Raw genomic sequence first — 106,619 nt, forward strand, 5'->3', positions numbered from 1 at the left:
ACAATATTTATCGGGAGCCATCCGTATGTACGCCTTTTAATGCTCTAAGGTATACGCGATTGTATTAAAAATACTTTCTAGGCAATAAAAGTAATTGCTTCTAAATTCTAAAAACAGCACGCGCCCGTCGCTCTGGAAGCGCAAAACTAAACGACCACCTACCTCGATCACGCCTCTTTACACCCACATCTTAACTACTAATTTCGTCTCAGGTAACAGAAAACTGTCGTCAAATAGATAATAAACAGTCGTTATCGCTTCTTTCCTTGTTACCTGAAAAATTGCGGTGGAATAAGGGTGGGGCGGAGAGGCAAGGGGCGACGACGCGCGGCAGTCTCGCCCCGGCCGCGGCGCGTTAGTGTCGACGCAACAATACAATAGAACTATTTTACATTTTGAACCGTGTATCCCGCGCATTACAGCTACGGCCCGTATTGACAACGAATTTACACATAGATTAAAAATTATAAAAAAAAGTTATTTGACAGTTCTATTCGCGGCGAACACAATCAAGGACGGTGTAATTAGGAAATTTTGGATAAGTGCGTCTTTTGCGATAAGATAATTTTTATAGGAACGTCATATTTGTGGCGTGCTCGTGAGTGGTCGATCGCTTATTTTGAAGTGAATAAGTTTTATTTTAGTGCGACGTGTTGGTTTTGGATTTTGGTGGTGAAGGTAAGTGTTGAAAGCGCAAAAAATTATGAAAATATCGATTGTTGTTTCACTTTTTTTCGTGTTTTGGAATGGACAGGTTGTCAAACAGTTCATTGACCTTTATTTGACCATAGACACGATTATTTGTACATAAATAATATTACTAAACAATATCATCTGCCTATAAGTTTTTCTACATACCTACCCGCTTACGGCGTGACGTTGGCTAACCTAGGCCTATAAAGCCGCATGATTTATTACTTCATTAAACCACTATTAATGCATAACATTATAATTATTTAACTAGATATTAATTTAACGTTTGTTGGATACGAAATAACAAGTGGAATTTAGTAATAATACGATTATCTAGGTATTTAACACAAGTAGGTAGGTCTATTAGGTAGATTGAACTAGTTGTGTCTGGGACTAAAATACCTAACACATCTTTGTGTCCGAATGTATATTTTAAATGTCAAATTTACATCTCTATTAAAGCTGAGCTTTAAGGAAAACAATTTTAACGAAGAATATATACATGCCTATTTATTTATCTATTTGCATCCATTCTATAGGTATTTTATTATTTTCAAATTTTAATAGCAATATACTAACACCAACGTGCTTTTATTCAATTTCTTTACTTATCTTTAAACTTATGTAACTATAATTTTTTATAATAAACTGACCATAAAGAAATGAAAAAAAAGAAATGTTCTAGGATTCGATATTCAAATAGCCGACGCGCGCGTAATTTCCAAGATAGCCTACTGATTGGTTTCGATACCAAAAGTCATTTAGAAACACCTCGTAAACGCATACAATTTACGACTTAATAATATTCGTATAAATTACATTATGTTGCATATAATATTACAAATTATTATTTTACAGCAAGTGTGCATTTAATTTATCCACATAGGATTTAATACATATTGTGAACTTTTACTACCTACCTACCTACTGCGTGCGCTCTAGTCTGTGCAATGATTCGGTCCGGTAGGTACCTATTAGGTATATTTTATAATAATAATACAAATTAATCATATTAAATGTATAGGTAGGTAGGTACAGTAATTGATAATATATATACAAATCAGTAGGTTATTTTTAGATAAGTATTTGTAAGTAAGCTAGCTTTAAGTAGATACCGTACCTACCTACTACCTAGGTAGGTAGTTTATTCGCATAGGTACAATAGATGGTATGTACCTATCAGTTTAAAAAATACCTATAATCTGTATCAACATTGTATATTACCTATAGTACCTACTTATAGATATAAAGTTTAAAACCTAGGTATAGAAATATACTATCTAGGTACAGCTATATAAATTTTTAAGAGCTAAAAATAATACTGTCAATTTATGACCATGATTCGCAAATGTTCGCGAATAATTTCTTTTGATTCGATAGTAAATGATACAATATCCTATAGTTGAGTAGGTACCTACCTACTTTTACTATTGAAAATATGGACGGAAAATTCTGTTGTTGGGATTTGGGAATGTTAGTTAAGTGTTGAATAGAAAATATGGAAATAAAGAGTAAAATGGAAAAGGTAGTATCGACGGATTATCATCGTATGCTAGCTTTTGTGTTAAAATTTTAAACCTTTTCCAATAGACAATAATTTGACCTAGGTACATATAGAATACTAGCTTTCCAACCGCGGCATCGCCCGCGCAGTCAAAGAAAAACCCGCATAGTTCCCGTTCCCGTGGGATTTCCGGGATATCTATCATATATCCCGGGATAAAAAGTAGCCTATGTCCTTTCTCGGGTATCAAAATATCTCTATACCAAATTTCATGCAAATTGGTTCAGTAGTTAAGGCGTGATTGAGTAACAGACAGAGAGACAGAGTTAGGTACTTTCGCATCTACCTATACAATAAATCTGTAGAAGCACAGAGTAGAAGGGTCAATTCTGTACATTGAAAATATTGAAACAATAAATAGCAGAAGGGGTTACTGAATCGATACCAAACCCAAATACCTATGTGATTAAAAAAAATTTGTCTGTCTGTCTGTCTGTATGTGAAGGCATCACGTGAAAACTAACGGTTCGATTTCGATGAAACTTGGTGTAATTATACCTTATGATCCTGGGCATAAAATAGGATAGTTTTTATAAAAAAAAAAATCTTAATTTTTCCGCGCGGACGGTGTCGCGGGGCGGAAGCTAGTTTATAATATTAGTATGGATTGATAGCCATACTATGACAATAATTCATCACTGCATAGTATAAAACAAAGTACCTACCTACCTTCTACTACACCTATTATTAGATACAGGTAAAGAAAACTCGTTTTTCATCTTCATTAAATATGACAATATAATAAATTAATAGTTCAATATCTCACTTTTAATCTCAATTGTACAATAGCGAATGACCGACTGTGTTTATAAAATAAATAAAAACAACTATTTATATTATTTGAATCGCATCGTTTTTAGGATATCGGTAAACTTAGTACCTATTTAGATAATGACAATTGAGAAGCCAAGATTTTTAAAGACTTGTTTTTCTTGAGGTCGTTTTTCATGTGTTCTTTGATACTAAAAAAACTAAAAAAGATTAGTTTTTGTAGGCACTTGTTTTAATTTTAAACATTTGATAATAGATATGAATTTAACACGTTCTTTTAAAAAAAGAAGCATAAGTTTACTTCAAGTTTTCCATACGCATAGAAAATTCAATCGAATCTATTTTGTTTGTTTGAACACGGTAATCTCGGGAACTACTGGTCCGATTTTAAAAATTCTTTATGTTTTTGATAGCTCATTTATCGAGGAAGCACAATTCTACAAGCGTGATAGAACAAAGACAGATAAACATACAAACGTTGCTTTAAAAACTTACACGATTGAGCATGACTATCACAGATGACTATCTTGAAACAGTAGGTAGGTACCATTAAAGCGGCTCGACGGAACACAGTGGGGTTTTAGTCGGTAGGAATCCGACATAACCCACGGCTCCTTCCCCGGGGGCAGTGGGTATCTTTGGAAGATTTTGATGTAACGTGTTCATTACATAGTCTATTTTAAGATTTACTTTCAATTGTCTTGGAAATATCATGTGGTTTTTATTTATCTAGACAAATAGCAGAATTAGGCGTTTTACCCAGTTCGCGTCCAAAAATTCCAGTTTGCGTCCACCTGTGGACCAGTTCGCGTCCACCAGCTTAGAAAAGGAATTAAGAGTGTATTGGGTGATTTTTTATCAGATAAATGCAAATAAAAATTAGATTTTAATAAATTATTTATTTACGAATATAATTATTTAATAAAAACCGGTCAAATGTGAGTGGGACTCGCACACCGAGGGTTCCGTATTAATCTGTTTTTTTTTCATATGTTTTAACTGCAAATGATTATTTTTTCAATGTTTCCCTTATTTTTGCTATAAGACGTTTCTTCGTACCAAACTTCAAGTGTCTGTGTTCACGTAAAGTACCCTGTAGGTTTTGATTCCCTTGCGAATGTCGAAATTTGCGAAAATATGCAGCATAAACGGCTGTATCTTTTGATTACTTTGGCTTATAAGTTTGATTTTTTAACTGCTTCAAGGGACCGTAGACTTGAGTATTCAATATAAATTTCAGCTTTATACCTCCACGCGTTACTGAGAAAAAGGGTCTTGACAAAAAGACAGACCGGCAGACGGACATACAGACGGACGGATATCAAAGTGATCCTACAAGGATTCCGGTTTTTCCTTTTGAGGTTCGGAACCCTAAAATCAACATTCACTGTAAGGAAAGTGGAAAAACTTATTTATCTTCTCATTATTATTAGAACTAAAAAATTAACAAAAAACAAAGTTACGTTATGTAAATCAGTTCTATTAAGATTACCTACCTACCATATTTTTTATAGTTTCTACCCATTGACCACCGAGCGGCCCGATCGGGAATAGACACAATAGATTTTCTATTGTGTCTGTGATTCCGGGGGCTGAGGCATTAAATTTATTTTTTGTTTATTCTATTATTTTCTTTACCACAGATTTATTGACTCTCATTCTCAAAGATACTAGTCTCATTCTTAGAATACCCATTTTAAAATGAAAAAATAGCACAAAAATTTGCTAATTTGAATGAAAATTTAAATTATCAACTTGTAGTCTTAGTCAAAAATTTACAATGTATTTTAAATACATATTTTAACAAACAATTCATTGCTACGTAATGAAAAACAACGTGGACGCAATATGTTCTATTGTTATGCACTATAGGTATAGTTTGCGCCCACCGTGGACGCAAAATGGAAGTTCTACATATTCGGTGTAGTAATTCGCGTCCACCTTATATTAGCTATTAATTGTAAAAGATATAAGCTGATTTATAATCCATATTATTCCATGTTTTGTTAGCAAAGTAAAGAAACAGTTACATATTCAAAAATTCACATTTAACAATAAGATACTTACCGTCGAACGCGACGCTGCGCACTATTTTTTTCTCAAAATCCCGTGCGTTTTAGCTCTTTCGTTTAATAGCCAAAATTAAATATTTTTTTTAAATAGGATAGGCGGTGCGCAGGCTTTTTTTGAATATGTGTGCATGTCTTTTATACATTGAGGTATTATCGGAAATTTTTCTCAGTACAATTTTACTTAAAGTATACTTATTTTCGTGAATTTTCTAAAAGATATCCGCAAAATGGACGCGAATAGGCAGGTGGACGCGAACAGGCGCAATGACCCTATTTGAAGAAAAAATCTCGGCTATTAGTTAGGTAGGTAGGTACCTATCTATTGTACCTACCTACTAATAAAATATTAAATAATATAGGGAATGTAATTAAAGATTTTAGCTATCTACCTACTAACAGTTAATCTAGGTACCTATAGGTATATTAAAAAATAAAAATGAAACCCGTTTTGCGTTGTCACTACATCACGCGTGAACGCGTGGACCGATTTCGATAATTATTTTTTTATTATATTCCTTGAAGTACGAGGATGGTTCTTTAGTAGAGAAAACGTAAATATATGTACCACGGGCGAAGCCGGGCGGACCGCTAGTTAATAAAGGATAATTATTTACGGAATTCCTTACTTTCATGAATTACTAATTAGGTATGTGAATTAGGGCCGATTTTTCAATCCTTGGTTAAAATGTATCCGTCCAATAAAGTACAAGTTAGTAGTTACTTGTAAACTTTTAAATACGGGCAAGTAGAATAACATTTTTTCAGGTATCTAATATGACTTATCATTAACAAAGATTAATCAATCATAATCGACCACTTCCGTTTAAAAGTCTTATCATTTATAATTTAGATAATTTTCTTGAAATATCTTGCCCAATTTAAATCCATACTAATATTATAAATGCTAAAGTAACTCTGTCTGTCTGTCTGTTACTCAATCACGCCTAAACTACTAAACCAATTTGCATGAAATTTGGTATAGAGATATTTGATACCCGAGAAAGGACATAGGCTTTTACCCCCGGAAATAGAATAGGTTTTATCCCGGAAATCCCACGGGAACGGGAACTATGCGGGTTTTTCTTTGACTGCGCGGGCGAAGCTGCGGGTGGAAAGCTAGTTATATTATGCTAGTTATGTATAGGTACTTGCTGTCCCGGCAAGTACCTACCTATACATACGTCCCGGCAAACGTTGTTCTGCCTTACTCTTATCAATTACAAGCTGCACTCCGCGGTTTCACCCGCGTGGCTCCGCTCCTGTTGGTCTTAGCGTGATGATATAATATAGCCTATAGCCTTCCTCGATAAATGGGCTATCTAACACCGATAGAATGTTTCCAGTCGGACCAATACCTAGTTCTTGAGATTAGCGCGTTCAAACAAACAACAGCTTTATAATATTAGTATAGAAGTATAAATGGGTGCGCTAAATACCTAGATGTTGTCCGATTCTCAGACCTACCCGATGTGCTCACAAAATTTCATGAGAATCTGACCGATTCTGTCTGAGCTGTTTCGGAGAAATTTTACCATAAACACCGTGAAGAGACCGAGAATTTTATACACCTACCTATTAGATATTTGCAATCTTTTTCAACATAAAAAGAACCACAAGTATTATAGTATCTTGATAAAAATCTCAAATTCTCTGCAAGCATTTCATGTTTAAGTTAGGGGTAAGTTACCCCTAAGGGGCGTGGCCCCACCACGCCTACATCCCACCCCTTATAAATAACTAGGGTAGTTTCTGGCCACTTTATAAGCTAATATTTTATCTGTCTGTAATATATCAGGAATGGGTGTAACATTGTGTTGGTATAATTGCTGACTTGGAAGTTTCCTTGTCAATAATGTATTGTTATTGAAATTATATTTAGGGCTGATTTTTCAATCCTTGGATAAAACTTATTCGTCGAATAATGTATAAAACTACCATTTTAAAAACGTATTCTAAATGCCCGTCTTTGACAGTTTACTTGACATTTTAATATTATCGTGTAATACTTTATTGGACGGATAAGTTTTAACCAAGCATTGAAAAATCGGCCCTTAAAAATACAAAATATAGATTTACCGTACGTATAAAATTTTACAATAGGTACATAAGTATATCTACCTAAGTGTATACGCACGTACCTAGGTAGGTACACGTACGTTATCTAAGTGAGTAGGTACCTACCTATATCTAATCTAATATGGATGTATGGATGTTTGTTACTCTTTCACGTAAACTACTGAACCGATTACAATGAAATTTAGCACACATATAGAGGGTAACTTGGATTAACACATAGGATAGTTTTTATCCCGGAAATCCCACGGGAACGGGAACTATGCGGGTTTTCCTTTGCAAACGCGGGCGAAGCCGCGGGCGGAAATCTAGTCTAATAATAATATTATACCTATCTACTTGCATATGAGTAGGTTACTTTGGTTCGGTTAGGTCTTTCTTTTTCTTGTTACCTTTTATAGTTATAATGAAATTTCATCTAAAATCACTGTCTAATTTAATGAGGAAATTTGTGTTATCTAATATTCTAATATTATTATATTATAACACACTTCCTCGCGGCTCTCGTCAGGCACGTACGTCTTTTTAGTTGGTGCAAGCTATAACATAATTTATAATCTTAACTTCGTGATCAAAATATATCTGTGAATTGAAATAGTTATTGTGCTAAATATTATTAAATAATAAGAATAATTCAAATCGTAAGAACCAAGACAATAGTGTTAAAATAAGTGAACAAAAGTGAAATAAAGAAATCTGCAAGTCATTTCAACTGTCGCTAAGTCGTAAGTTCAATGACCTTGAAGTTAATCACATAATTAATAAGTGTAGATTACGGTCTTAAATTTCGCTAAAAATCGCAGCGAACGCTTGGCAGTGCATTGAACTATACTGACCGCCACATAACAACCTGAGTGTCTGAGGTTCAAATCCAACTGGTCACCTGACTATTTTTTTTTTATTTTTTTTTTTTATTTTTTTTTTGTTCTTTCCCGACCACAATTTAAGATGCAACGTACTCCACCGCAATATAATGCCTCTTGCCTCTCTGAAACAGAAGTTTTAAAGGCACAAGTCCCAGATAAAAGGAAGAACCTTACAAAGAGACAAAAGAGAAGAAGAGGATCACAAGAAGAAGACTCCTGTAAGGAAACTGATGTTCATTTTAGAGATGAGATACTCGCAAAGATTGAAACTTGGAAAGTAGACCAGGAAGCAATATTAAACAAATTAAGCGATGATATAAACGAAGTCAAATTACAAAATGCATCTATCCAAAAAGCAAATGCTGAAATGAAAAATTCTTATGGCGAAATAGAAAAATCACTAAATTTTATTTCCCAAAGATATGAAGAATTGAATAATGTTGTATCTGCTCTGCAAAAGGAAAAAAGAGAGACAATGGACTATGTTAGATCCCTAGAAGAACAAATTGAAGATTTGCACAAAAATCAACGCTCAACCATGTTGGAATTTCGTAACATACCCTCAAATCTAATTAAATCGCAATCAGACTGTATTGATATTGTTAATAAATCCTGCGACGCCATACAAGTACCTATAAAACCATCTGATATCAAAAATATAATACGAATTTCTGGAAAACTAAATAAAGATTCAAGTACCATTTTAGTAGACTTTCCATCAACCATTGTCAAGAACAAAATCCTAGAAAAATTGAAGAACTTTAACAAAAATAAAACTTCTCACAACAAATTTAATTCGAGTCATATTGGTCTGGCCTGTTCAACTACTCCCATTTATATAGCAGAAAGTCTAACACCAAAAACTAGGAAGCTTTTCTTTCTTACGCGAACTTTTGCAAATGAATATAACTATAAATATTGTTGGACATCCAACGGAAGAGTATTTCTAAGGAAAGAAGACAACGCTAAACAATCTCTTATTAAAAATGAGCATCAACTGCTTTCACTTAAAAATTCATTGTGACTAGATTTTAATTTTAGTTTTCGAATTAGTTTTACTAACCTCTACACATCAATTTATACACTTTTACCACTACATCTAAAAAATATAAACTACAGTACACGCACAGATCTTTCCACTGTTATTAATGAAAAATATATTCTAAAAATAAAACAATGTCGTTCTTGTCTACACCATAACGTATGGGTCATGTTTCTAAATGATTTGTTTTTCTCTAATATTATTAACATTCGATAAGCTCAACTCTAGTTTAATTGAAGATCTTGATTCTTCATGCGCTATAAGTTGTGAATCTTGCAATTTATTGGAATTTGTGAGTCATAAAAGAACACAAATAAGGGATAATCATTTCTTAATCCTCACTGTCAATATAAGAAGCGTACATAAAAACTTCGATTCGTTAGTAGTTTTTATCGAGAGCTTGGGAATTGATATAGATATAGTCATTCTCACAGAATGCTGGATTAACAAGGATAGCTTAATACCTCCCATAGACAATTACCGTTCAACTCATACACTTAATAGTTATAATCAAAATGATGGTGTTATTGCTTATATTAAAAAAAATATAGAATTTACAAGCGAAGAACCATTACTGGATGACGGCAACTGCCTTATCTTAAAAGTATCCGATAACACCTCAATTGTGTGCTCATATAGACCACCATCTTTTTCGAACCCTAGCAATTACACTAAGTCGGTTTGTAATCTTTTATCCTCAATTAAATCTGATAATGTTATATTCACTGGTGACATTAACATAGACATTTTACCATCGAACTTATCTAACCATGCATATGAATACCTGAACGTAATGTGTTATCAAGGATTCCGACAAGCTGTCGACAAACCCACTAGACTGCTTACATGTATTGACCATTTTATGGTCAAAACAAACAAATCTTGCCAAACGTATGTATTTGAAGCATTAACGGACCACTCCCCTATATTACTAGTATTAAACAAAAACCAGTTAAATAAACATAAACCAGACGCTTACAAAACAATATACAACAAACAAATTATATCAAATATTATCAGTGAAATAGATTGGCAACATTTTTATAAAATTACAGATCCGAATATTGCAGCTAATTATCTAACACTTACACTAAGTAGAGCTATCGAAAGAAGTCAATGTATAAAAAGAATACCCAATCGTAAACGCCCGTTGAAGCCATGGATTACACGAGGATTAATTAAAAGTATAAGAATAAGAAACAGACTACACGCTAAAACTAAAAAATCACCATGCGATGAAGAAATCTTAAAAAAATATAGAAATTACAGAAACCTATGTAACAAACTAATTAAGACAGCAAAGAATACCTATTATAAACACAAACTTGAACAGCAGACTGGTAATATGAAAGAAACTTGGAACATTATTAAAGAAGCATGCCATATTTCCAAAATTAACAACAATTGTACAAACTTACTAAGTATAAACCCTTGCCCTACAAAATCTCTTAATGATGTTAATCAATACTTTGTTTCAGTTGGATCAGCTCTAGCCAATGAAACTCTAAAGAAACTCAATCACTCAGAAGTCGAACTAGCTACCCTAGCTAGAGACAAGGATAGTCCAACTAATTCATTTGCCTTTACACCCACTGATAAATATGAGGTAAACACTATCATCACTGGTCTCAAAAATACCAATGCTTCGGGACATGACAATATTCCTACACCTATAATTCAGACCTTCAAAGATATTCTTTCAGAACCTATAGCCCACTTGTGTAATTTAAGCCTATCAAGCGGCAAATTTCCTAACGTATTCAAGAAAGCCATAGTTTGCCCAATATATAAAACCGGGGACAAAACTCTTCCTTCAAACTATAGACCAATATCATTGCTTTGTACCCTATCCATATGACTGTGTTATAACTTTTAATGTTTTTAACTATATTCTCAATTTATTCGAAATATAGGTTCCTAATGTAGAAGGTATGTTATTTATTTTAAATAACATCCAAAGTTATATCTACCAAAATATTATCTATTATTAACTTACTTTCCATACAATCAAAAATATTTGCCGTAAAGAAGCTATTCAGTGTGTCTTAGACTTAGATAATAATATTAAAAATAATCACACTTTCCAAGTGTTCAAGTGCGAACGTTATTGATAAAAGAATTTGTAAAAGGAATTAAAAGAGCATCGAAATGGAGTAATGATAATTAATCTATTAGATATCTAATAAGTAGGTATATATAATTAATAAACAACGCTTTTTGTAATCAATGTATTATCTTTTTATAACGCTTTTATTAACTTCACCTGTATATTTTGTATGTTACCGACTCTTAGACTCTATTTTGAACGATTTAATTCAAACTTTGTATACCTACTTATCAAGGATCAATAACAATATTTCTAAATAATTTTATAAATCAACATTGAATACAAATTCGATTTATTCGTAGCTACTAGCCATAGACTATCAAATAGACATCCGTATCCGTATCCGTAGACATTACCTACCTAAAGAAATAGTATAGGCCATAGACCATAGACCGTCTACGCGCTAAACCTTGCGCTAAACGAATAAAAAAAAAACAAAACTGTCAATCCAATGTTATAAGTGGCCAGTATTATAAACAACAAAATAGTTTGTATATCCAAGCATTAGGGTCTATATTCTCTATACATACGGCTACTAATGAGCCACGTGCGTCGAACTAATGAGGCCAGATAACGCCTATTAGAACAAATCGCGATGGCCAAGATCCCCCTGTGTTGTCTGTTTGATTCGTATAATCTGTGGCCTTTGATGTGCAATATTTGATCTGTGAAGTTACAAATTCGCGGTCAATTAAAAATTTAACTTTAATAATGTGCTCGATTAGTCAATTCGCAAATGAAATAAGGTAATTAAAATCGATAATAGATTGACTTGTAAAAAGTTCGGAGACTGAAAATTTAGAGGTGATTTAATCCTTGAAGAACAACATTTGATATCAAATATTAATATTGACAAATAAATATCTAAGTAGTGGTAAAAACTAAATACCTATGAGTGTCTACTAATTTAATCTATGTTACTATATTCTCATAATTACCTATGTGTGATTCGCCTGTCTTCAGGAAGGAAGGAAAATCATTAATTTAAACCAAAAATTATCATCGCTAACCAATCTAAATACCATAAAATACATTAATCGGGCAATATTGGAGACTTATGCGTGTTCAAAAATCCGTATATTTCGATAATTATGATAATAATTATTGATAAATATTGGCTAACTTGTGATAACAGTGAATAGATATGAAAGGTTGATAATTTATGATTAATTGCTATGTTTTCAATTAAAACGTCAATTGAGAATTTTTGGTTCTGCCAACATTTGATCGTGTGTGTGTTAAAAATATGTAAATGACCTGTGGTAATGACTAATGACGATTCAAAAGTGCTTGATCTGGAAGAAGTCTAATTGAATAAATAAATGTTTGAGTTTGTGAAGAATATTCCTACTAATTCGTAAATAACATTTATTTTAAAATATTTTATTTATCTAATAATGTATTTCTGAATGAAAACTTGCCGTCGCGTCATGATGACTGCGAATTTCTTAAATGGTTTAGAATTAATTTATTAAATGCTTTGTAACTAAGCAGCAATTTAAATAATTTTGTTAAATCTGGCAATTTTCTTTGGCGATAATGAATTTCAACAAATTAAAAATAAAGCTTTTGATATAAAAATAGTGTGACTAACAAATCTATACTAATATTATAAAGCTGAAGAGTTTGTTTGTTTGTTTGAACGAGCTCTCTACTGGTCCGATTTGAAAAATTCTTTCAGTGTAACAAATAATATTATAATAAATTATGTCGAATAAGCTGAATAAACTCGTGTATGTATACGCCATCGTAACAGTGATAATAAATTAGTGTGAACACAGGCTCCTGAAAAACAGTTTACAACTCAGTCCTGAAAATATTAGGAGCCTGGGTCATTAAATTTTTGTAACTCAAAATGGTGCAAATAAATGATTTATTTATTTATTTATTTATTTAGTGTTGGATAGCCGGTAGCCCATTTATCGAGGAAAGCTATAGGCTATAAATATCATCACGCTAAGATCAACACAAGCGGAACAACGCGGGTGAAACCACGGAACGCAGCTAGTTAAGAATAAAGTTTATGATATTTAAAAAGTGTGAGTTATAAAAAATACTAATTCGGATTTTATCTACAAACCTGCAGTTCATACAATATAATATTTGTTTAATACGCAAAGAAGCTATAAGTAGGTAAAATAACATAATTATATAGACTACATTTTATCCGTGTGTAGGTACATCACAAAGCCTGAGGCATAATTAAACAATTTGGTCTATTGTTTATCAATAGGTATGTGATATCTTACCATTCCTTTCCCTCCTACTCAGTAGTCGTAATCAAAAGCTGGCAACACATTTAGGTACTTTACCTTACTACAAATGTTACCTACAACGAAAAAGAAATAGAAAAACAACATTTCTACTTACATTGCTCCTGCGGTTTCGCTTGTGTTAAATTTATTATTTCATCCCTTTTAAAGGGATGTAGGTAAGTAGGTATTTTTTTCCCAAGGTCTAGTTTTCGGAACCAAATATCGCCAAAATCGAATCAGTGCTTTAGTCATGATGTTATAGATACCTAGGTATATTATCTTATTAAAACTTACCTTATGGAGACAACCATATGATTCATAATTTTCGACCAATTTAATCTAGAATCATACAAAAATCAACCTTCAGATCACAGATTAGGGTACAATATGCTTTATCGTTGTATATTGTCATAACAAACGTAAAGATAATATAAAATGAATTAGTTCCTTTTGCAATTAACTAATCAATTATCGGCACAGTTGTATGTTTATCGATTCATATCAGATACTAGCCGTGCTCCGCGGTTTCACTCACGGTGCTCCGCTCCTGTTGGTCTTAGCGAGATGATATTATATAGCCTAGTTATAGCCTTCCTCGATAAATGAGCTATCTAACACCGAAAGAATTTTTCAAATCGGACCAGTATTTCCTAAGATTAGCAAGTTCAAACAAACACACAAACTCTTCAGCTTTATACATAATATGTGTTAGTATACATATAGAAATAGAAGTTAATCTCTTTCGCCATATAAATATTATATTGATATTGATCCAACTAAGAATGGGAACGAACCAGCGCCATGTTGTGACGTCATAGATGTTAATTATAACGATTTAACTCAGTAAAACAACAGAAAATATCCCTAATGTAAAAATATGACGAATGTCATAGAGTACCTAAATAAGGCAAAATAAAATACTTAGATCATTACTGATACGGAAAATAGGATTTCAAAATACCTAAGTATCTGTTCTCGGTAGAAAGTAACATTATATTCATAAAAAGGTCTAAGTAGGTCTATTAACTACACATCTCAAACTTATTCATTCCTTCCTATTACAAATTTTAATCAACATATACGATATTTTTATTCATTCCTATTTCTACACATTTTGTTCATTCGAACCGCGGCCGCGGCCGCGGCGCGGGCGTGAAACATAAGTTATTTTTACTGTGGCCTTTATTCCTTTGGAACCTTGGGACTAATTGGATACAAACTATGAGTCAGCAGATCTTTTATGCTACTGTGTTACGCGTGTATACTGTATACGAACTTGAACATTTCTATAGCAGCATGTTTTAAATTTTAAAAATAAGGTTGTTAGTTTGATCATTGATGTTTTTGTGGTATATTTTAAAGGCTATGTTTGTTAAGATATTCTACCTATTTGAATTGGTCGATGAAATTTTCTTGATAGACTTGAGATTAATTTTTAAATTGTAAAGTAGATAACAATATTTTGTGCTGTTGACTGTTTCTTGGTATATAAGTTGGGCTCAACGTCTAGACTTGCTTAATGTAAATCTAGCCGAATCATATATATAACTATAATGTAAAACATTCATTAAAATAATCGATATCATTGGTTGAGATGAGAAATAAGACATTTGGTGATAATATAAATAAAGCATAGATCGATGTACATTTACGTTACATTTACGTACCTAGTAAATTAGGTATTAAATTATTTTTTAACAATCGTGAAAAAAATATTTATATATATCATCCCTATTGTTAAAAAACGCGCCATTATCTACGTTCCACAGAATAAAAAGCTCAAAAAGGGCCATAGACAATAAATTTTTTGTCAGGCAGATGTTCGGTTACATACATGGATAATAATAAATACTACGCCCATGCCCCCCGGTGTTTGTAACACCCCGTGACGCCCTTATAACCACCCGTTCTTTGGGATAATAACAGTAATTAGCTGTAGTGCTTCTCCTTTGCCAGCATTGGTGAAAAAAAAATATAGCTGTCACCGCATATCGGCGGGACGGACGTTCCAATTTCAAATCGGTTTTATTTTTAATTTAATTTCCAAGTGGCAAGCATTAGAGCTGTCAATTATGACAATTTATTGACATTGCCGCCAAAATTTAAAAGTTTTGTTGCTTATATGTTATGTTCTGCTTGTTGATTTAAATATGTAGATAAATTGTAACGATGTCATTTTGTAGCAACGTAGATGTTGTTTTGACTGACCTAGATAAATTACAATATGAATAGTAATTAACTAATTATCCAATAATTAAATTAACGTTGCTCACAAGCCTAGACTATTAATAGCTTCAATGTTGTCGAAGTTATGTCGTATTTTAATATAAAATAGATGAAGATTTCTTTGCCAATTGTCGGAACGGAATCGAATTTTTGTTCCATGTCTTTCTACACCTAGGTCCCTTGCATCTTCAAATATTTCAATACTAGCTGCTCCGCGCGGTTTCACCCCCGTGGCTCCACTCCTGTTGGTCGTAGCGTGATGTTATATAGCCTATAACCTTCCTCGATAAATGGGCTTATCTAACACCGAAAGAATTTTTCAAATCGGATCAGTAGTTCCCGAGATTAGCGCGTTCAAACAAACAAACTCTTCAGCTTTATAATATTAGTATAGATTTGAAGATGCAAGTTACAAACCACTTGCAGACATTTTTACTGGCAAATGACTGGCAATCCACATTGTTCTAAAAAGTCTTAGTAAAAAATAACTTTCTATTTCTGATTCATAATTCCTTACATTCCTAGACTTATAAAAAAACTACTTACCTGTAGGTGCTATGTTCCTCATGTGTTTTCATTCATGTTTTGCACAAAATAACCATTTTTAAAAACCTCTACGAAAGTTACCTTTTGAGACCACACGCATAAAATCAAACTTTTTGTTACTAACACGTACGTGGGTTGCAAATCTTAAAAATGTCTTTATTCAGTCACGTAATAGTTAGTACAATTAAAGAGTTACAATAGATTTTTGTGAATTTCTAACCAATAAAACTAGTGAAATGACGCGGTTTTTGTTGGAATAAAACTAGTGGAGTGACGCGGTATTTCCGGGCTCTGTAATAAGTATATTTTTCTATACAGGTACCTATTATAACAATTATTATAAACTAGCTGTGCCGTGCGATGTCCCCCGCGAACGAACCCGCCGGCAAAATCAAGTATTTCAAATTTCAATAGTTCATGTAGGTATTATTCTGATGTATCTATAACCTATAACTAGGTATTACTGTAAAGTTTCATTAAAATCCGTCGAGTAGTTTTTTCGTGAAAGAGTAACAAACATCCGTCCTTAGAAACATTCGTATTTACAATGTTTGTAGGAGGTATTATTTGTATTGCAATCACATTAAAATCTTGAAATTAAAATCTTTAAAATTAGAAATAACGATAAATTACTGAATTATTCAATTTATTTGCATTTATTATTTTTCATTTGATCTCAGCTTTCGGCACTGTCTCGCTGTGGCGATTTAATGAAACTGGCATCACTACCTACCTACATAGGTACTTAGTATAAAACAAAGTCGCTTTCTCTGTCCCTATGTATGCTTAAATATTTAAAACTACTACGCAACGGATTTTGATGCGGTTTTTTTTAATAGATAGAGTGATTCAAGAGGAATAGATTTTAGTATGTAATTTAGGTTTAAGTCTAAGCGGGCGAAGCCGCGGGCGGTAAGCTAGTATCTAAGCATCTAAGCTAGTATCCGAAATCCTAACTAGGTAATAACCTAGGTCCTAGATGATAACCAACACGCTTTTATTAGCTTCACCTGTATGTTTGTAATGTAACAGACTTTACACTCGATTTTGACCCACTTTAAACGTACAAATTGAATTCAAACTTTGTACACTTATCAAGGACTGGTGAATACAATAATTTCATGAATAATAAATAAATAAATAAATATTATAGGACATTATTACACAAATCGACCTAGTCCCACAGTAAGCTCAATTAAGGCTTGTGTTGTGGGTACTAGGCGACGATAAATATAATATTTAATAAATACATATATAGATAATAACACCCAGACCCAAGAACAAATAATTGAGTTCATCACACAAATATTTGCCCTGACCGGGGATCGAACCCGGGACCGTCGGCGTCGGCTCAGTAGGCAGTTACTTTACCACTGCGCCAACCGCGTCGTCAAATGAATTTAAGCGTGTTTTTTTAAACTAGTATTATTTCTCTTAATGTATAGTGAACTATTTAGGTCTTTGAGCGTAAAATAGTCACTGGCGCTACAACTGGCGCCAGCTAGTAAATTATGATAATAATGATTATTTGGATGACTAATACCTATAAAGAATTACTGCGTAAGATTCGCTTATTATTCATTTTAATATACCTACGTTTGATATTTTATTGTTACGTTGTTATCAGTGATAAGAGATAACAATGCTACATTTTATTATATTGTATGTTTTACTGTTTTCATTAATAAGTAATTATATTTTTATCTATCGACTTATCTACCTATAGATAGATGGTACGTTTTCATATGAATTTCAATATTTCGATTTGAAATTGATACAAAAATTACACGTATTTTGATACCTATAGTTACCTTCGTGTTGTGAATAGATAACTTATTTATCGTAATGAATATAACGTAGAATATAGGTACTAGCTTACCGCCCGCGGCTTCGCCCGCTTTGTCTAAAACCTAATAAATTATATACCTACTAAAACCTTACTAAAACCTTCCTCTTGAATCACTCTATCAATTAAAAAAAACCGCATCAAAATTCGTTGCGTAGTTTTAAAGATTTAAGCATACAAAGGGACATAGTGACATTATAGGGACAGAGAAAGCGACTATGTTTTATACTATGTTATATGTAGGTACCTACCTACCTAGTGAAGGAACAAAATAGAAAATATATAGTTTTTTCATACCTAGACTGGCATTGCATGTAGGTTAAATAATAAATTATATGTTAAGTCCTTATATGCTTGATAGAAATAACTATAGCATTGACTGTTCTTTTTATTGGCCTATAAATAGGTAGGTACTTAAGTAGGTATGTTTAAATATATATGTTTGCATACTTTAATAAAGAGTTAAACAAATCAACGCATAATTATAAAACTTCTCAAAGACATTTAACTTATATTTAGCAGTTAGCTGTACGAACTACGAACTTACTAAAGTATAACCCGACCATAATTTCGCAAACTATTCAAGTATTATTCGACCAAGTTATGAAGTTGTATGACTTGGGCGGGTTGGCCACGCCCATCTTCCGTCCCGCTCTGGTGCCTCTCGCTCTGATATTGATTTGTTTACTGTTTGCGCTTACTAGGGTTGTGAAATGCTACTGTATTTAATATTTTGAGCGTTTTTGTTGATATTGACTGGAAGAACCGTGAAATTAATGTCTAGATTTTTTGAAAGGAAAATATTAATTTATAGATACAAGGTGTGTAATAAATTGTTATTTTTACATTTCAATTATCGAATTTTAGATGGAAGTAGGTGAACAGCATCCTCAATGATATTTTTAATTTGTCTAGTGAGAATAGAACCCGAGATTTATCATCTCTTATTAAACTTTGACCGTTAAGTATTTCTATTTTCTATCAATACAACAAAACTTATTTTATACTAGCTTACTGCCGCGGGTTCGCCCGCTTTGTCTAAAACCTAATAAATTATTGTATACTAAAACCTTTCTCTTGAATAACTCAAACCGCATCAAAATCCGTTGCGCAGTTTTAAAGATTTAAGCATACAAAGGGACATAGGGACAGAGAAAGCGTCTTAGTTTTATACTATGCAGGTAGTGATAGGTAGGTCTGGGTATTTTAATTTCAAAGTTTGTGATATTTGCGACAACTTATGTAGGTACTTAGGTCATTGCACCTAGCTATCTTCTGTAGTTTATAAATTACATAGGGTAATTGCGCCTGTTCGCGTCCACTTAGTGCAGTTGGAAAGTTTGAAGGAGAAAATAAAAATATTCCAGAACAAATTTCAACACAAAATTTATGTAACGTGTTTATTACATAGTCTATTTTAAGATTTACTTTCAATTGTGTTGGAAATATCATGTGGTTTTTATTTATCTAGACAAATAGCAGAATTAGGCGTTTTACCCAGTTCGCGTCCAAAAATTCCAGTTTGCGTCCACCCGTGGACCAGTTCGCGTCCACCAGCTTAGAAAAGGAATTAAGAGTTTATTGGGTGATATTTTATCAGATAAATGCAAATAAAAATTAGATTTTAATAAATTATTTATTTACGTATATAGTTATTTAATAAAAACCGGCCAAATGCGAGTGGGACTCGCATACCGAGGGTTCCTTATTAACCTGTCTTTTTTCCTATGTTTTAACTGTAAATGATTATTTTTTCAATGTTTCCCTTATTTGTGCTATAAGACGTTGCTTTGTACCAAACTTGAAGTGTCTGTGTTCACCTAAAGTACCCTGTAGGTTTTGATTCCCTTGCGAATGTCGAAATTTGCGAAAATTTGCAGCATAAACGGCTGTATCTTTTGCTTGCTTTGGCTTATAAGTGTGATTTTTTCACTGCTTCAAGGGACCGTAGACTTGAGTATTCAAAATAAATTTCAGCTTTATACCTCTACGCGTTACTGAGAAATAGGGTCTTGACAGAAAGACAGACCGGCAGACGGACATACAGACGGACGGATATCAAAGTGATCCTACAAGGATTCCGGTTTTTCCTTTTGAGGTTCGGAACCCTAAAATCAACATTATTATTAATATAATTCACTGTGTGAGGCAACTGGAAAAACTTATTTATATTTATCTTCTCATCATTATTAGAACCAAAAATTAACAAAAAACAAAGTTACGTTATGTAATTATAAATAATAATCGATTACCTACCTACCCTATTTTATAGTTTCTAATGAATTAAATTTCTTTTTTGTTTATATTATTTTCTTAACCACAGACTTATTGACTGTCATTCTCAAAAATACTAGTCTCATTTTTAGAATACCCATTTTAAAATGAAAAAATAGCATAAAAATTTGCTAATTCGAATGAAAATTTAAATTATCAACTTGTGGTCTTAGTCAAAAATTTACAATCTATTCTAAATTACATATTTTAGCAAACAATTCATTGCTACGTAATGAAAAACAATGTGGACGCAATATGTTCTATTGTTATGCACTATAGGTATAGTTTGCGCCCACCGTGGACGCAAAATGGAAGTTGTACAAATTCGGTGTAGTAATTCGCGTCCACCTTATTTTAGCTATTAATTGTAAAAGAAATAAGCTGATTTATAATCCATACTATTCCACGTTTTGTTAGCAAAGCAAAGAAACAGTTATATATTCAAAAATTCACATTTAACAATAAGATACTTACCGTCAAACGCGACGCTGCGCACTATTTTTTTCTCAAAATTCAGCGCGTTTTAGCTTTCTCGTTTAATAGCCAAAATTAAATATTTTTTTTAAATAGGATAGGCGTTGCGCAGGCATATTTTGAATATGCATGTCTCATATACATTGAGGTATTATCGGAAATTTTTCTTATTACAATTTTACATAAAGTATACTTATTTTCGTGAATTTTCTAAAAGATATCCGCAAAATGGACGCGAATAGGCAGGTGGACGCGAACAGGCGCAATGACCCTACCTACCTACGTATCTACCAATTTGGCATCTATCTATACTAATATTATAAAGCTGAAGAGTTTGTTTGTTTGTTTGAACGCGCTAATCTCGGGAACTACTGGTACGATTTGAAAAATTATTTCGGAGATACTTACAAAGCATAGAGCTTTGTAAGTAACAAGGTAATATTTACAAATGGCAGTTTCCTTATAGTTTATTGTATCTATAACATAGAGTACTTATCTATACCTAGATAAGAGTTTCTGAATACAGTACAGATTATATACCTAAATTAATAGTTACAGTTATTTATCTATGCTTCTATAATAATCTATACTTTATAGTTTATACCTACTCTATATAGTCTATGTTCTACCTATAGTAAGGTGCTGATTGTACCAAACTATACTAGGTATGTACCTAATTATGATATGACAATCCGATATTATTGTAGTAAAATTAATATTTGAGAAATATATTTTTGAAAACTATACCTAGGTATATGAAATATAGTTTTCTTCATGTTTAGATAATCTAGGTATTATAAAGCTGAAGAGTTTGTTTGTTTGTTTGAACGCGCTAATCTCGGGAACTACTGGTCCGATTTGAAAAATTCTTTCGGCGTTAGATAGCTCATTTATCGAGGAAGGCTATACGCTATATATCATCACGTTACGGTTACGACCAACAGGAGTAGAGCCACGGGGGTGAAACCGCGCGGAGCAGCTAGTCCAAAGTTTGTATGGATGTTTGTTACTCTTTCACGTAAAAACTACTGAACCGATTACTATGAAATTTAGCACACATATAGAGGGTAACTTGAATTAACACATAGGATAGTTTTTATCCCGGAAATCCCACGGGAACGGGAACTATGCGGGTTTTCCTTTGCAAACGCGGGCGAAGCCGCGGGCGGAAATCTAGTTAATTATATTTGTAAGTAAAACACACCAAGAATGTATAATATTTATTTTATACATTCTTGGTGTGTTCAGAAATAATGCTCATTAATTTTGCAAATACCAAATTTATAATTTAGGTAATAGGATAAGTAGGTGCTGCTTCCGCATTTTTTTCCGTCATTCCACGCCATACCAAGTTTCATCAAAATGGATCTGCGATATCCGAATTTTTGATGAAAAAATAAACAAATAAAATCCATTCAGCATTTTTGCATGTCTACACACACACAATTCGGATATAACTTATCAAGTACCCACAGTCAAGCATAATCTTTAAATAGAAATTAATACATCTGATTACTTATCTAAGTAATTTGCCATTTCAATTTATTGTAACAATAGGCCACGTGCCGAAGAAAATGAGGGTAGATTTGAAAGGATATTATATGGTATTTAATCATAGTTATGAATGAATATTCTTTTATTTAACTACTAGCTGTGCCCCGCGGTTTTACCCGCGTTGCTCCGCTCCTGTTCGTTTTGATGATATGTAGCCTATCCTTCCTCGATAAATGGGCTATCCAACACCGAAATAATTTTTCAATTTGGACACCAGTAGTTCCTGACATAAGCGCGTTCAAACAAATAAACAAACTGTTCAGCTTTATAATATTAGTATAGATTATATTCATTTTACTAGCTATAGTTCCCGACTTCGTCTGTGTTGGGAATTTTGTGAGGCACTATTTTTCTGACAATGCAGTTCTTTATATTTGGATGGGTTAATCCTTAGCTTTTTATCTGGAATTCCTGTCAACGAACAGATATACAAACAGAATAGATATAATTTTTTTGTGAAATAATGTGGTATATTTTTTTTTACCATAAGAAAGCGACTCGGTAACTAACATGTAGCTATTATAATGCTAAAAACATTAAAAAACCGCATAAAAATAATTTCCCATTTGATAAACTAGAACATCTTTCCCCAAGAATATCAAGTATCGTAAAAAATCAAATAAATAAGCCATAAAGAAGCTATTAGGCCTTCGCCACCGGTTTGCCAACAGGCCATTAGCGGAGCTCCCTAGGGAGTAGGGCTTAAACGACGAGTGGTTAGCGATTTTGTAATTCTCGACAAAAAGAGGGTTGTTATATTAAGTTACGTATCTGTTGTTACTTTCTATCGCAGCTCCCAAACAGATGAACTGATTTTCGTTTGGTTTTATATTTTTGAAAGATAATTTTAGTAGCTACCAAACGGATTAACTGATTTCCGTTTTCTTGGGGGCATAGATAACTTTATCCGAGGTGTCCTTTTGTTTCATGAAAATCTGTTCAGGCAACGGCCACTGGCCAGATCTAGGTAAATCCAACTTACAAAGAATTAAATCTAAAGGATTCGGTTACATACATGTGAGAAGCTAAGAAAAGCGTGTTAAAAACCCCCACAGTTAAACCATTTTCCATACTTTATAAAATCGCTTCAGCTTATAAAATACACCAAAAACAAATCATTGCGCGAAGTAAAGATCAAGTTACAAGTCCCCAGAGTTTTGCTAATTGTTTTTATCCTCCTGGGCCTTGTGAGGGACTATTACATGGTTGAAGACTATAATATAGTCTATTTTATGAGCGGTAGCGTTTTTTGAACAGTAATGATAGAACACAGGGCAGTTGAATAATTAATTTTAGTTAAGTAGAAGTTAATTTTACTTAGATAATATCTGTAATTTCCTCTCAAATCTGTTTTAGTTTCAATATAATATGTGGGGATGGTGTAAATAAAAACGCCAAATTAGCCCAAACAGTTTATTTCCCTTCAACCGGTGATAAAAATACAATTCTCCATTTCTTTTTCGAGACACAAAGTAATCTGTCATAGACACGTCATAGATACCTAATCATCGATCTACAGATAACATATTAACATATTCTTAATAGAAAGACACAGACTAAAAATAAAAAAAAAACTAGTTATGAAATACATCTTAATTTATCCTATTCCCACATATATATTTTGTTTTGAAATGAATACCTAGGTACTTCAAGCTTCATTTATAATTGAGTATTGACTAGCATTCCGCGCGCGACTTCACCCGCGTTGTCTTATTATTGAATATTTTTTTAAATGTGAGAATACGGACAGATTATGTAGATAATTGATATAAAGAATGAACCTTGTTTCTTCGAAATGATTACCTATTATTAGGTTATCTAGGTCGTCTCAGTCGTGTCTCTGTAGTTTAAAAAATATTATTTGAACATATTCTGCTGGTAGGCCCTTCTATAAATAAATAAATCAAGCTTGTGACGTCATAACCATACAAAGAACTTTTAATAGAGATATCTAAACGCAAAATGGAATCACAATAGATATGATGTTCATTCATAGTTGACAGGGGCATGCGTGTTTTTTTTTTGTATGTTTGCTCGCGTCGGTCAATATTTGTACGGAACGGATATACATGTTACACGTGCATGCAGACGAAATAATATGTTACATTTCTTTTGGGTTTGAATTATTTGAAGTTTAATATTGTTCAGGAAATGCTATGTGGTATTATTCTCAAATGAAAAGAGAAGATATGATCATCTATTTTTATATGGGTACCTACAAATTATGGGAAAGAATCTTACACGGAATAAATACCAATTTTAACTGTATGACAAACAGGTTAACAGTATTTTTCATATTTTGTCGATATCTGCGTAATCATTTGTAAAGTTTTTATTATTGTCACAGACTACTTAGATAATAATAGTAGCTAACGCTAATATAGTGTAAAATAAGGTAATTAAAAAGCTTGCACACAGATAGGTATTATGGACATAATGTGTAAAACACTAATTAATTATGACAAAAGTAAAACAAGTCACGTAAGAGAAAAATTAAAGTATCTTCCAAATTATCAGGAACCAGGAAGCTATAAGTATCAATTCTTATTATTCGCATAAATATCACTGTCATCACATTTCACCGAACATATTTCATAAATCCATCCATTCACCCCCGGTATCAATATACAAAAATCTATTTGTCAACGCGGGAAAAGCAATAAATAATAAAGAGTAAACACGCATTGTTGCCAGCTAGAAAAACAAACAGTCCCTTTCGTGTAACTTTTTCTATTTGCGCAGTTGGCAGCACTGGCTGTCAGCGTGACAGATCGGTTACGGCGCGAATTTTATGGCAAATTATAGGTTATGTTGATTAATTATTGTACTAATTGTAAAGTTAATGCATACTTTTTCATACTTGACACTGGCAAATAGTTATATCATCTTGCCAAGAAGCCATCTTGCCCTAACAAGAAAAAAAAATGCATTCTTTTGTTTTGTATGCTTTTTTGACAGATGACAGATATTTTATTCACTACCTACGTAGTTAACATGATTCAGATAGGGCTGATTTTTCAATCCTTGGTTAAAACTTATTCATCGAATAACGTATTAAACTACCATTTAAAAAATGTATTGTAATTGTCCGTATATGACAGTTTACAGGTGACATTTTAAAATGTTCGTGTAATACTTTATTGGACGAATAAATTTTAACTATGTATTGAAAAATCGGCTCTTATTCAAATATTATATCGATTTGCCTTTTTATTCATATAACAAACGTTAATTTATTACATTTGTCAACTTTAATTAAAACAATGGGTTTTCTCAAGCTAAATTTGTTTTTAACACGAAATACTTAATTAAGATACATTTTTTATATGTGGTAGCACAAACTAATTATAATATCTTCTATTAGTATAATTATAATCATAGTATAAAGTTATAATTGTGAGGAATAACTTCTTCATTATAATATTTTATGAGTATGGTCATTAATAACGTGTCGAAATATCTCGATATCGATGTATCTTTCTCTTTTATTTAGCTAAATAACCGTGTTTATAATCAAACTCAATGTTCCTTAGTTCTGTGAGTAAAACTAGAATAGATAGAGTGATTCAAGGGGAAGGTTTTATTATATAATTTATTAGATATGAGACGACAAAGCGGGCGAAGCCGCAGGCGGTAAGCTAGTATGCTATAAAATGTAAAGAAAATAACATTTTACCTAATTTCATATTGCATTTGATTTTATTGCATTGCAATCTCATTTCTGTCTTTTTTTCCAATCATTATTGAAAACAAAAGATATAGCTTTAACTTATTTTAATTCAATTATAATGCTGAAGAGTTTGTTTGTTTGTTTGAACGCGCTAATCTCGGGAACTACTGGTCCGATTTGAAAAATTCTTTCGGTGTTAGATAGTCCACTTATCGAGAATGGCTATAGGCTATATATAATCACGTTAAGACCCACAGAAGCGGAGCAACGCGGGTGAAACCGCGGGGCGCAGCTAGTATGTCATACATTCGTCTAAACTTTTGCGTTTATATCAGTTTTATGGTAACAAAATATCACTCCCACATATAAATTACGTACCCGCCGATATTGTGACAAAGATATTAAACTATAATTGACCATGGGGGTCGCTTTGTGACAAATTTCGACGCTTCGACGCACATCACGCTCACAATGGTGATTTTTTCCACACATTTTGGGTATTTTTCGACAATTCCCAGTAACCATTTGTCGATTTAACAAAGGCTTTCGGAACTTTTTGTGTGGTATACGCGGTAAGTGCAAAATTGAGTGCTACTACATAGTTTTTGTGGTAACTAGCCGTGGTGAGGAAAGAGTTGTTTGCCATCACTACAGAGTGATTCAAGAGGAAGGTTTTAGTATATAATTTATTAAGTTTTAGACAAAACGGGTGAAGCCGCGGGCGGTAAGCTATAGTATGTTATAAACGTGAAAAATTGTGAGGATGGACGGATGGATGTTTGTTACTCTTTTAAGAGAAAAAATGGCTGAAATGAACAGTATGAAATTTGATACCTACAGATAGATTAATGCGTCTGGATAAGCAGTTAGCACATAGGCAATTTTGTATTTCGATACCCCGCAAGGCCAAAAATTAGAAATTAAAATATTTAATGAAGTAACTAATTTATTAATAATTAATGTTAAATTAAGTCCTACTAATATTATAAATGCGAAAAAGTTGGTGAGGTTGGACGTGTATGTTTGTTACTACTTTAAAAACTTGCGCTTTAAAATTCCCAATTTCCCAAACTGGAAAGTGTTCAAAACGGATAGCGCTAAGAAATAAGTGTTCAAAATATCGCATAGTTCTTCGAAATAAAATCGTCACATTTGCAAAGGCAACCAAAATGTATTTAGACAAATTATTGACGCATAAACTCCAAAAACGCCGCAAATTAAAATGTAACAATTGTCTTCAAAGGTACGACTTCAAAAATTCAGCTCAAGCAGAAATCCCTTTTACCAAGTATTCAAATATCGACTCTATGTTTAAAGCTGTAGATGATATTTTTCCTAAACTCACTCCTAATCCGTTAGATAATCTTTTGTTGACAGATTAGAGATTTCGGCGAAGTGTGATAAAAGCGACAGTGTTGAAAAGCCTTGTCTTTTATGCTAGCCTTGGTATGAAATTTTTGAGGCTCCGGTTTGAAATATACCGCATATATTTTGCTGTTATTACATCCATACTAATATTATAAATGTGAAAGTAACTCTGTCTGTCTGTCTGTTACTCAATCACGCCTAAACTATACTGAACCAATTTTCATGAAATTTGGTATGGAGATATTTTGATACCCGAGGAAATCCCACGGGAACGGGAACTATGCAGGTTTTTCTTTGACTGCGCGGGCGAAGCCGCGGGCGGAAACCTAGTGTCTTTATAAAAAAATGATTTACAAAATTTACTGCATGAATGCGTTGACCAATTTATTAAATCTAGTGGAATTTACAATAATTAATTTTTAAGTACCTATTAATTTTGCTGCATCATTTTAAATAGGTGATGTTGAACAAAAGCTTCGAACTTTTCATTTCATAGTATAAATACGTACAAAAGAACTTCCCATGCAAAACTAGTAATTAAAAATTTTAACTTAAAAAAGATTGTATACTTTCTGCTCTCACGTCTGTTATTTAATAAAGACATTTGGTTAAATGATTTCATTATATACGCAATTAGAGGTTTCTTTACCAAAGAACTACTATTTTTTGGCATTTTATTTCCGCCTTAATTGGATTTAATAGGACACACATACATTTGTTTGACACCAAGTACGATAATGTAACATAGAAATGTGCAAATAAACAATAATTTATCTTTAAACGTCGATAGTCTGAAATGCTTCAAATACCCCAGAAAATTGTCGAGGAAAAAGCAGTTTTCGTAGAAAACAGCTTCTCTTAATTATTGTAGGAAGGCATAACAAAGTATTAAATATAAATATCACATCATCTCAAATTGATACGAAAAATTTACAAAAGGAATAAAGAAATATAAAATACCTTCTCATTGCATTGATCATAACAAAAATATTTTCGAACGAACATGTCATCACTTTCATACGTAGCACAAAGAAAACAAGAGTGATCATAGCCCCCTCGATTTGCAGGTAACTCAGGTAAGAGATAAAAAAAAAACAAACGTGACAAAATGTCTGTAAACATGTACCTAGAGCATTTGAAAAAATTAAAAAAAAAGCTATACAATTCCGCAATTCGAATCCCGAATTTTTGACACTGGCAACATGAGAAAAAAGAAGAAAAAAACATTCAGAGCCGTCGTGACGAATTCGAAATTGGAAGGCGTTTGACGTTTGAATGTAGTGTTGCAATCGCGCGGAAAATTAGCCATTCTTCGGGTAATTGTTAAATAGTTTATGATTGTTGCAAAAAACTTGATAGGCACTATTTATGATTGCGTATGGCATGTGCAATGATGTTATTAAAAGATGCACTGAGCGGAAACAAACGTTTAGCTTTTACACGAATGTGTTGGAATGAAATTGATACGGCAATTATTTTGTATTTCTTTTCAAGAGTACTTGATGTTAGATCTACTTCATTAATTGTATCATAATACATATTCTATGAAGGGTGCTTTTTTGTGCAGTTCACACTGATATTTATAAAAAAATCCATATTTTTTATTACAAGTAATGGTAGCAATTTAAAGTTATCTTTTATAAATAATATTATGCAAATTATCACTATTACATATTAGATTTTTTTTCACATATTCAATACATACAGTATCTAGTTAATATTATAAAATAAACATTGAAACAAATATTTTAACGTTATTATAAGATTAGAGTAAGTGCTTATTACAAAAATACCATTAATTATCAATTAAACGGAATGCACTTAATTCAATTGATTATAATCCGACACTTATCCATGGCATTAAAATAACTTTATTACTTAGTAAGTTCATAGTAAATATGAAAATATGTATCTTAGAACATGTTGAAAGGTTAAACTTGAAGAAAACAATAATAACACGGATGTTTTTCCTTGTTTACATTAGAATATTATGATATTTTTGATATGAAAATAAATGGCTCATCGGAATAATTCTACAGAAGATTTTAATTTTATGCAGCAAATTTCAATTCATATAATATGCAGGATATGATCAATATGTTTAACAGTTTTGATGTTTTATGTAGGTACAATGTACTGATTTATATGAAACCTATTTTCATAAAATTTCAGCTGTTTCTAATACCTATTATTCAAGTCATATCATGAAACATTGTTATTAATCTATTAAAAACATAACAATTAGAAGCTCTTACGCTTTCTTACATTTAATTCCAATGAATATAAGCGTACTTAAACGTATCACCAATTAAAATGCGACGCTAAACTCCCATTTTTGTTGCAGGATAACCACCAAAATGCTATCCCGAGCGTGCGCACACACCAGCCATTAGACTAAAAACTACCAAACATGCTCCACACGCGCAACATGGCAACCCGGTGACTAATTTCCATCACCGACACGAGATGGCGCTGTTAACGAACTCCTCCGCGAGCGGGCCGACGGCGGCCCCTGCGGCACCTCAAGCGCATCACTCGACTACACCGCTACATCACTACTTTCATTATCTGAAGCAGCCTTCGCCGCTGTCTCAGAATCCGTACGCTCATCACTCGAGCGCGCATCATATGGGCATGGGGCCTGGACCGCTTGGGGGGTTGGGGCCGTTTGGACTTACGCATCATGGGCTTGAGGCTGTGGGCTTCCCGCAAGGTAAGATCTATTGTAAGTTTTTTTTATAGTAACCCTGGCAATAGGGCAGGCGACTCACTTGGTGGTAGGTGATAGACGCCCATGACGATCACACCGTTGGGCACAATGCGATCGTATTGACCGGCTTTAATGTGGGAGTTGAGTTTTAGCAAAGCTTCTGAAATACTTAAATATATATTGCATATTTTACTGCACATTTTAAAAATATTTAATTTCGGATGCATTTTAGGTAACCAAGAGAAATAAAGATTCATTTATACCAGACAGGAGATTAATCATAACACGTCATTAATAATAATAAAATGATAAATAAAATGGTATTTCAAGCGAATAAAGTAACAAAGGACATCGGAATATTTTGTAGGAATTAAATTAATTTCCTTGTGCCCAAGAAAATGAGGTTTAGTGACGCAATTTCACGATTGTCTTGGACGACATTATTTTTTTGTTATAATGAAAACAATTTCATTTATAATTCTTACCTATATGTTTTTAACATTTATAGGTGTTTTTGTACAATAATTAGTGGTAGGTATGTATAATTTTTGCATGTGGTAATTTTTAATGATTCTAATCATATTTAGGTATAGATAAAAATCGATTTTTATGAAGAAATGAAATGGAGATATTTTAGACATTTTATTTATTTCATCCATAATATTATGTAAGTTCTTTTAAATAACTACCGATAGGCGATATGCAATTCTAGCAGCCTCTTATTTCATTAATAATTCCACACAAGACTAAACCTAATTAAAAAGTGAACCACAACACAACCAATACAAAAACAGCATTAATTCCAATACTAAAAACTAAACTAACAAACTACCATACCACAATGCACTGGCAACCAAAAACTACCATTAGTAGAATTTACATCACGAAGACTCGAACAACACTGCATATTTTATGAGACAAGACATCCTTGGAAATAATCAAAACAGGGCCCTCATAAGCCGCTTACCTCCCCTAGGGTTGCCAGGAATGGGTGAGCTTGTTAATTGTTTTAATTAGTAAAGTTTTGGTTTCATGTTGATTTTTTTAATAATCGATTATTGTATGTGTATTGTGTATCTATGACTATGTACCTAGTTTCGTTTTCGAGAAATCCGTGTATGTATGTAAGTGTATACTTACTAGTTTAAAACTTATGTATGACTAGGTATATGCTACGTTTAGTTTAGAAATTTAGTAAGAATGATTTAAATCTATAGGTTTACTAGCTGTCCCGACAAACGTTGTTCTGCTTACTCTAATCACTTAGGGGTATGAAAAATAGATTTTGGCCGATTCAAACTCAAACTCAAACTCAAACATTCATTTATTCAATTAGACTACTATTTAGTAGCACTTTCGAATCGTCATTACATAAGTATTTTTAACATTTACCACCGATTCGGAAAGCAGTATCTATGGAGAAGAATCGGCAAGAAACTCCATAGTTGCTCTTTTAAAATCATGTCAATATTACATAATATGTAACTTATATCTAACTTATACATAATATGCCAAAGAACTGTCCTGTGGTTTTTACGCGACAACCCTCCATGACTTACCCGTTAGATTCTCAGACTTACCCGTTATGCACAGAAAATTTCATGAGAATCGGTCCAGCCGTTTTGGAGGAGTATGGTAACTAACACACACGGGAATTTTATATATAAGATATATTACAGACTTTTTTGACATTTGCGTAGTGATTGTAGGAAAAGTATATGTGCTGATCAAAGAATATTTATCTCTGTAAATTTCATCCAGTCCGGATGAGCCGTTTATACGTAAAAGAGCCCACATTTAGTACACATTATTAGGAAGCTTTTAACGTTATCAATTTATCATTCTGTGTGCTTAAGTTGTCGAAATAATTACCTAATAATTAATTTATAATTGATTTGCTATACGAAAGACTTAAAAGTTATTGATTAGATAACAAAAACATATTTGTGATACTATTATATAGTAATTAAAGATGTAAAAAACAATGACGCATTTTGAATTTGACGTATGTTTTTTTTTATTTATTATAATGGAGACCGACCGCCTCCTTGGTACAGTGGTTGACGCGTGAGAGTAGAACCGAGGGGTCCTGGGTTCGATTCCCAGTGGAGACGAAGAAAAAAAAATGTCTCGGTCTGATAGGACACTTACGGCTGATCACCTACTTGTCCCTAAAGAAAAATCGATCAGTGAAACAGATGTATGCATAATGCATCTGCCCCTTACCCCACTACGGGGACATGGGACTTCACATAATGGAGACCAGAAAGTGTTGTAACGACAAACAACATAATTATAATCACAAAAACGCATCCTTTTTCATTGGTTTTATTTATGCAACTAGCTTCTACCCGTGATTTCTGTCAAATTATCTTTTAGAAGCCTGCTTCACGCTTTCAACACGGGGTCAATAACCTCCCCTTTGAAAACATCCCTACAAAACTAAAAGGAAACAATATCTAGAACATCTCAATAAACCCATCCACTTCTTGACATTGACTACCGCCGCTTAACCTCTCTAATCGTTCGAACCGCACGCTCGAAATATCGAAACCAATAAATTCCACTAAATCAGTAAACAAAATGAACGACCTATTAGACATAAACTCGAATACACGTTTAATGCCAGAATATAATCCCATAGCCTATAATCCCTATATCCGTCCCTTTCACGCGCATTCCTACAACGTATACCCGTCTCGCTCCCACGATACGCGTAACGATGGCAGCTGGGAATTCCTTTTTTGAATTTAATTTTTTTTAAATCTATATTCTTTTTATTGGCGTCCTTTACAATTTTACGGCCAGTTGCTTTTTTAATCTGGCAATTTCATTGATAGTGGTAGGCTTATATGTAGGTAACTAATTTTTTTTTTTACTTTACGCGGTGTAAGTTGGTGGCTTTTATAATATTAATTAACATATATTTTAAATTATCATATCTTAAGACGGGATTTAAATTAAATACTTATGATTAAAGCACGGTTTTAAACATTTTGTTTTATTGCATAGCCAATACCTAATTAATGTAATGTTGAATACATTTTAGAAAGATAACATTTGATAAGACTGGATGTAAGTGGTCTACAAAATCCTAGGATAAAAAAGTTTTTTCTTCAGTGGAAGAAGCTAAAACCGGTTTTTTACCGATTTATTTATTATTCTTAGAAATAGGAAATTCAAATATGCGTATTGCGTATGGCATCATACAGTTTGACAAACCTTTCAGTAGACAATGTAGGCATTATAATCATTTTAACAAATTAAAATCTTTAAAATATTTATGAACAAACTCAAATAGATCGTTGATATTATTTCTTAAAGTATGTTTTTACTTGGTATAAAAGAGTTCAACGGGTTACAATAGTTACTTTAATATATTATACATTTTTTATTATTAAAAATAATACAGTGCCTGATTTTCCCGCCTTTCATTTTAGTTTTTAAGCGTTTTACAAAAACTATTAATACTCCTTATTATCTCGTACTTCTATAACTTCCATTTTTTCTCATGTTATTTTAAGTACTTAGAAGTATAATTAGACACCTTACTAAAATAATAAAATTAGTCACAAAAAACAAAATGACCCAATTACACCATGTGGCAAGGTGTTAAATTACATGCGGTTGACACGTTGACCGAATTATCGATTCGATATAACATGATACAACACTAGCGGGTTAATGACCTCTGTTTTATAATTGGGAAAAGCTGCGTTGTAAGACTAGTATAGAATGTTTATGGAATTTAAGATTTGGTAGTTAATTTTAAACCTATTTTAAACTATTATTTTGGAAGCTATGATAATAACGTCTCGTTTTAAATAATGTTAAATAATATAATATTCAGATTCTTTTATTCTTAAGATATTTTAAAATTCTGTACAATTTATTGTCTGTCACCTAAAATAAATGTAATAAATAAATAAATAAAAGTTTAAAACCGGTAGCAAAGTACCTACGATATTAATACGTGTTAAATTTTAAACATGAAAATACAAACTGCGGTTAAAAGATAAACCATCATTAAAAGGTAATGACTTAATGAAAATCTAACAAGCTTAACAAACTTCAAGATATTGTAATCCAATTATAAATACTATTGAGTGTTTTAGAGACGCTATTTATATACCTAAGTATATTTGTAATTGATAGGTTCGTGCATAGATAATGAATCTATTGTGGCAAAATATACTAGCTAATCAATATCATCACTACATATTATAAAACAAAGTCACTTTCTCTGTCCCTATGTCCCTTTGTATGCTTAAATCTTTAAAACTGCGCAACGGATTTTGATGCGGTTTTTTTTAATAGATAGAGTGATTCAAGAGGAAGGTTTGAGTATATAATTTATTAGGTTTTAGACAAAGCGGGCGAAGCCGCGGGCGGTAAGCTAGTTTAACATAAAACGTTACGCTCGAGGTCACAGATAACAGAAGGTAAAATAACATCCAAAAACGTAACCTAATAATAACTTCAGTTCTGAAATTAAGTATTTATATATATCTAGTGTTTTATGCGCTATCCTATTTTCAAGTTGCATCAAAAAACAACTGCAATTACTAATTACCTTACAAATCATAAAAGAAACAAATGCCCTTATAAAAAAGCCAGACAGGAGCTACCGATGGTCAGTTACATATTGATTAAAGAAGCCCGCAGTGTTATGTTACTTGCCTTGCCTTAACTCAATTATAACAACGATCAGACGATGTTTTTTCTTTTACTATATTCTGTATTCACCTTTTATCTATCCTTTTTTTAGTATAGATATTAGATATACTTAATATTATAAAGCTGAAGAGTTTGTTTGTTTGAACGCGCTTATCTCAGGAACTACTGGTCCGATTTGAAAAATTCTTTCGATGTTAGACAGCCGATTTATTGAGGAAGGCTATATATATATCATCACGCTAAGACCAACAGGATCGAATCCATGTAGATTGGCCATCATAGCCCGGGGCCAGTAAACGATCAAAAATATTCCTTCCTCGCAAAAATCCTATAAATTATTTATACTTTTATTGCTTTACACGTCTCGTCACTTATTAATAAATAAAATATTAATCATCGTCAAATAAATAAACTTTTATTTGTAATTTAATTGGAAACCATTCGAAAAGCGCTTAAAATTCGATATTTAGACCTAAATTGACTGCTGGTGTTACACGAAACGAGTTTTTAATTTTTAATAATTCGCGCCATGACTAATATCTACAGACTATATTTTTTTTACTCTTTAGTCTATGTCTTCTTTTTAATTTTTAATATTATTGCAAAGTTCATAATTCGTTCTAACGTTAGAAGATTTAGTTTAGGCTATAGGCTCCGCCCGGGTAATAACTTGTTTTTTACAAAATTTTATCAGTAGGTATTTATCCTATTCCTCCTTTAATCTCGATTGAAACTACTGGGTTATACATACAATAGTAAACGTGTATAATTCGATGAATAATATCGGTATAAAAGAAAACATTTTTTTTTTACAAAATCAAACTCTATCTGTACGTCAAAATTTACCCAAATTCGTTCCGCCGTTTATGCGTGAACATATTCATGTTGAAAGTTGAAACATATTTCATTTCTTTGTACCTGATATGAATTAAATTATAACATGTTATATTTAGGTTAAAATGTATCACTTTTTTATATAAGGTTGCCTGGTAGAAATTGCTGCTGAGTGATAAGTTCGTCCTGTACCAATCCTTTTATGTACTAACTAAGGTACTAACTAGCTGTGTCCTGCGGATGTGACACAATAAATTAAACATGTCATTGAAAAGGTCAATAAACATTAACTAAAAAAAGTTTAGATCTTATTAAATTAGAAAGTAATTGTAATCTAATGCAAATATAATTTGGTATTGTCATTAAATACGATAATGTGACATTATCAATCAATGACAAGTGACCTTTTGTTATGTGAAAGTTGACTTTTTTGTTCTAATTATAACTACTTAGGTTTCACTGTAATCTATTTCTTAGAAAAACTTCGAATCGTATGAGCAAAGTCTTGTCTATGAATAACAGACTCGTGTTTTGAAAAAAAAAAGGGGTTATCAATCTATCTATACGTTTATGAATTACATGCCTTTTTTGATGAATTTTTTATCCAAAAATTAATAATCCGTTTACAAATTACAGCTTTATAATGATAACTAGCTTTCCGCCTGCGGCCTCGCCCGCGTTTTCAAAGAAAAATCCGCATAGTTCCCGTTCCCGTGGGATTTCCGGGATAAAACCTAGCCCTTGTTGCTCAATGAAGATGCAGCTTTCTAACGGTGAAAGAATTTTTGAAATCGGTCCAGTAGTTTATGCGTGAAAACCATACATAGTACATACGTAATTACTAACCTTTCCTCTTTATAATATTAGTATAGATAGTATAGATTAATTCCATTTTTAAATTAGATAACCTAAGTACAGTCCTTGCTGATAACAACTAGTTTTAACTAGATACACTCATGAATACTTCAATAAAAACAAACATAAAGAGTAAACCGAGAAACTGACTCCAACACGTTAGTAACAAACCGCTATCCTATAAAGTTAACACCAAAACACGCAAGACCAATAAATCATATAATTTTACTACAAATTCAAAATTTTAAAACTTAATGATTCACATTTATAATGCGGCATCACGCGTTATATCGGGGTCATTCTGTCATACCCGGTAAATTAACTATCATATTTTATACGGATCGAGGATTGATATGGAGCGGATAATACCGCATTTTTAATTTATTTACTTGTTTGTTGTTGTTGTAGTTACATTGTATTGCGATTTTATTGTTGAAGTAATGAGATAAAAATAACCTCAATTAAATAGGCGAAAAATTAACAGTTCAATTATATTATCAATTCAATTTTTGTTTTTAAAATCTTCCTTACATGTAAAAAAACGTGTTATTCGTAAATATACCTACAATAATATATAAATTATCTGTAAACATACAATACTTACAAATAATCCATACTAATATTATAAATGCGAAAGTAACTCTGTCTGTCTGTCTGTCTGTCTGTTACTCAATCACGACTAAACTACTGAACCAATTTGCATGAAATTTGGTATGGAGATATTTTGATACCCGAGAAAGGACATAGGCTACTTTATTGCGAAATATGTACCACGGGCGAAGCCTGGGCGGACCTCTAGTATTTTATATGTAAAGGACCGTTTCGTTTACTTGCGTTTCAAATAAAAACACACCTATTAATATTTATAAATAAGCCCTCGTATAAAGGACATTGACAATCTCACTTGAGAAATAACAAACCATTATAAGATTCTTATTGCTATAAGTGCTAAAAACTCGCAACAAATCGACACATTTCACAAATATGTCGTCTCAAGAAAATTACTCATGCTTTACGCATTTATTTACACCATTTGTAGATATAAATAAATAGTATTAATCGGATTAACTGTGATTTTTATAGAAAATGCGTAAACTGTCTGAGTTGCTAATATTTTTGCATTTGATTGCAGTCGTTGTCGTCGTCGATCGGATTCGTGCAAAACCTAAGTGTCATTAGGTTTTACAGCTGTAGATTTTATATTTATTTTTCTTTTTGTGTCGCGTCGTAATTCTAGAAATTCTTTTGATTCCTTCCAATTTTATAGTGATGATAAAATATCTTTGTTTTTAAACAAACTATAACGAGAAACTATGGAGTTTCTTGCCGATTCTTCTCTGTAGATACTGCTTTCCAAATCGGTGGTACATGTTAAAACTGTTATGACGATTCAAAAAAGCTTCTAGAAGAAGTCTAATTGAATAATTAAATGATTGAGTTTGTTTGATTTTTGGATTTAACATATTTTTCTTAACACTATTTATCTTGATGACAAATAAATAAAATAGCGTCGCTTCTACAGTAGCTGAAAAATGGGAAACTCAACAGATAAAATTTAAGCTACCGTACCTAGCAAACTACATTAATAAATTATCTAAATCCCATCAATACACGCATTTATTGCTGCGTAATAAATGGTAATAACATCTCCATATACATACATGCAACATAAATAATTTTAAACTTTATCATTCATACATTCCACAGCTACCGGCGCCTTTGATGTGCCGCCATCTTGCTCGGACATATTTGTTTTTATTTTTTTATAAACTTTAATGCAAGGCTCTTGTCAACGTCAAGTTTTATCTGAAACGTCATTTTAAAAAGAAATATTTCGCTACTTCTGATTAAGTGAGATGCTTTTAAGTGTAAGTTAAAATGTTTGTTCCGCTGTGCTGGAGCGGTTTTGATGGAGTTTTGTGGGATGATAGATCGTTAATGCTAGCTTTAGTGGGGCATGGGGCAGATGCATTGTGCTACTGTTTTATTGATCGATTTGTTTACTTTTAATTAACAAGCCTTATAATTTCCTTTAATTAAGTAAAGTTGGATTAATCCAGGCTGTAATTAAACATTATCTACCTACCACACATAAATATTTTTTTACATGTATAAATATTACGTGACTAACTACTAAATAATTTGCAGATACCTATTTACTTACTACTAGATGTATACGTAGTATATTATTATTAGTCTGTGCTACTAGCTTTCTGCCCAAGGCTTCGCGTAGTCAAAGAATAACGCGCATAGGTAGTTCCCATACCTGTGGGACTTCCGGATTAAAACGTATCCTATACCCTTCTCAGGTCTTTATCTGTATACCAAATTTCATCTAAATCGGTACAGTGTTTGAGGCGAGAAGTCAGACAGATAGACAGAGTTATTTTCCCATTTATAATATTGGTTACCATCATACACGTAAAATACAGAGTTCACATTTAAAGTTAGGTTTTTTTATGATTTTCCCGAAAACTCGGGAAAAAATAACTTCACCAACACGTGCAAAAAACAATCACGTACGCCAAACATTTTACCGCCAATGTGTACAGATACAACAAACAAATAATCCCCCTCGTATTGTTACATCTCACTATATTGGGCAAATATAAAATTCACACATCAACACTTGCTACCCCTTATCAAATATAATATTGTAACGAATAAAAAATATAACGGTTTGTTACAATTTTTCATTTAACACATTGTACATAGTTTTATGGAATTAAAGCTTATTTTGATAAAATATAAATTAGGTACATACAAACTCATAGATTTAAGATTTATTTTCAGGTATTTAGCTATTACATAATATTTAGTTTTTTATGAGTAAAGTGCAGTTACATAAAATAATAAAGTCTACAAAAAAGTGGCTTTAATTTATTATTTTAAGTTTTTTACGACGTCCACCTCTTATATTAAATCAAAGACGCATTCAGCAAAAACGCAACGTAACATAGAAATCTAGAAGACTTTTCAACGTATTTTAAACGCGATTTTTATCATGTATCTCGACATTTCGCAACGCACCTAGAAATCTCTTCCATTTTCACACCATTGTTTCAACAAGCGCTGTCAACATAAATGTTTTTAAATCAAATAACACTCTGCGACACCCCAGTCTACCGTGCGAACGAACACACGGTCCTCCCGACCATAGTATAAAGAGAAAAGTAGGCTGACTCCCGACGTTTAGGAGCGCTCGGTACCTAAACTCGCGAAGCGTGTCACTTGTCTCATTGATATCTATACTAATATTATTAAACTGAAGAGTTTGTTTGTTTGAACGCGCTAATCTCAGAAAACTGGTCCGATTTGAAAAATTCTTTCGGTGTTAGATAGCCCATTTATAGAGGAAGCCTATAATATATTATCACACTAAGACCAATAGGAGCGGAGCAATGCGGGTATAACTGCGAGGCACAGCTAGTTTTAAATAATTGTATAAACAAACGGCGCACAGCAATGACGCGGCCCTCACGAGACCGGTCCATGAGAAGGTCCATGTGCGTGCGTCAAGCTTGCGTACGTACATGAAGGGAGCGAATTTCCAAAGCCTTATACTATTTGAGTCACGAGTCGGACCGATGATTTTCTTTATGCATATCACTCTCGACAAAATCTAATCTATCTCAGTAAAAAAGTAACTCAAATGAATAAGCTTTTGTCGATATTTTCAAACATTACATACCTACGAATAAAACCTAGTCGAGTTATACGAGTAGAGTCATACCGCCATAATAGATTAATAGCTTATAGCACTCTACATACAAACGGCGCGATGTACCTTTGTTCGAGATAACTTACTTTTCTCGTTATACTATGGTGCGAACGAACGTTCCCTCCGACCCCCAAAGACATTGCGGCTGATCAGCCACCAATGTTTTGTTAATAGCATTTGCATAATTCAAAACGAATTTCCATCACGTTTTAATTTGTCGTGCAGATTTGGGAGTTTCGCTGTTTTAGTCTTTGCTCTTTGGGTTGAATTGGCGAACGAGTTTGGTTGAAGAGATTTTATGTTGATACTGTTTTAGGTAGGTAAGTTTAGTTAGTGTTGTTCGTTAAAGTGAGGTTAATTAATTATTTATTCGGTTGTATTTCCGCCTATTTTGAAACACAATAGGTACAAAGTTATTAAAGTGAAACTTTTATTACATCGTCTCAAACTTTTTGGTCTGTGTAGCGCATGTCGCGTGTAAATAGTAGAGCGCAGCTAGTAGATATATATACTACTAGCTGCACTCTTGTTGGTCTTAGCGTGATGATTTATAGCCTATAACCTTCTTCGATAAATGGGCTATCTAACACCGAGAGAATTTTTCAAATCGGACCAATATTTCCTGAGATTAGCGCGTTCAAACAAACAAACTCTTAAGCTTTATAATATTAGTATAGATTAAGTACCTATTCTGTGCTTCTAGAAAGTAATACCTAATTTAAAACAATTGATAGACAGATACATAATATTTTTACTAAACGGAAGTTTGTTTAGATCTAACCTCAAAAATCTAAAAAAGGATCAGTATACCACCCTTTGTCACCCTTAACAATTTTAAGTGAAAATTCACAAGTGAAAGACCGGCTGCATCTCACACCGTTGTTTGTTTATGCAATGGCTGTTAAGGGCAGGAGGGTTAGAACTTCATTCAGTTTAGAAAAACAATGCTTGAAAGAAAATAAGGGTGTGAAAGTTAGTGTTTATAAATAAGGTATATATATTCACACAATCATTAAATGATTGTTTGATTGTTGGTCTTCACATTTCTTATTTGCAAAACAAACAAAATTTTTGATGGTATTGGCAAATAAAAAATGTGAAGTTTTAAATTAGTTATCTAACTTATTATTACGGAATCAATTTACAATTAATCTGATATAATACTGAAATGTTATTTACTGTAGAATATATTGCAAGAAATAAATTAAAAATTTTAAAACTGAGGAAAAGGAAAATCTCTACGAAAGCATTTTAATATTAAAAATATACACTTCAATTTGTGTCTTTGTACATGGTACTAACATATAACGAAAAATATAATATCTAATGGATTTTAATATTCCTTCATTCGATATACCTAGTTCTTTCTAAATCGAAACTAATCAAAGTTTTCCTTCATCGCTTTAATGTTTTTATTGAAACATGCAATTTGATATTTGCACATCTCTAGTAGATACATTAGCCAAAAAGCAACAATTTTTAATGAAAATACACACCAGGGTGACTTGTAACAAACCCTGAGGCACCCCACACTCCAGCTAATTGCTATAACAACAAGCGGTGTTTGCGCTTTTTGAAAGCGCCGCCAGCGATTTGTGGTCCAATTGTTTTAGGGTCCTTCTGGTAAAAAATGATATTGAAGTGAAACTTTAGGCGCGTTGAGAGTAAAATTGCAAAGTCGCAACATGGCAATACCGTCACATCATGGAGGAGGTAAGGCGATACCAAATATGTTTGAATCTTTCCAAAGAAGTTTCACTTCTGACACGTGTCCTCGACACACACGCTCTTTTATGTTTGTTATTTGAATAAAATTCTTCTTTATTTCATATTTAACGTACCTAAAGATATGTAATTTGTTCTGTATATAAAAAAAATGCTTAAACATACATATATTTTTAGATTTGATGGCACAAGATTGTACCTACATTATTTAAACGAAAATAGATTAGACGATTAGAATAATAATATATTATGTTAATGAATATGTAATAACTCGGTAATTAACAAGAGGATAAAACTATCTTAACATTATAATTATGATAAGGTTTTACGTTACTAATCCTTATGTGTTGGAATCTCTATAAATTCGGATAACATATTATATTTTCCATTTATAATTTAACTAGTTTACCGCCCGCGGCTTCGCCCGCTTTGTCTAAAACCTAATAAATTATATACTAAAACCTTCCTCTTGAATCACTCTATCTATTAAAAAAAACCGCATGAAAATCCGTCGCGAATAGTTTTAAAGATTTAAGCATACAAAGGGACATAGGGACAGAGAAAGCGACTTTGTTTTATACTATGTAGTGATGACAAATAGATAATAATGTAAAATACATATTACCCTAGGTATTTGATAAATCTAAAGTGTGAGTAATTAGTAAGATATAATTAAGCTTCATTTATGGACAAAAAAATCTTCAATTTGAGAACTTCCTTTTGTTAGATTTACGCGAAATAATTTAGTATTTCTCAATAAAACGCGTTTAAAATCCGCATAATGTTCTTTACTTTGTGATCTTGCACATAGTTATACAAAAAACAACTTTCAACAAACTTCTTTTTGTCAAGTCGGTTAAATACAAATTATGAGTCTATAGTGGCATTCTATCAATTTAAATAATGTATTCTGTAAAATAATACGTTAAATTGATTATCACTTGCACACGCGGCACGCACGCGACCTCCATTATCTGTTTGTTCAGCAATTCGCACGTTATGAGTGTACATACAGACAAAAAGTTTACTTTGGGATGGAGTGGTAGAGAGTCAAAAAGTAAAATTAATTGTTGTAGAAAAATACATAGTAGTAAAATAAAATAAAAATATAGTAGTACCTATGAGTTATTTTTCTTCTATCTTGATGATATTTATTCTTATAATTTTTTTTAATGTATATCAGATTACTAGAATCTAGATTAAACATTTATTTCTATTATATACAACTAGATTTCCTCCTGCGGCTTCGCCCGCGTTTTCAAAGGAAAACCCGCATTGTTCCCATTCCCGTGGGATTTCCGGGATAAAACCTATCCTATGTGTTAATCCAAGTTACCCTCTATATGTGTGTTAAATTTCATTGTAATCGGTTCATTAGTTTATGCGTGAAAACTGAAAACCATACATACGTACAAACCGTACCGTACCGTAGTATCACAGTATTACAATATTATTGGTAATACTGTGGTATGTAGTATGATATATAAGATTACCTAATATTAGATAGCATTATGAATTCTATTTTTATATTATTATACATTGATGTATTTTTTACCTTCATTTTCACCTCAGGTAGCTTGGAAGAGATTGCTGATAAGCGATAAGGCCTTTTGTACTTTATCTCTAGGTACCCTTTTAATTTTTTTTAGTAGTATAAATATGTTGTTAAATAATTCAATTTTCAACGTCGTTCCGGGTCAACCACCAAACTAGGTTCATTTATATAGAGAGTTGAATTTTTCCATGCAATAAAACTATTGAACTAATTGGAAAACATCCTTATAATTTTATTTGTGAAGCAATTATAAAACTATACAGGTTGTAATTTAAGTAATTTAATCAGTTTTTTATTATCTCCAACTATATTATAACGTTTACTTTGATTTAAAATTTCTATCTACTGTAAATTTTACTTTCTCTCCGTCATTATACAAAATTCCACCCTGTATATTCTGAACTGCTTTGTGAATAAATAATATCTATTATTATAATTTTATGTCTACAAGAAAAGCGTACAATTTCTTCATACGGAAGCCAGATTAAATACAATATTATCTTGAAACGGTGTGAACATCGCTGATAATGTTATCATTTCCTGTATGAATACATTTGCGAAATTATCTTTAGTACTTTGTACTTATTATTCAAATTTAATTTTTATATTAAATTTTATGTATCAGCAATATTCTTTTATGGGTTACTAGCTGTGCTCCGCGGTTTTGCCCGCAGTGCTCCGCTCCCGTTGGTCTTAACACTCTTAGCGTGATGATATATGCCTAGCCTATTATAGCCTTCCTCGATAAATGGGCTATCTAACACAGAAATAATTTTTTAAATCGGACCTGCAGTAGTTCCTGAGATTAGCGCGGTCAAACAAACAAACAAAATATTAGTATAGATAGTACAGATTTTATGTATCAGCAATATTCCCGCTTTTATGAGTAAAATAAAGAAATTTGATATTGTGGCTGAGGTAGGCAAGGTGAATGACGCGGGTTCGAATCCCGATCGATCGAGTTTTTTTTATAGATTTCCCATTTATTTATAGCACTTGAATGCTAAACTAATTATCTACTGTAATCTATACTAAATTATAAAGAGGAAAGGTTTGTATGTATGTAGGTTTTCACGCATAAACTACTGGACCGATTTTGATGAAATTTAGCACAGATAATCTTTAAACCCTGAGAAAGAACATAGGCTACCTTTTATTGCGAAATAATGTACCACGGGCGAAGCCGGGGTGGACCGCTAATGTTATATTTATTTAATGTATCTTGTGTTTAAATCTAATTGATAGCCTATCTGCTAGATTTTTCGGAAAACAGATAGTAATTATCAAATCATTCACAAAAGTATATCTCATCTATAATATAGATAGTTATATAGATTATTTATCTATAAAAATTAATCCCTTATTCACTTGGTAACGTTATTTCTTAGAAGATGATACAAATAGGTAATTAAAAAAAAAGTTGCAAAAAAAAGAAACGACACTTTTCCTAATATAGGATTTAGGAAGGATCATAATATAGTGATAATAGTTCAGCTACTCTTCTATAAACATATATGTATAGTTATAATAATATTCTATGTATCCTTCTCTATATTTAGTTAATATATTCTCTATATTTGGTTAATTTAATTAGAGAACTATATCGCTAACTATCACTGTATCCCGCGATTTTATGCGCATATTAAACTAAGACCAAAACTGCTAAGCCAAAAATTCGTTGAAAATAAAAGAAGCCTAGGGGCCATCCATAAAGTACGTCACACTAATTTCATAAGTTTTTGAGTACCCCCCCGTCATTGTCACAGGTGGTCACATTTCTGAGAACCCCCCCTCCCTAGTGTGACGTCACATGTTTTACAATTTAACATCGAAAAATTATTAAATTAAAACAGCAGTTCCGAAATTAGTCTTATTTCTATTTAAATTAAGTACTTTTTTAGGTTTAATTTATATTTCCAATTACGTGATTAGTATTTTGAAATGTGATGTCACGAAACATAGGACCCCTCCCTCCCCTTGTCACACCAAGTCACACTTTGTCGACCCCCTCCCCCCCCCTTTACATGTGACGTACTTTATGGATGGCCCCCTACGTTTGAACTTTGAACCTAGGTCTTCAATTATTTCAGACTAGTAGTCCGCCCCGGCTTCGCCCGTGGTACATATTTCGCAATAAAAGGTAGCCTATGTCCTTTCTCGGGTATCAAAATATCTCTATACCAAATTTCATGCAAATTGGTTCAGTAGGTAAGGCGTGATTGAATAACAGACAGACAGAGTTACTTTCGCATTAATTATAATATTAGTATGGATTTTATGACAGAGATTTTTCGAATATTTCAAGAAAGGAGGTTCTTTTTTCCTACGTAGTTTATTTCTTGTTACATTTAAATAATAATGGAATGCACTTATAAAGAAAACATTTGCGCAACATCCTAACTTATTCACGCGTGACGAAATAAAATCTAGTTACAATCAAAATGTTTTAAGATTAACGTTAATGTGTTAAGGGGAGGCACCCTTATCTTAAGGGCGCATACACCAATAGTTTCGGTAGCCAGGATAATCCGTCTGCCCTTCTGTAGAAATTGATAGAAAAAATTAATGGCTGTATGGTCTGGTTGAATAATCTGTGGCACGGTTGTGCTTTTTGCATCTGTGTTAAATTTGATATTGTTTTTCTCTTTTTGATTGATATTAAATTATTTAGCATAGTTTACAGGAAAAAATAGTTTTGTACTAACCATGCCGCGCAGTTTCACGACGAACCCTCGAGCAAATGCACGTACAGAAGTACTTATTTCTAAAACAAAAACATTAGTCTGGTACGTAAGCTACATCAATGCAAAACATTTTCAAAATCTGTTCAGTGGTTTTTGCTGGAAAGAGTATATAACATACATCCAACCTTTATAATAAGTAGCCAAAAACTTTCCTTACAATTCCCCGATTGTTCTACCGCACGTATTACTTACAATTCCATCTATTACGCAACAGCTTTCACAAATAACCGCCCAATAGTTCACACAAACAGCCAATAATTTATTAGATAAATTTCAATTTACCAACAATTCTGTTATCACACCCCTACATTAGTGCTAATAAAATCATTCCATTCAATATCCGACCCTAATTGAATAGCTTAAGGTCGAGAATGTATATTAGCGTACCCTTAAAGTTACCCTTAGGGCTGTGTTGCACACAATTTATGTGTTAACATGATTTATGAGTTGGCAACCCTCGTTTCAGTGGGTGTGAAATATAGCCTGTATTTGCGATGTATATTTATATAACTTCCTTATGTATTAAGAAAGATATATTGAACTATTACTTGGTCTCATACTATAGTAATAATTCTGTTCAAAAATTATGTTTCTACGAACTTTTACAAGTTATATAATATTTTGAGTATTATTAGCGAATATCAAAATTCGTTCTAAATTTAAGCATAAGTATTCTAAATATGCTTAAATTTAATTTACACTGGACTAGCTGTTCCCCGCGGTTTCACCCGCATTGCTCTGCTCCTGTTGGTCTTAGCGTGGTGATATATAGCCTATAACCTTCCTCGATAAATGGGCTATCTAACACCGAAAGAATTTTTCAAATTGGTCAAGTAGTTCCCTAGATTAGCGCGTTCAAGCAAACAAACAAACTCTTCAGCTTTATAATATTAGTATAGATAACACCTAAGTACAAGTTGCAGCTAAGAAGCTCGGAATACTCTCTAAGGTGAGGGAGTTCTTCACACCGGAACAGCTCTTAAACCTATACAAAGCCCAGGTTCGCTCCGGTGTGGAGTACTGCTATCATCTTTGGGCAGGGGCAGCTAAATATCAACTCAACGCTTTGGACTCCATCGAAAAACGAGCGATTAGACTCATTGGAAACGAATCCTTAACCGCATGCAAACTGCATAGTCTAGAACATCGTCGGAACGTAGCCAGTTTGGCGGTTTTCTACAGAATCTTTCACGGCGAATGTGCTGAAGAACTGCATAACCTGTTGCCAGCTGCTCCTTTTTATCATCGAGGGACTCGACGCCGGGCCGGTCTCCACCCTTATGTCATCGACATCCCACCCATACGCACTAAGCGTTTCGCTTCTTCCTTTCTTATGCGTACTGGTAAGGAGTGGAACAATCTTCCGGCTTCCGTTTTTCCCAGAAACTACATTCTGGATTTATTCAAGAGAAATGTGAATAGACACTTATTAGGCAAACATGCTCCATCCTAGACCACGCTTGTCGCTTTCCATCAGGCGAAGCGATGGTCAAATGCTTGCCTAATCCTAACTTTAAAAAAAAAAAAAAAAAAAAAAAAAAAAAAACACCGTACTATTCGTAACAACATCAACACTCACATACTGTTCTGTGGTACAAAACTCTCCTACCATTATTATTATTAGCTACTCTTTATTTTAGAAAAATAAGCCATCTGCTCTTAAAACGAAACGCTACGAAATTAAAACTATTTATCTGTTAAATATCTATAACTCGATCTAGATTCAGCAAATTGCATTCTTTCATCTGCAGATCTTATCTCTTCTTAAACGAATAACAACCAATTATAAACAATATGTTCCCTCTTGATATATTTGCGATCAGATTAAGTTACCAAATGAATAGCGCATGCATCATTAAATTTATCTCCGCCCATCATTATACATCAAAATGCTCCTAATTAGAGCAAACATCTAAAACAAACATTTGCGCGCCATTACGAGCCCCTGTCAATTTGACAGTTGACGTTCCCGCGATTTCTTTTTTTTTAAGAGTTGCCAGTAGTGAAAACTCCTTTCTATAAGGGTGAATTTGACAATGACGCAGCTGTGTTCCCCTCGGATATTTTACACATCATTAAAAAGGATGCGTCGGAGACCCCTGGGGTCAAATAGCGTGAAAAACGGGAAAATAACAAGCGTTGCATACCGGTTGTGGTATGTTTGTATTGCAGACACGTGCTGATGGCTAATTCAGAGGAGCCACTTTTGTTAAATGCAAGAATGAATAAATGAAACTGTTTGAAATGCAAGATGATATGTAGTATACTTCTAACTTATAAACTACTTAGGTTTTAAGTGTAGATAAGATTGCCTATATTATAACAGAAGGTATGTAAAATATAATAAGTAACAAAAGGTTTCTTGCCACACCAATATTACATACGAAAAGCCTTCAGAATAAATTTGTTACGGTACTCATCCAATCAATGAATACAGATTAAAAATCTAGATATATATTCAATATATGTTACATAATATAATCAATACCGTGACATGCGCTAACCATAAGACCACCTCAAGTGCGCTTCAAAGAAATGCGTAACCAAAATCATTGGTTCAAGCTTAGATATTATCATGGCATCTACCGCACCTTTAAAATGATCGGCGTCGTAACAAGATACTACACGAATACACCATTAGGAGTCATAGACAAGCCAGCATAAACAAGCTACTAGCCCTATCGAAAATCAGCCTCAGATAATATCAGAGCCCACGCTAAAAAAGAAAAAAGACCGCCATGTCATGAGGATTAACGCTCAAGCCCCCATTGTTAACGATGACAATTCGAACGCATCTATCCCGCTCTATCCTTCACGGAACGCTCGCGACGGAACGAGACAGATGTCTGTCTATTTATTTTCACTTTTCTATGGATAGGTAATGTGACAGTTTTCGTATGAAATGTTTGTTTGGATTTCAATGGGGACGGTTTCGGACTAGTTTCGAATGAACGTTGTATTATTTTATTTTAATCCGTAAGCGAGAGCGCGATTGAAAAGTCTAATAACAATTTTTCGCCCCAGCTGAGTTTGGTTTGACGGTTGAATTAAAATTTTGACGTTCGCGTCACCGATCTTTTGTTCGGTTGAAATTAATTTGATATTATTATTAAATAGCGTTACATGATAATGAAAAATCTAAAAAAAAGTTCAAGACGTTGTTTCTTGAAATAGTCCTTTTAAATTAACTTCTATCAAATTGAAGTTTTTTTCATAATTAAGTAGGTAGGTACCTACACCTATCTAACAGTTAAAACATTATTGCTTACTTTACTTATTTCAAGATTTTAGTTAAATTCCTGTTCACATTTCATAACAATGTTCTGTAAGAAATTGTTCAGGAAGATTAACTTCCTTGTTCACAAAACATTAAAACAATTTCATACGGATTTAACATTTTTCATTGAACATTCACGTTCTGAAATTAGCAACAGTCGAAAATAGAAACATTTCATTTATGGTACCTTTATGGTACGGATTTGTTGTCTATGTCTAACATAAAGAGACTAAGCAATTAATCATTTAATTTTCTCTAACAACTCATTTAATCAAGTCTTACAAATGTTTAACGTAATATAAACTTGACTAATGGCAGGCTAGTTTATTTTTCTATAGGGATTACATATCTGTGGCACGCTTTTATACTCTGTGTTTGTTTTTCAACATGATTTACGCGGGAATTCTTGACATTTTAAATTTAAACAATGGCATTCTACACGGTGATTATTGTTTTAATTGATTGTTTTTAAGTTGTTCAATTAATAATGTAGACTTCATAGTTGGTTGGACTGGATTTTATACGCGCTTTCATCGTAGTTCGAAGTAACTTTTCATGAGAAAAAATGTATTCTGATAAATTGGCTACAAGTTAAAGATATGTACAGTACTCCAAAATTAATAATGCGCATGCAAATCTTCGCTAATTGTCGTATTTCCAAAATGTATTTCATTTGACTAAACAAATTTTACTAAATTGTGCATGAAGACAATGCATTTAACCACTCTATATATACATATCGTCTTCGGACGCTCCGGCCTCCGGGAATATGACAGTTACCGAACTGTGACGAAGATTTCTATGCGCATTATCACTTTTGGAGTACTGTATTAGATTAGAGACAAATGAAATAATATATTTTTCTATTTACCTTCGGACGTGTAAAATCGGGAACTGCGTAAGTTTTTATATTACTCAGGAAATATGTGACTGCCTCTTATTCAAAATCCGTCCCTCTTTTCTGTCCAATTTTCGTTTTCACAAGAAGGTGTCTTCAATCTATATGCCATATTGCCTCTAACATCAAAATGTGTTCTGCAGTTTATGTAAGAAATAGCATCTATACTAAATGCATATAGGAATAATAATATTGTAAGTAGGTACCTACTACGTAGTAGATATAGAGCGTAATAATATTAAAGAAAGAAATCACAAAGAAACATACGTATGGCAACACTGTCACAGTAAAATAAATATATCCCGATACCTACCTCACCAATAAAATATGACACAAAATACATTTTAAAACCTTTCCACAAACTTGGCAATTACATTCTCCAATATAAAGATTAATGACAAATTTTATGACGCATTAAATTTTATTAATGGCCCTCGTTAATTAATTTGACATATTATAAAACTTAATAAAAGCAACGGAACTGTAAAATTACTCACTATGAAATATTATCTTAAATTAAGGTTTTTTACTTTTGATTTTGATAAATGAACTGTGTAGGCGTAAACATTAAGTTCGGAATAAACAGTATGTTCGAGATAATATTTTAATGTATTTGTTTACATTTATTATTCAGTTATAAATATATTTTAACCTAGCTTTACAATTTTTTAATTCTTTTAATTAATGTTTATTTAAAAAATGTATTGTGTGTATGTTTATTTTCGATTTAAACAGACCGTTAAATGAAATAAATTAAACCGTATAATTTTAAGCTTTTTCCAGCACCCTTTTTGATCTAGTTAGGTTCCTATGTCTGAAATAAAATAGGCAAATTAAAGTATTATATTTTCTATTGATTCTATTCAGATATTTGCTTTAATTTTTTATAATAAAATTTAGTAAAAAAGCTCCGCACGGATCCGCTCGGGATAAAATTTTCTGTTCGCTTAATTTGAATATTCTTTACACACTTTTATCTACAACATTTGTTATAGTTCTATACTGTTTTTAATCATTATTATTTAATAGACAAATTACAATACTATAATTTTTTAAATCACTTGCAATAAAGTTCCCACATAACCTGTTTATTACATGTATTCACACGTCGCTAACTGATGCGAACAAAATATTAATTATCATGTCAAAGCTGTCTGTAGTTTTTGAAGATAGATTTTAGATTATTTATTAGCAAATTATTTATGACCTGCTGTTGATTGGGATTTGTTTTAGTTATAATTTTTAATATCCATGTTTTCTTTTTACACGCTTTATATTAGCTTCACCTGTATGTTTGTCTGTAACCGACTTCTTTGGGCGCGATTTTGACCCACTTTAAACGGCCAGATTTCGTTCAAACTTTGTAGATTTATTGAGGACCGATGACAATACACTAATTTGATAAAATTTTCTATTTTTTAGTTCGGTTTTCTATAAAAAGCGTGTTTTTTAGTTTTTTTAAACTATTATTATTATTACTATAGTAATAGGTACTGCTTAAAAAAATACAATTGATAGGTAAACAATCTATATTAATATGAAGCTGAAGAATTTGTTGATTTGTTTAAACGAGATAATAGATACTATTTTGCTTTTAAACAAAAGTTATATTGTTGCATTTTTAACCGACTTCAAAAAAAAAGGAGGAGGTTATCAATTCGGCCGGTATATAAATATTTTTTTTTATGTATGTACACCGATTACTCCGAGGTTTCTGAACCGATTTACGTGATTCTTTTTTTGTTCGATGCGGGATGGTGTCGAATTGGTCCCATAAAAATTTTATTCGGATAGGCCCAGTAGTTTTTATTTTATGAGCATTTTTGTCTGTAGGTATTTGTAAATTTTGCAAGTGCAAGTTTGAAGTCGGTTGTTTTTAACGCAGTTATCACTTGTAAATCAATTAAACGATAGAAAATAAAAAACTACGACTAACTTTTTTATTAATTAGAGTTATAGTCATAATAAGTCTTAACTTTAATCTTATTTTTATGTTTCTTAACACCTATCTTTTCGCTTATAATCCACCAAATACCAAATATCTCAAATACAACCACTGTTATTACATAATTATCAAACATACATATCAATCCATACTAATATTATAAATGCGAAAGTAACTCTGTCTGTCTGTATGTTACTCAATTACGCCTAAACTACCGAACCAATTTGCATGAAATTTGGTATGGAGATATTTTGATACCCGAGAAAGGACATAGGCTACCTTTTATTGCAAAATATGTCCCACGGGCGAAGCTGGGGCGGACCACTAGTATTATTATACCAATAAGTCTAAATTGCCCCATTTTACAGGCGTAAACCCCAGAAAGCAGAGGCGAGAGCGTACAACATTCACACGGGCACAACTAGATGTGCTCGAAGCACTCTTCGGGAAGACGAGATATCCTGACATCTTCATGAGAGAGGAGGTCGCTTTGAAGATTAACCTGCCGGAGTCGAGGGTTCAGGTATGGTCAAATTCAAATGATTAATAACACAGTACAAAAAGTATCACTTATATATTATGATATTATAATCTTAAATAAGTTTAAAAAACTAAAAAAACACACTTTAATGATGGATTAACTTAGAGGATATTATTAAATATATTTTTTACTAGCGGTCCGCCCCGGCTTCGCCCGTGGTACATTTTTACGTTTTCTCTCCATAAGAACCATCCTCGTACTTCAAGAAATGTAATAAAAAAGAATTAATGAAATCGGTTCAGTTGTTCAGTGTTCTCGAGTTATGCGCTTACCAACACATTTTGCGATTCATTTTTATATTATAGAGATTAATTAGAACAATAAGTAAACAATAGGTAAGTTCATGAAATTATTGTATTGCCACCGATCCTTTATAAATGTACAAAGTTTAAAGTAAATCTGTCCGTTTAAAGTGGGTCAAAACAGTCTAAATGAGTCGGTTACATACAAACATACAGATGAAGCTAATAAAGTTAAGTCAATGTCTGTCCTTGTGTATGCTTAGCTTTAGACGACGCAATCTATACTAGGTAATATTATAAAACTGAAGAGTTTGTTTGTTTGAACGCGCTTATCTCAGGAACTACTGGTCCGATTTGAAAAATTCTTTCGGTGTTAGATAGTCCATTTATCGAGAAAGTAGACCAACAGGAGCAGAGCTACACGGGTGGAACCGCGGGGCACAGCTAGTGTACTTGTCTTGTTATGTTGTTAAAATGATGCATCCATAATAATAATTATTTTAATGAATATTATAAATGTCTTGAGATATCTAAATATACCTATTCAAATTATTTAATAACTCTACTCAATTAATTCAAAATTAACATAAGCTATAAATATGAAAGTGATATAAAATTTATTCAATTAATTTGATTATTATAATCCGTAAATAAATATGTTTCAATTATTTTAATGTGATTATGTGAAATTAGAATTTATTGATGCAAAATTAACCCCTTACCGCATACAAAGCCATGTATGGACGACGAAGTTCATGAATTTTTTATAGGCTAACTATAAACAATATCTAAAAAAACTACCTTACATCTTAAACAGCATATCATCGAGAATTGGAATGTAATTAATTTATACAGTGTAATTATTATCCATCAGATATATGATAGATTTAGTCTAGCGCGTGCGACGGTTTGGGTGCGCGGAAAAAACCGTGATTTTCAAATTAAGATTTCAATATCAAAACGGTGAGTAAAGCCATGAAAAAAAATATTACTTCTTTCTTTAGTCTTTCTAAAATAAGGCAAAACATTTGGTTTGGTTGTTTTTTTTACTTTAATCATGATTTTTTGTACTTTTCCAAATCTGTCATATTTGGCTTCGTATGCATTCCGTCCAAACTATATTATGTCATATGTGGCTTGGTATGCATTCAAGGATACTTTCACTGATTGTTCCAGTATCGATTCTGGACACTTTTATCTCAATGCTAAACATGTAAATATTATATCATCATCAATAAATACAGACTCATGCTATATGCCACTGTATGATTTTTAATTAGCCGTTTCAGAGCAAATGCGAAAGTCAGGGAAAGCTCTTATTACCAAAAGACGTGGTCGTCTCTCAAGAACTTAGAAACATCTCTGGAGTCTCATTTGTATTCCTGACTCGCCAATTGCCGCAAAAAAGCTACGAAAATCTCCTGCAAGACATCTAGATTTTCACTTTGATTCTGCACGATCTGATGGGATTAGTCATTACCCAATTTGGAAGAAGAACGTCCGTCAGCTATGCCTATATTGTTCCAATTTCGTTCCTTCACGTTATGTGAAAAATATAACGTGTTTTTATGTTATAATGACAAATGTTATTGTTTTAAGCTATTTCACGAAGTATAAGTTGGCTATGATTCTGGGTTTTATTTAGATATCCATATAAAGTACTAACATTTCGCCCGTGGCCTCGCCCGCGTTTTCAAAGAAAACCCCGCATGGTTCCCGTTCCTGTGGGATTCCCGGGATAAAACCTATCCTATGTGTTAGGCCAAGTTACCCTCTATATTATGTGTGCTAAATTTCATTGTTCGGTTCAGTAATATTTGCGTGAAAGAGTAACAAACAAACACATACACGTATACATCCACCCTCACAAACTTTCGCATTTTTAATATTAGTAGGATAGGATTTATGTAAAGTATATGTAGTATATCAGTTGACTTAGCATTCAGGATACAAGCCTTTTGTTTTGGGGCTTAGCAACCGAGTGTGTGAAATTAGTCCGGAATATATTTTAATTTTATTAATTAGTTACTTTTTTCTAATTGCATATGAAGCCATATATGACAGAAAAAATACAACAAACACTGCATACGAGTCCATATATGGCGCCGTTTCATATTTTCTATAATATAAGTAAATATTTTTTTTTTCTCAATTTGATCTCATAATGTAAGGTCTAATAAACACTTTTTTGCAAAAAAATAATTTTTATTTCATCTCCTTAATAATTCATGCAATAAGGGGTTAATTATGTTTTAAGATACGGTAGTTACTAGTATGTAATCAGTTATTTATTTATAAACTAGCTTTCCGCCGGCGGCTCCGCCCGCGGTTTCAAAGAAAAACTCGCATAGTTCCCGTTCCCGTGGAATTTCCGGGATAAAACCTATCATATATTACTCGTGGATAATGTAGCTTTCGAATGGTGAAAGAATTTTTAAAATCGGTCCAGTAGTTTATGAGCCTATTCTTTATAATTAAACAAACAAACAAAGTTTTCCTCTTTAGGTATAATATTAGTGTAGATTTTAGAAATATGATCGTACTCCAATGACTTAAAAGTCGATTTTTGTTTTAGAAATGTTTACTGGGTTTAAACTTTTACAGATTAAAAAAAATATTAAAGTAGGCAGGTAATGCAATAAATAGCATTTCATAAAAAATCTACATTATGAATTAATTTCGAGATACAAATAAAAAATATAGAATTGAAGACCTCTGTTTTTTCAAATCTTAAAAAAATATTATCGTATTATGAATGAATGAATGAATGAATGAATGAAACATTTATTGACAACAAAGTATACAAGCCGCACAGAAACAGAAAAAAAAGTAAGAACAAAAACATGGTGAAAAAAAAAAAAAAAAAACAATATACCTATTACACAATCAAAAACTTACAACCTAAAAATTAGATAAGTACTGTGTTATTATACATTTTTTCTTCCAAAGAAAACGCTACTTACTTACCAATCAAAATACAAACATAATATGTGACTTTGTTACAGTATTTGTTCAATTGTAGCACAATCTTTTGAGTACATTTCAGTTTTGAAGTCTTTAGACATAGTGCTAAATGGAAATAGCTAAAAATCAAAGTTAATTCGCACATTTTCTTTTATTCCATTTACGAACACGACTCTCGCATTAACGAACCAATCGAATTACGTTCCAAATTTGAAATTTGAAAATCGAATCCGCACTCCATTGTTCGACAGAACGTTAAACATGATGAGATCGTTCATTTCGCTTCGAGACTTCAAAGAGAGCGGACGTAATGTAATGTAGCGCTCTGTTTATTTGATTTAACTGCCTTTTATTTGATAATTGTATTAGGGATGAATGCAACTTACAGGTAGTGTTATGATTTATCATAGGTAATACTATAGCTGTGTCCTGCGGTTTTACCCGCATTGCCCCACTCCTGTTGGTCTTAGCACGATATTTTATAGCGTATAGCCTTCCTCGATAAATGGGGTATCTATTATCATCTAACACCGAAGGAATTTTTCAAATCGGACTAGCAGTTGCTGAGATTAACGCGTTCAAACAAACAAACAAACTCTTCAGCTTTATAATAGTATAGTAGATAACATTTTTATCCAGTCTTCGCTATAGAACATCAGAAGTCAATTACTAATCTCCCTCATGACTATTTACAATCCTTATCACTCCATCTTTGAACTAATTTCTTTGATATTATCTAGTTAGGGTTAGTATAATTGGATTATTTCGATCTCTGCAAGAGATACGGTTAATGAGGACGTGCTTGTGACCTTTGTATTCTTATTTATATTCATTACTAGCTGCTCCACGCGGTTTCACCCCCGTAGCTCCACTCCTGTACGTCGTAGCGTGATGATATATATAACCTTCCTTGATAAATGAGCTATCTAACACCGCAAGAATTTTTCAAATCGGACTAGTAGTTCCCGAGATTAGCGCGTTCAAACAAACAAACTCTTCAGCTTTATAATATTAGTATAGATTAGCATGAAACAGTTGCAAAATGCAAGCCCAGCACGTTATCACGTGACTGTGTACGAAGTAGTCGGATTAACTCCCCCCAGTAATGAATGAGTTAATAAGTTTTATGAAAAAGAGCAAAGAATGAATGGCCTTTGTTATAGTAACAGATGCAAGCGGCCATTTTGTTGATAATTATAATATGTATGGGTGTATGTGAATTCAATATTGGTTGGAAATAATTGTTGCAAGTTATGGAGTATGGTGATTGATTTATGGCTTTTTACATATTATTTACAAATAATTAATAAAGGATATAATATCCAGCTTAATAATATAAATTCATACTTTGTTTTGCTGCTACATAAAACAGAAAGACAGACAGACGGACAACAAAGATATCCTTTATGCGTGCCTTCTTTTCCTTTAATTAGACGTTCGAAATCTTAAGGCCGCTTACACACGCACGGTTTTTCGCCGTGAAAATCTGCGATTAATTTGCTGTACCTACAAGCACGGTTGTCATGTGCTGTATCAGTATGGATAACTATGGAAGCTGGGATTAACCGTAGATTTACACAACGAAAAACCGTGCGTGTTGTACCTACTTACTTAATATCCTAAGGCCCCTAGGTGGGGCAAAGGGCGTCGACAGTACATCGCCATGTATCCCGATTTTTGGCAGAATGTTTTATTTCGCTCCAGCATTTACAACGTGCGTGTATAAGGGGCCTAAAATACTTATTGTATAACAATGATAACGCAATTAATTGCTGAACTAAAACAAATTAGTCTGCATTGTATCTATGGTCGAAAATAAAATGATATCAGTCTACAAGATATCAATCACTTTCATCAATCATTAGTTTTACTGTAGATAACAAATATAAGAAAATGTTTGATATATTAAGGTGATAATGAATTGCTCTAGTGATAAATGCGTACAACATAATAAAAATAATACTTAAAAGAATATTTAAATAAACTTTTCTTTCTAAAATAATTAAAATACAATAAAGAATCATAATCAACAACTAAAAGTATCTTTAACGATACCAAAAAATACGATTTTAATATTATGTAACCAATTTTAATTACTTCTCCACAACAAAAATCCCAATATAACAGATGGCTCACACGTAATAGGGAGTAATTGCAATGTGTATACAATACCCCTGTTTATTTTGCGGCTTATTTGTGAATTATATCGCCTACCACTAACCAATTTATATTAGGATTGTTATATGAATCTACATGTTTATTATTATTATTTCTTATTGAATAATATGAATTTAATAAATTAGTAACAAAAAATGTACTTGCTTCTGAACAAAATATCAAGAAATTCACTGTCTTGCCACAAAAAACTTTAGACAGGGTTAACTTTAAGCGCGGGTTCTCTTTAATCTGGTTTTGTCGTATTTCACATAGACAACTATTTAAGTGACAGATCCCTGGTTTAAAGTTAGACGGTGTTTAAATTGTTTAGTGGTAATACTAATAATAATAATAAATCTGGTGTTATGTCATTGTCAAAGTATAGATTTAGAAAGACAACAATATTATGTGTTGTAGACTTCTATATAGAAAATAAAAACCTCTGTATTTTTGTCGTAAAATAATATTTTATTTACAGGTCTGGTTCAAAAACCGCCGCGCGAAATGCCGGCAACAACTTCAGCAACAAACCAACACGCAGATATCTAGCAAATCCTCCTCTGGTTCCAAAACAATATCGTCCACGAACGCGATAAAAAGCAGCAATTCCTCCTCAAAGATATCCACATCCAAATCCTTAACTAGTTCGAGTTCCACGACACAAAACACGTCGAGTATCACGACGTCATCACCGAACCTACCCATAACCCCCACAACGTCAGTCAGCCCACCAATCAATGTAATCTGTAAGAAGGAAAGCGCTCCATCCAACTACGACTCTTCTCCTTTAAACAAGAATTTATCACTCCATCATTACAATTCGAACGACTTAAGAATCAGCGGGAAGGACTCCTCCCCGTCCGATACTTTATCCAACGTCCACTCTTATGGTGTGACTCCGAAACAGGAGTTATATTCGAGCCCAAAAAGACTGGACTATTCGAGTAAAGTCGATTATTCGGAGAAGTCGTTCGGCAGTAACCTAGTTAAGGACCAGTATAGCTCCCGTTTGACTGGCAACCTGACTCCGTTAGGATCTAATTCCTCGATAATGACTACGCCCTCGCCCCCCATAACTCCGCAGAGCCTGAACGGGCCGGGGAATGTGTATCACCCGGACAGCTACAATAGCTTCCACTGGCCCGGCAGCTCGGATTATATACGAAGTTATTCGAGCTCGCACCACCATCAGGGATACGGGCAGAGCGCGTACAATTCGCCGTATTATCCTAGTCAGGTAAGATATTGTTGTTAACTTCCTATTTAATAGTAACATTCTCGTGAATTGCTATAAATCTTTATAGAAATCTCATAAAATTTCACTTTGGAATACTTCTTTAGTTAACTAATAACATAATTTATCATATTGTACCTTAACCCAAATCTTTCTTTGTAGAATTGCTTACAGCGTCAAAATTTAGTCAAATAAGTACTTTAACAACACAAGATAAATATTTCGATATCTTTATTAAATAACGTATTACTACATCTCTATCCATCCAATGTTGTTAATACACAATTGTACCAAACACAAACAAACAGCCGTATCCTAAATAAACATACACCAAGAGAAATAGCCACACAAACTAACAAACACCTCTTCCAGATGGAGTACTTCAACGGCGCCTCAGTGAACCAGTCCCACGGCAGCCACGGCCACAACCTCGCGAACGGCAACCAGCTCTACAACCAGGTATCGTTCGGCAACCCGTCCCCGCCCGCCGCGTGGCCCTCCCACAACATCCTCTCCTCTGGCCCCGAGTCCCCAGAAAACCAATCCCAAAATTCCCCACACCTCAGCATGCTACAAGCCTCCCAAATCACCAATTTCTCCAACTCGGGTAATAGCTACTTCGCCCCGGAAAAGTACGGCATTAATATGGTGTAGTATCTCTAGTCTTTTTCTAGGTTATTGTAAATATAGGCGGCAGTGTGTCCCAGCGGCGCTCGGTTCGATTTCGACTCGTTTTTGTTTCGATCTTTTCTACTTTCAAATGTTCGACACATTTCTTCGATCGTGCCGTCGACTTTGGCGGAAATGTTTCATTCACTTTGAAAGTGGGCAAAATCGCTTGTACATTTATACATATCACACCTTGACTTGCGACGAAGCGAGCGTCGTTGCTATACACTGTCTATAGTTAATTGCAAAGGAGATTCTGTCTATACTTTGTAAATTTTCATTTTGGACAAATGCGCTTACCGTGTTTTCTTGCCACACAACTTAGTACAAAATCGTATCCCAGTAATGTAAAAACACAGTAACTTATCTTAATTATCACCAATAAATCACAAACACGGTTTTCGCATTTGTCCAATTTAATATTTACGAATCGTTCTAAGACTTTTATTTAAAGCGGCTTTAAATTCAACGAATTATTTAACTGAGGCCTAATTACGGCTGGCGAGCCATAAAATTCCAAACATTATGTTTTGCAATGTACATTCCCAAGTCATATCATTTACTTTTAAATTAGGCTATGTCTAGTGACTATCGCACTTGCGTTAAAACTATTGTAAATAGAGAATAAGAATTTTTATTTTTAAATGAATTTGTAAATGTGCGTGCTACGATTGTATATGTGACTTAGTATAAAGTTATGTGTTATTCCTAAACTGTCGGCAAATCGCTGTGATTCACTTTCGTTAATGTACAGTCGATGTAAATTAATTTATAATAGTTTAATTTACTTACGAAATAAATGAAATAATCGTGTTTCATTTGAACTTAAAGTCAACTTTGGGAACTGTCAGTGAAATCGTGCATTTCATTTAGATGTAAAGTGAATGAAACGAACAATACAATTATTGAGAGATTACTAGGTTATGTATTTATGCCTTGGAATGTATTGATTTCGATTAATAAATATAATTTGAATTTAAATCAACGTTTGAATCCAAATGTCGTGTTCATTTAGCGAAATTAGTACATTTATTTATTACATTATAAATACATTTTGCATAGATTTGTTTTTAATTTAATTTTCGGAAATGTAGAATGAAGTAATTTTGTAACTTATAGTACATTTTATGCTTGGACATAGATAAGTTAGGGTTAAGTACATTCATTGTACTAAGTTCGATAAAGAGTCAGTGTATTTTTTTTAAGTTAAGTTGTATTAATTATTGATAGCTATTGAAATATTGAATCCGAATATATGCATATAAAATACAATATTGTGTTTGATTTATTCCCTGTGTTTTTCATGTTACTACAGTTTTATGAATACCTTCATTAATTCAGCCTTTTGAATTGAGTGCATGTAATAACATATTTACGTGCATTCAATTTTATGCAATAACATATTTAAAAATAAAACATAAAATGTAATGTGAAATTATTACATTTTTATTTCTTTGCCGATTTTCATTTACTGGATATTTTTATGCAGTGGGATTGTTTATAATAACCACATATCCTATAGAACTGCAGCTAAAATATTTTTAATATCACAAGAACTTTCATGTATTGTTTGTTTCATAAAAAAAGCTTTTAAAGTACCGAACCGATTTTGGGAAATTTGCAATTATTCCAGAATAGTTGCGAAGCATGAATAAGTATATTTATTTTTCTATGTACACTTACATACTGATATTGGATTATATTTTAATTTCAACATTAACGAAGGAGGGTATTCCTTACCTACAGTCTATAGGTACCTACTTCCCGTGAACACAGAATCTTGGAATTTGGTACGCAGCAACGTCAAAGGTAAAGGAAAGTCTGTGAAAAGCCAAAATTTCAAGTAAAAATTACCTAAAATCAAGTTTGTTCGGAACCCTCGGTGCGCGAGTCCGACTCGCACTTGGCCCGATTTTTACTCATAATATCATAGTTCGCAATCTTTACAGCCTCAAGCTTCACGAAAGAAAAATGATTATTTTTCAAGATATTTTTTGTCTATTGAACTCCAAACTTATTTGCAGATGCACCGATGCAGCTGCGACGTTAATCAAATAAATTACATAATCAATATTTCATAATATTATTTTTACATTTTAACTTATAAACAAGATAGCAATTATTTCTAATTATTTATCTGTTAGGTGACTCATTTAATAAATTTTCGATGAATTAATCTACACAGATAAGTGGAAATTCTGAGAAATATCAAATTATTGTCTTTTTATTATTTTTGAAGGTTGATGCGCTAATTAAATAAATGGCTTAAATTGATATAACATATTAATTTTAGTGATATAATAGATAATAAATTAATTCTATTCTATCTGTTAGTTAAATCATTGAACGAATTTAGATAGGTGAAAATTCTAAGAAATGACACCAACTTGTTATCAAACAAAAATATTTGAAGAATGGATATGATATTATGAAAATACAAGCTTTTCGCCCGCGTTTTCAAAGAAAAACGTGCGATTTCCGGGATAAAACCTATCCTATGTGTTAATCCAAGTTACCCTCTATATGTGTGCTAAATTTCATTGTAGTCGGTTCAGTAGTATTTGCGTGAAAGAGTAACAAACATACCTATACACATACATCCTCATAAGCACATACATAGGATAGGATAGGATGTATCAAGAAAAGCTTTTTTCAGAACATATAGGTAGTGTATTTGAAGCTTCACTTACAGAAAAATATATTATTAACAAGAAATATTATTATCTATATAAACACAAAAAATAATGCTAATTTATTATAGCCTATTTCACTATCACAATTATGCTGATTACAACGATACTTCATATGTCAAAATCCGTCCAACATTTTAGGATGTAAGGCGTGCCAGAGAAATAAACAAACACACATACACTCGAAAAACAATACCATCTTTCTATCGAAGTCGGGTTAAGGAAATGTTATGAAAACATTGAAATAAGGTTGGTAGGTTAGTAAGCTACCTATGGCCATGAAATTTAAATTTCCTCAATAAATATTTAAGATGCCTATAGACCTAAAATAAGCTTGTATATTGTATAAATGAATCTGTTATTTACGCTCCTTCCTCAATTTATCAATGAGTAGCTGAGCCCCGCGGTTTTACCCGCGTGGCTCAGCTCCTGTTGGTATAAGCGTGATGATATATAGCCTATAGCCTTCCTCGATAAATTAACTTTCTAACACAGAAAGAATTTTTCAAATCGGACCAGTAGTTCCCGAGATTAGCGCGTTCAAACAAACAAACAAACTCTTTAGCTTTATAATATTAGTATAGATAAAATGTACCATATTTGTAACTTTAAAGCCTATAGGTAGATATAAACAAACTTGATTTTTAATATAAAATATTGATTTACATTGCTTACATGACATATTAGGTATACGCTCAAACTTAAAACGTTTAACTTAACTAGGCTCCTTCCAAAAGATCTTCTAAAACATTAAAGTACAAAAAGACACCATTATTAAAGCTACAAAACATAAATAGCATTGAGCAAAAGCAATAAAAGATATTAGTTCCAATTATCAAATTGTCGAGTTTTGAATTATTCACATTATCAAATTGTATTTAGAGGCATAATTGTATTAATAATCAACAAAACACGATAACTCATACAAACATTTATTTATTGAAAATACTTCTCTAAGAAGCGCTTTTTCGTCATCACTACATAGTATAAAACAAAGTCACTTTCTTTGTCCCTATGTCTTGTATGCAAATCTTTCAAACAACGCAACGGATTTTGATGCAGTTTTTTAATAGATAGAGTGATTCAAGAGAAAGGTTTTAATATATTATTTATTAGGTTTAAGTCAAAACGGGCGAAGCCGCGGGCGGTAAGCTAGTAATACATAGTTTATAGTAAATACTTAGGTACTACCTAACGATTGTTTAAACTATAAAGAGGAAAGATTTGTTTGTAACGATTTAAATCAAAAACTGCTTGACCGATTAAAAAAATCAACTTAGAAATAGAAAGCATGCTCGACAATCTTAATGAGTAACAAGCGAAATAATATCTACATTTTTAAATGCTATCATAACAGATATCAGATAAAAAACGTGTGTAAAATGTAAATAGGGAGGTATATACTATACTTTATTTAATACAGTTAAAATAAACCAAATTCTGAAAAGAGGAAGAGACAACATCGGAGATTATCTGCAAACGAATGATGAAAACTTATTAAAAACATTCAACTAAATAAATTTAAAACAGTTTATTCATCATACGTTTACACTAACACATTCGTTATTTATACTCTTCAAAACCTTTCTTATTTTTTTTCGTACTATAGGCAAATGCTAGACCCTGGTGGTAACTGGTAAGCAAAGATGTGATCTAAGATCCGCGCGGTTCCCTATAAGGTACCTACCTGTTCAGTGTTCACCCTTTTTTTCTACTACTTACTTACTTCAGGAAGATTTACATTGTCAGAAATATATATTATAACAATAGTATTTTGTATACATAACCATATACTATAATTATACAAAAATAAAATTCTGTATGTTAATAACCTATCTCATATTACACGAGCCGAACCTACACAACTTTTCTCAAAAGGAATGTCTATTATTGCAATATTCTTCATTGCTACTTTGCTCAATATTACTCGTAGTTAAAATTAAATATAAAACATTGATTTATATCGAAACACTAGCTGTGCCCCGCGGTTTTACCCGCATTGCTCCGCTCATATTGATCTTAGCGTGATGATATATGCCTTCGCCGATAAATGGGTAATTTAACACCGAAATAATTTTTCAAATCGGACCAGTAGTTCCTGAGATTAGCGCGTTCAAACAAACAATTAAACAAACGTTTCAGCTTTATCCCGGAGATCCTATCGGAACACGAAATAGTCAGGGTTTCCCACAGTTTCCTTTACTACGCGGGCGTAGCCGCGGGCGGAAAACTAGTGGACTATAAAAGAAAAGCTTTCATGAAAGCTAATTAATAAACTCTTCAGGATTTGCGACTTGTCTATAAAATTTATTAAAGCAGTATTTTATATAGAGATCTATCATACTGAGATGCATATCATAATATTATAATTTATAGGTATCTATGCCTTTTTTTATATAGTGGGGAAATCTTCCAAAGATACCCACAGGCCCCGGGGAAGGAGCCGTGGGTTATGTCGGATTCTTACCGACTAAAACCCCACTGTGTTCCGTCGAGCCGCTTTAATGATGGGGCCGCGGGTAGGTATTTGTTAGAATTCTTCCGCGACAGGTATCTATGCCTGCTAATAAATTGTCAAATTAGACAAAATATCCCCAAATAATTAGTTCATTCATTTATTCACTAATTTCTCGACATATACAAAAAAGAGCATGTGTGCCGAGCACAAGCGTCAGAAGTCAAACTTCTTTGGCAAGATTCAAAGCTATCAAAATCGTCACTTTACTCCATGACGTGTCGGTATTGCCATGACGCGACTTTGAAATTTTACTCTCAACGCGCTTACAGAAGTTTCACTTCAAAAGTAACCTATTAGATAGGGAGGCGAAGAGGGGAATTTTCTGCAATACTCAAGCGTGGCAGTTTAAGATATGAGAGATACCTTAGACCTAATAGAACAACCTTTTTCACTATTTAGCTCTATATGTAGTGACGCGCGCCTAGGATAGACGATCAGATTAGTAAAAAAAAATCGATAGTCTGAAATACTCGAGCGCGTCAGATTAAGATATCGGGGGTTGATTTTAGTGTTTTAAGACTAAATTTAACTAATCTGACCATAAGTCCTTGACGCCGCCGAGTTATAGGGTCGCGAACTTGTAAAAAAAATACGTTAACCCGGCATTCTCGAGCGCGATTTTTTTTATTTTTATTTTGAAGAATATAATCTAAAACTTACTAAAAACACAAAATCTGCCGGTTTCCGCTTGACCGGAAGTCTGGAGGAGCCATTTCGTCCTCCGAAAAACGCGTTGCAGCATATAAGTCGCGAACTTTACTTTTTCAAAAAAAAAAGTTTAAATAAACAAAAAAGGTAATTTTATTTTACAAAAAAGGTCTCTTTTCATTTTTGTCCAATGTTTAATTTTTTTTTACTTGAAGCATCATAAAAACTCAAACTCCCGGTTTTTTGAGTATATCTCGAAAACTGAATTGGTAAGAAAAATTGATATGAAATAACGATAATTAAAAAAAAGAAACCCACAAATCTTTTTCGGTCAGATTAAGAGAACCCACCAACATTTTTATCAGATTAAGAAAATATGCTTTCAGGATACCTAGATAAACCTCCCCTATGAAAATCTGACGCGCTCGAGTATTTCAAAAGGACTTTTTTTTTCTGCATTTTCAAAAATTCATCGTAACTTATCGTCATGCCGTAATCGTCAGTTTTTTTAAGGGGAGCTTTCTTGGGGCCTAATTAACACCCCTTCCGAAAATCTGACGCGCTCGAGTAAATTTTTTTTTTGTGCATTTTTGACGAATTTATATGCCTAGCCCCACCACGCAAACCGGCAGATTAGTATACCGTTGTTATCAGAGGCACTTGGGGCATACGTAGTATGAATATCTGACGCGCTCGAGAATGCCCAAGTAACTGCTTTTTTTACATTTTTGAAAATCCGTACACGCCAAACCCACCGCTAAAATGGTTTTTACCATAGAAGCTATGGTATAATATTATAAAGCTGAAGAGTTTTTTTTGTTTGAACGCGCTAATCTCAAGAACTGGTCCGATTTGAAAAATTCTTTCGGTGTTGGATAGCCCGTTTATCGAGGAAGGCTATGGGCTATATATCATCACGCCAAGACCAACAGAAGTGGATCCACGCGAGTGAAACCGCGGAGCGCAGCTAGTCATTTTATTAAAATATCACTGTATTACTTTCTTTCCGCCCATGCCTTCGGCTGCGTAGTGAAGGAAAATCCCCATGGCAATGAGATGTTTTATGATCGATTCGTTACAACGTGTAATAAAATCAAATAGACGAACAAACATACAAACTTACGTATTTATAATAATAGTAAGGATACCTACTCGTTTTGGCTTGTGTAGCTCTACTGTGGTTATAGAGATAAATAATTTAATTTTTTTAAGTTAAGTTCTCATAAAAGTGGAATTATAATATGTATATTAATTAGAATAAAGAACCTTCAAACCGAAATTCGATTCATCAGTTTTTCATTGTACCTATCTTACAAACCTTCGATACAAATTACAAAATATATCTTCGTAGATATATCTTAGCTCTGTACAAAATAAAGTTAACGAATCTATACTATATATAATATTATAAAGCTGAAGAATTTGTTTGTTTGTTTGAACGCGCTAATCTCAGGAACTGCTGGTCCGATTTGAAAAATTCTTTCGGTGTTAGATAGCCCATTTATCGAGGAAGGCTATATCATTACGCTAAGACCAACGGGAGCGGAGCAATGCGGGTGAAACCGCGGGGAACAGCTAGTCCTAAATAAAAAATATACTCACATTAAGTACCTACCTATTTAATTACAATGCTTCCTACTTTTTAAACTTTTTCTGTTACAATTAATCTATTAAATCGGAACAAGTAAAACCGCGGTTACTAACTAGTGTACAATAAAATATCCTCACAGCAAGGCTTAGCCGTCACCTGACCTCAGTTCGTCGACTGAAGCCGTACAGACAGACATGCGACACTATCATAGTTACTTTTGTATTTATTTTATACTGTTTTTCTATACGATGGTGTTGTTTTCTAGAAGGTTCTTTTGGGACAGAAAATACTTAATTAGACATGATTTTATGTCATACTAACTGGTTACCCGTGGATTTGTTCGCTTCAAAGGAAGATATAGATGATATTACTTTTTAGAATATCTATCTCAAGACAGTCAAGACATAAAAAATCTTACCATCAAATTGATACATCTTTGTCGTTTAAGTTCTAGAAAAAAGCATAACACAACTACGTCGTTGTAAAAAAATACAATAATTATTACAGCTTTGAGGCAGTGGCAACTCCTTATTTCATGAAATATCGTTCAAAGTAATCATGTGGAACAATTCACATGTGAATAAGTGTTATTTTTAGAAATAATTCTTTGTTATACATATACAATATACATATGTATATATACAATATAAGTATGAGTAGGATCATCATTGTAATATAATAATATCTATTGCCAAATTTTAGTGTGTTTACGAAAGTCGTAGAATTAGAAAGCAAAGTAAAGGCTGATTTTTCATACATAACTTATTCATCGAATGTCGTGTCTGGTGTAGAGGGCCCATAATACAGAAACATTTCCTAATTGTATTTAATTGTCTTTTAACATTCTACAAATGACATTTTTATGTTATTGTGTAATACCTTAGGTATTTATTGGAGGTTTTAAACAAGGTTTGAAATAAACTTCATCAGCGAGGGTACTTAAGGTTTGGAAATAAACTTAAAACAATGAAACAGGTATGTTTATTTATTATGATAACATGACGTAACTTTTATTCAGTTTCGCATAATAGCTCTCTTTTTGGCTCTTCTTACTTACCTTTAGAACTATCATAGGTTTTTTCGCCTACTTCAATTTTCATAGAATGAGGTATTTAACTTTGTGCAGAATTCCAACTGTGTTATTACGTAAACTCAATGAGGATCATATTCAAGATTAATTACATTATTATTTACATGATTACTAATAACTCTAGAATATATTTAGGTGATTAGGTCGATTAATTTAAGAATTAGTCAATAAACTGAAAACTCTAAAGCTTTTATGACTGTAAAAAAAATTGCTTGCAATTCTGTAGTAGGTAGGTACTGTTATTTAACAAATCTAATTCTTCTATATACTAACGAAAAATACAGTTTAAATGTAACAGGGTGTAAAAATTAATTTTAATGTAATTTTAAAGTAATTTTAGCTCTTGTAGTTCGTGTAAACATAACTTTTCCACCCTTTTCTATAGAATTTATTGCCTTTACTAGAACTATTTTATTCTCTGTAAAATACTGGACTATTTGGTCTTAGAATCTGAACATTCCATTTGTTAATATTTAACAACCCGGATATTGAGAAGATATCGATTTAAACATAGGAAGGTATTTTGAGAGAACGAAAGAAAGGAAATTTATTGCCGAAAACATTGCATACAAATTTGCACAAAAACAACGCTGATTTACAGGCTGTACCTACTAATGATTAAGGTTCGTCTTAATTATTTTGTTATGTTTACATCTATTTTAATAGTATACTACCCCGACTTCACGCGTGATGCCTAGCACTGAGGGATCACATTATGGTAGGTACATGTCCTACCTACGTTGAAAGAATTTTTAAAATATTCCAGTAACAGTGCATTTACATCAAATGAACATAGAGCTAAAAGCAAGAGCCTTTTTTCGTGATCTTTTAGTGTAACGAAAACTCGTATTCAGTGTTGTTCAGTATTAGAACATTGCATAGAATCTTTTCGAACGCACTAAGAACAACGAAAGAATGCTCTACGCCTGTGTACACTAAAATAAATATACCTAATTTGACATAGTGGGGTTAGAATGAGCATTCGCTTGTTTGATGTAAATGCACCGTTTCGCGATCGAACTCGATTAGAACATAGAAGAATTGAGAAGTAATTATTAAATAAATATTAAAGTTAAGTAAGTAGGTATACCTTTACCTAAGGCATTTTTATTGCTTTTCCCTTTATAGGAAAAAGTATCTAAATCGAAGTTAACTAACATACATCTTTTAATTATCACAATATTTTATGAAGGTACCTAACTACCTACATATTTGTGAATTACTTTATTTTCTTCAATTATGAGACAGAGTCAAGTATGCTTCTGTAATAATACAATTAAATACGCTATCAATACATACCTGGAAGTTAGCATAAAAGAGGCTTGGCTTTTTAGCTTCATAGTTGATTTTTTTAAAGTGAAACGTCTTTAGGCGCGTTAAGAGTAAAATTTCAAGGTCTCGTCATGGCCATACCGTCACGTCATGCGACGACATCAATGAGGCGACGATTTTGGTATCTTTGAATCTTGCCAAAGAAGTTTCGCTTCTGACACGTGTGCTCGACACACACGCTCTTTTTTACTTATTTGGACTTGTGTATTATTGTCGTAGTCTTTTACATTTGCTCTACAAACAAATATAGAGAAATTTATATTTCCTGGCACTAAAATAAAAGTATTATATTATGAGGTCAGAGGCAGAAAGGTTCCTACTTAGTAGGAAATAAATGAGACATTAGGTATATTAGGTATGTGTATATTCTGTGACATTATTTCTATGGGTTTGTCATTCAGAATCTCAAATTCGGCTTTACCTACCTATTAATTTTAATATTTTCATTGTGACATTCGATGTAAATCTAAATGACAAATATGTTTTACTATTTGGTATTCTAATGTATAGGAATTATGAATTATGTTCAATGCTAAATCCTATGTCTGGGATAAAAGTGGTAGTTTAAAAAGTTTTCAATATAAATTAAAGTTTTTGTTAAGTTAAATCTTTGAAGTTTATCTTCAACTTTTGTGTTTTCATCGAGAAAATTTCTTTAACAACAATAAAACTTATCCAACAAAATATACCGCAAAATCAACAATGTTGCAATATGCAAGCGACAAACAGCGAAACGTCAGCCATATTGAAAATAAAAAAGCAAAAATCTTCGCTCGACTCGTTTAGACTTCTCTTAAAATTAGCTGTTTAGATGCTACGGTAAATTGTGCCTCCATAGCTATACCAAACTTTACTAGTAGATATTCCTTCAAAATGTATTTTTATTTTAGCCTCCCAAACGCATTTCCCTAACTCCATTCTCAAAACCAACCTAAAACCAACTCTATTTACTTACACATACAATTCAAAATAAAACAGCTATACTTATAGTTACGTCATTTCGTCACAAAAACAACTTGTACGGTGGTACGCAGTATAACTCGCAGCTGTATATAGCGAACTAGTGTGATCTCTTTCCCTCTCGTATTGTTTCCGTATGCAGCTGTCCCTGTCGGCTGCGGAGTTAAGCCGCTTATCTTCGGCCCGCACGCCCCTACGTCCCTCTTGGCTGCTGCGTGCTGGTACACTATTATGATGTCGAACGAAATATTAGTTAATAATTTTAGGAAGATATTTAAAGTCAAAATGCAAACTAATGCAAATAAAAGTAGAGACATGTGACAACAATGCTACATAAAACGATGAGTTTTTTTTTCAGAAATACAAGTGGAAGTGTAATTAATACCTATACTTACGGTTTGCTTACAGTTTACTTGTGATTTAAATTTCAGGTTATTTTCCTTTGACTAGTTACAGGTAGAAATATCTAAATTTGTGTTTGTAATCTAACTTAGTTGGTAAGAAATAAGAATAGCGCCTATTCAATCCTAGACACATAAAGGGTGTCTGTATTTTAATGTTTTTGTATAAAAGCTGACATAGGACGTACAATATTTTTGCACTGCAATGATAAAGAGTTGGACTATGTTTATGATTTCATTACAATAATTTTAACAAATGTATAAATTGCATGTCTGCAACAGTAAAATTAAATTATAGTTTTTACCGAAAAGTGTCTCCTTGTTTATAATTTATTCTTGTTAAAGCGAACAAAGACACGGTGATCTGATACGCCTTCTATAATATGTAGTAAGTATAGTAACGTATCAATAAACCAATGTTATCGAATTATTCTATTCAAGACTGAATTCAAAATATCTGAGTAGAATGTCGCACGCTAATTCCGTCCACAGTTCACAGAATAGTCCCCCAAAATATATATTACAAGAACGGGACCACTCTCACTCCCCTATATAATACATATAGATATATAACAGACAATACAGCCTTATAACCGAATATATACCTTGAATATTTGGACGGTTTCAAAGAAAAATATGTTAAAGTCAAATTGTGAGGAATTCTTTGAGTTTTCTCGTAAAGTTTTTTATGCGTAATTATTTTTGGGCTTGGATTATCTTAGTTTAGTTAAAATGGGTTTGATTCGGTTTTGCTTTGGAAGAAAGAGTTTTAGTAAGTTTACAATCGAATTGATACACTTTTAGTTGTGTAGATTTATCAAAGTACAACCTTATTTCCATTAAACCTACTTCAAAAGGAAATGTAAAATTGAAATTTTAACTTTTATCTATTGAGAGGTTATCAATTCAATATCTTGGTACTTCTGGTATTGTATTAGATTGCTTGTCTTTACTTGTCTCCTAATTCCTTATCGTATGGTTTTAGTGAACTGTCATACATCACTATTAGCCTGCAGATTGTTCAGTATAATGTACCTATGTTCTGTAAAAATAATTACAAAAATAATTACTTAGGTGAAATACCGATATTTACGACACTTAAAGATGGAAAAAAGAGATAGATTATAATATCAACTAATATTTTGGCAAATAGAAAGCGAATAAATACGAATATATACCTAACTACATCTCTACAACGAGCCATGAGCTTTTTAGAAGATCATACCTACTCATTATTTTTACTCGAAAAGCGTTATATTTATGGAAAACATCACCTTTAAACCTTTTATAAAATAAGTCAATCAATAGTCATATTTTAATAGACTTGGATATAACGTTAATTCAATCACAAGATTACATTAAAAAGAAAACCATTTAAAAGCATCAAAAACAGTTTAAAAGTGATAAGTATGATATCGGAAAACTATCTCTACTCTAGACTGTATAATGTTAATGTACCTACATAGCATCTCTATGATCTCTATCTCCGATATTCTCATTGATTCCTATCTGTTTTTCTTTATTATCATAACATACGTGTAAGAGTTTCAAACTTCCCATAAATCATTTCTTTTAACCCATTGAGATTTGAGCCCCCAGCTGCAGCGGCCCGATCGGTCCACGACACAATAGATTTTCTATTGTGTCTGTGATTCCGGGGCCTGAGTTATTACATAAGAATATTTAAATTTCTTTTCGCGAATTAAAAACTCTTAAGTACAAAGAACAGTGGATATTATTTAAATTTAAATGATTAAAAAATTATATATTCTTATAACACTAATATCTATAGTTCAAAGTTTTAAACGTACCTAACTACTTGAAAATATTCGCTGCTCTATCATGCAAAAAAGTACAGACGAATTTCGATGAAATTCTTCAAATAGACTAATTATTTAAACCTAGTATTAATCGTTATACCTACCTAGTTACTTTTGGTATATGTATTTGTAATATACCATACCTTTATGACGATTTTGTATGCTACTAGGTACAGAGAGAGCCGACTATTCTCTTTAGAAACTTTTATCTAAAAAAACGTCTAGCAAATAAAGAAAAATGTTTCAGTTTGAGTTTCATTCCAACGCTCAATAATTACGAACTTCGAATTGTTTGATCTCACTAGGTATTATAAGAGGTTAATATTTTCCAAATCTTTTTTTATCCGTACACTCCAAAACCCCTTCACATCAATAAAACGACCACCGAAGTGCAAAATGAGCGTATCATGGCGGGATATTTAATAAACGTGCCAGCATGTGGCCACTTGACAGCCATTTCAAACTAATTCAAACAAATGTTCAGAAGTGTCCGCATTGATTGCGCAATCCCGCCTTTTCTTGTCTATGCCCGATTGCGTTTGGCGGGAAAAATGACGTTTATTAAACTTTTTTTTTATTTTTTTTTAAGAATAGCTGAAACATGGCTGTTAGGTACATATGAAAATGAAATATTTATAAAATGATTCTAACGATTAATTTTTGAATACTTGGTACCTTTTTTTTTTTTTCTCAATTTAATCTTAATTTCAAAATTTTGCTAAGCTTTATTTCATAATATGTTGACGAAAGGACTGTATTATAAAAGAATAAAAGATACAATAATTATAGGTACATTTTCTTTCTATTCTTGGCAGTAATAGTTTCCCTTATCCCCGTACTGATATTGCCACATTAAATTTTCATTACTTCCCTCCATATCAAATAACATTTCACTCACAATGCAGCTAACCGTCAGATGTATTAGGAAAATGAATAATAAATCCGTACCACAGACAATAGAGGCATTAGGCACCATAGACAACTTTACAAGGGGTGAGCTAACAACGCCAACTCTATTATTTATGGATTCTTTAACATATAAGAGGTATCGAATGAGGGGGAAACTTCGGACATTTGGCGCAAGGAAGTGTTTCTTCTGCTTCGCTGGGTGAGGGATGAGGGCACAGGTTTGCGTTGTGGTTGAATAATGTAGCGATGTATCGAATATAACTATTTATTTGAGTGGAAATTGGGGAGTATTATTTTTATAATGCGTTTTAATTTGTTTGTTTGGATGCGAATGAAAACATGTGTTTAAGTTTATTACTGTCTAGTTTGTCAGTTGCTTTAGATATCACTAGAAAGATTAGTGATATAACATAATCTATGTTAAAACATTCCAGAAATATATTTTTAATTTTACTCTGGAATAAGGTATTCTTGGAATATTCTTTTGCCGTGTACAGAATGTTCGCCGTTTAATAATTCATTATTTTAAAATCATTGTATAGAAGACTCTACATAATATACTTATTTGTATGAAAAAAATACTCCGCGTAACAAAAAAAAAAAAAATTACCTACAAAGAAAAATTAAAAATGTCTTACCGCAAATCCACTGCGTCTATCAGCCATTTTGTATCGAATAAAATTAAAATGTATCTCGAGTCTACATCTTTATTGCAAGGGGCGACCAATAAAACGCCGTATTTACGACAAACTTTGAGTGTAAAATAACTAAATTATTATACAGTGGGCGTTTATAATTTACAATAATTGTACGCAATAAAAAATGCGTGTTGTAATTGGCATGGCTTGGTGACGTCATCACGATAGGTAGGTAGATAATTTTCACTTTTCTATAGGTATGTTAACTGATACTACCTAATTAGGTACCTATCATAGGTAGTCTATAGAAATAAATCCGAATATATAGCATCGTATGTAGCACTTATAGCTGTGCTCCGCGGATTCACCCGCATTGCTCCGCTCCTGTTGGTCTTAGCGTGATGTTATAATGTAGCCTTCCTCGATAAATGGGCTATCTAACACCGAAAGCATTTTTCAAATCGGACCATAGTTCCTGAGATAAGCGCGTTCAAACAAACAAACACACTCTTCAGCTTTATAATATTAGTACCTATAGATATAGAAATATATATTTGAGGTTTTTATAAGAGCAGGCGTAAATAATAAGTATTTTTTATGTTTGTCAGTTGTATCACGCAAATGATACCTACACGAAATTGTATTTAATTTTCAGAATTCAGATTGCTCATCATCTATCTTGTTAACACATTACCTACTTAAAATTTATTCATTCATCTATTTATTTATTCATTTATTATCTGTAAATAAAGATATAAGAAATATGCCGAACGAATACGAAGCCGTGGCTATAAAAATTGCGCAGTAATAAACGCTCTAGTCGTAAACAAAATAACAAGGTAATTTAGCTCAATACTTTAAGCTACTGTAATTACATTTATTCCTTAAAATAGCAACAATTTTTACAAGGAAATTGTTGGTGAAAAGAGTTTGTATAAACAAATGTGTATGTCAAATACCTATGTGCCATCTTATAATTTCTCTCTTCCGTCTTTACCCTTCGTACTACGCGCATCGTCTAATAAAGAATCTTAAGTTTATTTAACAATCTTTGCTTTTTCCTGCCCAAAACCCATCAGGTTATGGGCCCAGGACGTTATCTTTGCTCTGTATATAATTATTTTTGAGTTTTGGCAGAATAAAAGTAATTTTATAAATAAACTAAAACGCCCGTCCATACATGTAAAAATGGCGACATCGACATCGGTTTCGACTTTAACTCCTGTGGAGAAGTTGAGCGGCATAGAAAACTACAGTAATTGGAAGTTCCAACTGAAAATGCTACTCATTCACGAGGACTTATGGGACGTCGTTTCGGAAGATAAAACTGAAGATGTCAAAGATGCGGCTCATATGAAGAGATCTCAGAAAGCTCTTGCTAAGATCTGTTTGTCAGTAAAGCCCTCGGTTTTTACGCATGTAAGGAACGCAGAGACGGCGCGGGATGCATGGATTAATTTGCAAAAGGCGTACGAAGACAAGGGGTTGTCAAGGAGACTGAGTTTGCTTCGTCTTTTGTTTGCAACAAAATTATGCGAATGTGAAAGCATGGAAGCTTACGTTGCGAAGATTAGCGACCTAAGTCAACAGCTGAACGATATTGGTTCACCTCTGGAAGACGATTTCGTTGCAGTTCTCTTACTGAGTGGCTTGTCTCAAGACTTTGATCCACTCATAATGGCACTTGAAAATTCTAATATCAAGTTGTCGAGTGAAGTGGTCAAAGCGAAGCTCATGCAGGAGAAGCATCGACGTGATGAAAAAGGTGACACGAGTTCAACAGCGTTGGTGGCGGCACGTAAGAAAATCAAATGCTTTAAGTGCAAGAAGCTTGGTCACTTCTCGAGGAACTGTAAATCTGTGAAACCAGTTAAGGCGGAGAGCTCAACAAACCAGTTACTATTGACAGCATTATCAGCTTGTGTGCAGAATGATATATGGTTAATAGACTCTGGTGCGAGTAGTCATATGTGTCATGACAGGAATATACTAAATAACTTTGTTCCTGGTTATGTGTCTGAAGTCAAGGTGGCTAATGGTGAAAAACTATTTACTGCTGGTCGTGGTGATGTAAAAGTAAATTTGAAATTAGGCATCAAAACAATCAGTGAAGTTTATCATGTACCGAACTTAGCTACAAACTTGTTGTCAGTCAGTGCGTTAACTAGGAAGGGTTTTAGAGTTATTTTTAATGAAAAATGTTGTAATATATTCTATGGTAAAAAGCTAGCAGCTACAGCTGTACATAAAAATGGTGTTTATCAATTAGAAACTGCAGAATCTGTTAGAGAGCGTGATCTGTGTGTGGTAGGATGTGGTGGCTGTTCTATGTTTTCAGGGAATAGTGTAGAATCTGCGACTACCAAGGTAAATACAGAAGCTCAAGATTTAGTGCAGAAGAAAGCATCTGAGAGCTGTAAGAAAGAAACTGAGCTGAGTTTCCAGGCGGCTGCTAACTCTGTTACGCAGGAGACATGGCACAGGAGACTAGGACATCTCAATATGAGGAGTATGCATTTGTTAATGAAAGGTATGGCTAGTGGTATTACTTATGATAAATCACAGTTCAGTCAATGTGAAGCTTGTGTTAAGGGGAAGCTTAGCAAATTACCTTTTCCTAAGAAGGCACAAAGTAGGTCAAATGAACTGTTAGGTGTTGTACACAGTGATTTATGCGGGCCTATGCCAGTGAAATCTTTCGGTGGTGCTAGTTACTTCCTCACGTTTATTGATGATTGTAGTAGGAAAACATGGATTTATTTTCTGAAAAATAAGAGTGAAGTTTTCGATAACTTCAAACATTTCAAGGCAATGGTGGAGAACCAAACCAATAGAAAAATAAAATTGTTGAGGACGGATAATGGAGGCGAATATGTCAATTCTATATTCCAGGAATATTTGAAGGATAACGGCATCATTCACCAGACTACCATACCGCACTCGCCTCAGCAGAACGGTGTTGCTGAGCGGGCCAACAGGACAATCGTCGAGAAGGCTCGTAGCATGTTACGAGACGCAGGCTTAGATGGGCAGTTCTGGGCAGAAGCGGTCAATACCGCTGTTTATTTGAAGAACCGGTCCCCTACAAAAGCAGTCTACGGTAGCACGCCAGAGGAAAAATGGACTAATGAGAAGGTGAATCTTAGCCATTTACGTATATTTGGTTGTGTGGTTTATGCCTTGACACAGAATCGTAAGAAATTAGATTCAAAATGTAAACCTTACATTTTTGTAGGATATTGTGAAAATAGTAAGGGTTATAGATTGATTGATCCAGAGAATCTCAGCAAAATTATTAAATCAAGGGATGTTGCTTTCTTTGAAAACAAATTCTATACAAAAAACACTGAAAAATGTGAAAATGGTGATTTTTTCATGATGATAAATAATTTACAGACTGAGAATTTAAACTCAAATGATTCTCATGTTGAAGTGGCACAGTCTGAAAATTCACTATCACCAGAAAAAGGGGAAGAAAATGAGATTGTAACTAATCCCAGAAGACAGTGTATTTTTGAGTTAGATGACTCTGACAGCAGTAGTTCTGTTGATCCTTCCGATGTCACTTACATTCCAGGTGAATCGACACTTGAAGATGCGATGGATACATCGGAATATGACAGTGCGTGTACTGCAATGCTGACCTGCATTGGAGATGAACCAGAGACAGTTCAAGAAGCTCTAGGAGGGGCTGAAGCTGTTCACTGGAAGAAAGCAATGGCTGATGAGTATCAATCATGTATTAAAAATAAATGTTGGACATTAACTGATCCACCTAAAGATCAAAAACCGATTAAGTGCAAGTGGGTTTTTAAGAAAAAGAAAGATCTTGATGGAAATCTAAAGCAGTATAAAGCCAGATTGGTAGCTAAAGGTTTTACACAGCGCTATGGAATTGATTACGAGGAAACTTTTTCTCCAGTGGTTCGATATTCCACTATTCGCATATTATTGGCTTTAGCAGCTGAAAAGCAGATGGATATCGATCATTTGGATGTAAGAACTGCTTTTCTAAATGGAGATTTGCAAGAAAAAGTTTTCATGGAACAACCGGAAGGTTATAAAGTAAAAGGCTGTGAGCATAAAGTATATAAATTGCATAAAGCAATTTATGGCCTAAAGCAAGCTTCGAAGTCTTGGTATGAAAAGATAAATCATGTGTTGGTTACAAAACTTTGTTTCAGAAGACTGTCCTCAGAGCCCTGCGTGTATTTTAAATCAAATGGTGAAGAATTAGTCATCATTGGGTTGTATGTGGACGATATATTATTATTTTCAACCAGAAATTCACAAATGAAAGTTGAAATAAAGAAGAAACTCATGCAAGAATTCGAAATGAAGGATTTAGGGCCAGCCAGCCATATACTTGGTATGCGCATCACAAGAAACCAAGATAATATCTATCTTGATCAGTCTAGTTACATAAAGAATGTTTTAGACCGTTTTCATATGACTGACTGTAAGCCAGCTCAAACTCCAATGGAATCGGGATTGAAACTTGTAAAGGCTGATAAAAAGGAGGAGAATTTGGAATATAGAAATTTAATTGGTTGTTTAAATTATATTTCAGTTAGCTCCAGGCCAGACATCGCGCACGCGGTAAGCATGCTGAGCCAGTATAATGATTGTTATGATCAGCGTCATTGGAAGGCCGCGAAACGCGTACTACGGTATTTAAAGGGTACTGTAAACTACAAACTTGTTTTTAGTAGAAGTGGTCTAGACATCAATGGGTATATTGATGCTGACTGGGCTTCGTGTGAGGTCGATCGTAGGTCGTACACTGGGTTTGTGTTTCAAATTGGGAACTGTTCTGTATCGTGGGAAAGTAGAAAACAGCGAACAGTCGCTCTTTCTAGCACAGAAGCAGAATATATGGCTCTATCAGATTCTTGTAAAGAAGCGTTATTCATAAGAACTCTGTTGTATGAATTGTTAGGTAGGCATTGTTCTGTTACGATTTTTAATGATAACCAATCAGCACAAAAATTGTGTAAGAATCCTATGTATCATGCTCGTACGAAACATATAGATGTGCGGCATCATTTTATAAGAGAAGTTGTAAAAGATAATATTGTTAATTTGAATTATTTGTGTACTTCTGAAATGACTGCCGATATTTTAACAAAACCACTTACTAAAGAAAAGCATTATAAGTTTGTAACGTGTTTAGGTTTACAATAAATTTGTTAAATTCTTAAATTGTAAAAACTAAACTTGTTTAATGTTGTACAATAATTATGTACCTACACATTTGTTTAAGGGCCAGTGTTGGTGAAAAGAGTTTGTATAAACAAATGTGTATGTCAAATACCTATGTGCCATCTTATAATTTCTCTCTTCCGTCTTTACCCTTCGTACTACGCGCATCGTCTAATAAAGAATCTTAAGTTTATTTAACAATCTTTGCTTTTTCCTGCCCAAAACCCATCAGAAATAAGGTTTTTGTACCATGTTTTTGTAAGAAGGAAGATATTATATGTGTGTCGATCATAGAGTCGATAAATAATTTGTTACTTACTTATTAAAGTTCGTGTTAATGCCACAAGTAATCTTGTCTATTAATGTTATTATGACAAGAAATTTAGTTCGTTTTTAAGTCTAGGTAGTGTTTTTATGATAAAAAATGTTTTTGTTTTTTATCCGCTCTGCTAGGATTTAAAATCTCTACATCGATCCTTAATATGTAGTAAAAACAAGGTAAAAACTATTTAGTTTGTTAATTGTTTCGTCTTGAGAGACGTAACAACTAACAAAGTAGGCACGTATGTATCCTACTTAATTATGTTAGGTACTTACCTACTTTAAAAGTATGAAAACAATCCTCAATACTCTAAAAATTAGAACTAAAGCAGCTAACGCTAAGATAATAATTAGAAAACTACACTACAACAATAACTTCAGTAATCAAACAAAATTATTTCAAAAACGAATACATAATATAAATGTGTCTTAATAATCTATGGTCGGCAACACAAAATTTTTTGGTAAAAGTTTGATTGGTATAAAAAATTGAATTTCGCATTCAAAGGGCTTGTTGAAATCAGCAAAGCGTCCAATTCAATTTTTCGCCATATTAGATAGAAGGAGCGATTTCATTGCATTATTCTCATAAATTTATGCCCAGTTTGTTTCCCGCTTTGATCTATTTTCTTGATTTTACTGCTGTGTGTTAGTGGCAATTTATTTTTAATGTTTTGTACGGGTTTGACTGTGTGGTGGAGCATTATTAATAGGTAATATGTATCCTTGTAATTGGCGCTTTATTATTACAGATTAGTATATTTTTCTAATTAGTTGTAACTTTAGGAAAATCATGAAAATATTCATTAGATTACTTATTTATATCTGTATCTGTATCTGTATCAAAAGAAGTTAGTAATACCTACATATTATGTCATCATCACTGACCGCTTTCATGAAAATATGTATGAAAGTTCATCATATTTCTGGACGGATTCCTAGAATTACGATATTCTACCCGTTTTTCGCTCCGTATAATCCACACGTTGTATAAATCCCCATTTCACAACATTCGTTCCATTTTCAAATGTTAAAAACATAACGTCATAATTCTATTGTCTTTGAAAACAATTCGAAATTCAAAAGGCGTTCGAATTTCAAACCGAAATGACATTTCCATGTAAGGGACGCGATTCGCCAATTCTGCTTGTTTGGTAATTTTCGACGATTTATTAAATTAAATCGAAAATACTTTGATGTGAGCAGATTCGGATATTCGATTATACGCAACTCGACTTTTCAATTTGGCCTCCCTTAAAATGGATGTAAGCAAGGAATTATATTGATTCGATCGTACTGTTACGACGTTAATGTAACTTAATGTGAAATAACATTAAAATTTTCGGTCATTTAGCGGTAATGTGAATAAGGTGGTATAAATATCATATACTTAGGTATACGTGAACAGTTAATTATACTTACTATAAAGTAAAGTATGTGTTTAGCGATCCGCCTTCATATTTTTTTTAATTTTTTGCAAATTGCGTGACATTCCGTGTATGAGGAAGGAAGCATAATATTCCAGATACATATTATATAAGATTTACTATATATACATATTATATAACTTTAACTTTTAACTTCCATGAAATCACGTTATACCTCATCAATCTAAAAGTGGACTGTCAAAGGACATGTCATTTTCAATTTTCTCGTTCTAAGTTAGAGAAGTGAAAAATTTTCTTACTCCGACGAAAACTCGTAAACTGTACTAATTTACTAGGTACCAATGATGATACAACAAACAACAGCCTCCTTGCAAAATCAAGTATTTTTTATGTAGGTATATTACTGTAAAGAATGTCGTAGTGTTTTCGTGAAATAGTAACAAACATACATAATTACCATCCTCACAAACTTTCGCATTTATAATAGTAGTAGGTAGGTAGTAGCATTTTGAAAGTAATGTAATCTCTACTATACAATTAAACGGAATAGCTGTTACTAGGAAAAAAATATTTTAAAATAAAGTTAGCGTTTAAAAATATCGTTCACAGATTATACTCTAATACAATTTAGTTGAAGCCCCATGTTTATATTTAATTTACGGATAGCAACACTCAAAGTACATTTCCGATGTTTTGGCGCGAACGGCGACCGATTAGCCGCCAATCCTCTTGATTTTGAAATTCGAATGCCACCATTTTCGGTCACGTGTACATTGCAAATAAGGGAAGCCAACCAATTCGTATACAGGGTGAATTCATAATTTTAAATTATGTAAAAAAGGAAATATTCGGCCTTTAAACGTAGTAATTTCTGTTATTTACCTATATTGAAGATTTCCAACCTCGTTTGAAAAGTTTGAAAATAAACTTATCTTCAACAGTGAATAAGGCGTTATTAATAAGTTATTACCTATGTTATACGAACTATAGAATGGAACTTGTTATTACCTAATGATACAAAAAAAACATTTAAACGTTCTATTACATATACTCACCTATACGATTAAATTACATCATTCTCATAATATGTACTAAGTATTTTATTCCGTACCATTTTCCGTAATTTCTCCTTATTCCAACAATAGTTGTTGATAATTAAATAAAATCCACACCTACAAATTCAATTTCTATGCCATATCTTGAACACCCTATACAATGTCTGTAAAATACGATACGGTAATTGGAGCACTCAATTTGCGCGGCACTTGGCCGGCGCGCGTGCCGCCGCGTGCTGCAATCAATTGTCTATGCTCCACTCTTTTATCTATGGCCTCTCCTCCTTTGTCTATGGCCTTTTCTCTTTTATCTATGGCCTCTTTGTGTGATAACATCTATGGTTTTATCTGTTAGAATCGTATTGGTATTGTTCTAGACAAAGCGATGCTATTTAGTGCATTAATTAACCTACTATATTATAATTATATGAATACTTATTGCAGATCGACTTTGTTGTAGGGTAGAGATTTGGTATCCTACTAATGACAATACATTCTTAATCATAATCATCATCATCAGCTCATATACGTTCCCACTGCCGGCATCCTATGAGGGTGCAGGCCATAATCCACCACGCTGGCCATGTGCAGGCAGATGTCACGTCATGTCGTTGAACTTTTTGGTTCTTCGACATATCGGTTTCCTTCACTGTTTCGATCTGTGTGATGCTATAATCTGTGTGATAATAATATAATTTATAAGTACTTACTTCTATACTGATAATTTAAAGCTGAAGAATTATTTTGAAGGCGCTAATCGTAGAAAATACTGGAACGATTGCAAACATAATTTTGCCGTTGAATATGTAATGTAGACGTACGTGATCCCTGAGTGCTATCGAGTGATATAGCTAGGTTTTAATATGTACCACAGGTAAAGCCGAGGTGGACAGCGAGTATTATATAAAACAAAGAATAGAGCTGATTATTATTATAATTTATATCCTTTAATCATAAAAATATACATCACCTTAACACACCAAATCAGTGTAATTACCAAAGTTAATTACGAACCCTAATTGTAGCTGTCACAACATTAATTATTATTTGAATTTCAAATATAAAAGAAGTTACCTCCGTCAAGTGATTGTCAAATTAATATTTATTTGAATTTTAATTAGAGTCATTGGCCGTTTCAAAAATGAAGAACGTACTACGAACTTAACCTTACTTTAGTCTTTATCAAACAAATAATATAATAGTGTTAAACAACTTATATCAATTAAGTTATGCAGGTAACTTAGTATACCTACAAAGTTGGGTTACTAACCCATAATTGGGTTAATTCAAACTCTTAGGTGCTTATTATTACACATAACGAATAACAAGAAAGATAGATCTGCATTAAAATTTGTATTGTTTGAAATAGAGATATTTTAGCTGAAGAGTTTGTTTGTTTGAACGCGCTGATCTCAGGAACTACTGGTCCGATTTATTATATCATCACGCTAAGACAAACAGGAGCGGAGCAATGCGGGTGAAACCGCGCGGCACAGCTATAGTTAAATATAGGTACGTTAATATAAAGTGTTTTTTTAGTTAAGTAGGTAGGTAGGTAAATTGCATTAAAAAATATGCTAGGAATGTAAAGCTACGCGTTTCATTTCATTACGAAATGATAGCAACTCCTTTTTGTCGCAAAGAATGCGTGTGACATTTTTAAAGAAGCTATTAGGTACCTACTACAATATTATTCTGTAAAAAGAACAATAGAAAGTATGTTCAGGCTGGTTAGTTTCGAGACGCGAGTTTTACTTGCTTCTGAATAAAAATGCAAATTGAATTATACCTAACTACCTAAGTATAAATCTGACACAATATATAGCCAGCTGAAAAAAAAACTGTCGCACAAGTGTTAAAAACACGAATAAAGAAGTAACAAATACGATTTTTGAACGTTTAAGAACGTTCTGCATTAAATTTGGCGCGCTAAAAAATGGCAAAGGAACGTTGACGTAAAGCTGTAGAATTAAAAAAAAAACACCGCCTCGATGGATTAAGGCGCACGCTCCATTGCCGATTATAATTTAGCAAAAGGTTACTTTTAAAATTTTTTCACCCGTAATATTTTTGGCCAGGTGTACGTAAAATACACTTTAATTGGCATATCTTATGTGGAAACTAAAAACCATTGTTGGCGGGTTTTTTGGCATATTCTTTATCTGTGGGGGGTGAGATTGTAACATACGCCTACACAATGCTAAAAAATTTTGTGAATCTTTCTATCAGACCGGTTAATTTTTTATACGAGGAAAAAGCGTACACGTGTAGGTGTTGTGGACTGTATTATTTTTAGGGGTTTGTGTTCAAGAAAACACCCTTCCTTCGACATACATATATTATCGACCCTTATGTACACTAATTACAATTTATACTTAATCACTATTACTTATTCACTATTACTTCTTCACTACTGGTCTGGAAGAAGAACTTGCTGCAACTGACTTTAATTCCAAAATGTTCGCTATTTATATGCGTTGCTGGCGGCGGGATACAAAGCGATGCGGCGAGCCACAAAGCCATCGCCCGGCGGCGAGTCACAAAGCGGCGGCGGCGGCTCAAAGCGGCGGCGGCTGTCTTGCATGTGCCGCCTAGGCCACGCCTCCTCCACGTGTAGACGCAATACACGTGGCGTAGTGTATACAGCGCGATAGTCGAAACCGCGGTGCGCCTCGTCAAAACCGCGGTGCGCCTCTTCTTCCACGTGTAGCGTTGAAACTCCGCTCCATACACGTGGCGTCGCTGTGTGGGGAGCCCCGTTGTCGCCTGCGCTTGACCTTGATAGTGTGCTCGTCCTTTACAGTCCTCCCCCCGGCGTAGCTTGCGTAGCCTCCTTCATCACGACGAGCTTGCTGACGGGGCGTCTGAAGATCCCGCTCTTGGTCTTCACTTCGGCTACCCGCACAGCGTCGTCCGGCCCGGCGTGAACGCGCACCACGACCCCCATGGGCCATGTGTTGCGCGGCAAGACGTGGTCCACGATGATGACCACGTCACCTTCCTCGAGGCGTCGCGTGTCCTTTCGCGCCTCCCCCCGTGGCACGAGCGTCGGTAGGTACGCCTTGATCCATCGGTGCCAGAAGTGGTCGACCCCGCAGTTGGTGAAGGGTCGGTGGAACGGGTCGAGGCGAGCGCGTGGCAAGTACCCTTTGGCTGGGACCTGCGGCATCGCTCGGCGTACTCGGCACAGCGCGCAGTTCTTCTCTATGGCGCGCACTGTGGGCCGCAGGTGGATGACCCAGTAGCGCTGCCTCAGGTCGTTGGTGACACGCTCGCGGTTGGCGCGTCCGGCGGCACAATGTTCCTGTAACACTATTAGTCTGGTTATTCTGTGCCGGCCGTCGAGGATCACCGGCTTCTTTACCGTGTCGGGTGCTGTGGCTGCGTTTATGCGGCCCCTTACTCTCAGCACGCCGTCTTCCATTACCGGGTCCAATTTGTACAGTCTACTGGATCTGCTGATGGGGCGCGCGTCCTTGATTCGCTTTATGTCTTTCCCAAAGCTGTCGTTCTGTGCGCGCTGCATCAACAGTCGTTCGGCTTGTTCCAGGTGGCGACATACTAGTCTCGTCGCCGTGTGCCTGATGCGTATGTCAATGAATGCGAGCACCCTTGCTGTTGCTCCCACCAGTGTGCGGAATTTGGAGAAGCGCTCTGGATCCGGCAGCCATTCCATCTTCCGTGGCAGCTCGCTTACATGCAGTACATCAGCCTCGTCCGTAGTTTCTCGAAGTTCCTTCTCCGTGGGCCACTGGTCCTCCGTCTTTGTCAGGAATTCTGGACCCTGGAACCATCGATCATGTCCCGTGGTGAAACTTAGGCGGGTGGCGTCGTCGGCAACGTTTTCATGAGTCGGCAGCCACCGCCACTCTTCCCTTTGTGTTAGTTCTCCAATCTCACCGAGGCGATGCGCGACGAACGGCGTGTATCTCTTTGCATCGTTGCGCACCCAGTGCACCACCGTCGATGAGTCTGTCCAAAACCAAGTACGAGATATGTCATACCTGTGCTCTCTTCTTATCTGATCAGCTAGTCTTGCGCCGATCACCGCCGCTTGAAGTTCTAGGCGCGGGATCGTCTGCGCGCGTCGTGGTGCCACCTTCGCTTTCGCCGAGACGAGTTTCACTTGCACGTTGCCGTCCGTTCGCCGCATACGCCAGTACGCCACGGCTGCATACGCTTGTTCACTGGCGTCGCATAGCACGTGCAGCTCGATGTCTTCGACGTTGTCCGTTGCGTAGCATCGCGGCAAACGTAGTGCGCCGACTGCTTCCAGTTGCGCCAGCCAGCCTGCAAAATGCTCGCCCTCTTCTTCAGGTATCGGTTCGTCCCACGAAATCTGGAGGCGCCACAGGCTCTGCAATATGATTTTAGCACGGATGGTGAAATAACTTAAGAGGCCTAGCGGGTCATAAATTGACATGACCGCACTTAATGCTTCGCGCTTGGTTGGCGGGCGCTTGCGATCTCGCACCTCCACCGGTACCCTGTTCATCGCTGTGTTGAATCCTAGCGCGTCTTGCTCGGCGTCCCAAATTAGCCCGAGGATCTTCGGGGCTGGCTGCGCTCCTCCCAGCTGCGTTGGTGTGCTGGCGTGCAGTTCTCGTGGCACGTCCCTCAGCACGCTCCTGTCGCTGGCGTTCCATCCTCGTAGCTTGAAGCCTGCCGCTGCGTGCACCGTTCGTATTTCTTTGATCGCTTGTCTGGCTTCGTCTGCGTCGGCGTAGCTCACCACTAGATCGTCCATGTAGTGACTCTTCGTGATCGCTTCCAGCGCCATTGGATACTGTTCTGCGTGCTGCTGCGCATTATAATTACGGATGTAATGCGCCATAAATGGAGAGCTCGCTGCGCCGAATATCATGGACGTCATCTTATAGTGCTGTGGCGGCGTGTCGCGTCGGCTTCCCCTCCATAAAAACTGCTGCGCCGGCTGGTCTTCGGGTCTTATTTTCACTTGTAAGAACATCTCCTCTATATCTGCTGTGACTGCCACTGCCCTTTCCCTGAAGCGAAATAATATACCTGGCAGTGATAGTAGCAAGTCTGGGCCCTCAAGTAGTTCATCATTTAAACAAGTCCCGTGGCTTTTGGCTGCCGCATCAAAAACCAATCGCTGCTTCCCTGGTTTGTTGGGATTGGTCACAGCGAAATGCGGCAGGTACCAGCAAACGCTGCTCTCGCCTTCACTGCCGTCGCATGGAACCGCATACCTTTTCTCGAATAGGTTTTCCATCTGCTTGGTGTACTCAACTGCGAATTCCGGCGCGGCGTCCATCTTTGCTTCAATCTTCAGAAGTCTCCGCAGCGCGGCGTTGTAGCTTGGCGGCATGCGGGCGTTATCCCTCTTCCACGGCAGGCCGATCTCGTACCCGCCCGGCGTCTTTTTCGTAGTCGTCTCGACGATGGATGTCGCTCGTCGGTCGGCGTCGCTGATGCGCGGTCTGCTGGCTATGTTCAATGATTCGATCTTGAAGTGCTCTGCCACCAGGTCGTGCAGCCGTTGGTCCGCTTGTTGTTCTCGGACGTGAAGCACGCGGTCTCTCTCGACGATCATTCGACGCGGCGTTGTTCCATGTATCACCCAGCCGAGACTTGTCTTGGAGGCGGCAGGTTCGTCGGCGCCGCCCGTCCGAAGTTCTCTGGTCACGATATGCTCCCAGTGGTCGGTACCCACCAGGACACCCGCGCGTGCTTGTTCGTAACATACCTCACGTTCCGGTATGTCGCGCAGATGTCTGTACCGAAGCAGGGATCCCGGGATGGACTGCTGATGCAACTGCAGCTTCTTCATCGTGCGGGCGCGCAGGTCGTGTAGTGTCCCGTCGCTCTGCCCCCGCAGCTGCACCGTCACCAGCCGACTTCCTTCTTCAATCTGCTTCATGTTCGCCCCGTGGATGCGGAGCGGCGTGGCGGGACCTTCGGCGCCGATCTGTTGCGCCAGGTCCTCATCAATGAGGGTGATGGTGGAGCCCTCATCGAGCAGTGCGTGCGTCGATACCTCCCCCCGTGGGCCGACGACGGTGACTGGACACATCTTCAGCAGGACGGCGCGGGGCGGTGCGGTTGCGCGGTCAGCAACCGCCATGACGGTTTCTTCGGTCGACGCAGCAGGCTCTTCTCTTCTTACGTCGTGCAGTGATGAATGATGCGGGCGGCGGCACTGGTTCACGCCGCATGGTCTCGCTCGACAGTAGCTGCGCCGATGTCTCTTTGTGGCGCACTTGAAGCAGGCGCCCTTTTCCCTGACCAGCGCCCACCGCTCATCCACCGACAGCTTGGCGTAGCGCGGGCAGGCAACCATAGCGTGGTCGCGCCCGCAGCACAGGCAGAAGTCTTCTTTCTTCTCTTCTTTCTTCTCTTCTTTCTTCTCTTCTTTCTTCTCTTCTTCATCTTCACCGGAGACCATGGTGTATACTGCAGACTTCCTTTTCGGTGGAGCAGGTCGCGCTGCTGCTGCTGCTGCTGCTGCTGCGGCGTATCTGCGCGCTGGTGCAGTGCTGCTCGTCGGCGCGTAGGTGTAGCGAAGCGCCTGGTCCGCCTCTCTCATGAGGAAGCGGGACAGCACCACGATCTCTGGATCCGCTGTGCCTTCCTGTGCATAAGCATAATCACACCACCTAGACCGCAGGTGTGGACTAAGTTTGTCCAATATCTCCCGTGCTAGCATAGGATTGTACAAATATCCTTTTCTGTCTATGGTTTGAAGTATACACACCACGTTTTGCACTTTTACCGCGAAGCAGTTGATGTCCCTGGCCGCTGCTCCAGGTCGCGGCAGCTTCCTTAGGTCTTCCATGGCCCTGTCGATGATTATCTCGGGCCTCCCGAAGCACTGCTCCAAAGTTTTCATGACTGTTTCAGGTGATGAAGCAGTGTGAAGCAGCGCTGCCACGGCGTCCCTTGCTTCCCCCTTCAGGCAGGTACGCAGCCGCTGGATGTTTTCTGCGTCGGACACTTGGTACATGCTGCTTGTGTCCCGGTAGGCTGCTCGGAACGGCAGCCACTCTTCAATCGCACCTGAAAATATCGGAAGGTCCGCGTGGCGTAGGCGCGGTCGCGCCATCTTCTCTAGGGACGCCGCCAGCTGCTCTATTCCTGTTCGTCTGGTCGGCGTCGGCGATCTTCCTCTTCTTAGTTCGGATCGCTGGTGTCTGTCATCCTTCGGCACAGGATGTGACTGGAGCCACTCGTCCACCTTGTTTCGTTCTTCTGTCGCGGTGACGGTATCTTCCGGCAGGCCCTCGTCTTCCTGTATGGCGGACACCTCGAACTGTAAGCGTTTATTTATTAGTTCTTTCTCAATTTGTAGTTCTTTTCTCTGGATAGCGGCGAGACGCTCTGCCGCTTCTAATTCCGCCGCCTTAATCCGCCGCGCCGCACTCGCCGATGACCGCACCGATCTAGCGGATCTCGCTGGCGAATGCCGTCGCGGTTGCGGCGGGATCTCCATTGTTTCTGTGGCTGACGTCAAGCGTGCGTCAGACGGCGATGCCAGCGGGTCCAACACCAGCCGCCGCATTCGTTCTTGCCGCACACGCTCTGTCTCCTGGCTCCGGTCCTCCACTTCTGCAGCTTCACCCTGGCTGCGGGTAACCACCATGCCTAAAGAGGTGACGCACCGCAGGCTTATACTGGCAGACTCGTTCCGCTGACCAGCACCCCTGATTCCCGGCGCGTACCACCAAGGTCACCCGACGGCCCGAGTCTACCCGTAAAAAACCTTACGACTCACCTCATTGGACTAGTACCAACAGCGCGGCCCCGTCGGTAGGTACCTGACTCGCCTGGTGACGATCAAAAACACCAGCAGGCTAGTACCAACGTTACCGGTTTGCCGATATTCGCCCCTCGAAGGTGAACTCGTTGCCGATGCGTACCTCTCTTCGGCAGGATCTGGTCTTCCACGGGCAGCGTTTCCTCTTCCTGGAGTATCCGGCGCTCGTTGTTATCTGGCGATCGAAGGACCAGACGTTGTTGTGGACTGTATTATTTTTAGGGGTTTGTGTTCAAGAAAACACCCTTCCTTCGACATACATATATTATCGACCCTTATGTACACTAATTACAATTTATACTTAATCACTATTACTTATTCACTATTACTTCTTCACTACTGGTCTGGAAGAAGAACTTGCTGCAACTGACTTTAATTCCAAAATGTTCGCTATTTATATGCGTTGCTGGCGGCGGGATACAAAGCGATGCGGCGAGCCACAAAGCCATCGCCCGGCGGCGAGTCACAAAGCGGCGGCGGCGGCTCAAAGCGGCGGCGGCTGTCTTGCATGTGCCGCCTAGGCCACGCCTCCTCCACGTGTAGACGCAATACACGTGGCGTAGTGTATACAGCGCGATAGTCGAAACCGCGGTGCGCCTCGTCAAAACCGCGGTGCGCCTCTTCTTCCACGTGTAGCGTTGAAACTCCGCTCCATACACGTGGCGTCGCTGTGTGGGGAGCCCCGTTGTCGCCTGCGCTTGACCTTGATAGTGTGCTCGTCCTTTACAGTAGGTATACCAACTGTTCAACTTTTACAAAATAAATACTAGGTACTTGTTGAATAATCGATTAAATATTATCATGAAAGATAAATTTCAATAAATGGTACATAATTCTGGAAATAAGAGGCTAGATCGATACAGGCTAGTTTTTACCGCGTTCAAACTTATTATCCCCATCCTATTTCCTTTAATTCGATGGGGAAAGTCGCTGGTAAGTGGTAGTATTATAATATAATGTGCACTGATGGCTCAGTGGTTAGGACCTCGATAAGTCGATGGTTCGAGACTGCAGACGTGAAGGAAATAAATAGATCAATCAATTTATCTGCACTTGTTAACATCACCACTGCTAGAAGCGGCGAAATATCAAAACTTCGACGACATGGTGACATCTGCCAACCCGCACTTGGCCAGCGTGGTGGATAATATGTCCATCCTTGTAGGAAGCCCTTGTAGGAATACATATAGGCTGATGATGATGATTATATTTTTAACTGTAGGTAGGTACCAAGAAGCTTATATCTAATACACTGGAGATTTCGGTATGAACATTGACGTGTAACAAGAAAATATTGCCCAGTTCATGTTTTTTATCACTTTCACACCTAACTTGGTATTGCCACTGTTAATACGAAGTTTTCCCAAGGCTACTATGTATGCTGTAATATTCTGTGCAAAAGGTTAGTTTTTGTACATGAGTTTGTTGATAAATTGCCAACAACGTCATTCAGAAGCATTGTTGGATGAGACAATTATTATTTATGCTAAATAAACTAAGTATCTGAACCAATTATTAAAAAGCGATACTCCCTGATTATGGGTAGTCACCATAATAAAATTGTAGCAACTCTCACTTTGTCAATATGGCATGTGTGTCAAAAAAATTGCGTCGCTTCGAATATTTAAGTTAATATTGTTGCTTATTTAATGAATATTTTCCGAATATAAAGAATGCATTGTATTGTGCAAAATTGCAGAAGTGTTTGGACACCAAATTCTGGCATAGAATTTCACAGGCAAGTGTATATTTACGTTATTTACAATATTCCTCAATACTCCTGCATTTACCTGTTTAGAATCATTTCAATGGCAAAAATTGTCTAATTTAGCATCATTTTAGTAAGCAGTCATGTTAAATTTGTTATTTCCCTAATACTTTATCATTTTTCAACAAGTTTTCAATAAACAGATTTAACAAGTAAGGTAACCATGATGACGAGTTTTTATGGATAGCGAAGAGAATATATTGTAATAACAATATTATGATGAAAATTTAGAACACCATTTTAAAGATTGTTACTAGTAATGAAACAACACATGACATCGGTATTGCACTCACATGTAGTTATAAGATTGTTCGTTTTTACATTGAAATTTATACTTTTTTAACTTACCTCATATTTTTTTGTTTTACGTATTTCAGCTTTCCAAAAAGTAAAATAAAAAGAAATATATGTGCCCATCAAGGTTACTGAGGATTACGACCCAGAAAAAAATACCTTTTTAAAAATAAACTTTGTAAAGTTAGCTGAAATTTGTGCAAGGCTGCTATAAACAGTTTTTCTTTGATGATTCTGGCTTGAAATTGACCCGTCGAAGCAACGCGTTTAAAAAGAAGATCTGAGTAGCTAACAATTTGGTAAACAGCATCTGATGCAAAACACAACTTTCCTCTATTTACAAAGGATGTTAATGCTATATATCGGTTCATATCCAAGCTTTGTAGCCAAAAGTTATTTATAACTATCATTCTATACCAATTAAAATTGTATGTACCTACCTATATAGTATGACCATAATATTATAATATAAATACTGTTAAAAATATATGTCGTTATTATTTATAGACCATGATTTTTAGTTTTTTCTATTTTGAAAAATCCTGAATTTACAAACCAGCGTGGTCACTCGACAAAAAGAGACAAAAAACATGACTGACGTCATTGAATGTCATAGTTTCTTGTTTCAAGTTAATGGTCATAGTGCAATCTCCAGTGTATTAGAGGATATAAGCTTCTTAATGGTAGGTACTTTCGTAGGTATAGGCATATTTTATTATAGCCGCTTACTCTGGTTTCTAAAAAATGAATTTTAATTTTTACTATCAAAATGTATCCTGCTCTTTCTTCCCGAAAATATAGGACGTCCGTTTTATTGTACAAAACACATTAAAAACGAACCAGCTATTAATACGAAAAGGAATCCGTAACTAATTCAATTAAAAAAAGTGATCCGAAATAAATAATCTATAAAATACAAAAGTGACCTTCCGGTGCATGAGAAGAAGTGAAAAAAAGTATAACCCCATAATTCACAATTAAAAACGGCTACTGGTCATGACGGAAAGTATAGATAATAAATTTCTTTCTTAAAAAGGTCCCACTGAAAAGGGCAGGATACCGGCACAAAGGCGGGACAGGCTCGAGTTGAAAAAAAAACAAAATTGTTTATGGCTATTTGCCGCCAACGCTTGGCGAGTTTAAATTTAGAACTTCAAGACGGAATGGCCGCTGCTACCAGATTTGAATATTTGAATTAACGTACAATTCTAAACGATTATATATTATTTCGGAGACGGTTTATTTATTGCCCAAAATTATTGCTTATTATAATACACTCGTTAAAGGGATTCTTATGTTCAGTTCAGTCCGATAGCGGCTGCTCTTGTCCAGATTAAACATTTAACTATACGTAAATAACGTATTTTAAAATTTTAAAGTACCTACAACGGTATTAAAATAAAATTTCAATAGCTAGATACAAAACTATTATAGGTCTACCAGAATCTGATGGCATATTTTTATTTAAGAAATAAAAGATTTTCATGTGGCAACTTATTTGACAACTATCAAATTGGTTGTCAAATTATTTGTCTTTTTTGCAGTTGATGAATAATTTTTAGGATTTTGTCTAAAAAATCTTCGAAAATGTCGAAAATGCCGCTGCGATCACAAGCGAGATGTGTTGTTTATATTGTTGATAAGAAAACATTCGATGAAGAAGGGTCCAACACATCACAATTTTCAATTTTGAAGATTTTATTGGTAAATTGGACTTACCCGTTTTGATACTTTAAATTAAAAAAATGTTATATGTAGGTAACTATAATATTGTTTGTTGATTAGAATATAATTTTATGAAAACTTATTACAGGAGTTTCCAATACGGCTATTCTTCAAGTCAAAGCTGTCCAAGTCAATTTTATAATGTGTATCTGTTAATACTTACGAAAATAAACATAGTTTTATTTTATTTTTATTTTATTTAATAAAAAAATATAAGCAGTTTTGATCTACATTATCATTATATCGATATTTTCACATGGCATACTGGTAATAAATATACAAATATAGGTATGTGTAAATAATAATATTATGTACTGTATAAAAGTAATATGTATAATTGTACCTATATTATACATGTAAGTATGTACCTACCTACATAATATTAAGTGGATATCTCATTATTAAGTACAGTATTGTCCACTTAAGTAATGTGACTAATGATATTGAGGACAAAATAAAAAATAAGCAGTATCAAGATCGTTCAGTCCATTTTCCCTAGGGTTGCACACTCAAAATTTTGATTTCCCTAATTGCCATCAGATTCTGGTTTACCTATAGTACTTAATGCAATAATAATTACATTTTTATCCTAACAAAGTCATTATATCGAACTTCGCGTGCCAGTATTTAGCTCAAGCTCTAGAAGCTCTACCACTAGAATATACCATAACTATTAAACCATGTAACATAGACTATAGACTTAAAAAAAAAACAAACAAATGACCGTCTAATTGCTACAAGATTACACGGGTAAAATTATCGTAACATTTTTCTTTACTCTATGCTCCATTGTGCGTATGATGGATGGAAGTCAATAGATTCACCTGTGCAAATAGAAAAAAAACATTCATTCATGAAACGGAACTACATTTTGTACGGACAATAAACGTCCAGAGACAAGTTCCCACGTTTTTTTTAACTGGCAATAAATACTGCTTTTGTTTTTAAAGAATTTGTTATTGACGCTTTTTCTATTAATTTGCCCGCTATCATGCGCTTTTTCCTTTGTAATTCTTTACTTAGAGGTTTAATTATGGCCGGTCTGGAAATATTTTTATTATGAAATGTTAGTATGTTATTCCATTTTTTAATTCTTAACTCTGATAACAAAATACACTATAGTTAAAAATATACATGAAAATCTGCAACGAACGGAAAACTACAGTCGATTATACCTAAGGAATGTCAGATGATTATTCAACGGGCGTATGGATATCTTCTACAATCTAGGTAGGTACTCAATAAAGACTAAACTACTGAATGGACTTGGATGAAACTTGGCATTGCCTTATGTAGGACTCATTATATATCATACATACATATTTGTAACACAAAAACGGCTGAACTAATTGGACTGATAACAGGAGGAGAGTCCTCCTTAAAATTAAAAAAAAAAACACAACTGGGGCGGAGCGTGATCGCTAGGAAGTTGTAACATACATACTTGGTTTTGCCTGTGGCTTTGTCCATAAAATAACAAAGGTTTTAAGTTTTAACGGAATAGACAACGCAAACGGAATTTAGGGCTGAAGTATTATAAATCTAGAAAAGGTAAGGTTATAGGCAAGCCATTCAATGATATAATGTAACGCGAAAACAGTCGTGTGCAAGAGCTTTTATTCGATAATTTTGTTTCATGCATAATATGCCTTTTTTATTTATTTTTTCCAAGCTTCAGGTCGCGACATTCCTACCTACTTCCTATTTTCTGTAAGTATGGCCGATCTAAGTTATAATGGAGTAAGTGTTATATCACGTTAGAATCCTTATTAAATGCGCTAACTTTTAAGGCTACTTGCCAAACTGGAGTAGTACATTTTTTTTCAGGACGATCAGTTGAAGTAGTGCGAAAAATTAATTTTGAAAACTTGGTACGGTATAAAATGACATCTTCCTACAAGTTGGAGTGATCGGCACAGGGTTTAGGATCACAGGTTGCATAAAGCACTATTCGGGATGACGTAAGAGAAAAAAATTGGCAAAAAGTAAATATTTGTAACAACAGGAATGAAAAAACTGTCACATGGTGTACATTTTCTGGAATTAAATAAAAAAATCCATAACTTCAAAATACAATATGAAGGTGAAGGTTTTAGCACGTTTTAGTGTATAATTTATTTTGGACATAGCGGGTGAAGCCGCGGGTGTAGTTATCATATATATGTATTGCATACTGCATAGTTAGCTTGTCATAATTCTTCGTAATAGTAGCGTTAGCTACTATTAAGTAATCTGTGGTAAGAATATCCATTGTGATTAGCGCAACTTCGAAATAGATACGTCATTCTTTGTTTATTGCTTATAATTTATAAAAAACCCTTTACATTTATACATTAAAGTTAATTAATTAAAATAAGATTATTATTAACTCTCTCACCTGTCACTAAAGTATTATGAAACTAATTGTAATAAACGACACGCACGAGTGAACGATATGGAAGTCCATTGAAATATGTTTTATCAAGGTATGTCATCATATCAATATAATGTAAAGTACCGCATACCTGAGCTTAACGACGATAAAAAATTAATAAGGCGTACAAAATAAGTATACCTACCTCCCAAAGGCATATCCCACACCCAAAAAATAATTGATAGAGGAAAAAATTTAATAATCCATATCCCTTGAGGATTACACGACAAACGCATTTTAGACGTGGCCACACTGAATCACAACGTTCGCTTATGAAAAAAAAGAAAAAAACGCAATCTACAAAATATTGTCTATGATCGAAATTCAAAAAAATTCCATTTGACAAATTCAATGGGTGTGATTCGATCGATTCAAACGTCAGTGTCATTGCGCGCAAGTGCCGGCACCTGTCGTGATCCAGCGTGTGAATGATCCAAGTAGATCGTATTTATCGTTGATCAATGATTTGGCGTTAATTTTCACAATGCACCACTCGGGGAGCCATTTTTCTGTTTGATACGGGTAGACGTGCTAACTTGCCTGAACAATTATTCTTCGTAATTTTTTCTTTTCAACTAAATTTCGCATTGATGTTAAAGACCTGTTTATATTTTTCAAATATAAATAAATATAAATATTAATAATAATAAATAAAATCCAAATGATTTAAACATATCATAGCATTTATAAAACGATTAACCAACCCACGACTACGCGTACGCTGCGCTCGCTGGGTTTTCACATAGATTTTTATAAAGCCCATTTGTAATTGGACTTAGCCTATTGAATAAGAAACAGATAGTATTTTCTAGGGTTTGATTTTACGCGAGTATTATACAGTTACGGGGAGACAGTCCCCGTGACCACGCTCGCTGTAAAGTGTTCGAAACGTCGGGAAAATAATATAATGATTAAATCGCGTTTAAAATCCGTTAAAAAGTCTTTAATTTCTAACAAACAGATAGCCTGTTTGTTATTGGTATGGCATAATATCATGGTATACTTTGATAAAATATCAGTAACAATAGCTTTAATTGTTGAAAACATCAAATGTTAGATATATTTACATTCTTCTTTAAATTCACTCTTCATGCAACCAAAAATATCAGTGGCTATTAGAGAAAGCAACTGATATTTTTGAGATTATTTTGATATGAGTAACATCAATGTTTTTTGTACTCACAGCATCGACGAAGTAAGAACTACGTGAACTAAAAGTTATTTGCAAATATACAGGATGGAAATTTTGTATGGACTCTCGAGGAAAAGCAATAGAAATGCTGGAGATAGCAGATTTTGCTGAAAGGAAACGTTCACTTGCTACGACCGGGAATCGAACTCGCAAAAAACTCAAGAAATAAAAACTTCATCATCAGACTGTGCTTTTTGTAAAATTAGTGCATTCCACCCTTCATACAGGGTTCCTATTACACCTTTTACATCGGCACGTAGAAATACGACGCCCGCATTTAAAAGGATTATTTGGCGGCCAAGACACTCGAGTGCATTCAAAAAAGAAAAATAATTGTATAAGGATTAGCTGTCAGTGTCAAAGTGTTAAATATCGAACACACACTGTCTAATTTGACAACTGAGCCTGGCCGAAAATCTTGGGGCAATAAGAAAAAAAATCGAATATTTGACAACTGTCTCGTATTTCTGTTCTGTTTGACATTCGATTTTAAATTGTCGCGGTTGACAGCGCGGCTTAGTATCTGATTTTGATTTTCAACGAAAATTACGATTGAAATTTCATTATTTCATTATAATGAACGATAACCCGTTTGGGAATGTTTCGGCTGAATCATCATTGTCGCAGCCACCCACAGCACTAATGCAGTGTCGTAGATATCAATCTTGTAACCTTTACATAAACAAACACTGTCTACGTTTATAACGACGAATGGCTTCTGCTGCTGAAATCATTATTGAAACAATTACGTTAATCTCAAATATAGGGTGATATTTAATTTTCCAACAACTTACCTAGATAATTTTCAACCTCAATTACACAAAATAATAGGATAATTTTATATATAATTATTATTTATCTACAATTCCATAAATTACTGATATTCTGAAAATTTTCGGTCGTTTTAACAAGTTTTAACTTCCATTTCTCACTAGCTACCTATTTAATAAGATTATGTCAAAGACTTGTGAAAGACGAAGGTTTAGGCGAATTATTAGAAACTTATATCGTAAAAATTAATCTAATGCTGACTATGACTCATTAGCATGACTTACATGTTCTCTTACGTAGCGATTATTCATTAACTTGGTCATAACCAAATAACTCATACCTAATTGGATAAAATATAATATGTCATGCAAATTGTCTAAAGGGTTTATTTATGATGAATTGAAAGATGGTGAATTTTATAAGTTTCACACTAACAAAATTTAGTTAGGTACAATAAGGATCATTGAACAATTACTGTATTCAATTTACTATTTCTTAAGGAAAAATTGATTCTAAAGGAAAGAAAAATTTTGTGTGGTTTTATGAAACCACGATAAAAGTGAAACTTTTTTCACACTATAGACATTTAACTAAAAATTATCGTATTTGTACGATAATTATCGTACGTATCGTGCGTCACGCGACATGCGCTACACAGACCAAAAAGTTTGAGACGATGTAATAAAAGTTTCACTTTAAAAACGGTAAGAATTCGATCGCTTCGGGAAAAATCGTATGGAGATAATTGTATGGTGAATATTCTGTATTTGTTTGTTTTGATATACCTACCTTATACGTTAGGAGAAAATGTATATTTGAGTAAGCTGACTACTTGCCTTAGTAGCAACGACATGATTTCCTTAATTTTTAAAAAGGTAGCTAAAATCTCCAGGAATATAAATATCATTTATTTATACTTACCCCCTTTAGTTTCTGAGATCTGTGACTTACCCTAAGACTTACCCTATTAAAGTACAACCTCAGTGTAATAAAGCACAGTAGTCAATAATGACTAATCATAACATATTCCTTATCAGCCGGTAAGGTTACAAGGAATCCGTAAAAGTGTTCAAAACGCAAAGTCACGCACAAAAACAGTGTCACGTAACAATCGTACCCGAATTCCATAGATTGATCGATACATAGACAATCTTGTCCACAGACAATGCTATTATTACAAAAACCTCTGGCTTCCATTCCATGAACCAATGGCTAGTTAGAAATTAAAAAAAGTTCGTCATAGACAACACGGCGCGTTCGATAGTTGAAATGAAAGTAGAGCGGTCTGTAGGGCTGTGTAAATTGAAAATTAATTATTTGTTGTAGAGAAATATGGTTGCTGAGTAAATATTTCATGTCATACGTAATATTATCATATAATTATTATAAATAATTACTTTTATAATATTCACTATGTGCCAGCCGTAAAGTAGTCCAGTGATAATACCTACTTTACAGCTGGCACATAGTGAATGAAGCAGTCTTCATCCTTGTGAATATTCAGATTCGATTTTCTTAATTCGCATTTCGCAATATTACCCAATGATGAAACTATAAAGTAGGGATCCCTACTACTTACTATAAAGTGTTGTTGACCTTTTTTACTAAAAATTTTGATTAACTATGTTAATAATGTTTTGTATTTGGAGCCCTAGTAATAAGTACCTAATGCAACGAATAGTTTAGGCAAAGAAATTTATAAGCATTTTCGAAATACATAGGTACTAAAAATTTCATCTCACTGTTTAGTGTTTAATTCAATTATATGTTTAATTTATTTTTCGTAATTTCTATAAAGCAAAAAATATGTTTTAATCATCTGGTTGTATCTGTATCAAAAAATTGTACAGATTCATAAATAATAAAAAATATTATAATTTCAACAATAATTAAAAACTCATTTCACAACCCTGACATAGACAATAGCGTTATGTCACAAAAAGCGCGCGTAAAATATTTTGATATTTGACAACTGTCACAGTATCTGATCGATATCTATTTATTTATTTAAACTCTCAAGTATTTATTTTGTTCGGTTACGGTAGGCTCTATTTATGTTGTTGTATCAAAATATTTTGTACACTGCGCTTAGGACATAATCGTGTATAATTTCTATACATTTTTATGTGAGCTAGTTATCCTTTTTTATTGGGTTTAGGGTAGAAACTTTAGTTTTCATATTATAAATGAGATATTTCTTCTCTTCTTTGGACTTCATCACTCGATAATTTCGTCTCGATACAACATTGAGATAATACCTACTACGTATGGAGGAGACACCACGAACAAAATCTGTGCGCCATTTTTTTGCTCTAACTACTAAGTTTTAAAAATTATTATCTAGTTAGGTACTTACCGATGAAAGTTATTCCTTTACAAGTGCAAAGGAATAACTCCGTATTATTTGTATTATTTGTGCAATATCGTAACACACACAAAGGCATATTTGAGGCGTTTCACTTAATTAAATAAAAAAATAAAAAATGAGCGTGAAGTTAGGTACGCCATATGGCGTATGTTGAGCGGAACATAAGTGATGTAGGCGGTGTCGTCTCCATATGTATATCTCAATGCGATACAACAATTTTGCGTTGTAACGTGAAAGAAACAAAGTCAAAGTCTTTTCAAAACTGGATATCATTTCAACGATTTTACTAAAAGAAGAATAGAATGAAGGCACTATTTCTACGGAAAAAAAAAGAAAATTGCAGTTTAAACAATAAAATTATTTTCTATATTTTTGTACGTTTTCTTTTGTAAGGTTTCCTTTTATTTTTATAGTTTATTGATATAGGCAGGTATACCTACGTCAGGATTTTTTTTTTATTTTTACAGGTACCTACCTAGTCCATTTATGCTAAGGCTTGGCCAGCATGGGTCAATTGCATTAAGACATTATTTATTTATATTTTGTCCCTGTGCACGTGTTTAAATTAATAATATATACTTACTAAGAAAATATAAATATTGTCGTTTTTTTAGTATGAAATAAAGTTTGGTTCCGTAGATATTATTTTATTATTTTTTAAGTTCCTATCTAATAAGTGATAAGTACCTAGGTAATGCGATAGTGGTGTACGGTAGTGCGTATACGGTGGTGAATATGTACATATCGAATTTTTATTCTTTATTGGGACAGCTAGTAGATTAAGTACCGATATATTTAACACTAGCTGCGCTCCGCGGCTTCACCCGTGGCTCCGTTCCTGTTGTTCTTAGCGTGATATTATAGCCTATAGCCTACCTCGATGAATGGGCTATCTAACACTGAAAGAATTATTGTTCAAATCGGATCAGTAGTTCCTAAGATTAGCGCGTTCAAACAAACTCTTCAGCTTTGTAGTAGCTTGTTAGTAGATATAGATTTACCTGAAAGTTAAATAGTTGCCCTGTGTCCCTGCAAAGTGACAGAAATATACGAAATCACTCATGTAGGTCTTAATTTTGACTTTGCATTCTAAATCGATGGTAAATGTTAAAAATACTTATGTAATGACGATTCGAAAGTGCTACTAAAAGTAGTCTAATTGAATAAATAAATGTTTGAGTTTGAAATTAAAAGTGAAAAGCAGCAAAATACAAAAACTAACGGAACCCTAAAAGCATATCAAGTGTTATATGTCACCACTTGTAAGGTTTCACATGCGGCTTCGTCTACTATCGACCGGCGCAATTTTGTCTATTTACAGTTTAATTCGATTAGTGTGTGCTTAGCTGATTTTACTTACACGGTTAATTTGGTTATGATTAGTTGAATTAAAGCGTATTTTGTTGTTACACTGATAATATAAAGCGGTAACCAATTTTTCGTAATTTGAAAAATATAGGTACAAACTACAATTGGTTGTAGGATTTTGTAGGTTCTCGTTCTACGAATGTTAGTAACAATAAAGATAATAATAATTAAAATAAATATTAAACTGTACCTGTAACCTGCCTACAACATACCTATACCTAATCGAGATAAGAATATGAAATGCAGATATACTATGGAATGGAAGATTTTTTTTACATAGATACCATAGTTAAATTAATTGTTTTACATATTATCATATGTAATTTCTAAGTTTACTGGCAATTAGGTACTATAGGTACCTAATTGCCAGTTTTTTTATTCAATCGGGAAGCGCTTGACTGCCAGACCAGACCACAGGCCGTGGGTATCGGCGCATCCGATAATGCCTGTCTGGTCTGGTGCGGTCGGATCTGTGAAGAAATCAGGCCGTGGGATCCCACCTTTACGATGTAAAACAACGCTTCGCTAGAAGGTAAATACCTACCTGTAAATACCTGTTCACTCTTGTCTTGAAGACCCCCAGATTGTACTCGTCGGGGAAGACAGATTCAGGAAGCATGTTCCAGTCACAAGTTACTTTATAGGTAAACCTATCTGTTATGCTTTCCACCACACCTTAATCAAACTGAAATTCGCTCTTCTAATTTTCATCCAGGAATGCTTTAATTTATACCATACCCTCACCTGTACCTGTGTAACTAATAATTAATTTATAATTAATTATTACTAATTAATTAATTTATATACCTACATATCTATGAACGTACTGCCGCTCCAATCGCTCCAGAGAGGGGCCACTGAAAATCAGCGTTGCAACTATGTTGCAACATAAGCTGAGTGGGTACCTGACTTGGCTCCACTTAATTTTATTTTATTATTCTTGTATTGTTTTTATTTTATGTTGTGTTGTTTTAATTTTAATTTTATTTATTGTAATTTGTATTCTGTGTTAATTGTGTTTGTGGAGTCAAATAAACGATCTAAACGATCTAATACTTTATCGGACCGACGAGTAAGTTTTAAGCAAGGATTGAAAAATCTGCCCTAAATAGGTAAAGTTATTCAATGTATGTTACTGTTTCCTAAACAAATAAATCATCGCTATTATATTATAATCCCACTTCTGTACATAGGTCTATCGTATTAAAGACAAACGTAAATACGTAATTTAAAAAAGGTACATCGTAATTATAGTAACATCATTATCATTTATCCATACAAACAGACTTCATATTTATTATAATATTAGGGTAATTGCGCCTGTTCGCGTCCACTTAGTGCAGTTGGAAAGTTTGAAGGAGAAAATAAAAATGTTCCAGAACAAATTTCAACGCAAAATTTATGTAACGTGTTCATTACATAGTCTATTTTAAGATTTACTTTCGATTGTGTTGGAAATATCATGTGGTTTTTATTTATCTAGACAAATAGCAGAATTAGGCGTTTTACCCAGTTCGCGTCCAAAAATTCCAGTTTGCGTCCACCCGTGGACCAGTTCGCGTCCACCAGCTTAGAAAAGGAATTAAGAGTGTATTGGGTGATATTTTATCAGATAAATGCAAATAAAAAATAGATTTTAATGAATTATTTATTTACGAATATAGCTATTTAATAAAAACCGGCCAAATGCGAGTGGGACTTGCACATCGAGGCTTCCATATTAACCTGTTTTTTTCGTATGTTTTAACTGTAAATGATTATTTTTTCAATGTTTCCCTTATTTGTGCTATAAGACGTAGCTTCGTACCAAACTTCAAGTGTCTGTATTCACGTAAAGTACCCTGTAGGTTTTGATTCCCTTGCGAATGACGAAATTTGCGAAAATTTGCAGCATAAACGGCTGTATCTTTTGCTTTTAAGTTTGATTTTTTCACTGCTTCAAGGGACCGTAGATTTGAGTATTCAATATAAATTTCAGCTTTATACCTCCACGCGTTACTGAGAAAAAGGGTCTTGACAGAAAGAAAGACCGGCAGACGGACATACTGACGGACGGATATCAAATTGATGATCAAGTCTCATTCACAGAATACCCCTTTTAAAATGAAAAAATAGCATCAAAATTTGCTAATTTGAATGAAAATTTAAATTATCAACTTGTGGTCTTAGTCAAAAATTTACAATCTATTTTAAATTACATATTTAAACAAACAATTCATTGCTACGTAATGAAAAACAATGTGGACGCAATATGTTCTATTGTTATGCACTATAGGTATAGTTTGCGCCCACCGTGGACGCAAAATGGAAGTTGTGCAAATTCGGTGTACTAATTCGCGTCCACCTTATTTTAGCTATTAATTGTAAAAGAAATAAGCTGATTTATAATCCATACTATTCCATGTTTTGTTAGCAAAGTAAAGAAACAGTTACATATTCAAAAATTCACATTTTACAATAAGATACTAACCGTCAAACGCGACGCAGCGCACTATTTTTTTTTCAAAATCCCGCGCGTTTTAGCTTTCTCGTTTAATAGCCAAAATTAAATATTTTTTTTTAATAGGATAGGCGGTCCGCAGGCATATTTTGAATATGTGTGCATGTCTCTTATACATTGAGGTATTATCGGAAATTTTTCTTATTACAATTTTACTTAAAGTATACTTATTTTCGTGAATTTTCTAAAATATGTCCGCAAAATGGACGCGAATAGGCAGGTGGACGCGAACAGGCGCAATGACCCTACTTTGTAAAACAAATTTGTCTCCAACAATTTTAAGATCCTCTGTAGTAGCTCCTCTGTAGTGATATTAAATAAATAATTAGCAAACAGACATTCTTAAAACGCATTCTAATAAATCAAACTAAAATATAATAATTTTAGGCTGCCTGCTATGAGAGATAAAAGCCTGCGTACCTACACTGCGTATTAAACTATAAAATGTTAAAATCGTTAGGTAGGTACCACTAGAGCCATCTTTAGTTGATTTCTGCGAAACGTTGTATTATATTAGTGACATCTATGGGTACGCAAATTATCAACGAATAGTTAACTCGGAAAACAATTTTTAAGATTGTTCTAATTTTCAATAATTTAATTCAAATAATCTTTTAATACATATTCTTCTAAATCTTTAATTTCAGTAATAATGACAATATTATGTACTTTTATTTTTTAAATGTCAACACAGCGATCTATAACTTTTTTTTCTGTTATTGATCCTGGCAATGTCAGTATTAAAGGAAAAATCAGACATGGCGCGCGTAGGAAATATTTCTCTAGTGTTAAGTTTTCTTCTTTCCTCATCATTAATACTGTGCTATTTCACAAATCCCACAAGTGCAAATATCGAGCTAGATGAAGACAATTGGCGGCAGATCCTTGAAGGGGAATGGCTGGTAGAATTGTAAGTATTTTATTGCACTAGATGGACCGGCGCATTGCCGAATCCAAACGTGTCAAATCTTTAATTAGTCTTTGTTTTCCGCAGTTACGTCAGGATATAGGAAAAACATATATCGATTTAATTATAATCCTTTAAAATAATTTCTCAAATCTATTTTTCCTATTCTTTCATTAGGTACCTATAGGTGTTTTTGTAGAAGTCATACCTAGGGTTCAATAAACTCCATGCAAGGTCAATATAGAGGTCCGTACCGTTGTTTTACCGTGACGAATTCGCATTTTCATATAATTCTAAACAGCCTATATTAAATAACATTGTATTTATCAATATATCTACACAATAGCATAAAATATAAAAATGCAAAAAAAATGTGATCGTCACTGAGTCATATTATTCAAATAAGAAAAGTGTAGGCTGCATTAAGTGCAGCCTGTTGCTTGAATTTGTTATTTAGGCTCTTAAAAACCTACACGTTTTGAGTTACATGACAAAATATATACTTCTGAGTCATAATTTAAGTCATACATTTTTCATCTATGAATTTGAATAAGCGAGACAAAAATAAAAGTATCAACCAAATGGCATTTGGTTTCCTGATCTTGTTTTATCCTAATGTATACTTTGTTTGAATTTCAATTAGCTTGCAAAACAGGAATTGATATACCTAAACGTAATTTAAAATCAATGAGCCATTCCCATTAGAATTTCATTTTATTAACAACAAATATATTTAATTTGTTATGAGTCGGAGAGTCACTTGTAAGTTTTGAGTTTCAAATTGTAACAATATTTTTGCTAGAGAAGTGTGGCGTAAACCTAGA

At 34.2% G+C, this 106,619-nt stretch overlaps 3 protein-coding genes across 3 annotated transcripts in view; 2 read left to right on the forward strand and 1 right to left on the reverse strand.

Annotated features, from left to right (window-relative positions):
• The first annotated feature begins 346 nt into the window (after window positions 1-346).
• LOC123703893 (homeobox protein OTX1-like) lies at window positions 347-61,421 on the forward strand. The gene is made up of 5 exons (XM_045652083.1): window positions 347-678; window positions 29,746-30,114; window positions 52,711-52,865; window positions 58,725-59,483; window positions 59,853-61,421. The coding sequence occupies exons 2-5, from the start codon at window positions 29,868-29,870 to the stop codon at window positions 60,132-60,134; spliced, it is 1,443 nt and encodes a 480-aa protein (XP_045508039.1). The 5' UTR covers window positions 347-678; window positions 29,746-29,867; the 3' UTR covers window positions 60,135-61,421.
• Window positions 61,422-85,507: 24,086 nt separating this feature from the next.
• Window positions 85,508-90,315, reverse strand: LOC123703661. The gene is made up of 2 exons (XM_045651738.1): window positions 89,431-90,315; window positions 85,508-89,307 (listed from the first exon to the last, which is right to left on the reverse strand). Exons 1-2 carry the CDS (start codon window positions 90,313-90,315, stop codon window positions 85,510-85,512), a joined length of 4,683 nt encoding a protein of 1,560 aa, XP_045507694.1. The 3' UTR covers window positions 85,508-85,509.
• A 15,301-nt stretch (window positions 90,316-105,616) lies between these two features.
• Window positions 105,617-106,619, forward strand: part of LOC123703899 (thioredoxin-related transmembrane protein 1-like) — a 9,092-nt gene continuing 8,089 nt past the window's right edge. Inside the window, exon 1 of the mRNA XM_045652094.1 lies at window positions 105,617-105,798. Within this exon, the coding sequence (XP_045508050.1) occupies window positions 105,620-105,798 (179 nt within the window). The 5' untranslated portion in view covers window positions 105,617-105,619. The remainder of the gene's footprint in view (window positions 105,799-106,619) is intronic.

This window comes from Colias croceus, chromosome 27, assembly GCF_905220415.1.
Source record: "Colias croceus chromosome 27, ilColCroc2.1".
Lineage (NCBI taxonomy): Eukaryota > Metazoa > Arthropoda > Insecta > Lepidoptera > Pieridae > Colias > Colias croceus.

What these genes read in the sequence shown, in the direction of transcription:
- LOC123703893 (XM_045652083.1), top strand. Translation starts at nt 29,868, where the DNA reads ATGGCGCTGTTAACGAACTCCTCCGCGAGCGGGCCGACGGCGGCCCCT. An exon ending in TGCCGGAGTCGAGGGTTCAG is followed by an intron (nt 52,866 to 58,724) that starts GTATGGTCAAAT and finishes TTTTATTTACAG; the next exon opens with GTCTGGTTCAAAAACCGCCG. An exon ending in CGCCGTATTATCCTAGTCAG is followed by an intron (nt 59,484 to 59,852) that starts GTAAGATATTGT and finishes CACCTCTTCCAG; the next exon opens with ATGGAGTACTTCAACGGCGC.
- LOC123703661 (XM_045651738.1), bottom strand. Translation starts at nt 90,315, where the DNA reads ATGGTGGTTACCCGCAGCCAGGGTGAAGCTGCAGAAGTGGAGGACCGG. An exon ending in CGGTAAAAGTGCAAAACGTG is followed by an intron (nt 89,308 to 89,430) that starts GTGTGTATACTT and finishes GCTTATGCACAG; the next exon opens with GAAGGCACAGCGGATCCAGA.